Genomic DNA, 144179 nt, shown 5'->3' with positions numbered 1-144179 from the left:
GCAGAGAGTAGGATTGCGTGGCCAGTATTCTCAGTGGAGGAGGGTAGTTAGTGGGGTCCCGCAGGGGTCTGTGCTGGGTCCGTTGCTTTTTAATGTATTTATAAATGACCTAGAGATGGGAATAACTAGTGAGGTAATTAAATTCGCCGATGACACAAAATTATTCAGGGTCGTCAAGTCGCAGGAGGAATGTGAACGATTACAGGAGGACCTTGCGAGACTGGGAGAATGGGCGTGCAAGTGGCAGATGAAGTTCAATGTTGACAAGTGCAAAGTGATGCATGTGGGTAAGAGGAACCCGAATTATAGCTACGTCTTGCAAGGTTCCGCGTTAGGAGTTACGGATCAAGAAAGGGATCTGGGTGTCGTCGTCGATGATACGCTGAAACCTTCTGCTCAGTGTGCTGCTGCGGCTAGGAAAGCAAATAGAATGTTGGGTGTTATTAGGAAGGGTATGGAGTCCAGGTGTGCGGATGTTATAATGCCGTTGTATCGCTCCATGGTGCGACCGCACCTGGAGTATTGTGTTCAGTACTGGTCTCCGTATCTCAAAAAAGATATAGTAGAATTGGAAAAGGTACAGCGAAGGGCGACGAAAATGATAATGGGGATGGGACGACTTTCCTATGAAGAGAGGCTGAGAAGGCTAGGGCTTTTCAGCTTGGAGAAGAGACGGCTGAGGGGAGATATGATAGAAGTGTATAAAATAATGAGTGGAATGGATCGGTGGATGTGAAGCGACTGTTCACGCTATCCAAAAATAATAGGACTAGAGGGCATGAGTTGAAGCTACAGTGTGGTAAATTTAAAACGAATCGGAGAAATTTTCTTCACCCAACGTGTAATTAGACTCTGGAATTCGTTGCCGGAGAACGTGGTACGGGCGGTTAGCTTGACGGAGTTTAAAAAGGGGTTAGATAGATTCCTAAAGGACAAGTCCATAGACCGCTATTAAATGGACTTGGAAAAATTCCGCATTTTTAGGTATAACTTGTCTGGAATGTTTTTACGTTTGGGGAGCGTGCCAGGTGCCCTTGACCTGGATTGGCCGCTGTCGGTGACAGGATGCTGGGCTAGATGGACCTTTGGTCTTTCCCAGTATGGCACTACTTATGTACTTATGTACTTATGTATTGGTTCAAATTTTGGGACTTATTCCTTTCTTTACCTATGTATCATTTATCGAGTTTACTATACCACTTCTTTTGCAGGCAAATTGAAATAGTTTACAATATATAAAAATATACATAAAACAAAACTAGATTAAATAAACACCATAAAAAAGATAGGAAAGCATAATCACTCAAGACCAGTCAAATAGTACATAGGCATCCAACTTAAAATCAAAAAACAATTTGCATAAAGCAGTCATTTACAAGTTGTTTTGCATTTCCTTCCCCCCCTTCCACATCACAGAAAGCCAACTAGAAAGGATATTACAGTTCAAAAACCAGGTTTTCAAGGAGGCTTGAAAAGAGGTATAGGAATCATCTAAATATTGGAGAAGCGAGTTCCAGAGGGCAGGTGCAAGAAAGAAAAAAGCAACCTGATGATGCTCCTTTAGTCATATTGGTACCTCCCGCAAGCAATCCTGAATTGGTCCTAAATCGATGGACATTGGATCAGTATAATAAACCAAAAAAGAGTCATTAGCATAAGAGTAACCACTAATGCCAAATGTCTGGATAAGCAATGCTAATGAGCTGACAAAAAGATTAAAAAGAAAAGGTGAAAGAACTGAACCCTGTGGAACCCCACTAGAGAGTGCATAAGAAGTAGAAATAGATGTAGATTGGATGACTGCCAAAGAATGATGCTCCAGAAAAGAAGAGAACCATTTAAGAATAGTTCCTGCAATCCCTAAAGAAGATAAATGTCGAAGAAGAAGTGAACAGTCAATCAGATCGAAGGCAGCTGAACGATCTAAAGATACAGCTAGTGCAATTCTACCCTTCTCGAGATTACAATGAAGTTCACTTAGAAGTGCAGTAATGTCTAAAATCTTAATAATGCAGTTTGATATAGCTAGACAATTTGATGTAGTAGATCATAATATCCTACTAAACCAGTGATGGGCAACCTTTTGAGCTTGGTGTGTCAAAATTCGCCAAAAAACCGAGCATAACTCGGGTGGTGTGTCACTTCGAGAAAAAACCCCATAATTTCGCAATATTTATAGTTTAAATAACAAAAATGTATAATTGTAATATATAACTGTATTTAATAAACCAAAAACTAATTATTTAACTTACCTACTTAGTGACTTCTTTGTTCATCTGTCAGTCGGTTTCTTTTGTTGGTCTTGATATTATTTAACTTGTGTGGGGTGCCGTGAACTAAGATAAGTGAGAGGGAGGGGGAATTCTTTAACTAATCTGCCTATTAGTGACTTTTTTGTTGCTGAATTTCATTGGCTAAATCTTCAATTGAAGGTTGGTATTTTGTACACTTCAAGCCCAAGCAAGCGCTACTAACTTCATCTGTCAATCTGTTTCTTTTGTTGGTTTTGATATTATTTAACGCTGAGAATAAGGTTTCACAAAAGTACGTAGAGGGAAAAATTGTGAGTAAAGCCATTGCTATATTTTTCAGGGTGCTAAAAGTGTCTGGTAATCGGATCCAGGCACTCCAAATTTCCTGGTAACTCAGATATTCTCTTAATAATTGCATCTTTATTCTGCATATTGTGAAATAGAACTGGTGCACATCTTAGGAGAGTTTCTTTAATAAATTCTCCCTCACTGAGTGCTTTTCCATGCTGAGCTATGGAGTGAGCAATGCTCAAACCTGCAGATGTTAAATTTGTAGAACCTTTTACAAATGTAAGGATGGAATTAGATTGGCTCTTATAAAAGTGTAGCTGCCTGGAAATGTATTCCTTCCTTTCACCCTCACTTTTTTTCAAGAGCTGGGAATGATTAGTTTCAAAATGTCTATTTATATTCCACGTTCTGCTTACTACCATTTCAGTACATAGAACGCAAAATGATCTGCCATTTTTTTCTATAATGCCATACATCTCGGTCCATGTCTCTTGAAAGGGTCGGCTACTGCTACTACCACTTCCTTTACTTAACCTTGGTTTTTTATTTTTTGGGTTCTCCATCAGGGGGGCAGAGACAGAAGACAGAATTATAGATAGCCTGTTAGCCCTGCAGGCAATTAGGGGTTAACTAGCCTAACTGACCACCTTATGTAAATTAAAATGGCTGCCGCTATTTCTAATGGTGGGAAACGGCACCCATAGCACATGCCCTCGCCTCTCCCAGCCTCCCCCTCACCTATCTCAGTAATGATGGTCAATTACAAATCCACGACACCCCAGAACAGTAGATTGGATGATGATTGCTGGTCATGGTGATCACAGGGCCCTCAGAGATGCGTCCCCCACGGCATTCCGCTGTTCTCTGCTCCGCCGGCCGGAAGTGAGGTCAAAGATCCCCTAACGGCCGTGCAGGAGCCGGGGCAGAGGGAGCAGCAGGGAGGGAACAAGCGGAGGACTCGGAGGGAGCCAATAGGAGCGCACACGGCACCCCCCCAGCGGGTAAACATGCACCGGGGGGGGGGGTGATTTCGCCGGGGGGGGGAGGTCGCGCTGCACCTGGGGGGGGGGCGCATCGGCGATCCGTCCCGGGTGTCAGCAAGGAACTCCGCTGCTTCTCTGTATGCGGCCACATGCGGCCGCGTGTCACCGAAAATGGCTACGCGTGTCAGTACTGACACGTGTGTCATAGGTTCGCCATCAGGGTACTAAACACACTACACAACGTTGGTATATGCGGCATAGTCCACAAATAGTTTCAAGGATTCCTGAAATCAAGATATTACAAAGCGAAAATGAAAGGGACCTTATCCTCTCCTTGGTCACCAGACTGTGGCATCCCTCAGGGTTCTCCATTATCACCCATTCTGTTTAATGTAATGATGTCACCACTACGCAACAGACTAGAAACAGCAGGATTCAAAACATTCATATATGCTGACAATGTTACCATATACATAACCTTCAAAAAGAACATTCAAGACATCTTACAAAAGGCTAAACTTGGCTTAAATTTGATGGAAACCTGGGCCTCAGAATCTAAACTAAAGCTAAATAAAGAAAAAACTAAATTCATGGTCATTACCAACCTATTTGACCAAAACGACTACAACAGTTTCACAACTGACAACACTTCATTCCCCATTGACAATAATCTGAAAATTCTAGGTATAATTATAGACAAACATTTAACATTTGATACTCAAGTTTCCTCACTAATCACAAAATCTTTCAGGTCTCTTTGGAAACTAAAAAGGATCAGACCCTATTTCTCATCAGAAATGGTACAATCATTAACATTATCCCAATTCAATTATTGTAATGCCATATATGCTGGCTGTAAGGAGTACCTGTTGAAAAAACTCCAAACAGCTCAAAACACTGCAGCCAGGTTCATATACAAAATCTCTCATTTTGAAAGTGCCTCCCCTTTATTAATCAAATTACACTGGTTTCCCATCAAAGCAAGAATCACCTTTAAATTATGTACCTTTATCTTTCAAATCCTAAATGGCACAGCTCCAGATTATATGGTACTATTAATAAACTTACTTCAAAGAAACACTAAATATGAGGCAAGAAACTATCTCAGACTACACCTCCCAAATTGCAAAAAAGTGATCTACAAAACTGTCCACTGTGCTTACCTAGGAACCAAATGGTGGAACTCCTTACCACAGGAATATACTAGATTCCGCAAAATCCTCAAATCGTTCCTATTCAAACAAACCCTCAAAAAGAACAACCATATCTCAAACAATTAATTACCTGAATTGGTTATTACTCTGTTTACCATTAACTTTCTCTTTGCTTCACGTACAATTTCTCATTCATAATAGATTTCCTAAATGTTAAACATCCATAGCTATCCCAATATGTTTATGATATTGTATTGTAAAATTGGATTCTTACAACAAATTACTTTCTTATGCATTATTCTTTGTTATGTATCCTGTACTGTTTATTGTAAGCCACACTGAACTCAAACTTGTTTGGGATAATGTGATATAAATGTCATAAATAAATAAATATGAAGACATTTGACAATTCAAGCGGCTGCTAAAAATGCAACTGTTTGTGAAAGCCTTTTTGGCTACATGAAAACTCATCTGATTGACCCTTCTTGCTCTTTCTCTGAATTTCTTTTTCTTTTCCTTCTCTCTTGGCTAGTAATGATTATGTTTTAGCTTAACATGCTCAACGATTGTTACATGTTCAAGATTATGTAGGTGAATATTGTTACCCACCTTGGATAAAGGAAGGATATAGATGTACTAAATAAATAAATAAAACATACACATATAGAGCCTGATATTCAAATGGGAATAGCTAGGACCGAATGGAACCTGGGCATAAAAATTGAGAAGAGCTCCCTATAACACCATTACTCCCAAGGTAATGAGGACTGGGGGAGGTGAGGGGGAAGAGGGAGGATGCACATTTCCCAAAGCTGACATATTACAATTAATATATTTTGAAAAAAATATTTTTCTTCTATTTTTGTTGTCTGAGTATTGCTTTGGTTCCTAGTGTCTCTCTTCTGATTTTCTCTGTTTTTCCTTAACTTTTTCCAGAGTCTCCTGTCCTTTTGACATTTATTCTCTCTCTGTGTCCAGCACTTATCTTTTCTTTGTGTCCCTATCTGTCTTGTCCAGCATCTCCCCTCTGTGCCCTTGTCACTATCCTTCTCCCATGTCCAGTATCTCTTCCCTGTGTCCCTATCCCTCCCCTTGTGTCCAATATTGCCTTTCTGTGTCCCTGTCCCTGTGTTCCCTCCAGGACCAGCACCTCTTCTGTGTACCTGGCCCATCCCATGTCCAGCTTCTCTCTTCCCTTTGTCCTGCACCCCCTACCCTCCATGATCTAACATCTCTCTCTTCCTTCCTCTGTTTATCCAGCATGGGTCCCCATCTCTCCTCTGGTCCAATCTCTTTCTTGCCTCCCCCCCAATCCAGCATCTGCCTGCTATCTTCCCCCTCCCCTTTGCTCTAGATCTCTCTCTCTCCTCTACTCCACCATCTCTCCCCTCTCTTCCCCTCCCCTTTGATTCAGGTCTCTTGCTTTTCCCTCTACTTCCCCCAAATCCAGCATCTCTCCCCCTCTACCCCCCCCCCCAACCAGCCAGTTCAGCATCTCTCTATCCCCAGGCCCCCCAAAGCCCAGGTCCAGGATATCTCCCTTCCTGTCCCCATCCCACTCCCCCTTGTGGCCATGTCTGGGCACTGGCATTGAATTTCGGGTCTATGGAGCCAACTAACACAGGTTACCACATAAAGATAGGACTGACTTTTATGCTGTCCTATTTACACAGTTAACCTGGCTGGTTAAGTGAAGAATATCAGCACTTTACCTGACAAGTACTGTTCCACTCCCAGAACGCCCCCAAAATAACCGGTTTGGAGTTCGGTGCTAACCAGTTTTTTTCAGTGATGCTAACCGGTTAAGAGCTGTAGAAAATGACTGGTTAGCCCTGAACAGGCAATTTAACTGGCCAGGAGCTGTTTCTGGTTGGTTAAATTGTGCCTAATATTCACCCCTTAGATTCTTAAGTCTGGCTGAAAATAGGGCACAATTTGAGGAGGCTAACTTAGAAGCATAAATTTAGGAGCTCAGCTTTTTTTGAATATCAGGCCCATAGTTATTATACATATATTATAACTGTTTAGAAGCAATTGCTATATATATATAGCGCTATTGAATGAATGAACAATTTGAAACCCCTAAATTAGAACTTCCAAATTATTCCCTAGATATTTTATTCAAAATTGGGCTAAACACGTGCACATGCCCACTAATTCTAAACTCCTCATCATAACTCAGCTATTACTTGTGTGGTGTAGGAGTTAGGGCTGTGGGCCCTCAATGCAGCAGATGTGGGTTTGAATCCCACTGTAAAAAGAGGTGATAGTGCCCTTGTATAAGTCTTTGTTAAGGTCTCATTTAGAGAGTACTGCGTGCAATTCTGGAGACTGTACCTACAGAAAGATATAAACAGGATGGAGTTCGTCCAGACGGTGGCTACAAAATTGGTAAGAGGTCTCAGTCATAAAACCAGTGTGGGTTTTTTTTAGTGAAAAAGGTGCCAGTACTCAAATGCAAGGCCACCTTTCAGGGGTGGGATGATCACTGAGGGACCCACCCCACAATAACCAGGTCCCCTGCAACCAGTCACAGAATTTATGACAAGGCAGAATTGGTGTGTAGAGACTGAGCTCTTTCATTAAAACTTGGGGGCCATGGGTCAATTTTAGCAGGCAATGGATAAGGTGCCGGTACTCAGTACCCCCAAGTACCCCCTCAAAATAAGCCCTGTATAAAACATATAAGGGACAGGCTTAGGAACCTCAACATGTATACACTGGGAGAGAGGGGACATGATAGAGACATTTAATACCTCAGTGGTGTTAATGTACAAGAGGTGAGCCTTTTTCAAATGAAGGAAAACTCTGGAATGAGAGGGCATAGGATGAAGTTAAGAGGAAATAGGCTTAGAAGGAATCTAAGAAAATACTCTTTCTTGTAAAGGGAGGTGGATGCGTGGAGGCCGTTTGGTCATTGAGGATGGGCAGACTGGATGGGCCATTTGACCCTTATCTGCGTCATGTTTCTATTAACAGACATACTCTGGACACTCTGCTCCTCTAAACAAGATGGTCAGGGTGTGGGGAAGTAGCAAATCACTGAGTGCAAAATAGGGATTAGTGGGGACTATTGATTGCAGGCAGGTGGCAGGTGTAGAAACCGCATTGTAAGGAACTGGCAGGAGAAAGCTAAAGCAGAAATAGAAGTGAGAAACAGCGGGGTATGTGGAAAGAGGGTAAGGTACAGTGTGGTGAGAGGCAGCTGCAGCCTGCACATGTTCACAGGCTACAGCTTGGGAAACTTTTGCTGGCTGGAATCCTTCTTGGCTGGACTTCAGGGTGGGTTTCCACAGCTCCCTGTACCAACTCAGACTTCTGAATGGGGAAAGAGCTCTGACAATCAATGACCACTCAAGCCTCTCTAGGAAAAAAGGGCAACAGAAACAGCTCAGATGAACCTGGCAGAAAGAGAGAGGGGAGGGATGAACTGGAAGAGCGAAGTGAGAGCGGAGAAAAGGCTAGGAAAGAGAGAGGAGGGTGAGAGAATGGAAAAAGGGAAAGTGGGAGATGCTGTAACATAGAAAGAGAGAGAAAAGAGACAGAGATTTAGCAGCATAAGAGATAAAGCAGCCCATTCATATACGCAGATGACGAAACGATTTACATCCCATTCAAACACGGTTCTAAAGGAAATCTCCAATAACATCAACCAAAGTCTCCAGATCATGCATTCATGGGCAGATGCATTTCGTCTGAAACTTAACGCAGATAAAACCCAATGCCTAATACTCACTTCTCAACATAACAAGAACAAATTCACCGCCATTAACACACCAAATTTGAATCTTCCAATTTCGGACACCCTAAAAATTCTTGGAGTTACCATCGATTGACACCTAACACTTGAGAATCACGTGAAAAACACAACTAAGAAGATGTTCCACTCTATGTGGAAATTAAAAAGAGTAAGACCTTTCTTCCCAAGGTCAGTTTTTCGTAACCTGATACAATCTATGGTGCTCAGTCATCTAGACTACTGCAACGCACTCTACGCCGGCTGCAAAGAACAAATAATCAAGAAACTTCAAACAGCCCAGAACACTGCAGCTAGACTCATATTCGGTAAAACAAAATACGAAAGTGCTAAACCCTTACGAGAGAAGCTACACTGGCTCCCACTTAAACAGCGAATCACGTTCAAAATATGCTCCTTTGTCCACAAAATCATTCATGGAGATGCACCAGCCTACATGTCAGACCTGATAGACCTACCACCTAGGAATGCCAAAAGATCATCCCGCACATTCCTTAACCTGCAGTTTCCTAACTGCAAAGGTCTAAAATACAAACTAATGCACGCGTCAAACTTTACCTACTTGAGCGCACAGTTATGGACCACATTGCCGCGCAACTTAAAAACAATCTATGAACTAACGGACTTCCGCAAACTACTGAAGACCCATCTCTTTAACATGGCATACCACAAAAATCAACCAATGTGAATATACACTACTCCACCACATATATTCAGAAATGTTTCACAATATCTGCTTGTTATATTACTATCACTATCATGTTACCAAAAATCCTGCTGTAATACTAATTATCAATTTTCTATATACTTCCATATTCACGATGTATTGTAAGCCACATTGAGCCTGCAAAGAGGTGGGAAAATGTGGGATACAAATGCAACAAATAATAATAATAATAATAATGATGTTTACTGCCAGTGCTTCAAAGACTTCCAATGAATGTCCACTTTCTAGCCTTCTTTAATATACATCTAATCATCTCTCATACTTGAAGAATATTTTGCTTCTGCTACCTGCAAAATTTGGATTTTAATTTTGGATATAAATTATTCACCTTTTCCTAATCTGAGCTCAAAGCAAAGACATTCAAGTACAGTAGGTATTTCCCTGTTCCAGAGGGCTTACAGACTAAGTTTGTGCTTCAGGTAATGCAGGGTGAAGTGACTTGCCCAAGGTTACAAGGACCAGCAGTAAGATTTGAACTTTGGCCTGGTGACAGTGGTGTAGCTAGGTGGGGCCACGGGGGCCTCTGCCCCCCCCCAATTTGCTCTGGGCCCCTGGTTGGCTGGCGGGGGTCCCCAACCCTCGCCAGCTGAAGACTTCGTCCAGCACTGGTCTCTGGCGCTGCTGCATTGCCTGACCTGCTCTCTCTTCCCCTCACGTCGGGCACGCTCCTTTTAGTGAAATTCAGTTTCACTAAAAGGAGCGTGCAGGATGTGAGAGGAAGAGAGAGCAGAGCAGGCAATGCAGCGACACCAGAGACCAGCGCTGGACGAAGTCTTCAGCTGGCGGGGGTTGGGGGACCCCGCCAGCCAAGGTATTTGCAGCGGCGACACTTCAGCTGGTGGAGGTTGGGGACCCCCGCAAGCCAAGATGTACAGCGGCGGCAGTGGGCGGTGGAGGGGGTCGGTGAGGGGGCGGCAACCAAAATGTGCCCTCCTACCTTGGGCTCTGGCCCCCTCCCACCTCGAGGTCTGGCTACGCCCCTGGGTGGCACCCCCTGCTGGTATCATCAGGCACACTACAATGACTCATTACCTAACTGGTATGCACAATCCAAGCTAGCTTTTAGGATGTGTTACTTGTACTGCTGCAAAGGAAGCTATGCACAAGGGAAGACTACCATGCTGCCCCCTCCCCCTCAGAAGGAATTTGGGGGAATAATGTTGCTGGGAAAAGGGTGTGAAGAGAAAGAAGAGGATGCTGGGTAGAAGGAACGAGAAAGGGAGATGTACTAGAGCCACTGCCGCTATGGGAGGGAGTGCTGTGCTGAAGCTGCCATTCTTGAAGAGGGAGGGCAGGCACCACTTTATTTTTGCCCAGGGTGTCAGCTAGGCTTTTTCCAGGCTTATACCCAGCTCTACACCCCACCCCTCACAGCCAGATAGCTATTATGATATCCACCCATCTTGCAAATCCTTGGCCTCGAAGGTAAGGTTACCAGTGGCTCCAGGGCTTCAGAGACAGGCTGATTGTATCTATCCTGATTTTGCCCCATTGCATTTCATAAACTCGTGGCTCTGACTTTGCTTGTCTAAAAACATCAGAACTAAAAGTCCTTAAGTACAATCGTAGCTGACATTTGCTGACCTTCCCCTCTCTCTCAGCACCTTCATTCACCTCTTCTATGCAGTGTGCCTTTCTTTCTGGATAGTCTGCTCAAGCCAACTCTCCTTGCAGCACACCTCTTCCTGACAATATTGAAAATAAAAGCCTTGTCCACAACAGAGGTTGGTACTCCTACAGTAAGGCTGCCAACTGGATCTAGTTCTGGGTTTACCCTGTTGCATGCAGGGACTTGTAGTTCTGATTTCCCCATTGCATTACCTAAGAAAAGCAAGATTACAAGTTCCAGCATGCAATGGGATAAACCCAGGACTGAATCAACCCTGTCCTGTGAATCTGGATCCAGTTGGCATCCCTATCCTACAGCAGTGATTCCCAAACCTGGTCCTGGAGGCACCCCAGGCAGTAGGGTTTTCAGAATATTTGGCAATTAATATTCATGAGAGATATTTGCATGCAGTGCCTCCATTGCTTACAAATCTCTCTCATGAATATTCATTATGAATATCCTGAAAACCTGACTGGCTGAGCCCACAGGACCAGGTTTGGTAACCACTATCCTACAGAGATGCCAAATTATCCAGTTCCAGGCTGGAGACTTTTGATCAGTCCTGGCTATGAACTTGCATCCCAATCCCAAAGCAGTGTGGGATTTGCAGTGCTTGATTCTGCTCATTGAAATCAGTGCAGCAAGTCCCATGATGCACCAGAATGCTGTGATCAGAAATCCAGGACTGTCCTAAAATCTCCATCACAGAACTGAATAACTTGTCAGCTCTTCTCCTAGGTTAGTGACCTAATTCGAAATCCTGTCCTGCATGGAGTGAGACACAATCACCTGTCCCAGATAAGCAAGAATCAACAGGTTACACCCCTCTCCACAAAACAGATAGAGCTTTGATAGATACATCTGTATTTATCGCTCTGGCTATGGGATCAGTTACTCTTAGAATTCTGGGTATTTCCAGACATGGCCAACATCATAGCAAAGTGAGACTGCAATGTTTGAGTGGACTAGTGCGTAAGATGAGTGGGCATGCGTTCTGTGTTCCCTTTCCTCTCCCTCCCTCCAGCTCCCCTACCAAATTTCAAAATTAAAATACCTTAGCTGTCAAGGATCTCCAGGTCCCACCAGCTGAAGAAATTTGGAACCTGCCACCAGTGGCGTACCAAGGGGGGGCAGTGGGGGCAGTCCGCCCCGGGTGCACGCTGCTGGGGGCTGCCACGGCGCGCGCCTGTCGGCTGCAACTTCGAATCGCTACGCTAAATTCTCTCGTTCGCTGCAGCTCCCTCCCTCTGCCCCGGAACAGGTTTCTGTTCCGGGGTAGAGGGAGGGAGCTGCAGCAAACGAGAGAATTTAGCATAGCGATTTGAACTCGCAGCCGACAGGCGCGCGCCGCGGCACCCCCCCCCCCTAGTGGCGTGCACCCGGGGGGGTGTCATTTCGCCGGGAGGGGGGCGTGCTGCACCCGGGGGGGCGCATCGGCGATCCGCCCCGGGTGTCGTCGACGCTAGGAACGCCACTGCCTGCCACTTTGACTCAGAAAAGTGTGGCAGTCAGTGGCAGCATTTTTTGAGCCACCAGCACCAAAAGCAGTTCTCACGTGTACCGTCTTAGCTGGTGGGAGAAGGGTGACGAAAATGATAAAGGGGATGGGGCGACTTCCCTATGAGGAAAGGCTAAAGCGGCTAGGGCTCTTCAGCTTGGAGAAAAGATGGCTGAGGGAAGATATGATAGAGGACTATAAAATAATGAGTGGAGTGGAACGGGTAGACGTAAAGCGTCTGTTTACGCTTTCCAAAAATACTAGGACTAGGGGGCATGCGATGAAGCTACAAAGTAGTAAATTTTTTTTTTAATAATATTTTTATTGATGGCATACACATTCCAACAGACAATTCTGCATGTTTGAACTTATACAACATAGCTTATCATCAAACAGTTTTTCCCTTTTCTCCCCCCCTCTCATTCCCTCCCCCCCTCCCCCCCCTTCTTCTTCACCAGGCCTCTATACAATCAGATTTTTGTTTAACCGTTTAGGACTCTACTGCGTGCTGGCGGTGTCAGCGTGTCTAAAAACGGCATCCAACATTGGAGGTATCTCTCCCCCTGCTTAGAAGCTAAGTCACGCACATCTCTTCGTTCCAAAGCACATAATGATATCATGTATGCCCGCCAAAGTTGGATTGTGGGGCCATCGTCCTGTAGCCATAGCTTAAGTATTGCTTTTTTCCCCATCATCACCGTTCTTCTCTGGAAGTGGCGCAGGCCCCCCTTAGTTGATCCACGATTTGTGAACTCATCAAACAACAGTCCTGGGCGTTTCACCCATTGTATCTGCCACATCTTAGAAACTTGTTTACATATCATAGACCAAAAACCCAGTATCAATGGACAATGCCAGAACATATGGCCTAGGTGTGCTCCTCTTCCTTTACATTTTGGGCAGTCATCTAAGGGCCTCAATGTCGCTCTGTACGCTCTATGCGGAGAAATAAATAGACGCATTAAGAATTTATATTGGGTTTCTTGTATATCCGCACCCTTAAACTCCCTATAGCACGTCCGCAGGCAGGTCTGCAGGGTGTCATGCCCAATCCGAGATTTCAATTCTCCGGCCCATGCTTTTGTCAAATGTTGGTACTGCACTAATGGCATGGCTATTCGAATTTGTGCATGATGGTATTTTAATGGAACAGCTCGTCGAGCCTCTAAGTCAAAGAGTTCCATAAGCTGTGCCCGTACTGAATGTTGCAGTGCTGGCCTGGGGAGCGAGTCTACATAATGTTGCAGTTGCGCATAAGCTAGAAAATCTCCAAGGTCTAACCCCAGGTCCCTCCACAGTTCCTCCCTAGCCTTCAGTGCCCCATCCCCCTGTAAGACCTGATAGAGAAAGAATACCCCCACCTCTCTCCACTCTCTAAATGTGCGGGAGGAATACAAAGTAGTAAATTTAAAACAAATCCAAGAAAATATTTCTTCACTCAATGTGTAATTAAACTCTGGAATTCATTGCCAGAGAATGTGGTAAAGGCGGTTAGCTTAACAGAGTTTAAAAAAGGTTTAGATGGCTTCCTAAAGGAAAAGTCCATAGACCATTATTAAATTGGACTTGGGGGAAAATACACTATTTCTGGGATAAGCAGCATAAAATGTACTTTTTTGGGATCTTGCCAGGTATTTGTGACCTGGATTAGCCACTGTTGGAAACAGGATGCCGGGCTTGATGGACCTTTGGTCTGTCACAGTATGGCAATATTTATGTACTTATGATATGGAGATTCCTGCCAGCTACACCAATGGAGCGCCGCTGCCAGGTGGTCCTAAAGAGAACAGGTCCAGACCAGGCCAGACCCATCTGTGGCTAGGCCCTGAGTATGAGATGATTAGAATTCATAAACCTCCTCTCAGTTCCTTCCTGAGCACAGGGTTATCACCTCACTAAAGTCAACATGAAGAGGCTCAGCCAGTCCAAGTCTGGCACCACTGTATTAACAAATACTGTATTTCAACAAAAGTAGGACTTCACCCCCATGTGTGCAATGTGGATTATCCACATCTCAAGAATGAGCAGGGAGAGGTGATGACCCTGTATCTTAAATATACAGTAAGAAAGAAAAGTTAAAGATCGATTTTCTGACAGGGAGGTTATTCTCTCTTATTTTGTACCAGTAATAAAGGATCATTCACATGCAATCAAAGCCTGTTGGTCTAGTCTGGAGGTAAAAGGGGTTCCCCCTCCCTCACAATGCAGTGAACCAACTACCCTGGTGAGTCCTTATGCTCTCTATCCCAACCACAACTCAGAGCCCCTTCAGATATGTTCAGCTGCTGTCGGGTAGCTTAGCTGAGATCCTGGCAAGACTTCCGGCACCTGTTTGGCTTCTCTTCAGTTAATCGGTTCTGCTGAGGCTGAATGCTCAGGCAGAGCTGCTTGGGATGCCTGGAGAAGGGAGGAACAGGAGCCCAGTATTCCAAAGGTAGGATGGGTCTGGGAGACAGCAAAGACAGAGTGGGCAGGAGAATGAGAGGCCAGTGGGGGTGCGAGTGGACTCACTATCTTTCACATGCACCTCTCACATGACCATAACAGTATCTCCCAAGTCTTTACTCGTGAGATGGAAATTAACATGTGTCCATGGACCATGGAGCCTGTACCTCATTGCTAAATAAATTTGCTGTTAATGTTCTATTCTTTCCATTCGCCAACAAAAGAATTAATGGCTCAGTCTCCAAACCCTATGAACGGGCAAAGGATTTCTCTTTCAGTATAAGATTCCACCTCAGTGAGTCTGTGAGTAGCTACTGTCCTTCCTCCCTCTTCCTCAGGGAGTACTAGCTGAGTTATCTGAAATTGCTCAGGAAATGGTTTGACATATTAGAAAATAGTCAAAGCCAAATAAACTCTGTAAGATAAATGCTGTATTAGGTCACATCTCTATTGCAAACCAGTGGGATATACGTGGGTCTATATTCAAAGTCAACAGTGATTAAATTATGTTGAACGACAGCTGCAGCCTTTAAAAATTTCTCCCCAATATTTAGCCCAAGGTGGTCTGTGACTTTCAAGCTGCTGACATCCGCAGGCTGAATCTAACCTGGATATTCCTGTCCTGGAAATTTTCATCCTGTCTTCAGTTTATGCATTCTTTCTACGATTACAGAATGGGTAGTTTATGATCAACTCTTTGCCTGCATTGATCACCTTTCTATTTTACATCCTTGTCAAACTGAATTCAGATCTTCTCACAGCACTGAAATCATGGTCACTGCTCTCCTTTGTGAACTTCACTCATCCCTGGATGCTGGTGATATCAGTCTTCTGGATCCTCTGGATCATTCTTCTGCTTTTGATCTCATGGACCATTCTCTTCTCTCTTCATGTCTTATATCCTTAGGGCATTCTGATACTGTGATTTCCTGGTTTTCTTTTCTCAAGCTTTTCATGCTCAGTCTCTAGTTCTTTATCTTTGTCTGCAGATGTTCCTCCTCACTGTAGGGTTCTCCAAGGCTCAATCCTATCCCCTTTAATTTTTAATATTTTTGAGCCCCCTAACTCAGTGGCATAGGTAGAAATTTTTAACAGGGCATGCCACAGTGAGATTTTCCAACCAAGAGCCTTCTGGCTGTCTCTCTGTGTGCACTCCAAGCCTCATTCTGGTGCTCCAATAGCTCTCTCAGGGAATTTCAAGCCTCATTCTGGTGCTCCAGTAGCCTCTCTTGGTGTATTCTAAATCTCATTGGCGTTTGAGATCCCCAACAAAAAGAATCTTCTCAGGGTGACGTCTTGCTCAAAAAGAACAACTGAGTCATCAAAAGGATTCTTCATACCCATACCTTAAACTTTTGGCAAAAATGGCTATGGCTCTTTCTATTCCAATAGTGTCTCAGCCAAATACAAGTGTTAAGTGGTGTTCAGTATTGAAGTACTTGAAACTTAACAAGGAGCCTATAGCTCTTCCAATTGCCAATATTCTTCAAGAGTTTATATTCAAAATATAGGATACAAGAGCTTTTTAGGTCAAGGTAACAACAATTATCTCATATCTCTCTGATGGTCAAATGGGTGATAAGGAAGAGTAAAACAGCCAAGGAGTAGCAGCTTATCCACCTACTAAAGATCTAAAATGTCAGCTGCACATATAGTGGTTCAAAGTTATCATTATGTCCAATACATTTATATCATCTTGGAGGATGTGAGTCAGTTGGTAGGAAGATTACCACAGGCTTCCAAATTGTCTGTCAGTTATAGGCAACTTTGAAGACTGTTCAAATTGACAGCTATGATATGGTGGTTTGAGGAGCTGCAATTGCAAAATCAACCAGACATCTCTCTTGGTTGACAATTTCAGCATTAAAAAAGGATATGTATGAGCGGGTGGCAGATGCCCCCTGTGCAGATGATTCCTTATTTGGAGACAAAGTTGCAGAACTCATAGAGGGTATGTAATAAGAATGTACCACTTTGGATACTCTAGAGGAGGACAATGTGAAAACGTTGGCATACTATTCTTATAGAGGAAGATATCTTATGTGTTATATGCACTGTTCCTCCATTCACACCTGTTCCCATCATCTCTCTCTCTAAACACTTAGTCACATGCTCCATCCAGACCTTCTTCCCCCTTTGCATTCTCCCCTTTCTAGTCCCTCCATATAGGCACTGTTCCCCCTTCCTCCAGAGGATCTTCCATCCTTCTCACTTTCTCCCTCCGTCTCTCCATCTCCCTCCAGCATATATTCTGCACCCATATGCTGTTTTCACTTTCTCCCTCTCTCTCACCTTCCCACCACGCCAGTGCTATTTCTGACTGAAGGTGAGCAAAGCTGAAGAGTCCCAGTCCCAAATCTACTTTCCAGCTTATAATTGAAAAGAAAAACATCTATATTGCGACCCAAATCGGGAGATAGACGTTTATCTCACAAAAACGAATAAAGCGGTATAATCGAAAGCCGAATTTGGACGTTTTCAACTGCACTCCGTCGCGGATGCGGACAAAGTTGATGGGGGCATGTCGAAGGTGTGGTGAAGGCGGAACTGGGGCGTGGTTATCGGGCGATCAGAGATGGGCGCCTTTCGCCGATAATGTAAGAAAAATATGCGTTTTTAGCGAGAATTTAGGGCACTTTTCCTGGACCCTGTTTTTCCACGAATAAGGCCCCAAAAAGTGCCCTAAATGACCAGATGACCACTGGAGGGAATCGGGGATGACCTCCCCTGACTCCCCCAGTGGTCACAAACCCCCTCCCACCACAAAATATGCCGTTTCACAACTTTTTATTTTCACCCTCAAATGTCATACCCACCTCCCTGGCAGCAGTATGCAGGTCCCTGGAGCAGTTATTAGGGGGTGCAGTGGACTTCAGGCAGGTGGACCCAGGCCCATCCCCCCCCCACATGTTATACTTGTGCTGGTAAATGGGAGCCCTCCAAACCGCCCCCCAAACCCACTGTACCCACATATAGGTGCCCCCCTTCACCCCTTAGGGCTATAGTAATGGTGTAGACTTGTGGGCGGTGGGTTTTGAGCGGCATTTGGGGGGCTCAACACCCAAGGGAAGGGTGCTATGCACCTGGGAGCTCTTTTATCTTTTTTTTTGTTTTTGTAGAAGTGCCCCCTAGGGTGCCCGGTTGGTGTCCTGGAATGTGAGGGGGACCAGTGCACTACGACTCCTGGCCCCTCCCACGAACAAATGCCTTGGATTTATTCGTTTTTGAGCTGGGCGCTTTCATTTTTCATTATCATTGAAAAACAAAAACGCCCAGCTCACAAATTGTCGAATAAAACATGGACGTCTATTTTTTTCGAAAATACGGTTCGGTCCGCCCCTTCACGGACCCGTTCTCGGAGATAAACGCCCATGGAGATAGACGTTTTTGTTCAATTATGCCCCTCCACGTCAACATGTTCTCGATGGTTCCTGGGCTGGCAGCAAGAGACATGTTTGATTTGATTTCATCTGCTGCCGCGGAGTCAAATCTCATAGCTCTTATCATAAGACTGGCTTCGCAGGAGCAGGAAATGACGTCAGATAAACATATTCCCTGCGGCCATCCAGGAATTGTTGAGAACATGTTGACAAAGTAGAGTAGAGGACAGAAGTGACTAGCATAAAGTGACAAAGAGCAGAGATTTTGGTTACCCTAGGCCTAATCCAATGTCTGGGATTGGGGTAGCAAAGCTACTTTTTGAGGTGGCACGTGGAACTCCATTGATACCCTGTAGCAACACCTATGATGCTGGCCAAGCAAAGTGCCACATAAGTTTTGGACTTTCTAGCCTCTTCCAGAATAAGGGAGTTCATTCTTGCTACTTGCTGGGGTTAGGTTCCTAGAGAACTCCGTGAATACCAAACACGCAAATATGGAACCATTGGTTCTATGGAAAAAAAGGGGTTAGGTTCCTGTGCGACCCTATTAGGTAGCAAAAGAGTGCCGTGAACACCATAAACTCATCATTTCATGTAGCCTTCTTGGAAAGAACAGCTTACGTATTATATTGTGCATTTTATAAATGTATTTTATACACTGTTTTGTTTGTAAAGTACAGTATACATAGGTTTTTGGTGTAACAATGCTCACAAACAGCTCTATATTTTCTTTTTTATGGGAACACGCTTTCATTTCCACTTGCACTACATTGCGCAGGCCGCGAATAAGCAAAAATGAATCCGTGAATACCAAACTTGCGGATAATGAAAACGGACTGTAACTAGTATTGCCATATTAGAAACATAGGAAGAGAACAGTTTGGTAGAAAACTCCTCCTGAGTATAAACCCCTGACTTGCATTTGAATAACTGTCTTTGTTTTTTTCTATCTTCCCAGCCACTGACCACACACACTAGGGAAGATCCCTTCAAATTAAGCCTTAGCCTTGTAGATCCAGAAATTCTACAGATTCTATACCAGTGTTTTTCAACCGGTGTGCCATGGCACAGCTGAGCCACAGTAATCCTGCGGCATATAAGTAGTACCTGGCAGGGTTCTAACAGCAATGGGGAGCAGCGGTAAACTACGGTAAACAGTACCACTTTACTGCGGATTTACTGCTGGGTTCCAGCTGCCCTCCTCCCATTCTGCTTCATGTCCTTCCTCCCTGATGCACCGCCTCCCACTGATTTCACTCTACACAGCCAAACAATGGTCTTGCTGCTCCCCATCCACACCCCCATGCATGACATGATTGGCCTCTTCTGCTGCTATACTGCTTGCCACTGCAAACCACACAGTTAAATAGCATACCCCCAGGGCACAGCATTTTGTGGGTTTTTGAAAGTGGCATGGCGAGGCGAGTAGAGTAGCAGCGATTAGTCTGGGCGAGCAAGTATTAGTGTAGGGAGAATTGAGTGATTGTCGAGAGGAGTAGGGAGTGAGAGGCAAGGAAGGACTCAGAGTGAGTGAGCAAAGCAGCAGGAGGATTCAAAGAGACAACTTTGGAGACCACGGTAAGGCACACCCCCCCATCCCTACCCCCAACTATGACTTTCCGCTCTCCCTCCATTCCTGGGACTGGCTGTGTGCTGCCTTTCCTCTCCAGCCATATCTCTGTCCTCTTCTCCACACACTGGAATGCCTCTCAGTCTCAAGTCTCCCTTTCCATATCGCCTCCCTCCCCCCTATCCCCACCCCGCCATTAACAGTTTCTTGGTCTGCTCTCCTGTCCTGCATTTGGCTGATGCCCACCGAATTGCCTTCTCTCCAGCCATATCTCTGTCCCCTTCTCCACACACTGGAATGCTTCCCAGTCTCAAATCTCTCCCCTTCCACACCCCCCCCCCTCAATTAACTGTTCCTTCTCTGCTCTCCTGTCCTGTGTCCACACCCTGGCTGGCTGGGGTATCTCTTCTGCTGGAGCTGGCACATATCCATCAGGCTTTTTGCTAGAATGTTTTCCATGGAACAAGGTTACAGTAGAAAACAGGAAGGGGTTTCCCTGGGATGGTGGCCTGAACCTCATCCTCTCTTCTCTTAGAGAGGAAATGATGCAGATGCTTGGATATCAGAGGACAAAAGGAAAAAAAACCCAGCTAAAGTAGAACTTTATGATTCTCCTAAACAGCAAAGGTTGTAACCTGATAGATGTCACTGCATTATGTAAAAACTCTCAGGGGTGATTTCTCTCTCTCAGCATTGAACTCTCTCCTAGTAACAAGCCCTCTTTCTATTGCTATTTAATTTTTAAAAAAATCTTTTTAATTCCATTTTTAATAAGTACATCATTCTGAGTCAAAAACATTACATGGTGATTAACACTGAATAAAACAGAACATGAGATGATATCTAAAAGGAAGGAAGACACATATCAAATATAAAGCAAAAGTTACACGTTTGCTATCCAAAGTAGAAAGGGATTCTAGCCCTCATCAAATCTCACCTTATAATTTTTCAATACAGATGTTAAGTTTTCCATCTTGTAAATCATCAAACCTTATCAAGCCATTTTCATTTGATCGGGGAGTTGATGCCACATGCATTGTAAGTAATTGTAGAGGTGGCAGTCATTTACATTTTTTAAAAACTATCAACATTATAACAACACAAGAAGGTTATATTGAGAACAGGAAATGGAGTGGCCTAGTGGTTAGGGTGGTGGCCTTTGGTCCTGAGGAACTGAGTTCAATTTCCACTTCAGGCACAGGCAGCTCCTTGTGACTCTGTGCAAGTCACTTAACCCTCCATAGCCACATTGAGCCTGCCATGCATGGGAAAGCATGGGGTACAAATGTAACAAAAAAAAAAAAAAAACAGCATCTAGCCTGTATTTTGTGCTCATTTTTCTACACTGTTTTATAGAATACAGTAATACATGGCCAAATGTAAGTGAGGATATCCTGTTTCCTGATGGGTTCCATCTTAACCGTTGTTGTAATCTGCCTTGGGAAACCTGGTGTTTTTAAAATGGAATATATTGAAATTAAATGGAAGTAAACTTAAACTCTCCTTTTATTGAGGCACATGGAATCACATCTTCACTTCATCTGTTTTGTAGAAGTTTGCATTTTAGATACACAAATGGATTATTCTGTTTTGCGCATGTTTCAGGGACAAGTGATTTTATAAGTCAAAACAATAAAAATAAGTATTTGGTTTCATGCAGATCTCTCATTTGTTGAAATATAACTACATGGGCTATAAGCTCCTAATGCAGTCCATTAGTTTTCTTATATTTTGTTCTTGTACTGACTAATACTGTGCCAAAACTGAAAACTCTTCTATCTGGTCGATAATAAAAACAAGCTCATTGTGAACACTATCCGCTCTAAAAGGTTGTTTTGTGGCTGTACATGAGGAATTGTGATATTGAATAAATAAGTGTATGTTTGTGTTTCTAGTCATGCATCCAAAGGTTATATAATCCTTTCAAGAAAGTCAGTTAATTGTTTATCTTAATAGTTTAACATAACCACAAAGGCATGGTATGGTCACATTTTCAATATGGTAATACTACAGCCCATCTAAGGAACAGGTTATTTTGAGTTAGTCTTCGCTGGACCAAACTTGCTTTCCTTTTGCCATCATCATCCAGCTGGTCTTAAAAGGTGAAGGATAAAGGATTTTTTTTTTTTTTTTGCATATATATCCCACATTATCCCAAGCAAACTTGGATTCAATGTGGCCTACATTTGAAAATGCAGAGACAGAATATTAGAATTCAGTAACATCATGGGAGCAAGTAAACGGATATGTCTGAAACATTTAACAAAGTTGAGATTAGCATTTATACCCAACTGGGCATTTAAAAGTCTGACCTTTACCGATGTCACATGTTCAGAAATCATAGCCATAAGTATAGACAGTTATACGTCCTGCGAGGACGCCCTCAGGAAAACTTGGGCGCCCCAGTCGATTATGCCCCTCAACATGTTCCATCTTTGCTTTACCCTTCACTGTCAATACATTATTTTGCCTAGATCTGTTCTCTAAATCTTCCGCTCAATCAATAAAGCCAAAGCACCTGTAATTGAGTCTTGTTGTGTTTATTTATATTTTATTTCGGCCTTTTTATCCCACATTTTCCAATTGTTATTGTTTCAATCTGGTTTATAAACCAAATAGAGTAGTTACATTTGATGACATGATCTGTGTCAGTGACAGGAAAGAGAGATGGAGTACAGATTAGCGACAAAAATCAAGTTAACAAGGAATTATCTTATTAACAGGTCTAGTTTGCAGTCCCCCTGAGTCTTCGTAGAAAAACTTTTTGAAGAAGAACACTTTGAGTTGCTTTCGGAAGTTCAAGTAGTTGTTGTTTTGTAGTTGTTTTGCAAAATCCCCAAACGGTCTCTGAATGCTCGTCTAAGTGCTTTTCCAGCTCCTCCACATTCTGTCCCTTAATCTTCAAGGCCGCTCCACAGATACTAATGAGGGCCTTAAATTCCTTCGTGTGATGTGACGAGTCTGTCTTGAGCGCTCCCTTTGAATCCAACAACATGAACCTGAGGTCTCTTTTTGTACAATATCACTTTGTATTCATTCATACTATGTATTTGCTCTGACCGGAATCAGCTGCCGTTAACGGTCATATGTAAGCCACATTGAGCCTGCAAAAAGGTGGGAAAATGTGGGATACAAATGTAACAAATAATAATAATAATAAGTGGAGCGTGATCCCCAAGCCTCCTCATCTAATGAAGCCCTTTCCTGAGAGTGTCATCATCACTTCCCAGACACCAAGTGGCCTGCCTGGCTCCTCCTTATCCGCTGCTTGAAAATATTTTATTTCAGCACCTGTCTTGCACGACATTCCCCAAGGAATACCAACAGATTCCCAAAGAGATATCACCAACAGAGAAACTTCAATCATGGAGGAAAAAAAGCAAATTTCACCACTAATCAGTAGGACTAATGCAGAGCCTCAGGCTGCTGCGACCATCTCTCAGTGATGTCACCGGAAGCTGTTTTACTACATTTTAATACAATTTGCAACATGTATAGCATGCGAGTTAAATTCACGCTCAAGCTGTTTGTGCAGTGCTCAGCCAATAACCTGTGTGTACAACATGTAATAACCTCATGGCTAAGTTTGCGGTAGCTTTCTGCATTGCCCCCCCCCCCCCCCCCCCCCCCCCCCCAGTAACATACAGGCTCAAATTAAATGGTACAGAGATTCCTGTAATTTATTGTAAGAAGGATCAAATTTGCTTTCAAATATTTTGAATAAGGACACTCCCACCAAAGGTGTAAAAAAAAAGATCCAACTTGTCCATAGTTCTTCCAGTAAAAGTCAGAATTTTCTAAGGTCCAGTGTCAGAAAATAGGGGCCTTTTTTATTTTTGCAGGTCCCGCCCTAAGTTTTCCACTTTAGGAGGTGGTAAGTGGTTTGGTCCTGTATTAGTCTGCATTATCCAGTTAGCACACACTAATGCGAACGAACGTGCTAACTAGATAACACTTCCATGCCCATTCTCCACCCATGGCACACCCATATTAAAAATATTTTAACAAAATATGTACCTGGCACATTAGTGCACACAAATGAGTAAATTATTGCAAATGCTTAAATGTGTTTTGCAATAATGGAAATGGGACCTGATATACCACCTTTCTGTGGTTTTTTTTGCAACCACATTCAAAGCGGTTTAAGTGGAGGGGCATTTTCGAAACGGATGTCCAAGTTTTGATGAGGATGTCCTCGCAAAACGTCCCCATCCAGGGGTGGGGAAACCCATATTTTCAAAATAAGATGGACGTCCATCTTTCGTTTCGAAAATACGGTCGGGGACGCCCAAATCTTGAAATTTTGGTTGTCTTTAGAGATGGTCGTCCCTAGACTTGGTCGTTTCTGATTTTTGGCAATAATCGAAACCAAGGATGTCCATCTCCGAAACAACCAAATGCAAGCCATTTGGTCATGGGAGGAGCAAACATTTGTAGTGCACTGGTCCCCCTGACATGCCAGGACAGCAATTGGGCACCCTAGGGGGCACTGCAGTGGACTTCATAAATTGCTCTCAGGTACATAGCTCCCTTACCATGTGTGCTGAGCCCTCCAAAATCCCCCCAAAACCCACTACCCACAACTGTACACCACTACCATAGCCCTTACAGGTGAAGGGGGACACCTAGATGTGGGTACAGTGGGTTTCTGGTGGGTTTTGGAGGGCTCACTGTTTCCTCCACAAACGTAACAGGTGGAGGGGGGTGGGCCTGGGTCCACCTGCCTGAAGTGCACTGCACCCACTAAAACTGCTCCAGGGACCTGCATACTGCTGTGATGGACCCGAGTATGATATCTGAGGCTCGCATAGAGGCTAGCAATCAATATTTTTATAGAGGGTCGGAGGGGGTTAGTGACCACTGGGGGAGTAAGGGGAGGTCATCCCCGATTCTCTCCGGTGGTCATCTGGTCAGTTCGGGCACCTTTTTGTGGCTTGGTCATAAGAAAAACACGATCAGGTAAAGTCGTCCAAGTGTTCGTCAGGGACGTCCTTGCTTCTTTCAATTATGGGTTGAGGACATTCTAGTGGTAGGCACGCCCAAGTCCCGCCTTCGCTACGCCTCCGATACGCCTCCTTGAACTTTGGCAGTCCTTGCAACGGAAAGCAGTTGGGGACATCCAAAATCGGCTTTCGATTATACTGATTTGGACGACCCTGTGAGAAGGATGTCCATCTTCCAATTTATGTTGAAAGATGGGCATCCTTCTCTTTCGAAAATGAGCCCAATAGTATATACAGGTACTTATTTGTACCTGGGGCAATGGAGGGTTAAGTGACTTGCCCAGAGTCACAAGGAGCTGCAGTGGGAAGCGAACCCAGTTCCCCAGGATCAAAGTCCGCTGCACTAAACTCACATTAGGGCTTAGTGTACTTTAATAAAAAGGTCTCTAAATCATTTAAGGGTGATATAATCCCTATGTAAAAGTTGTACCTGTGTGGTTAACAAATTAGTGGGGGCTGAGCATTTAAACAAAGATTCAAGGGATCCAAAATCATTCTCTGTCTAAAGGTCCTAGATCTCTTTGTCATTTATCCTGAGAAGTGTGTGGGGTTAATGGGAATGCAAAGAGTGATATAATTTGGAAATGAACCCTTATTGTTTTCCTTTCTGGACCGTTTCTGACACAGGGGCATAGCCAGACACCCAATTTTGGGTGGGCCTGGGCCCAAGATGGGTGGGCAGAAGAACTCTGCCTTGTCCCACAAGTGATTTGGTCTCTTACTCTCTCGCCTGCATGCCATATGATCTCTCAAACATCCCCCCTCCTCTGCATACCTTTTAAATAGCAGATTTTCACTGGCGGCGAGCAGCAGCTAATACACACTGCTCATGTTGACCCCACATCCTTCCCTCTGAAGCAACTTCCTGTTTCTGCATAGGCAGAAATACATCAGAGGGAAGGCTGTGGGGCCACTGCAGGTGAAGGTCTGCTATTTACAAGGTATGCAGAAGAGACAATTGTTGGGAGTTTGACTGGTGGAGCGTGGGGATCCATGCCAGCCACATCATAGGTGTGCTACTACTGGGTGGGCCTGAGCCCAAAGTGGGTGGGCTCAGGCCCAACTGGGCCCACCCTTGGCTACGCCGGCCATGAACTGCTTAGTGCAGGGGTGGGTAACAACAGACCTCCAGGGCCACAGCCCAGTCAGGTTTTCATGATTTCCACAATAAATTGAAATCTAAAATCTAGTTGCATACAAATACAATGGAAGCAGTACATGCAGATAAATCTCCTGCATATTTATTGTGAAAATCTTGAAAACCCCATTGGGTTGTGGCCCTCGAGGACCATGATTGTCCACTGCAGGCTTAGGGGAAGGTTGTGTGTTGGATAGCAGTGCTCAGCTTGAAGGGAGTTCATATTTGGTTGGATCAGTTCAAGCTCCTTGAAATTCTCTTTCACTGACAGCACAGAGAAACAGTGTCTACTCAATTTAGTTTAACAGTGTAGAACACAGTATTCCTGACATTTTGTTTGAAGGCAGCTATAATGTGACCTTCCCTCCCTCAATTCTCTAAGCTCTCCAAACAGAAAGAGACTTCCCACATCCTCCCCTGCAACTCACAACCTTCACAAAACACATACAGTTTGCACTGCTAGACAAGGAGTCACTTTCTACCACCCGCCCTGTTCCCCCCCCCTACCCCCCCCCCCCCCCCACCATTTCCTTCCACAGTAGATAAGCAGAGACCTCCCACTTTAGTTAAGCATCAGTACATCTCCTCAGTGATTCCAGATAAAGAAATCATCCTTGGAGCCTGATAAAGAGCTCTCTAGGCATATTATTTCCTCTCTGAAGTGCATTTATTTGCTGATCCCCTCAAAGGATGTTATGGGTGTGTGTAGGTATGTGCTTATACCATAACACTTGGCTTTTTATGAGGGGGTACTTGGGGATACTGAGTACCGGCACCTTTTCCATTGTCTGCTAAAATTGACCCAAGGTCCCCAAGTTTTAATGAAAGAGCTCAGGCTCTACACATCAATTCTGTCTTGTCATAGATTCTGTGACTGGTTGCAGGGGGCCTGGTTATTGTGGGGGTGGGTCCTTCAGTGATCACCCCACCTCTGAAGGGTGGCCTGGCATTTGAGTACCGCACCTTTTTTTCTAGAAAAAATGCGCTGCCAAAACACCGTCACTTTCCTGCTCTTTGTGTCAGTATGCAATAACCAGCACCTTTTTTCCTATCAGCCAAAAATGCCCCAGAGCAAGGGCAGCACAACTCATGGGCGGAAGCTCAGAGAGAGTGGTGGCAGCAGAAAGAGCAGTGCCACAAAGCCCTGGCATTTACCTAATTCAGTCTATGCTGTACTCCTTCTCTGGGACACAGCAGTAAGTAGAAGTGCCACATCTGCTGCCATGGAGTGAAGGAGGCAGCGCAGATGAATGAGGTAAAAAAGATGGGCCTTTGCACCCTTGTTCTTTCTGCCATAAGTGGAGAGCGGAGATGCTGTACTATTGAGGGTGGGAACAGGGAGAGGAGAGGTGGAGAAGCTTGATTGTTGAGGGGGTTGGAGGGGTAGGGACAGGGGAGAAAAGGGAATCCCTGGATCATTAGGAGGATGGGGGAGGGGTGATGTTTGACTGTTGGGGGGGGGGGGGGGGGGCGGATGATGAGAGGGGCAATGCCTTACTGTTGAAAAGGATGGGGGTAGGGAGAGGGGAGAATAAAGATATACTGGACCATTGGAGGGGAAGGAAAAAGGGGGATGCTGGACTACATCAGAGATGCCAACTTATCCAGTTCCAGGCTGGAGACTTTTATGGATAGTCCTGGTTTTGACTTCCATCCCAAAGCAGTATGGGATTTATAGTGTCTGATCCTGCCCATTGAAATCACTGTTGCAAAATTTGCCATTTCTGCTACTGGGGGTGGGGGGGGGGGGGAGGTTGAAGAGAGAGAAAGAAAGAAAGAGGGTGATGCTGGGCATGGTGGAAATGTGGGGGAGATGCCATGGGGTAGGGGATTGGCGAGGCAGAAAAGATAAAAACATGGAAAAAGATGAAAGGGAAAGACTGACTGGTAGCATTTTCAGACGTGCTCCCCATTCTACGCGCAGGACCCAAGAGACAGGCATAGCTCCGGAGTCTCAAAGTGTGGATGAGGTGATGATGCAGGGAGGAGGGTTTCAGATTTGTTAGGAACTGGGCAACATTCTGGTGAGGGGGGAGCCTATTTCGGAAAGAAAGGCTCCTCCTTAACCAGGGTGGAACCAGGCTGTTGACATCAACATTTTAAAAAGAGATAGAGCAGCTTTTAAACTAGAAACTGAGGGAAAGCTGACAGTCGCTCAAAAGTGCATAGTTCATATCACTACCCTGGAGGCCATGCCACGCGCCAGGACTTATCTGTGGATCTTTGCAGGGGAGCAGGGCCAAGGCTGTGGTCCCCTGGAGTAGCTCCCAGGGTCAAGTGGTCCACCAGCGGTGTGGCCTCTGGCATTCTGGAGCATTGCTCCTATCCGGTCTCTCCTGCGGTCAGCCGATTGTGTCTTTAGGTGTGCATGCACACATTTGTGTGCCTTTTGAGGCTCCCTTGGTAGGAGACTGGCTGGGTGCTCTCTTTTGACATCAGCTCTCCAGACCCATTTAGGGCGACAGGGTCCGGCCTCCCATTGCCTTCACAAAAGGTTGCCTAGTTGGTTCAGTGCGAGTGTTCCTGTCTTGCTGCCTTGCCCTGTCTTTCTGCCTTGTCTGACCTCCTGCCTGCCTTGCCTTTATCTCATGCCTTGCCTGTCCTCCAGCCTGGCTTCCTGGTTCCTGCTTTGCCTGCCAGCCCTGCCTCACTTCTTAGTCCTGCCTTGTCTCCAACCCCGCTTGCCTGCCTCATCTCCAGTCCAGCCTTGCTTGCCTGTCTCCAGTCCAAGTCTGCCCTGCCTGTCTCCAGTCCGAGCCTGCTCAGCCTGTCTCCAGTCCAGCCCATCTGGCCTAGCTTCTAGCCTTGTTCAGTGGGTGATTTGTCTACTGCAAATCGGGGCCCAGCCAACCTCTGGGTTGCCCTAGCACAGAGTTGTGACAGATTGTGGCCATAAGCTCCGATGAGTTGCCCTCGCCCACCTTGCAGTTGCTTCAGCAGCTGACTCTTCATGTTCAGCAGCTCACTGATTTAGTCCAGGACTTGTCTGCCCAGATGGACCAATACCAAGTGTTAGTGGTGTAACAGGCTTCGGTTCCTCCAGGCCCTGATCCAGCTCCGGCAGCCACTTCCGTAATGCCAGGCATTCATCCTGTGGCCCCACCTAGATATGATGGGAACCCCAAGGCTGAAGAGGATTCATCAACCAGTGTAAGATCATCTTTGAGCTCTAAGCTAGAGACTGCTCTTTCAATAGGGCCTGAGTGGCCTACATTATTTCCATGCTATCTGGCTAAGCTTTGAGCTATCAAAATAAAAGAGGAAAAACAAACAAACAAACAAACAAAAAAAACAATACAGGAAAAATAATCAAACTATATATGAAAAAAACTCTGAGATTGCTCAATACTCAAAAAAACATAATAAACCTTTTTATATCAAAAATACAAAACCAGTTCCAATTTAAAAAAACAAGTATGCAGTAAGCTCACATCCCCCCAAAACAGAGCTAGTTGAACATTTCCACCATATGAAAAAGTTCAAGAATATCATCAAACGTCTCCTTATAATGTCAAAAATCTTTAATTATCCAATCTCAACCAACAAATTCTTTCATTAATCTTCCAGGGTCCCAACATGGTTAAAAAGTGAGGTGAAGGAAGCTATTAGAGCTAAAAGAAAATCCTTCAGAAAATGGAAGAAGGAACCGACTGAAAATAGTAAGATACAACATAAGGAATGGCAAGTCAAATGCAAAGTGCTGATAAGGAAGGCAAAGAGAGACATTGAAAAGAAGATTGCGTTGGAGGCAAAAACATATAGTAAAAACTTTTTTAGGTATATTAAAAGCAAGAAGCCAGTAAAAGAATCAGTTGCACCACTAGATGACCAAGAGGTAAAAGGGGCACTCAGGGAAGACAAGGCCATAGCGGAGAGATTAAACGAATTCTTTGCTTCGGTTTTCACCCAGGAAGATGTGCCAGAAATGGTATTAAATGCTGATGAGTCAGAGGAACTGAAACAAGTCTCTGTAAACCTGAAAGATATAATGGGGCAAATTGACAAACTGAAGAGTACCAAATTGTCTGGACTGGATGGTATACATCCCAGAGTACTGATAGAATTGAAAAATGAACTTGTAGAGCTATTGTTAGTAATATGTAATTTATTTTTAAAATCAAGCACAGTGCCGACAGATTGGAGGGTGGCCAATGTAACATCAATTTTTAAAAAGGGTTCTAGAGGTGATCCAGGAAATTATAGACCAGGGAGCCTGATGTCAATGCTGGGCAAAATGGTAGAAACTAGGGCTGCACGTTAATCGCGATAAATGCCGCAATTAACACATTAATCATTAATTGTGATTAATGATTAACCAGCCTCCCTTCCCATCTGCATGCACGGTTGGTCCAGCATCTCTCTCGGACTGCAGGCGTCTCTCTCTTCCCTCCCCTCCTGATTGACCTTTTGATTTTTGTTTACTTTTCGCCCTGCAGCGGCAGCCGAATTGAAACGCTGCCTCGGCCTGCACTGGGCCATTCCCTCTGACCTGTCCTGCCTCCTTCTGATGCAACTTCCTGTTTTCAGAAAGGGCAGGATGGGTCAGAAGGTAAGACCCGGTGCAAGCTGAAGCAGCGTTTCAATCCAGCTGTCACTGCAAGGCAAAGACTTAAAGAAAATCAAAAGGTAAATGGGGAAGGGATGGGAGCGACAGGGAGAGGAGAAAAATCCGCTGGGCCGATTGTGCAGGTGGGGAAACTAAAAGCAGAGCTCTAGCTGGTCCTAAACCCTAGGGGTAGGCTGTCACTTGAAATGAATGTCATTTGCTGATAGGAATGCACACTATTTTCATATAGTGCACACTGTTTCCCGATAGTGCACACACATGCACGGTGGTATGCATATGTGTAATGATTTGCACATGCACAACTATCGGGAAAGAGTGCATACAATGTACAGATAAGGCCAGATTCTGTAAACGGTGTCTAAAATATAGATGCATCCAAAAAAAGTGCTTAGCACTATTCTATAAACCACGCCTAAAGTTAGGTGCGGCCATTTACGCCTCTGAAACCCTGGTGTAAATACCTGCGCCTAAATGTAGGCCCACTCCCCCAAATTCTATAACCATGCAGGTAAATTTGAGGAATGCCCCTGACATGCCCACACTCTTGCCATGGCCACACCCCCTTTTCAGGTACACATGTTAGAATTTATGCGCGCCTCTTTTTAGAGTACGCCTAAAAAGAAGCATGTGTAAATTTCAATTATTGCCAATTAGTGATGATAATTGGTCATTATTGGCCAATTATCATCACTGATTGGCTCATTACTCAATTACGGTGTGCATGTAAATTGGGTGTGCGTAAATTTAATCTTTGCAAATTGTGCAGAATTCAGTGGTATGCCTAGATTTTGGTTTGTTGAAATATAACCATATTTCAACTTACTTAAAGTGATTGAGATGGCTGCCAGTTGCATTTAGGGTAAAATTCAAATTGCATTTAGGGTAAAATTCAAATTGTTGAATTCACCGAGTTTTGTTTCACGACACTATTGTGTATTTGAAGAATGCTATTCAGTGGTATGTACCACAGAGACAGTTAACGTCAATGAATGCTGGAAATTAGCGTGCCTGCCTTGAACCACTTTCGTCTGGATGTAACTAGAAAAGGAACTTTTTTGGTTGCTGGGCCTCTTGAATGGAATAAATTGCCAACTGGACTGAAACATGACACTATTTTGTTGACATTTAAGTGTCAATTGAAGGCACATTTGATGTGTCTGGCCTTTTATGTTACTGCTAGTTAAGTTTAAGATTGTACTTGATACTCTCTTGCTGCCTGCTTATGGACTATGAAGTAGGTTTGAATGTGTAATGCTGTATTTTGTTGTGTTTTTAGGTCTGTGTGATTTATGTATGTACATTTTACATAGTAACATAGTAAATGTCGGCACATAAAGACCTGAATGGTCCATCCAGTCTGCCCAACAAGATAAATTCATTTTACATGGTATGTAATATTTTATACCTGAGTTTGATTTGTCCTTGCCATTCTCAGGGCACAGACCATAGAAGTCTGCCCAGCACTGTTCTTGTACTAAAAGTTCTGAAGCTAACGCCGAAGCCCCTTAAAATTTACACTCCAACCCATCCATATCTATTCAGTTATGATCAAGGTGTAGACCGTAGAGGTTTTGCATCCCAATTACCGCATTGCCACCAATCTCTGCTAAGATTCCGTAGATCCATTCCTTCTAAACAGGATTCCTTTGTGTTTATCCCATGCATGTTTGAATTCCATTACCGTTTTCATCTCCACCACCTTCCGCGGGAGGGCATTCCACATATCCACCATCCTTTCCAGTCTGTTCCCCTTCAACCTCAATTCATGTCCTCTAGTTCTACTACCTTCCCGTCTCCAGAAAAGGTTTGTTTGCAGATTAATACCTTTCAAATATTTGAACGTCTGTATCATGTCACCCCTGTTTCTCCTTTCCTCCAAGGTATACATGTTCAGGTCAGCAAGTCTCTTCTCGTACGGTTTGCAACACAAAACCCATACCATTTTCTTTGCACCGCTTCCAGTCTTTTTACATCTTTAGCAAGATATGGCCTCCAAAACTGAACACAATACTCCAAGTGGGGCCTCACCAACAACTTGTAGAGGGACATCAACACATCCTTTCTTCTGCTGGTTATACCCCTCTGTATGCAGCCTACCATCCTTCTGGCCACAGCTGTCGCCTTGTCACATTGTTTCTTCACCTTCATATCCTCTGATACCCTGGATAAGGGTGGTTTATAAATGATAAATCTAAATCTAAACTGATCGCATCTTATATAGAATCCGGGGGATAAGGGTGCACTCTTTGAAAATAGTACACACTATGAATGACATCCATTTTGAAACAAAATAAAAGGCAAAAAAAATGAAACAAACATTTTTTGGCTGCTTATCCCTACAAAACTCTCCTTCCCCTGTCCCCACATCAGCCCCACCCATTCTTGGCTCAGGCCCACCCTGAATGGTCCATCAAAAAAGTTCAGTGGCAGCCATCTTGCTTGCTTCTCTCCCATCCCCGGATCTGGCATTCCCCTCCTGTGGCCCAGCAGCTCCTCCTCCCTCTCTGATGTACCTCAGCACTTTTGCTGGCGCTGCAATGACACACTTCCGCTGCCTGCATCAACCCTGCAGGTTTCCCTCTGCCACATCCTGCCCTCACTGACATCACTTCCTGTCTCTTGAACACAGCAGAAGGAAGCCTGCGAGGCTGGCAAAAGCAGTGGAAGTGCACTGCTGCTGAACCAGTAAAGATGCTGAAGTAGACTGGGGGGGGGGGGGGGGGAGGGCTAATGCTGGATCCGGGGTCAGAGTAGAGGGATAAAGATGGAAGGCAAAGGGGGGGGGGGGGGGGTTGGAAGGCCTGCTCATCCTAACTATGGGCCCACCCAAAATGATAGGTCTGGCTATGCCATTGCTGCCAGGTTGCAGTGGCAGATTAAGACCCCTAGGGACCTGTAGACACCAAGATTGCAAGTCTTCCTCAAAGAGGGAGAGTCTTTTGAGTAGTGTGTGCACATGACAGCATATGTTGTGGATGTAAACAAACCTGTACCATGCATCAGCCATGAGCAGAAACCAATCACATAAGAGAGTAGCAGTGTATGGATCACATGAACTTGATCTCTTATTCTTTCTGTTTTCAATAATACTGCCTATATAACAGTCAACCTATGGGGTGGGGGACAACCTAACTTTGGGGGGGGGGGGGGAGTCTCTAGGCCTATGCCTTCTCTACCTAATAGTTAATCTGGCACTAATGGTCCCCTGTTCTGCACAATCATTAGAATGCTTCGGAAGTTAAATCTGTGATGTGCTGGCATCTTTTTAGTTGTCTCTTCCTGTCATATTCTCTCTCTGTCAGAAGTGCTATCATACTAATGAATAATTAAGTTCTGTATTTTAAAACATCATGGCTGATGGTACCTCCTGTGACAGACACAATAGAAGAATCAGAGTGTTCTGCTTTCTCAGCGGAAAAGAACCAGTCAGATGGAAGACTGCACAGGAAGGGAGAAAAGGGTACAAAACAAAACAAAAACTCTCTTAATTTGCACTCCTAAGACTTCTTGCATTCAGTTTTCTATATGATTGTGCAGTGATTATGGAGGCAGCAGTTTAGCTGATTTCCAGTATCACTACTGATCTGCTTTGTACCTGGTTGGCCTCTGGAAGAACTGGCAGTAGCTAGTGGTTACTGTTGTTCAACTCCCATATTTCCCAACAGCACATGCAGCTACTGTGCATCCAGCGGAGAACAGGGTTTGCAATAAAGGAAATGATCTGACTGCTGAAATAGACCTGCTAGTGTTGACCTCACTATTATATAATCCTCCATAGTTGTCTCCCTCTATTTTCTCTCTTGACACCTACATTTGGACTATGAATTGCCACCTGGGTGGGGGTGGGGGGCGAGGGAGGAGTTATCAAGCTGTGCCTCAGTAAACATTAGTGACTCCAGCTGTACTTATATTTAATCTAAAAATGTTATTGGCCTGTATAGTATTTAAGAGTGGAGTAGAGAGCTGCACAGGAATGGGGTTCATGGGAATCCTGCGGAACCCACAGGGTTCCCGCAGGGATAGAAGCAGCTCTGCAGGGTTCCCGCGGGGACGGAAGCAGTTCTGCGGAGTTTCCGTGGAAGTGTAAGCTGCTTCTGCGCCAGTCTCTCATCTACTGAGTACCAAGTTCTTTGAGTGCTCTCTCCTCCTCCTCCTCCTCCTTGCTTTAACAGCACAAATGTGGAAAGTCTTCCATTAAGGAGGAGGTAGAGACACAAATGATGACAGAATTCAAAAAGGTGTGGAATGAACACAAAGGATCTCTAATTAGAAAATGGAAGTTATATAAAACCTAACCTTAAATGGCTGCATGTGTGTAGATGTGCCAAGTGATGCTTAGATGGCAACTTTGGCTGTGATGAACTAGGGCTGATACCAGGCAGATTTGTATGGTCTGTGTCTCATACATGGCAATCTGGTTTAGGATGAGCTGGAAAGGGCTTAGACAGCAACTTTAGTGGCTGGAACATGAGGACAGTGCTGGACAGACTTTTTTGATCTGTGTCTCACAAATGAGAAGATAAATAGACTGGAGTGGGCTTCGATGGCAACTCCAGCAGTTGGAACATAAGGATAGGGCCAGATAGACTTCTATGGTCTACATCCCAGAAACACTAAAGGAAGACCATAATCAAGTATATAATATCACACTCATTGATTTAATCATGAATTGATAATGAGTGTGACTGTTGGGCAGACTGGATGGACTGTTCAGGTCTTTATTTGCCGTCACGTACTAAGTTACAATTAATCCTCTTTGCTCCCGGGCTGATGTGTAGACCTTCATCTCTGACACAGGCATGAGCATCAGATATCACCTGACCTACTGGTGCATGCATGTGGTCACCTCTCAGTACCCAGTGCCAGTAAATTAGAGACAAAAGTTACATGTGCACACCAGAGTGTTCCAAGTTTCAGCTTCCATTCCTTCCTTGCCTACAGTGCTGTGGCTCAACTCCAGAGAGAGGCTGAGGGAGTTGACCCGAATTTTCTTTTATGTACCATTACATTCCTACAGGGGATGGGTTGAGATGGGTTAAAGTTTTGAGGGGATGGGTAAGATTCCAGTGGGGACGGGTGGGGATAGGTAAGATTTCAGCAGGGACGGGCGGGGATTGGTAAGATTTCTGTCCCAGTGCAACTCTCTAGAGTGGAGGAGTGGCCTAGTGCTTAGAGCACTGGTCTTGACATCCAGAGGTGGCTAGTTTAAATTCCACTGCTGCTCCTTGTGATCTTTGACAAGTCCCTCAACCCTCTATTGCCTCAGGTACAAAATTAGATTCTGAGCCCTCCAGGGACAGAGAAATACTCAATGTACCTGAATGTAACTCACCTTGAGCTACTACTGAAAAAGGTGTGAGCAAATCTAAATAAAAGATGTTGAAAATTCTCTTCTTTTCTGTACTCTGTCATTTTTGGAGATTCTGTGCACTTTCACACTGTTGTAACATTTTTCACATTAACAATTGAGAATAAAGGGTTATTTCCTCGGAAAGGAGCTCAGAACTAGAGGCTACTTCAGGCTGGCTTAGTAATTAATGCACACAGAACAAACAGACCAGTGATGATTATCTTAACCAGATGCAAAATCCTTTTGTCTTTTCTGAAAGGACTAGAAGCTCAGAACATTAGTGCCCTGCCTTACAAGAAGTAAATAAAAAGAAAAATAAGATTTCAAATGAAGCATTGTTTTAGTATGTGTATTCAGTACATGTACTGAAAGCAGCATTTATTTGGGAAAGGTTATCAATAGAAATCAAACAAAAGAAAACATGGAAAAGAAAATAAGATGATACCTTTTTTATTGGACATAACTTCATCTTATTTTCTTTTCCATGTTTTATTTTGTTTGATTTCTATTGATAACCTTTAAGAGTGGACTAACATGGCTACCACACCTCTCTATTTGGGAAAGGTAATGCAGATTGTATTTGAATAATATATTAAGCAACCTTTGTCTCTCTCCCTCACCACTACCGTACATCAGGGTTAATATGCAAAGGAAATTCGACAAAGTGTCCCATTGTTACATATAAAGTCTTGTAGCTGCCTTAAAATGGCTTTTGTATCTAATCTCTAATAAACAAAACATGCTCCCTCATTGTGCAATGAGTTTTCATTGTTTGAATGGTAAAACATGGCTGCACTTTGCATTGCAGACCTAGTACAGAATGTAAACAATGTGACTCCAGAATTCTTGGTTGCAGAATGTAGCTTTGGGGTGCCCCAAAGAAGCAGGGAGACCAGGGTCAGGGGTGCAGCAGCAGCTGTAATTGACTCCTGTGGGAATAGTTCTCTGCCTGCTTTGATCACTTTTCCTACTGCCAGGCAGAGGGGTGAGAATTTGGATCAAAAGAGATTATGCAGCTTGTCAAGAAATTTCATGGGAGGAGAGCACTAGGGAAATTTGTCTCTCACCAGTTTAGCTCCTTAGACCTAGAATAAACGTGGGTGGGGGCAATGGGGGGGGGGGGTGGATTTAGGGAGTGGAAAAGAAGTTGGGAGATTAGCACTGATTTTCAGCACTAGGCTCATAAATTAAACTCATCACTTTTAAGCTCCTAAATTAAAAAGAATTTTCAGATGAAACCCTGGGCTGCTAAGTTTAGCTGAAGATAAGGCACAGGTTTTAGAATCTTTGCTTTTCAGGAATATCAGGCCCTATACTTCTAACTTGAGGAAGGGCTCCAGATGCTGCAGGAACAACAGGGTCCTCCTGCTGCTCCTTTCTTGAGCCTCTATGGAAGCTTCCTGTGAGGTGATTCTGAACAGAAAGGTCATCGTGCAGCAGCAGCAGCCAGCATAAGTATTTCCTCCATGTCAGGAAAGTTTCCTCCCGCATTCTTTCTACATACAACCTGCGAAGGTTATTGGTGTTTACACAGGGTCATCATTCTACACAGTACCATACAGATGAGGACCGTTGCAGAAGACTGGTTATATAAATCAAATAGTAACATAGTAGATGACGGCAGAGAAAGACCTGTACGGTCCATCCAGTCTGCCCAACAAGATAGGAGAAGCTATGTGGGTTTGAGTATCTTGGAGAAACCTGATAGTGACAAAGAATGTTTTGAAAAAAAAAAACCTATGTTTCAAAAAAATTCCCTTTTGCTGTTCTATTTCATTAGTGTTAAAGATATTTATTTATGTATTTACTTGGATTTGTTATGAAGAGATTCACCCAAGGCAATGAGCGGCAGGTATGAAAGACTTCTGGAGCGTGATGTGTGTGAGATATAGTGAGAGGCTGGCAGGCATGACTGGACATCAAGGGGGCCCTGCTTCTCCACTCTTTCCCCCCGCCCTCCACTCATGAAAGGATGGCACAGAGGAGGAAGGATGGGGGGGGGGGGAATTAGGTGGAGAGAGTGGTCAGGTTGAGAGGGGAGAGGTCAGGCTGAGCAGGATAGGACAATTTAAATAAAGTTTTTTTGCAGTCAGCCAGGACTGGGGAAGGTCCAGGTGGCTAGGGAGAACTGTTCCAGCTTAGTAATGCACAGTCTATTGTAGTTACCATATTTTCATGCATATAATATGCGTATTACATGTGTTTTTACAAACTGTGCACACCCCTGTGTGCTATATGCGTGGGCATGCTATACAGGTGTATTTTTACTAAGATGCATTGATTCCAAAATTAGCACATTTGTTTTGAAGGCTTTTTCTTTCTAGGTTATTTTTGCTAGTTTCGTGTAGTAATCATGGGCTGTGTCGGCATTGCCATGCGGCAGCTGCTAGCGTGGCTTACTAAACAGAGGAGATGTGTCTCCCCCATTTCTCTGTTGTTTTTATAACCGTGTGAAACACAGCATGAAGGCAAATTCTGTAGAAAATCTGATATGGGCAGACGCTCAGAAATCAGGGCCTCTGTTTAACAGCAAAGGTGCAACTGGCTACCTTTACCAGATCGCAGAAGCAAAGTAGTACTCTAGTCACTTATCAGAACTGAGATGAATTATTTCTAAGACAGTTGAAAACTTACTTGTTTGGTAGATTGTGATTTTTAAAATAACTTCTTTGATGTTTTATTTTGATGTATTGTTTTTGCTTTTAATTTGCAAACCTCACTAGACCCTTATTTAGAGGATATAGTAGGTCAATAAGAATCTTGTTTAAATTGATATTGATTTACATGTATAGATGACAACACATTATCTATTTAATAAATTCTTGACAACAGATTAACAATCCTATGTTTAATTCCTACTATTGCTGATCTATAACTAATGTATCCAGGGGTGTGCTGGTAAATTTTTAACAACAGGCTCTTTCTCCGGATGTAGCCAGCTCTGCAGTTGGAAGGGCCAGGGGTGGCCGGGGGGGGGGGGGGGGGGGTGGGATGGGGTGGGGGAGCAACACTTGCCTCTCTCTCCCTTCCCTCCCTTCCTGTGGGCATGCTAGGCATACCTTTGCTGGCAGCCAATAAATGGACTGCCACCACTCCCAACGTCTTGCTCTGAGCAGCATGCTGGAACTTCTCTCACATGCTCAAGAAGTCCCAGCCTGCTGCCCAGAGCTGGAAACAAGGAGCGGGGAGCAGCAGTAGTCTATTTACTTAGCTGGCAGGGCTCAGCATCCCCACCAGCAAAGTAAAAGATAATTCAGCAGGGGCCCAAGCCCACATTTTGGGAGCCAGTTGTTAAAGTAGCTATGGAGGGCCCTACTTTAACAACCGGCTCCCAAAATTCTTAAAAACTTAACAACTGGCTCTTGCGAGCCTGTGAGAGCCTGCTCCAGCACACCACTGAATGTATCCAATTCTTGACTGACTTTTTGATTACTTTCATGGTATTGTTCTTAAAACTACCATCCTTAAAATTATCATTTTTTTCAACCCACAATTAACCAATTACACCAATTTCTATACTTATTTTCATTATCTAATGCAGGCCACATTGAAGTCTAGATTCATTGGGATAATGTGGGATATAAATGTCATTAATAATAATAAACTGGGTGTGTAAGAGGTGATCACACCTTGAATATAGGCACACATTTGACCTTCTATTCTTTACAGAATATTCTCCAAATAGGTGCGTGCTGGGTGCCTAAAATTAGATGCCCCTGTATAGAATTGCCCTCTATGCTCAGTTTCACTCCTTTAGGGATGCAAACTTAGCCGGCCTCTGTGAGAGAACCCATCATTCCGGACATGTTACTTTTAGTAAAATGACTGGCAGTTGGCAATCCAGGGTCTAAATGATGCAGATGAGAGTTACTGCTTCCACATAATACTCTGTGGACTGGTGGCTGTATTACCCAGGGGTGTAACCACAGGTGGGCCTAGGTGAACCATGGTGCCACCACTCTGGAGTCAGGCCCATCAGTCAGTAGTTGCACCACAGGCCAATGAGAAAACTACAGGGGATATCAACATCCACAGTACCTTGTGCCTACCCAAGTTAATCTCAGGCCCCACCAAAAAATCAGTTCTGGCTATGCCATTGGCATGTCCAAGAAATGCCACACAGGAGCCGAGGGCGACAAACTGACTTCCAGCCCGGGAGAGAATGTTAAAAGGTTCTGTATTTAAAGGCCAGAGAAACACCACACAAAGTGTGGAGGTGCACTTAATCCCCACCAGACAAATAGGAGGGAACAAAGAAAGGGTGGGGAAGATAGGTGTCTTATGTGCAAGGATGGTGAGCCCTTAAGTCCCGTAAGGCCCCGAGGGACCCTAAGGAACAGCCGTGCAACCCCAAGTCTTCACCCGCGGCGACCGCCGTTCACCAAGGGTTGAGCCCCCAGCTGCAGGCGGTCAACGGGACTTCAGGAACCGCGGGGTGCCGAGCTGACCCGGACAGGGACCAGGAGAGCAGAGGGCAGATGGAGAAAGAGAACATCCGGAAACGGGCAAAGGTCAGGGCTGGCAGCAGACAACGAGGTCAAGATCCGGCAAGAGGTCGAGGCAGGCAGCGAGCAGGGAATACCAGGAACAGTCCAAGGGTCAAAACCAGAAGAACAAGGAACGCAGAGAAACACAGGAACCACAATAAACAGGCCTCGGGAACAGAACCTGAAGCAAAGTTCAACTCAGTCTTCTTCCTTAAGTACTGCTCAGGATCAGCCGCCCCACCCCCGCAGGTATAGCCGACCAACCCGAGCCTGGTATTTGACAGAGCCCTTCTGATTGGCTCTGTCCACCCAATCCAGCACCTCAGAGGCGGCGCTCCAGACCCCCACGCCCGGGAGAGACGAGGATGCCGGCCATCGCACCTGGGTACCGCCTCCTCCTGCAGCGCCAACCCTGCCCCCACAGCTGGCGACCGAGAGACCGGCGGCCGCAATCGCCGGCCTCCGACCTCGGCCCCGGGTTGAGCGGCCATCACTGCGGCGGGCCTCGGCTCCCCGCCGCGGCTTCCAAATCGCTGCCTCTCGCTGCGGTGGACGCCAGCTCCCGCCCCCCACGGCGGAGGCGCCGGGGGGAGCCGCGGACGCGACAGTATCCCCCCCGGATGCCCCCCTCCTGCTGGGGCCAGGTTTATGAGGGTATCGCTCATGGAAGGTCCTTACCAACTCCGGGGCATGTACATTGGTAGCCGGTTCCCAGGAGTTGTCTTCGGGACCGAAATGCTTCCATGATAACAGGTAGAGCAGCTTTCCCCGACGCCTCTTGGAATCAATAATTTCTTCCACCTCGTATTCGGGATCGGGGTCAGCCTCCGGAACAACAGTCTCTCTTTTCTGTGGATGCCATTTGGACCCTCGAAAACTCTTCAGCAGAGAAATATGGAAGGCATTATGGATCCGTAGAGTACTAGGTAACCGCAGGCAGTATGTCACGGCTCCAATCCGAGACTGGATAGCAAACGGCCCGATGTACCATGGCCCCAACCTCCGAGAGGGTACCCGGAGCCTTAGGTATTTCGTGCTTAACCATACCTTTTGTCCCGGTTGCAATACCGGGGCAGGACGCCGGTGTCGGTCAGCAAATGACTTGTACTTAGCAGCCATTCTCTGTAGTTGCTCTCGAGTAATATTCCAGTCTTCCTGCAGGTCCGCCAGGGTTTGAGAAACCATGGGCATAGAGGGATCAGGGGAAATGGGTGATGGGAGCCGCGGGTGTTGTCCATATACCAAGAAGAACGGAGATTGCTCCTAGGCCGAATGTTCACTGTGGTTGTAGGCGAACTCGGCCCACGGAAGAAGGGATGCCCAGTTGTCTTGCCGTTTATTAACAAAGGCCCGCAAGAACCCCTTCAACGTCTGGTTAATCCGTTCAACCATTCCGTTGGTCTGTGGATGGTAGGCAGAGGAGAAATGAGTAGCAACCCCCAGAGCAGAACACAGGGCTCTCCAGAATCGTGAAGTGAACTGGGCTCCACGGTCACTGATGATCTTGGCTGGTAGTCCATGGAGCCGGAAAATATGTTGGATGAACTGTTGGGCTAACAGTGCGGCCGATGGAAGCCCTGGCAGGGGAACGAAATGTGCCATACGGGAGAACCGGTCTACCATAACCCAGATCACGGTGTGCCCCTGGGAGCGAGGAAGGTCCGTTATGAAATCCATAGACAATTCCTCCCAGGGGACTGCAGGGACGGGCAAAGGCTGCAGCTCTCCCCAGGGGCACCCTACCACAGACTTGGTCCGGGCACAGGTAGGGCAGGTTGTGACAAACTGAAGGATATCTTGCCTCATATGAGGCCACTGGTACTGTCGAGCAATCAAACGAAGGGTCTTTTGGAATCCAAAGTGTCCAGCCCATGCAAAAGAATGTCCCCAACGCATTACTTTACCTCGGTCCTGTGGAGGCACAAGCTTCCGCAGCGGAGTGACCCCTCCCCTCAGGGCGCCTTGGGAGTGGCGTTTCCCGGCTGTGCGAGGCAAGTGCAAATGAAATGACCAGCCTCGCCGCAATACAGGCAAAGACCGCCCTGCAGACGTTGAGTCCTCTCTGACGGAGTCAGTCGTTGGCGGCCGATAACCATAGATTCTTCAGAGGTCTCCCTAGGTTCTCTGGAGCCACGGCGGGGGGACGGTCCCCGACTAGACCGAGACACACCCCTGGGTCCCTTCCGCCGATCCGCTCGGGCTCTAGCCCTCTCCTGGAAACGGGTATCTACCCGGACACAAAGCGAGATCAGGGCATCCAATTGCCCCGGGACCTCCCGGCCAGCCAGCTCATCCTTGATTTGATCCTGAAGTCCCTCCAGGAAGATTGCAGATAAGGACTCCTGATTCCAGTGCAACTCGGTTGCCAAAGTCCGAAACCGAATAGCATAGTCTTTGTTGTTCCGCAGAGGGTTTGTCCTGCTTCTTCTTTTTGGCACATTGGCATGCCCAAGTCAGTGGCGTAACCACAGGTGGGCCCAAGCCCACCCACTTTGGACTCAGACCCACCCAGCAGCGGCACAGCAGTTATGTGGCAGGCGGGGATCCCCAAGCCCCGCCAGCTGAAGACTTTCAGCATTGCTCCTTCCAGGAGATCAGGGGACACTTAACTCCCCCGCACCCTCCCCAGTACCTTTAAATCCTTTAGTTCTTCACCAGCAGCGAGCAGCAACACATTCCCCCTGCTCACAGGGACCCAAGCCTTATCTCTGATACAACTTCCTGGTCCCATGAAAGGGAAGGCTGGGAGCTGGCACAAGCAAAGGGAATGAGTAGATGCTCGCTGCTGGCAAAGACAAAAAGGATTTAAAAGTACAGGGTGTGTGTGTGCGGGGGAGTGAAGTAGCCCCCCCCCCCCCCGATCAAGTGAGGGGGCAGGAGAGATGCCGGGCGGTACAGTTGCCAACTAGATCCAGGTTCGCCTGACAGGGTTGATCCAGTCCTGGACCTACCCTATTGCATGCAGGGACTTGTGGTTCTGATTTCTCTATTGGATTCCCTAAGAAAAACAAGGCTACAAGTCTCTGCATGCATTGGGGTCAACCCTGTCTGGCAAATCCGGATCTAGTTGGAAAGCCCACCGAGCGGGGGCAGGGTTGCCGTGCCCATCCACTTTGGGCTCAGGCCTGCCCAAAATTGGGTGTCTGGTTATGCCTCTGGCCCAGAGGCTGAGTTTCCCAAACAGTGGGTCAAGTCCAAATGGTGGGATCACAAAACCCAATTTGGGGTCACGACTTGAGTGGACCCTCCATAAGGGCATTATTATTCTGCACCATGGTGGAGGGGGTGCCACATTGTTATTTGGGCGCAATTAAGGGATCACAGCCACAAAAAGATCAACAAGCATATATTAAGCAGATTGCTAAATGAATCTAGGGAGACATTATTTAATCGACTTTAGTAATCCCAATTATTTTGAAAAATTGACTCCTATAGCTGCTGCTGTATGCTGTCTTTACATCCATGTGGCCAGAAGATGCTCAGTGCTTTGCGCTGGGATTGCAGGACTCGTCACTGTAGTATAATGTTATCATGCCCCCCTCCTCCTCCTCCTCAAATCTCACTGGCACCCTTCAAGACGGGAAAGGAGGACTCAGTAGGCTCAATTATTGGCTGAAATAAAGAGAAGAGGCCACTTCACTCAGCCATTTCAAAGAACAGAGCCTAAAAACCCGGCGATGCCGCGGGATAAATGATCCTTTCTCTCTCAGTCACACACAATAAAGTAATTATCCTGCACTGGAAGCGGACATCTCTTTAGCAGCGGTGCGGGCTTTCCCCTCCTGTGCAAGTTCTGCTTGATCCAAGGAAACCGCTGCTTTCCAGCCTGACTTTTGATGTTACTATTGTATTTCGTTGATTCTCCCCTCTCCCGAGCGTTTTACAAGGCTCTTGTAGCGCATGGGTTGGAAATACATTGCACCGTCCCCCCTCCTCCAACTGAAATGGTACCGTCCTGCCCCGGTGATGTCATCTTTCAGCTGTTGCAGGAGAGATTATTTGCAGATCTCTGATGGGAGAAGCCTTTTGCTGGGCAGGATATGCACGAATATCGTGGGGAGTGTGGACTTGGGGCTTGAAGGCGGGGAGGGGTTTGTTAGAGGGGAATGGGGAGGTGCTTTAAATGCACCCCGCTTTAAGATCGCAGCGGTGGTCCGGTGACGGTCCTGGTGGAGCTGCTGTTGTGTTGGGGCGCAATGGGGCATGCTCTGAGGGAGCCCCTCTTCGCCTGGTCCTAGGCTGGCCTGGTGGGAGGCAGTATAAGGGCCAAAACTGGTAAGCCACTCTTCCAGCTTTGCTGGTGCTGTTCAGCTCGTTATAGGAAAGTGGCTCGAGTTTTTAGTGCATTGATCTGTGTGCTGTCACATTTCTGTCTCTTATGTTGCTGTATTTGTTGTCTGTTATTAGAGCCGTACTATAGTCCTGTGTACGCTATCTGGTATGTAATTACTATATAGCCGTGTATGGATTCATTTTATCTAAACACAATAGTCCGTACAGCGCTGTGTATGTGATCTGTATGTAATAACTTGTGATGAGTGGTGTATGAACAATTAGATAGTGTGTATATATTGTATAATATATGTGGAGGAGGAGTGGCCTAGTGGTTAGGGTGGTGGACTTTGGTCCTGGGGAATTGAGGAACTGAGTTCGATTCCCACTTCAGGCACAGGCAGCTCCTTGTGACTCTGGGCAAGTCACTTAACCCTCCATTGCCCCATGTAAGCTGCATTGAGCCTGCCATGAGTGGGAAAGCACAGGGTACAAATGTAACAAAAAAATATATAATGTATAACACATCCTATGTATTTATAGAACAGTAGTATTTTGTACCTGAGCTCTGTATATTAACAACGTACACCTCTTGGCTACTTGAGAAATGTCTGAGTTTCCATTTTTAAGTATACTTCAAAAGTATGAAGGTAAGTCTGTAAATAACATTGCTTTTTGATGGAAGCTTTTCTAGTAAGGACCAACCTAGCCCACATGACATGGTATGAACAAGTACTGGTTTAACACCCCCCCCCCCCCCCCCCCCCCCCCGTTCTGTTCATGGTTCTTCTGAGCCTGTTGCTGTTAAAGGAATTTAATTACATCCAAAAATGTGTATATCAAGGCGGGGTAAAACAAAGATGGACTTGACAACCTTCATACTAGAGACAGGCCAACAATTCTGGTGGGGTCATATCACATGTTTAGGTTGCATCCCTGCTTTACAAGGTCCTTGTTTTCACACAGTGAAAACAGCAGCAGCAGAGAAACCATTGTCCATTTGAAGTAATGTTGCCATTTGAGCTGATTCAGTAGCTGTGTGGGCTGCTAAAGAGGGAGCTATCTCCCCCCCCCCCCCCCTCTCTGTTTTTTTTTTTTTTATCTTCTCTAATATTGTGACTCATAAAGCAGTCAGGTCTCTCCCACACAGCCCCTCTGTTCTCTTCCAAGCTGCCTGATCTCAGATGTTGGGTAAGGACAGACTAGGCTCCATATTCCAGTACATGAATCGGAGCTAAGAGACTAAGCTCTTGCTGGGCTGCAACTGTAGGGTTATCCAAACTTTGGAAAATCTACCTGTAGAATAGAGGAGTTGGCCTCCTGTCCTGGAATGACCCATATGCAGCCCGTAGCTCGCTATCTGTCCTTCTATGCTTCCACTTTAATTCTAGAATTATGTGCTGAAGAAAAGTACTTATGGGTTGTATCCCAGAGATGGCCACATGGGGTAATGCTTTATTTATTTATTATTTATTTAGATTTTGCTCACACCTTTTTCACTAGTAGCCCAAGGTGAGTTACATTCAGGTACACTGAGTAATTATCTGTCCCTGGAGGGCTCACAATCTAATTTTGTACCTGAGGCAATGGCGGGTTGAGGGACTTGTCAAAGGTCACAAGGAGCAGCAGTGGGATTTAAACTAGCCACCTCTGGATGTCAAGACCAGTGCTCTAACCACTAGGCCACACCTCCTACATGCTTATGTGTGTCTTGGAACCATGGGCACAGTTTCATTTGGGGGGGGCAAAGGGTGGGGCGTGTCTCCTGCCGCCGCACCCTCTCTCTGCTGCCCCCCCCCCTGGAGTCTTCCAGTGGCACCCGCTATCACCCTCCCCTGTCCTCAATCCCCCAAGCCACCGGCAGCCTCAGCGAAAGAAGCACACACGCTGTTTTAGACCTGCCCCGGAGGCCCTTCTCTCTCCTACAGCTTCCCGCCTGCACGGGAACAGGGAGTTGAAGGAGAAAGAACGGCTTCGGGGGGGGCAGGTCGAAAGCAGTGTGCATGCTGCTTTCTCGCAGAGGCTGAAAGCTCGTGGGTTGGAGAATGGGGTGGCAGCTCATTTTGGGGGGCACTGCCGCCCATGCTTGGAACAGAGCAGGGTCAAGCTATATTATTTGGTTTGAATGTGGGTGGAGGGGGAAGTGCTATGTGATAAGAGAAGACTGTTTCATTTTCTTCAGCTAGGTTGGTTCCGCAGTAGCAGATCTAAAATGCAATGCACTGTAGTTAATGGTAAAAACAAAGTGCAGGTTGCACTTTTACTGTGTAACTGTAAACTGTGCTGGGCCTGAGCTTCTGTATTGTATGGTCTCCTTTTTTTTTTTTCCCGTCCCTCCCTTCTTGGAGTGGCGAATTACAGGCTCAACTGCTTATGGAATTTGGAAATTGCCAGTCTGAGGGGAGATCTGGTTTCCCCAGGGTAAACTCTGCTGCTTGCTCCTGTTAATCACTCAGATCTAAGTTCAGAGGTACTCTGCTCCTCCCAGTATGTACCCACATCTAAACCCTGAAGTGGTAGTGTTTTGGCCCCTTCTGCCCCTGCCTGGGCATACAAACAGAGCTGTGCCTGAGAACTTTCCCTTCCCTCTTGTCAGGTTTCAGGGAGATGGTAGTGGAAGCTATTGTGCTCCCTGGAGAAATCTGCCTTGGAACTGGTGAATGCACACGTGTATATACGTGTATAGAGAGAGATTCATGGATGTATGTATATGTGTGTACAGATTGGCATTACACCAGTGTACATTGAAATGCAGGTGGTGAGATGCATTTATCTCACACATCCCTATGCTTGTCTCTCTGTTCATTCCTAAGAGTTTGGCGTATCCTTCTGGGTCACTGGCAGTGCATGGTGAACAAGCCTGGCATTCATGTTCTGGAGCAGGAGGTCAGGGCAGCTTTGACTCCAGGGATGAATAAATTGGATGCTTTAGGAATAAGTCACTGAGGGGGATCTGTTGACCCAGTTAAGTTACGTGTGGGAACTGTCAGGGAGCTCAAAGATGGGGTGGAGAAAAAAGGCATGGAGATCTTTTGGGGGTGACAAATTAGCTGCTCCTTGGCGTGGTGGTGCCACTGCTTTTCGCAGCTACGCTTCTGATTCCCACAAACACATATCTCATTCTCATCATGTGACTTATTCAGAGTCAAGCAAAACTAATGGGGCAATTACACTGCTTTATTTTTTTTATTCAGAATTTAACCAGTAATGTGGAGGTGGGTGGGGTTAGGAACCTGATCTGGATGTCTTTTTAAAGAAGATATTCCCTAATTTCTGTTCCTCCTCCTAAAAAAAAACAGCTCTCTAGCACTGTGGATCCTGCTCTCAGAATATTCTCCTGCACTCACTGAGAGCCAGCTGTTCTCACATGTGCTGCTTCAGTTGCAGAGTGGGAGCCAGATGTTGAGGGAGGGAGAAGAGGAGGAAAAATGCTTTTAGCACTAACTCTGGCTTGCAAGATGCAGTTGTCAGATTTTCCACTGCTGCTGACTGGGTTATTCAGAGGAGGGGGGAGAGTCTTTTACTGTCTGATGCATCTGTGTAATGGTGATGCTAAGTGCTATCAAGGGGGGTTTCTCCTGTTTTTAATCATTTCTAGCCTCATCGGCCAGCCACTGGAACAATAATCCTCATCTAGGAAACAGGAATCTGATATGTGAATCTGAGTCTGGTACCAAATGGTTGGTAGTTGTCCCCTCCCCCTCCTGCCACCAGAGGGCAGTGAACACAGATTCTTATGGACCAGGGCTTCAGCTAGGAGACAAACCCAGGAGGACTCTCAAAGCACCACCCTTCTCAACAGTGGATGCCACCGATTCATAATTTGCTCTAAACGTGGACTAGTGGGTGACTGGAGCAAGGTATACAGTGTGTGACTCTCAGGCCTCCTGTCTCAGCGTTGTTATTAGGTAGAGGAAGTGATAGGAATCCCCTCCCGTACTGCTTGAGGAGCAGATGTGATGGAAGTTGCTGATGTAAGGGTGCTTTCATATCATGCAGAGATTCTGGGATCCTCATAGGGGTCTTATCTTTCTGCTCAGGACAAGGAGAGACAAACACTGCCTGTGCCATGGGAGTGTTCAAACGGCAGGCAGATGCCGATACATGGTAATATGCCATAATATTTCTACCACAGAATAGCTGCGCTGTCAGTGCAGGGGAGGCGGGAGTGGCAGGGGGTAGGGTGGAGGTTGGTACGCACGATGTTCATTTCCAGCGGCAGCGTCCGACAGTCCGACTCCGTTTCCCTCTCTGTTCCGCCCTCTGATGTCATAACGTCTTGACGCAAGGGCGGGACAGAGAGGGAAGTCTGTACTGCGCATTTGCAAGTGAGTACGGTCACTTGCCGTTTATATGTTTGATATTCCTAATTGTTCAAGTTAATCTGTCATGAGTGAAGTTTAACCTAATACAAAAATGTATTCTTTTATGTCTTAATTGTTTATGCTAAATTATCCTGATTTATAGTTTAATATTCCTAATTGTTCAAGTTAATCTGTCATGAATGAAGTTTAACCTAATACCTTTCAGTTCTTATCGCAAGACAAGCTTTCTTTCCTGTAACCTAATCCACTAGGAGGCTTATTTTCACAGCATTGGAAGGCTAAGTGCTTTGAAAATATGCCTCTGTCTCCTCTTCCTCAACTATGTATTTCTCCTCTCCGGAACTGGTAATCCCCTTTTACGGAACTATGTAAGCCACATTGAGCCTGCAAATAGGTGGGAAAATGTGGGATACAAATGTTATAAATGTATATTGGACTTCTGTGTAGTCCCTTCAGGATCCCCAGTATTTCAGAGGCAAAAGGCAGTAAATTCATTGTAGAGAAACCAAACATAACTTTTTTTTTTTTTTTCTCTCTCCCTCATTTTCCCACAAATCAACCAGAATGGATGTACTACTTCTGCCCTAGCACGATGTTCTAATTTTTACCATGTCTGTTACTGCACCTCCACTAGTCATTCCTGTATGTGCAAAACCTGCATATTGCACTCACTCCTGTGTGTTTTATTCACAGATTTCTGCAGTGTGATTGGTTGGAGACTGAGGCGTGACTGACCCTCCACTCCCTTTGTCACCATGGAATCTTACCTTTCGCCCTTCATCTTGACCTCTGACCCCCGACACTATAACTTGCAGTCTGTGGAGACAGGAGGAGAGGAGACCCTGCAAAGCCATTGTAGTCTGGAGCTGGAGCGCCACTATGACCTGGTCCCCTCCATAGTCTGTGCTCTGTGCTGCTTCTTTGGCATCGTCTACAACTTCTTCGGTGAGTGACCTGTGTTGGGGGGGCCAGTCTTAGACTTGTTGGGGGGGGGGGGAACTAATACTATGAAGTCCCATCAGCCTTCATTGGAAAACTTTGCTTGCTTCTAAAAGCTAGCGTCAAGAACTTCCCTAGTTTTACACAGAACACACAAACCCACATAATTAAATTATTTTGTCTTCCACAGTTAGACTTTATCATACTTGAATTTTTTTCCTACTTAAAATTTACCAGTGATGGTTCTGGGGTATTATGCATAATTTATCTTTTGCCATCTTGATATAGATCTAAATGGTTTATTGGCCTAATAATTTAATTGATAATAGGAAAATTTATGCACAGTAAGGGAAAGGGGATGGGACTTGATATACTGCCTTTCTGTGGTTACCATCAAAGCAGTTTTACATATTATATACAGGTACTTATTGAATTATACCTGGAGCAATGGAGGGTTAAGTGATTTGCCCAGAGTCACAAGGAGCTGCAGTGGGATTGTTGCCTGGGTTCTCTGGCCACTGCACTAATTAATTAGGCTACTCCTCCACTCATTAAGAAAATAAATGAAACAATTCCCAAGTCCTGGTGATACCAGGGACATTTCTATCCTGGTGGCAGGGTACAGTGTAGTTTGCTGTTTTCTTGGACCTTAAAAAAAAAAGGGTTGTACAAATTCCTGGAGGCAAGCCTATAAACCGTAAGGTAGACCTGGGGAAAGCCACTGCTTGTTCCCGAGATTGGTAGCATATAATATTGCTGCCTTTTGGGATCCTGCCAGGTACTTGTAATCTGGACTGGCCACTGTTGGAAGCAGGATACTGAGCTACATGGGCCTGTTGGTCTGAGCCAGTAGGGCAATTATGTTCTTGTACCAGTGGTTCCCAAACCTGTCCTGGGGGCTTCCCAGCCAGTCAGGTTTTCAGGATATCCACAATGAATATTCATGGGAGATTTACTTGTGGATATCCTGAAACCTTAACTGGCTGGGAAGACCCCAGGACAGGTTTGGAAGCTATTCCTTTATGCTCTGTGGCTTTTATAGAATACTAGTAAAAAAAGGCCAGTTTCTGACACAAATGAAACGGTTGCTAGCAAGGTTTTCCTCGGAGTGTGTATGTTTGAGAGAGTGAATGTGTGTGTGACAGAGAAAGAGACTGGGTGCAAGTGTGTCTGTGTGAGAGAGACTGTGTGTGAGAATGAGAGTGTGTGCCATGGGGTTCCCCCCCTCCCTCCGAGTTCCAGAGTCGCTCGTCCCCTCCCTCCGAGTTTGATTCCCCTCCCTCTCTTCCTCCCTCCCTCCGAGTTTCAGGATACCCCCCTCCCTCCCAGTTCCAGGGTCGTCGTCCCTCCCTTCCAGTTCCAGCACCTCTCCCTATGAATTTTAGAAGTCATTTTCACTTACGAAGTGGGGGTTATGGCAGCCGTCAGCAGCGGTAAAAGGCGTGCAGGCTCGGCCCTTCTCTCTCTCTCTCAGCTCTGGGCCCGCCCTCATTTCCTGTTTCCGCAAGGGCGGGCCCAGAGCTGAGAGAGGAAGGGCCGAGCCTGCACGCCTTTTACCGCTGCTGCCGGCCGCCGTAAACCCGACTTGGTAAGTGAAGATGACTTTTAAAATTTGGAGGGAGGGGTGATGACACCCTCATGCGTGTGTCATCGCGTTCCCTTCTAGTGATTGGTCACTGCTGTTTGTGACGAACCCGGAAGTACATGACGTCAGTTCAGGAGATGGATACAGCAGGAGCACGAATGCTTCAAGGCTTCACATTCATGGAGTCAGTTTCAGAACGTTGGAGGTGCTTTTTATTATATAGGATGTCCTTTTGTGGGAGGCTTTCCCCTGTTAGCTTTGGAAAATGTATCTTCTGTGCCCCCTGAAGACATGGGGCTCCCTTTTTTTGGTGACTGTTCTAAATGGTGGTGGGGGTTGATATGCAGCCGGTAGTGGTGAACATCTTTACCCAGCGCTGGTTTTATTCCCAGATAGTCAAGGCCGGGCCATGTCTGGGCACTTGCATTGTATATCTGGGTTTATGCGGCCTGCTATTTCTTAGGTGGTTAAGTGCTGAACATCAACTGCATAAGTGCCAACTTCTCCCCCCCCCCCCCCCCCCCCCCCCCCCGGATTTTTGAGTTTAGCATTCTGTGGTGATAATTCAGCGGCACTAACCATTAAGTGCCACTGAATATGAGCGGATAGCCCTGCACAAGTGATTTAACCGGCCAGGAGCTGTTTCTTGCCGGTTAAATTGCTTTGAATATTGACCCCGGGATATTTGGCTGCTGAATTGTACTTAAAGAAGCTAAAAGATTAGTTGAATAAGCCTAGAAAACTATTTTGTATGTGTGTAAGAGGGGGGAAGGGATTATGGATTTGGTCCACACTTTTAGTAATAGCTCAAGGTGAGTTATATATAGGTACAGGAGATTTCTTCTGTACTGGTGAGCTTACATTCTACCTGACACAAAGGGTTAAGGACTTGCCCAAAGTCATGAGGAGAGGCAGTGGAATTTGAACCCTGTTTTCCCCCAGCTCTCGCCCCTATTCATTGGGCTACTCCCCTACTACATCCCCTATAACACATGACTAGGCTGTGCTCTGCATGTGGCTCCCACTTATCTTCCTGAGGCCTTAACCTCAAAGGGATTTACTTCTATTCGTTTGGTCTTTTTGTGGCTGCACAGCTCTCATCTCTTGTAAGATTGTGTTTGTTTTGTTTTCCCATTACATGGCTTCCCCCTATTTCAGAACCTGTAGGATAGTTGTTGTTCAGCCAGCAGGTGGAGATAGAGAACTGAAAACGGGCGCTGAGACATTTCTTGGCATCCACTCCAGCCCCTTAGTATTTTCTATCTCCAGCAGATGGATGGACACACTTTTCAGCCTCCTGGTTCTGTATATTTGCTCCTGGTCCAGTTGGGACAGCTGGACCTTAGTTGAGCTTTGTGGGTGGCTTGCGTCTACAGAATCGTATCTGGAGGTCTTCAGATCCTGGTCTATGGTGCCCGTGAATTTACTTCTTCCTTCCCTTCACCTGTTTCCTGTGAAGATCTTCTCTTCCAGCACAAAAACCTCCCAAGAATCAGGATTTTTTTTTCCCTCATCTGTGGTTACACTTGTGGAGACTGAGCTTGAGGGAAGCAGCTGGAAGTGGTAAGTTCAGAGTCAAACATTAGTCGAACAGTTGGAGGACTGCAAGTGCAGGGATCCTGACTCACCGCTTGAGACTGTGCTATGCTGCGCTTATGTCACTCGGGGTGAATGGTGACTCCGTGGAGACAGTTCAGCGGTTTTCCTGCTGAGGGACCCGCCAGCTGGCATTGTGGCATTGCAATGCGTGCTGTGACAAAGCTAGCACTCGGGGCCCCACAGAGAAGCAGCTAATCCCTGAACTATGGTTCCCAGAAGCCCTTGCAAGCAGGAGAGAGGAGGGTAGCCCCAAAAGGGTGGAATGGATTTCCAGTTGACCCCAGCAGGGGGAGCAGTGACTCGGTGCTAGGGGAGCCAGTTACTCCCTTCCCCACTAGAGGGAGAAGGGGAGGTGAAGCTCAGTCCCTTAGCTGCATCCCCAGTATATACCGTATTTTTCGGACTATAAGACGCACTTTTTTCCCCCAAAATTTGGGAGGAAAATGGGGGGTGCGTCTTACAGTCCGAAGGTAGCGAGTTTTGGATCGCCGTCCCCTACTTACGCGATGCCATGTTCCCTGGTGGTCTAGTGACGTCGGGGCAGGAAAGAGGCGGCCATTTTGAATCTCGCCGAGACCGTCAGGAAGCAGTCAGGAGCACGGAGAGCAGCGCGATGGGCAGGAAAGAGGGGGCTCTTTCCTGCCCAGACGTCACTAGACCACCAGGGAACATGGCATCGCGTAAGTAGGGGACGGCGATCCAAAACTCGGACAAGACGCACCGGAGCACCTAGGTTTTAGAGGAGGGAAAAAGGAAAAATTTTTTTTTCCTATTTCCCTCCTCTAAAACCTAGGTGCGTCTTATAGTCCGAAAAATACGGTAATTCCCTCCAGCTGTGAGAGGGGGGGGAGAGATTTGACAAATCTCTTGTCCTCCTTCTCCTCCACTGCTAACTCCAGGCTTCGCTCCTTTTCTCTCGCGGCACCTTATGCCTGGAATAGACTTCCTGGACCTATACGTCTAGCTCCATCTCTACCTGTTTTCAAATCTATGCTGAAAACCCACCTTTTCACTGCTGCTTTTAGCTCCTAGTCACAATTGCCCTCCCCTTGTCCCTTCCTCCCTTCTCACCCATTACTTCCCTCACCCGTAACTGTCTTGTTTGTCTGTATTACTTAGATTGTAAGCTCTTTTGAGAAGGGACTGTCTCTTTGTATCAGGTGTTCAGCGCTGCGTGTGTCTGGTAGCGCTATACAAATGCTAATAATAATTTCCAGGTGACTCCCAGCCACAAGGATGGAGAGGAAACTGATTGAGAGAGAAGCTGCCATGGAGTAGGTGGAGGATGGAAAGGGCCTGTCACTGGAGCTTCCCGGGGGGGGGGGGGGGGGGAGGGAGAGTAAGCTGCTTTTCAGAGATGGGGGTCTCCTGTGCACTGTTCCTTCCTTTCTTCTAAAAGTGGTATCTGCATCAATCAGTGGAGCTTCCATCCATCCTTTTGCAGAGAGAATGAAGAGGCTCAGTGTTCTTCCTTGAAGCTTCTTGATGTGCATAGTCCTCATTCAAAATCAAAACTCCAATCGTTCTAGTTATGGTATTGTTTGTGATTTTTGGTAAACAGATGGCTTCTGAGCCCACAATTGCTAGATTATTATTATTATTATTATTTATTGCATTTGTATCCCACATTTTCCCACCTATTTGCGGGCTCAGTGTGGCTTACAATACATTGTGAATGATGGAAATACAATTTGTCACAGTATGGTTATATGGGTTACATTGTGAAGAGTTATGGGAAGTCAAAGTCAAGATATCATTTGGGAATAGAACAATGGAGAGTAACAATGGGGAAATAGGGCGATAGAACAATAGCAAGAGGGCATTAGGGTATAAGAATTTTATCTGTGGGTAGAGTTTTAAGTGTGGTGAAAGTATGGGGAAGAGGATTCAGAAGAGTGTATTGATGCAATTCTATTAGTGTGTATGTATTTCATGTGTTTTGATCCTTGCAGTAAATTTTCTCAAAGAGATGGCTGAAGGTGTCTGTTGCATCAGCTTATTTGCTTGTGAAGAAGCAGGTTTCAGTCTTCGTGGGCTTATTCTACAAGGCTTATGGGCAACATCCCGGGTGGAGACTACCTTACTGTGTGTGGCAGATATTTGCAAGGCAGCAACATGGTCAACACTACATAGCTTTGTCAAGCACTACAGAGTGGATGTTGGGGCGTGCTCAGAAACGAGTTCGGGGCAGCAGTGGCGGTGCCAGAATCTCGCCCACTCTAGGGATTGCTTTTATACATCCCACAGGTACTGGAATAGAGGGAAGCTATGTAATGGAAGGAGAAAGTAGGTCTTACCGGATGATGATTTTTTTCTTTCCATTAGATCTTCCCACTATTTGAGGCCTGCCTGAGGTTTAAGATGGTTAGTCAGTGCAAAAGTAATGGGCCAAATAATGACTGTCAACCTTGCATGGTGCTTCCCTTTCTGGTTGTTGACACTCTCCAGAGATTAGAGGTCAACACGTTTGCTCATCTGGTTAGTGTTAGGTTAGCAAGGAGTTTAAGGCTTGTGTTTATTCTGAGTATTATTCTTACTGCTTGTCTACATATATTCAGAGGAGCTGAACTGGATGCCAAGAATGTCTCAGCTCAATTTTCAGTTGGCGATCTCTACCTGCAGGTTCTGGAATAATGGGAAGGACTAATGGAAAGAAGGTAAGGTTCTTTCCATATCTTCTTCCTGTGGAAGATCCTGGAAGCTGTGCTGTTTTTTGTTTTGTTTTGTTTTTTTCTCTTCTTTCCATTGGCATGGAATAGGATAACATAGTAGATGACAGCAGAAAAAGACCTGCATGGTCCACCTAGTCTGCCCAACAAGATAAATTCATATGTGCTACTTTTTGTGTATACCTTACCTTGATTTGTATCTGTCATTTTCAGGGCACAGACCGTATAAGTCTGCCCAGCACTATCCCCACCTCCCACCACCCAATCTCGGCTTAGCTTCTGAGGATCCATTCCCTCGTTCATCCTTAGGGTTGAAAAAGATTAAAAAAAAAAAAAGCAGGAGAAATAACATAGAGAACTTACCTGCAAACAGCTATTAACCCAACTCCCACCACCCCCTTCCCAACTCCCGGTTCAGGTCATCTGTAATTTTATTCTTTATAATAGTTTCCAATATTTTCCCCAGCACTAGTATGAAGCTTACCAGTCTGTAATTTCCCGGATCACCCCTGGAACCCTTTTAAAAATCGGAATCCTATTGGCCATCCTCCAGTCTTCAGGTACTAGGGACGATTTTAACAGGTTATAGATCAGTAGCAGCAGATCAGCAATTTCATGTTTGAGTTATTTCAGTACCTTGGAGTGTATACCATCTGGTCCAGGTGATTTATCATTCTTTAACTTGTCAATTTGGCTCAGTACATCTTCCAGGTTCACCAGTATAGGTAGATCTCTTACATTTTCTTCTGTAAAGACCAAAGGAAAGAATTCATTCAATCTGTCCGCTATGGCCTTGCCCTTCTTGAGTGCTCCTTTCTGATCTAACGGTCCCACAGATTCCCTCACAGGCTTCCTGCTTCAGATATAAATGAAAAAATTGTTACTATGAGTTTGTCTCCACGTCAAGTTTTTCTTCTTATTCTCTTTTAGTCTTGTTTATCAATGCTTTGCATCTGGCTTTTCTTATGTTGCTGCTTCTTTTCTTCATTCAGATCCTTTTTCCATTTTTCTAAGGATTTTCTTTTGACTCTAATAGCCTCTTTCACCTCACCTTTTAACCAAGCTGGCTGTTTGCTCTTTTTTCCACCTTATACATGGAATACATCTACTCTGGGTTTCCACAACGGTATTTTTAAACAAGGTCCATGCCTAATTTAAAGTCCTAACCTTTGCTGCCGATCATTTTAGCTTCTTTTTAACCATTTTCCTCATTTTTTCATAGTTGCTCTTTCAAAAATTAAAAGCTGCTACAATAGATTTTCTTAGTGACTTCACTCCCGGTATCAGCTGAAATTTGATCATGTTATGATCACTTTTTCCCAGTGGATCCAACACCATTACCTCTCATACTATGTCCCACATTCCATTAAGGATTAGATCCAAAATAGCTCCCCCTCTTTTTGGCTTCTGGACCAGTTGCTCCAAGAAAGTCATTTACTATTACTACTACTTATCATTTCTGTAGTGCTACTATATGTACGCAGTGCTGTACAGTTGAACATGAAGAGACCGTCCCTACTCGACAGATGCCAGACAGACTTATACATTTATTACATCTAGAAATTTTACCTCCGCAGCACTCCCTGATGTGACATGGATTTGAAAGTGTTTTTCTCTTTGGAGTTTTTCAAGAAGCAGTTAGACACATTTTACATAATTGTCAAAGGTCAGCTTTTGCCAGATCCTGGCTGTACAATTTAGCACTCACTTGCCAGATATGTCCCTCTTAACCACCCTTCATGCTCCCATTTGTACTGTACACATGCAACCAGACTCCTGTACTTGTACACCATTCACTGACCCAACCCTAAACTAATTACAAAAAAAAAAAAAGCACAGCCTAACCAACATACATAAATATGTGCTTTTGGTTAAAAGGGAAAAAAATCTAATTTCTCCAGTTTGACTGCTTTTTCTTCAGGTCTAGACAGCATATTATGCTCAGGGTGCTCCTTATGTTGAGTAAACTCCTCCACTATGTCCAGGATGGGGTAACTTGCATTGAACATCACCAGTCTGTTTGAAAAATTGGTTCCTGTAGTTACACCTAGGGAGAGGGGAGGCAGATTTTAATTCCCCCCCCCCCCCCCCCCCCCCGCGTGTGTGACTAGAAAGCAGCTTAGAACTCATGGAGAGCTAGGCTGGCAAGTACGTACAGTAATGCACCTTACTCCATACTCTGAAAGAGCCCTCCAATTACAAACCCACTACAGCCAAAACTGAACCTCATGAGTTGGGCTTTTCCAGTGGCCTCCATCACAACCGAATTACGGAAGAGAAGAATAAGGAAGAGGGGGAGTTGTCATGTATGAAGACAGTTGCTTGAGAAATAGATTCTGCAGAATCTTAGGGATGTGCATTTTTATGTTTTTAATGAACATTGGTTTGTGGTCTCTCCCCCCCCCCCCCCCCCCTGTTGTGGGGTGTTTTTTGTTTTTTAAACCTGTACACCAGTAGAGGTTTAGCTTTTTTTCAGGGAACCCAGTACTGAAGAGCTCAGACTTTCTCACAATACAGCCTCTGCCTTGCCCACATGTCTGACGGGCCAAAGCAAAGCTTGCTTTCTGCCACAAGCTCAAACATGGTATCGCCCAAGAGACACACAGGACTGTATTCACGGGATGTTGAGACAGGATCCTCCACTGCTGCTGTTTGTCCAGTGGACCATTTGGGGACATCGCACACCAGCGGAGATTATATGCCCTTGGCATAGTGCAGCAGAAGCATTAAAAGGCCCCACATCTAGTGCTGCAAAGGCTATACCGTAGGGGTACATAACCAGCAAATATTTGGTCGATCAGAGCAGTGTTTTCTAAATGGAGCCTTAAGTTAGTTGAAGCAGCCTTGCTTCCGTTGCACATCCGTTGCTTTTATGCAGGTCATGTTTGGCAATAGTATCCCTGAGCTTCAATCAAAGCTTTCTATCTAGCCTAGCAGCGACTCTGCCAAGGTTTTTGTGATGACGGACTTAGAAAAATATTTAGGAAAGAGGCACCAAACTTTAGAAGCTGGGGAATTCTTTGCTTTTCTGACATCTCTCGACCTGTTCTTCCTGAAAGGTGCCTCCATCTAACCAGTGACCCAATAGAGCCCACACTGGGCTGCAACACTGTACTGAACGTGGCCTGGCAGGGCCAATGTTGAGCAGGTACCAGGAACAACCTATTGGGTATGTAGCTCGGGGCTCCTCCACCTCTGGAGACGTTTGTGTTGTGAATGGTAGATGCCAGAATGGAGCGTTCTGCCTTTAGACATGGCTGTTAGCGATGTAAGATATGTGATGAAACCCTTGTGAGTTACAAATGTGCCTCTAGTCTTGCTGGCACTTTCTGTGTGGGAAAGGAGGTGGAGAGGCCAGGAGGGCATACCATGGTTTCAGATCACAGGGTGCGTGTTAGGGGAAAGCTTCTTGTCAGGATCCTGTGAACGCTTCCCCCTCATGGATAATGTTTAGATGGTAAAAGTGACACACCCTGGGCTCCCATGCCAAAAACATGTCCTGGGTGCATTCTGTTGATTTTTGTGGACAGGCCAAATGCATAAAGCAGGTTTGTGATTTTTTTTTTTGAAGTGTGCAGCAATGTTTTTGGATGTTTTGCCAGACTCCTTGTACATGCTCAATGCACTTTCCTTGCCTTTTTTTTTTTTTTTCCTATAGGGGCTCATTTTCAAAGCACTTAGCCTTCCACTTAGCACTTTGGAAGGCTAAGTGCTTTGAAAATATGATAGTGTACTACTGTTTTGTGAATGTATCATCTGAGTGTATTTCACGGTATAGGTGGTTCAGCATGCCTCTCTTCCCCCCCCCCCCCCCCAATTTTATTGCTTAGCTGCTAGTCTCTTTCCACAGCTTCAAATCCATGTGATCTGCAGCTATGCATCACAGGCTTATTTTTCAGGACTGATACAAAGATGTTAAGCATCCTAGCCAACCCTCAGCCTTTCAATGCCGTCTATTAGGTTTCAAACTGTTATGGACCTGCTCACTCCCTGTCTTCTCCTCCTCCTCCCTCCCCCCCCCTTTAATAATTAACATGAACAGCCATGGTTGCTTTCACAGAACAATCCTGTAAAAATTATAATCTGACATCAGACTTGTAAATAGTTTTAACGCTTTGTTTTTTGTTTTGTGTGTACATAATGAAGGCAGTTTTCCAGAAAGCTGTTTACCAGGATGAATGGGCTATGGGAAAATTGCTCAGCCTTCCGTGGGTAAAAGTACAATGCTGATGGGTCTTTTGACAGCCATAAACACACACAATCTTTTATTTTGCTTTTGACAGAAGCCGCTATGGTGCTGCCACCTAAGGTAAAGCTTTGGCCTGGAGGCTGGGTGAAATTGTAACAGAGTAAACAGCACTTGAAGACTTGTATGGTCAATCCAGTCTGCCCAGCAAGGTGGAATAAAACTAGCATCAAGTCAGGTCTGCTGAGGGGAGGGGAGGGGGAAAAAATTTCCTGGGTTCGGCTCCGACAAGCTTCTTCCTGCCTGCTTACGGGTCTAGTCTGTCCCCTCCTGTGTGCCACCGGATGATTACATTAACGCTATATCGTGTTAATGCAATCATCCATGTCCCGATTCCTAGAGCACTGGAGCAGGGGAGGACAGAGTGAGGGAGCAGCACAGCAGTGATTCAGAGACAAAAGGGGCAGGCGGTGGCCTGGGGGGAGTGTCCTGCCCTGGTCCCAGCTGAGTGTCTCTCGGCGGCCCTGCATCTCTGTGCCACTTTCAGCACACAGACCATAGAAGTCTGGCCAGGGACTGCTTCTGTAGCACAGGAGATCTTTCCTTTAGGTTTTATCACTCTCCTCCCATCACTTTGGCGAAATAACCCATCTAGGAGCTGCCGGCTAGCTATGTCCCTGGCATTAGATTGTAGATGTCAAGAGGCTGGAGGAATGCCCCTCACCATTTGTTTACAGTTGTTTCAAAGTTTGTTATAATAGCCTTCCCATAGGGCACTTGGGTTCTGGTGCAGAGGACTTGGCAGCTTCCAATTACCCTGTCTTGTCTTCCAGGTTACCGCTGCTTCAAAGCTATCATGTTCCTGTCAGGCCTGCTGTTCGGGTCAGCTGTCATCTTTCTGCTCTGCTACAAGGAACGGATCTTGGACACGCAGCTAAGCCTGGAGGTCAGCGCGGGCATCGCCCTGGGTATCGGTGTACTTTGTGGCCTGGTCACCATGCTTGTACGTAGTGTGGGACTCTTCATGACCGGCCTACTGCTGGGACTTCTGTTGGCCAGCGCCGCTCTCTTAGTCATGGAACAGTTCTATCACCCACATACGGTGTGGGTGCCCATAGGCTTCCTCATGGGTCTGGCCATGCTGTTTGCTGTGTTGACCTTGCAGTGGCAGAAACTCTTCACGGTTATCTCCACGGCCACCTTTGGGGCTGCCATCATGGTGATTTGCGTGGACTACTTCATAGAGCTGCTGGCGCTGGCTCACTACTTGTATGACCGAATTCGGGTGGCCACGTCGGAACCATTGTGCTGGTACAGCTGGGTGATCCTGGGAGTGTGGCCGGTGCTCAGCATTCTGGGAATTGTGGTCCAGTGGAGGATAACAGCAGAAGGCTTCTCACATACAGATGGTAAGAAACACATTGGACCCCCCCCCCCCCCCCCCACACACACACACACACTCTTTAGTAAATTTACAGACGGCAGCTATCCCCAGGGAATCCTCACTGGTCAAATGGGGCTCCCAGGACACCAAAGCCTGTTGGTGCCCTAGTATAACTTTACTCTGCCAGTAACTAAAATAACTTCTGTGCACATCTAGATTTTAAGTGGACAGTTGGTGAATACATGTGATGGTCTAGAAATGTGAACGTTGAGACTGGATCCTCTTCCTCCTCTTCCCTCCCACCCACTTCTGCTGCTGCTATGAGTTCTGTAAAAACTTTGAGATTTTAATCTGTGGAGTGAGGCTTGGTTCTGAATTTGCAACTGCTGCTCTGCTCTGTCCCAAGAGGTCAGGGAAGAATTGGTGCCAGAGGGGAGGGCAAGACCAAGTGGCATTCACACACTTGGGTTACTTTGCTCCCTGCTATGAGCCAGAATTCAGCTGATATGGACTCTGCTCTCGAACAGCTTGTGGGGGCAGGGGAGAGGTGTTCAGCTACTAAATTCTGTAAAGAGCCCCTCTCAGTGTCCCTGTGATGAGAAGGGGTAATGACTAAAACTGAAGGGCCGATGCAGAAAGTGTCTGCAGGGTTGTAATGTGCAGAGCAATGCACAGAGGAATGATGTGTGGGAAGACACGGTGAACATTGTATTAAATGTATGCTAATGGGCCAATTAAGGTATTCTGTGCAATGGAGAGAGTATACATGTCAAAAGTGGGCAGCACACAATGTGAGAATTTTTCTGTGAAGGTCTGGGGTAGTGTAAAGGTGGGTTTTTGGGGTGTGGTTTTTTTTTTTTGGGGGGGGAAGGATTTAATCTTTTTCACATTTTTTAAGTGCTGTTTTTTGTCTTGTTATGCAAGCTGAAGGCAGGGATGCCGAGAGACTGAGCCAGGCCTGGGGCAGGACCGCCAGGGCCCCCCCTCCTAGGACTGCTGCCGCTGCTTAGGAAGACCACAAATATTGGGAGGGGGGCGAAGGCCAAACTGTGTGGGGGGGGGGCACATTTTGCCCTGCCCTGCCTCCCCCCCCCCCCCCCCCCCCCCCCCGCCACAGCTCCTCATATTTTGGCTGGCGGGGGTCCCTAATCCCTGCGAGCAGAAGTCTTCCTCCAGCACAGTTCTCCGCCACAGGGGAAGCAATGCGGCAGCGAACAGCACTGGAGGAAGGCAGCTGCTGGCGGGGCTTGGGGATCCCCGTGGCCTTGCCAGCTAAACCAGAGGCCCTGAAGCCCTGTGTCTGTTCCTCCCCAGCCTCTAAGGGGGGCCAGGCGCCAGAATTTTGTCTCCTGCTACTGTTGGGACATGGTCACCCGGGTCCTGTCAAGAGCAGGAGAGAGCCCCCCCCCCCCCCCCCCCCCCCCCCCCCTCGGCAGCCCTGGCTGAAGGACGCCTGTGCACGTTTTAGAGAGAAAATAAGTAACTGTGTGTGCTTGTCCAAACAAAGCTGAAAGTGAGAGCCCACATCGGCGTCTGTTCTGAACATAAAATATGAGCCTTGCATTTGACATTTGAGAGGCTCGTATGTGGGCACAGAACAGGCGCTGATATGCGCTTTCACTGTGTTTTATGGTTTGTGCTTACCACAAAACCTGGTGCACATGTGTCAAGTGTACATCCCCCCCCCCCCACACACACACATATTTGTCGCAGGTTTGCCCCGCATAAAATTTACATGCCATTTTCTCATGCCATGGACAGTAGAAGCCATGCATGCAGACATCCACGCGCTGCTCTACCATGAGCCTTTCTGCTTTGGGGCCTGAGTAAGAGAAGGCTAATTGGAAGCTAGTGGAATTCAGGGCTGCTAGACCAGATAAACAAATGGAGAACATCAGGGCCAATAATGGTCTTTTGACTGTCTCGCAATGCAAGGTTTTAAAGCAGTACAAAAAAAATGCCAATTTTAGGATCCTCAGGAGATGCAGTTCAGGTGTGACCAGTCTCAACTGTCAATGACGTAACTGTCCCTGATTTAGGACAGGTGTGATGCCTCTTGAATCTAGATTTTTCCGTGTGAGGAAGTCGAACAATTTCTCTTTAGTGCAGAGCACTGCTAGGCTTTTGAATGTTTTGGTACTTCCCTCCCCCACCCCCACCCTGTCTCATTCCAATTTATCATCCGTACAGTTATACTGAGTCACCGGCAGAAGCGACTACAGCTGCTTCGGATCCGCCAACAAGAGGTGAAGAAAAGGCAGAGCTCGGTGCAGCAGGATGGCTCATACCGGCGAAAGGCCAACCCCACGAAGAGGTACACTGGAGACATACTGGCACCGGTGAGGAGATAACTGAGGCTGTTCTGGCACTGGGGTGAGGGATGTAGGAAGAGGGGAAAGGTATACTGGAGATACACTGACACTGGTGAACTATAGGATTCATGGCATGGGAACACTAGTCATATGCCTAGGGCACAAGTTTTGGTCAAGGGAGGCGGGTGGGCCTGCAGACCTGGCAAGTCTTCTGCCTGAATATGGTAAACCTAGGACCAGAGTAGGGCCGTTGCCCAGAATTTTTAATTTTATGGAGGCCATTGGCTAGGAGAACCTGTATAATGGCAAGTGATTTTGCCAGTGGGCTTCATACCTATTGGTCCATGTATATTCTACTTCTTCCTTTTTTTTTTTAGGTCTTCAATCGGGCCAATTTAACTATTAGGCAGGAATAGGCATTTGCCTAGGTCAACAGATTTGGGGGGGGGGGGGGGAATGATGTGGAGGCACCAAAAGACAGCTGCCTTCAAAGCAAAACAGCTCCAGTCACATGCATAAAGCCATCAGGAAAGGTGGTCATCCTTCATACAGTCCGTCTACCCAGGTTATTCTGGAACGGGTGGTTTTGAAGGGGGGGGTGCCAAGGGGCCTAAAAGTTAATTGCAGGGATGAAAGGCTGTTTGCCTAGGGTGCCTAAGGCTTGTGCTAACCTTGGCTCATTCCCTTCCTAAGCCGCCTAAATCTCTACTCTTCCTCACTTACTACTACTACTACTTATCATTTCTATAGCGCTACAAGGCATGCGCAGCACTGTACACCATACTGAGCCAATATGATTAGAAAGTCACCAGAGAATAAACGTAGAAAATAATTTTCCAGTTAATGACTACACTATGTCTGGGAAACAGACATTGCTATCTTAATTTGCACTATACAGGAGGAAATGCATCTTTCTATTTCTCTGGTGTTTGGCTGCCTGCAGAGTTTGGCTTCTTGGGGTTTCAAATTAACTCTTGTCTTCATATATTCTGCTCTTTTTACTTTGTACTAACTTAGACCTGCTCCAAAATACAGGATATATTTGTTTGGCTTGTGTGACCAAGGCCAGGTATTCTGTTGTCTACAGATCCTTACAGACATTCAGTGCTATCTAGTTGAATTAAATTACTTCTTCACAGAGCAGCTTGTTTGGGAACTTTACAAGAGGGGGACCAGTTCTAGATTTGGTCCTTAGTGGAACACAAGATTTGGTACAAGAGCTAAGAGTGTTGGGGCCACTTGACAACAATGATCATAATATGATAAAATCTGACATTAACTGGAGTGAGTACGTACAGGAAATCTGCTATGTTGGCATTTAGCTTTCAAAAAGACTACAATAGAATGAGGAAAATGCAGCTGCTCTTTTTTTTTTTTTTTTTTTTTTGTGGTGACCAAAGTTTATCAGGTGTGGATGTTCAAAAATACCATACTAGGAGTCCAGGCATCTATTCCACATACTTAAAGAAAATTCTAAGAAAGGCCAAGTGATAGCCAGCATGGTAAAATGAGGTGAAAGGGGGCTATTAGAACTAAAAAGACTATAAATGATTTCTTTGCTTCAGTCTTCACTGAGGAAGATGTGGGGGACATAGCCATGCCAGAAATGGTAGTTAATGGTGATGAGTTGGAGGAACTGAAACAAATTTGTTAATCTGGAAGATGTAATAGAGTAAACTGATAAAACTAAAAAGCAGCAAATCACCTGGACCAGATGGCACACATTCCAGAGTACTAATCGAACTAAAAAGTGTGGTACCTTAACACTGAAGGTTGACCAACATATAACACCAGTTTTATAAAGCATTCCAGAAGTAACAGAAAACTGTAGACCAGTGAGCCTGATGTCATTGCTGGACAAAATGATAGGGCCGCATTTCAATTAAAAATTTTAATTGCGATTAATCACAGGGCATAGCCAGCAGTCCATTGGCCACAGGGATAGACGGGGTGGGGGGTGGGCATGCACTTCCTCTCTCCCCCCCCCCCCCCCCCATTAGATATCATGCCTTTGCTGATGGGGATGCTGATGCCCCGCCAGCCAAAGAAATCCGCTGCCTGAGTCACCCCTTCCTCCTCTTAACTGTCTCGAACGAGAAAGTCAGCAGTGTGCCTCCAGCCACCAACACTTGCAATCCCCAGCATGCTTAGTTCGTGCAGTGTTGTTGAGAGGTTTTTTTTTTTTTTTTTTTTTTGTAATGCTCTCCCAAACATTGGTCCTAGTAAGCTAGAAATGAATTAAAGTTCAGAGTTGTAAATGGGAGCATTTGTAAAACAGGCATCTTTTCCAACTTTGATTAGAGGCTGACCGAATTTCGGTTTTGGCTTCTGAAAACTGGCCTGAAATCCATATTTGGCTTTGCTGTTGGTTTCAGCTGAACATTCCACTGCTTTTTCATGTGAAACTGAAACTTTCTTCTATGTTCCCCTGGGTCATGCCAGTTTGCTTCAAAATGCTGCTGGAAAACATGGCAGCCATTTTGACTGAGGCTAAAGGATGGGCAAGAGTGACTGGGATTAGTCCTAGCCTGATGTCACTAGGCAACCAGGTGATGAGATAGGCTGGGGGGGTGGTGTGGCAGTGGGAGCCTATGGATGGGCCCGGGGGGGGGGGGGGTGCTGTTCCTGTTGGGGTTGGGACAACTTTTGGTTTTAGCTGAAACCGAATGTTGTATTTTGGCCACAGACTTGGTTTCAGTCAAAACCAAAAAACTGGTTATCGTATTTGTCATAGACATCCTGTGTTATGCCTCAGTGGGGTAACATGGCAGAAACTGGCAAGGGGTTGGCAGTTTTTTTGATGGATTATTCTCTGCTCATTCTTTCTTTCTTTTAGAGTTACATCCAGAGTTTGCGGGAGCGGCAGTCAGTCACTGGCACCACCTCCCTGAGCAGCCTTGGCACCAATATCCAGAGTATTATCGACCTGGACTATGACACTGGCTCCACAGTGCCTCTCACAGCTACTGCGCCCACTCTCCGCGCATGACCAGTGTGCTTTGTACCCGAGGACAAGTGGGAGTAGACAGCTGTTCATGCATATGAGTTGAGACTTCCTCATCCAGTTGTGCCTTAAACTGCAGGAGTTGCCTCACCGATGCTGTTTGCTTCCTGATTGCCATGTGGATTTAACAACTGGCAAACTTTTTCTAGGCATGTAGGAGGACAGGAGCTGAAGTTGCAGTGAGACAAGGTTGTGTATGTGGGTTGTGTGCTCGTGTAGTCCCACTCTGTTTACTGACTTCCATTTTTTGTTACAGGGGGTAATATCTCAAAGCTTGGAATGTATTCTGGCAGATGTGTGTGTTGATGGGTAGATTGCCCCCTGCTGTTTCCTTTTAAGGTAGGACAGCCACTGTCCTTTGTCTCCAGCAATGTAGGCCCTTGTGAGTTTAGCTCAGACCTGCCATTTTGAAATGAGATCATTTTCTTCAGTTTATGATCACTTTCTGCCACTGTTACTGCATGGTATAACAGATGTCGGTGTGGGCGCCATCCTGTTGCAGGTAATGACCCTTGATGGTAGCACAGTTTTATACTGAGAAGATGGTAGAGGATAGAAATATAACCTGACCTGTATTTTTCTCAATTTGTAATTTAGGGGGGGGGGGGGGGGGGGTGGAACTAGGCAGCTGTATTCTGGTAATCCCAGTGCTGTTACCCACTGGCAACTTTAATGTTTGATTTGTGTGGAGAGAGCTGGGTAGTGCAATGTTAATACCAAACCTAACGTTAAACCTCTGAGGAGGGTCTGCTTCCCTTCTAGTGCAGCATCTGCTTAAGACTTGCACCTTAGCTCTTGCATGTCTGCTGGCAAAAACGGGGCATCGTGACAGAGGGAGAGCTTTCCATGTAGGAGCATGCCTGACAGTCACTTCAGTTCACACCTTCTTTGTCCTTGAAGGTCACTTAACCCCACAGTGCCTCAGTTGACTGACTGAAGTGCACTTGTGTACAAATAACCTAGTACACACATGTCCAGCCCCCATCTATATATAAGCAGAGGTTCTTATGGGTTCAAATCCAAAAAGCTCTATGCCATCACTTGTTCTCCTGAGGTAAGGGATAGTGCTATTCTCGGGATGTAGGCATTGTACAAGAATTCTGTTTAGTAAAGGTGGTAGCACTAATTTTAGTATCCAGGTAGGGGGAACTCTGGCAACAATTTTTTTTATCTCATTGCTGGATAGTATTCAGTTTGTGCCTCTCCCAGAAGTATTAAATTCATATAAAGGCCTTTCCTAAATCCACTATAATTTTCTAGACTTAAGGAAGGGTGAGAGCTGCAGTCTCGTGTTTTGTTTTTCTTTTCTTTCAGTGTGCTCCAGTGCAGAAGCAGGGGTGGGGGAGAGTATGGCACTCTCAGCTTCTTAACACTTTTTCTAACAGCACTTTGAACGTATTGTAAACTTTATTCTCATTCTGTTACTAACTGTGGGTTTTGCCTGATCTGTAACCAGTACTGGTGCTCCTAATCCATACCAGGGTAACAAATTCTTTTTTTTTTTTTTTTTTTTAATTGTAATTTGTTTATAACTTTTGTTTACCAATACAGGGTCTAAAGATCTATAAAGAATTGTTTGTAAAATAGGATATTTATATGAATATGTACAAAGCAGCCCCCGATGGGGTGGGGGAATGTTAGAAGTGGGCGTTGAAGTGGATTCAGCTTCATGTTTGTATCACTTGATGGATGTGACAATAAAGACAAGATTGATCATTTCTGTGTTTAGAGTAATTTGAAAGGTTCAAGTAGAGCCTTTCCCGGATGGCGGCTTTCCTGAAGGCTTGTGGAAGCTGCTTCATTTCACAAACTTGCACCTGTCTCCAGTAAGGGAACACATTGAACAATGGTCTATATAGCATATAAAGAAAACGTCGATCAGTAACTTGCTTTTAAAGCAATGAAGTTATTGGGTTCAGTCCGCTTAAAGAATTGACATTTTAAGGTTATGGGGTTTTTCACTTTTTTTATTAACTTTTTCTGGATCTTCTAAGAGGCGTCAGCATTGTAGAGTAATTTAGAAATATGCTGTCTTGACTTCAGAGACAGCCCTGAGGGCTGAGGCAGAAAGCTTGCAGTACAGCTGTGCACAAATGCTTTGCACACGGCTTCCTAAAATATAAGAGAAATGCCAAAGCTTTGCTCCCCCAGTGCACAATCAAATATGCAAATTGTGCTGAGCATTGTACATGGGAGAGGGCAGCTCATGCATGTGTACAATTTAACACCTTGAGTTGTGTGTATACACACATCTGTGCATAAAACTTTCACAATAGCAAGTTATGCACACAACTAGCATTGTAACACATGCAACTAGGGTAGCAGTGGAACTATATATATATGAGAGAGAGACCTACAGTTTAAGCTTGGTATAGCTCGTGTAGAAAACTTTTTTTTTTTTTTTTTTTTTTTTTTTGTATAGGGTGCTCACAAAACTTTGCACTTTCTGCATTTGTCCCTGAGAGAGAGGTTGCAAAAAAGCATACCACAACACAAACTATACTTTTTTTTTTTTTTTTAAGGGGTGGGATAGAGAGGGGAGACAGCCACTACCATGCCCTGGAGTGCTGTCGTTTTCCAGCAGGGGGTGCTCTTTTGTCACTTTTTATGAAGGGAATCCTGATATCTTCAGCAGTGGTGTGAAGTTACTAGTCACAATTATCTTTATACAAGATGCTGAAATTTTATTTTTCTGTGCAGGCAACAAAGCATGCTTCTGACATGCAAGACATCCCCTTTGTGTAAAATCTTACACTTCACCTGCGTGAGTTCTCTTGAATATTGACTTTTTCAAAAAATAATCCATTTTAAGGAGGTGAGGGGGGTGTTTATTAAATTAGGTTCTCTGAATTACTGTACTCTAAAAATGTGGCTAATATCTTGAATTTTAAAAAATTCTAAATTTGAATACAACTCTGAAGTATGAAATAATTTAACTCAGTGTGACTATAATTAGTTACTCCAGTAATACTTTTACAGCACTGTCTCCTTACAGTTTGCATACAATAAAGTACAAAGTAGTACATTTAAAATGAATTGGAGAAACGTTTTCTTCACTCAACGTGTAATTAAACTCTGGAATTAGTTGCCAGAGAATGTAGTAAAAGCAGTTAGCTTAGAGGGGTTTAAAAAAGGTTCGGATGGCTTCCTAATGGAAAAGTCCACAGACCATTATTAAAATGGACTTGGGGAAAATCCACTGCTTATTTCTGGGATAAGCAGCATAAAATGTATTGTACTTTTTTGGGATCTTGCCATGTACTTGTGACCTGGATTGGCAACTGTTAGAAACAGGATGCTGGGCTTGATGGACCTTCGGTTTGTCCCAGTATGGCAATACTTATGTATGTATACAAAATGTTTGCTCACCAGCTTTGGGGGTAGATGCACTAAACTTAACGAGCCATTAACGTGGGTTTTAAACTGGTTCTAGCCAGTTTAACATGCAAGTATTAAACCAGGACATGCACGAAAGGGCATTGTCCTATCACGGTAGCAGCTAACGAAAACGGAATGCAAATGATCCAAAGGCCATTATAATGAGCTGCACCACCGTTGCAAGGCTATTATGAGATGCACTACCGTTTTCCGATCCCCTTACTGTGGAAAACCTAACGGGAGGTCTACACCTCTCGGGGCAAAAGAAAGAATCGGAAGAAAAAAAATGTCAGGGATGTCCTTTTTGGACGTCCTTCACCTGTTAAAAAAAAAAAAAAAACACACTCCAAAGATGTTCTTTTTGGACGTCCTTCACTTTATAATAAAAATAATAATAAAAACCCACTCCAAAAAGACGTCCTTTTTGGACGTCCTTCACTCAAAACAACAATAAAAAAAGGATATCGTACTTAATTTAACAAAAAACCAATCGGGGGGGGGGGGGGGGGGGGAGGGGAAACTGTCCAAGTGCTTGTCTGGGACGTCCTTTATGGATGTCTTCACTCAAAACAAGAACAAAAAAAAAAAAGGACATCGTACTTCTTAATTTTTACTCTCGCTCTTTCTTTTTTAAATCTTCCTTTGAGACATTTTTCCCTTCCTCAGCAGCAGCTGAAGAGAAGGCTAATAGACAATTGTGAGGCCCCCCACGGCCTCTCAGCCAATCATAGCACATTTAGCTGACACCAGTGAGAGCTAAGCGTGCTGTGATTGGCTGAGAGAGACCTGGAGGAAGGGCATAATTGAGCACCCTTGAAGAAAAGCCCGCCCTGCTAGTCAGGGACAGCCTTCTAAAGTTACCCAAGATCCTTCTGATATTACCAAATGTATATTTTCTTACATTATTCTTATATATTTCTTACTATGTTTGTTAAAATACTATCATGTTTTATCATTACCATCTTACCCAAAATCCATCTGTTATTCCTAAATGTATACTTTCTCATATATTTCCACTATTCATGATGTATTGCAAGCCACATTGAGCCTGCAAAGAGGTGGGAAGATGTGGGATACAAATGCAACAAATAAATGGTGACATTTAGAAGTGAAAATAGATCACAAATGGAAAGCAAGCTCAGAAGTTGCTGTTTACACAGGTCACTGCTTCGAAAATGACTTCCTTCATGTGTTGCATGTAGGCACATACTCCTGACAACAGGTATGTGAGAGTGAGTGGCACATTAAGCTTTTCAACGTGGGGGGGGGGGGGGGGAAAAGGCTTTTATCGGTATGGATAATAATGTTCAGCTCAGTGGCCAGGAACATATTTACACAAGCTTATGGCCTTTTTAATTGAGGTGGGGGGGGGGGGGGGGGTTTCTCCTAAATGTTACAGCTTAGGGGACTGCAGAGCCAGTTAGGAATGTGCAATGTTAAGCTTCCTTTATCATGGTAGTGTACATCACACTGTTGTAACATATTAACCTATGAATTAATGTGTTTGTCAGTCAGTGCAATGTGTGTGAAGAAATTTTTTATTAAAACACATGTGTAATGAACGGAGGCTGAAAATGGGAGGAAAAAGCCAAAATTAACGGAGAATTTTTGCTCTGTGTAGCCTGACTGGTAACTTTTTTTTTTAAAGGAATGGGGCACAAAAGCTTAAACAGTATCGGGTCTCTGTATTAGGGCTGCATTTTGATTTAAAATTTTAATTTGCAATTAAGTGCATGTTTAGTTTTGTTTTTCACTGCAGCTCCTTGTGACTCTGGGCAAGTCACTTAACCTTCCATTGCCCAGACTCACCAGGAGCAAAAATAATATATCATTAATTGTGTGATTAATTGTAGTTATAAATGTTAATCAAAATGCAGCCCTTTAAAAAACTAAATACAAAGTAATGAAAAGATAAAAAATACAAATTAATGAATCTAAAATAACATGCAGAATAGCTATAAACAGCCTTACAGTTTTCAGATCCTACGGCAGAAATGCAGCCCTACTTCATATCAAACTGCAGTGTGATCTCCCCTTGAGTACTGGCTCCACCTCAAAAGGATATAGTAGACCTAGAAATCTAAAGAGGATGGAAGAGCTCCCTCATAAAGAAATTCCAAACAGCTGAGGAAGGAGGAGAGAATCATGAGTTGACTGGAACTGGTAAATAGCATAAATACTTTGGCCTCTCCTTGAACATTTGTAAGTTATTGCGTTTCTTTCTCCAAAGACTCTTAAAACGTGTTTTTCATCCAACACCTAATGAAGCTGTAGCATTGTTTGGGGGGGGGGGGGGGGGGGCTGGAAGATGTGGCCAAGCCACTTCCTATAGCCAGGTTTAAAAGGCAGTAGTTATCGCATGTGGATCTGCTCTTTGAGGTCCTGGCAGGCACTTGAGACTGGCTACTGGTAGAGAGGATGCTGGCCTTGATGGCCCTTTGGTCTGACTAACATGGTGCATCTTTTTTTTTAAATGTGGTTTCCCCTCCCTCTTTAGACTGGTATGTGCCTTAAGTGCTGCTGATCTCCAGAGCGAGCAGGTGCTGTGAGGCTAGGTGAAGCCTGTTCATCTCCCCTTCCTGTGGGGCTCCCTGGAGTGGCTGCACCCTCTCGGTACTGCTCCTTGATGACTTTTATCCCTGCTCCCATCAGTATAGTCCTGGGAGCTACTTGATGGGGTCGGAGGTAGTTACTCATCATTTTGGGGTCTAATTATACAAAGCTCTTCTCTGCCCTCTTTCTCACCAGCCACAGAATGGTTCAAAAGTCTTGGTAGGCCATGCCTCCTAGAGCTGTGAGGGTCAAAGCTGGAACCCAAGGATTGTTGGACTTGATAGAGACTTCCCCTGTTCTTGCTAGCCCCCTCCCAAGTACAGATCATTATTACTAAGGCCCCCAGTTTCTATCCATTCCTTGCAAGGCTGATAGGTTTCTGATGCTGGCAGTCACCTTTTGGGGAGAGGATAATGGAGATGGTGCTGCCACCTGCAGTCAGAAGGTGAAAAGGACACTGAAGTACCCAAATGATGCTTCCTATCCAGGTACAGACTGGAGAGGAGGGATTGGGGACTTGGAGGTTCCCTTCTAGTCGATGTTATGGCACTGCATCCAGCGCTCTGACTTGCTGAGTGGGTAGCCCCGGTCCGTTCGCAGCTGCTTGTTCACCCGCCAGTAATTGTCTCCCTTGAAGAAGTAGGTCTTGCCATTTTTCCAGGTCAGGGCGGCATCCAGATTAGAGGGGACCCCGGTAAAGAGGCTGGAGATCTTCTTGGGGTGCAAACCAAAGTTTGACCAGCCCAGTTCATCCCACTGCCAGTAGTTATCACCCTGAAAGAGAGAGCAGTCCAGGTTAGTGAGTTAGGCAGCCAGGGGGGGAAGAAGAATCCTACTGGGAAGCCTGCTCCTTTTTGAAAAGGACCAAAATCTTTTAGGGTGATGCTCAAGATATCTGGGTGTCACAAGTTGATAAAGGTAACGTAACATTACTGCAAAGCTTAAAAAAAAAAAGTTTCTCTGTGTATGATGTTGGTGTCTCAATAACCCTAATTAATTTCACCTCATGCTGCAGGGGTGGAGAGTACTTTTTCAAAGGTAGGTAAGGGTAATGGGATTTAATATACCACCTTTCCGTGGTACAACTAAGCAATTTAGATTTTATTATATGCAGGCACTGGTAGGCTCAGACTCTGATGCTCAGAAGCAGATGCTAAAAGCGATTAGCGCTGGACTGGCAAATACCTTTGCTAGCCCAGACTGCTGAGAGCTGAAGAGCACATGAAACAATGAACATTCAAATGCATGTTAAGGTCAGTCCCTATTCCTCCCCAATGCAGAAGGACAGCGTGCCAAACCAGGATGTTTTTCTTACTGCAACCACTTTAAGGTTAAAGAGAAGGGAGGATTCCTGAGAAGGAAGCTTTGGAATAATGTTAGTGATAGCCGAACCTCCTATCTGAGGAATCTTAATACATGGAACATGAGAACAGCTTTTGTTTCTTTATTAAAAGTATGACAATGAAATAAGACAGATAATCTGAGGATTCAAGAACAATCCTTTTGTAGGGCTTGCCTTGATTAGCGTTGTCTGATTTCGGTAGCAGTGCTGCATCTTTTTCTGAAAGCAAGGTGTTTCAACTAAACTCTTGCATTTTGGGGGGCAGGGTGGCAAACTGCAACCTGTAGCTCTTCCTCCCCCACCTGCCATTTCTGCTTCCCAGACTGCGCCCGAGCACAAGGTCTCTACTTACCTACATGCCCCAAGCACCATCCTCACCCTTAAGTTCTAAACAGCTTCCTCATGCTCAAGGCTAGGAGCCTGCATAAACTTGCATTGCATTAGGGAGTTTCTTGGCTGCGCTGTTCCATACAGCACTGCAGTTTGGATCATCAGCACCTAAGGTTTGTACCTGGGGCAATGTAGGGTGAAGTGATTTATGAAAACTGCCCTTCCTGGGTGTGGTTAAGACTACATGCAGAGCTGTACAACACAGAGTGGAGGATTAGTAGAGCACTGAGGCTGAGAACAAAGCAAACTGGGTTTGATTCCCACTGTGGTTCTGTGGGTAAGTCACTTATAACCAGTGGGGTGCTGGTAAATGTTTAACAGGCTCTCTCCCCAGTCCACCAAGTTGTAGAGCTGTCTATAGCCGGGGAGAGAGCGTTGGGGGGGGGGGGGGCAATGCATTAATCCAGGAAAAAAAAATTTAATGATCCCAGGTTCCAATCTAATTCATGTTTAATGTGGGATAAAATGCCATAAATAAGTAAATAAATATAAACTGTTAATGCTGAGCACCTGATTCTCAAAGTGGACATATTCCAAACACTATAATGAAAATAAAATAATTTTTTCTACCTTTGTTGTCTGGTGACTTTGTTTTTCTGATCATGCTGGCCCACTATCCGATTCTACTGCTATCTGTCCTCTTAACTCCATTTCCAGGACTTCCTTTCCATTTATTTCTTTACTTTGTCTTTCTTCTTCATTTCTTGTCCTACATCCGTAAATAAAAGCTGGGTCCTCTGCAGACGACTGTCCAGTGGATCCAGCTTCTGCCTATTTTCTTCATCCATGTGCAGTTTTTCTTCTCTCCCTTTCCCTCATTTTCTTCTTTCTCCCTTCCCTCTCCTCCAACCATGTCCAGCAACTCTCCGCTCCCCTGCCTCCGTAGCAGCAGCCGCAGTCAAAGCCCGGCTCTAGCCTTCCCTTCGTTTCCTGTCAGTGTCCCGCCCTCGCAGAAAGAGGAAATGACATCAGAAGAAGGTGGGACACTGACGGGAATGAAGGGAAGGCTAGAGATGGGCTTTAACTGCGGCTGCTGCGATGGAGGTATCAACAATTTAAACCCCCCCCCCCCCCCCCAGAGTGGTGGGGGATGAGGTAAGCATGGCTTGTGGCACCCTCCTGCCATACTTACCTCACTTACCGCCGGGTTGCGCCCCTCCTGGGAGCCGGCTCGCCTGCCACAACAACCGGCTCGCAAGAACTTAAAAAATTTAACAACCGGCTCTTGCAAGCCGGTACAAGCCGGCTCCAGCACACCACTGCTTATAACCCTCCATTGCCCCAGGTACAATGTTCAGTTTCTCTATATTCAATAACAACTTCTTTAAAAAAAAAAAAAAAAATCAGTGAGCCCACTTGGGTCAGAGAAAGTACCTGCCTCTAATATATCATTTTTAGTTGCTAGTTTATTGTATGTTCTTGGAGGTTTTGTTTCCATTCTTTTGTAAACTGCAATGAACTACTTTTTTAGTGGTACTTGCGGTATAGAAATATTAATGTTATGTGATATGTAAACTGCTTTGGTTGTACCACAGCAAGGCAGTATATTAAGAATCAGACTTAGTAAGGAGAGGGTTTGGAGCTGGAGGGGTCAGTGGAAGCAGAAAATAACACATACAGATTCAATTTTTGACACTTCTGAAGTACCCACACAAAGTGGTGCAAATGTTAGCCAGTAGTACTTTTTAAGTGAAAGTAGATGTGGCCTTTCCACTTTGAAATGTGAGGTATAATCTGCAATTAGATTGTAACCTGCACCCCTTCCTATACTGAGGCCAAGTTCTCTTCTGCATTGGAGACAGGGTACTCGGCAAAAATGATGCCCAAAGCAAAGCTGTAGCAATGTGTTTGATCACAAAATTTTGGGTTCATCTTTGGATTGTTTTCAGACAACTGAGTCCTTTACTTAACGTGTGCGTACCACAGGTTAAAATGCACTGTTGCAGGGCATGTTCAGGCATCCCATAGTAGTGTTTGCACATGTCCACATGCTATGCCTGCGCTAAAAAATTAAATTTATTTTTTACTACTACTACTACTTATCATTTCTATAGCGCTACTAGACATACGCAGCGCTGTACACTTGAACTTGAAGAGACAGTCCCTGCTCGACAGAGCTTACGATCTAATAAGGACAGACAAACAGGACAAACAAGAGATAAGGGAATACTAAGGTGAGGATGATAAAATAAGGGTTCTGAACAAGTGAGTAAGGGTTAGGAGTTAAAAGCAGCATCAAAAAGGTGGGCTTTTAGCTTAGATTTGAAGAAGGCCAGAGATAGAGCTTGACGTACTGACTCAGGAATTCTATTCCAGGTATATGGTGTGGCAAGATAAAAGGCACGGAGTGTAGAGTTGGCAGTGGCGGAGAAGGATACAAGTAAGAGAGATTTACCCAATGAATGGAGTTACCAGGGAAGAGTGTAGGGCGAGATAAGAGTGGAGAGGTATTGAGGAGCTGCAGAGTGAATGCACTTGTAAGTCAATAAGAGGAGTTTGAACTGTATGCGGAAACGGATAGGAAGCCAGTGAAGTGACTTGAGGAGAGAGCTAATATGAGCATAACGACACTGGCGGAATATTACTTTTTAGTGCTTGGGGTGTGTTGTGGCGGTGGAGCATGGGTGCAGCTATGCTAATTAGTTAGGAGGTGGGCATGGCCGTGCACTAACGGGCTAGCACAGCATTTGCACTTGAGCCCTTACTGCCTCCAAAATAGATGTGGGAAAGTACTCGCGCAGTAATGGCCATGTGCTAATGGAAAAGTTATGGTGTGGCCTTAATGCACGGGGAAGACCCACGCTGGGGATAACGTGGGATATTTTTTTAGTGCTGCTTACTAAAAGGGCCCCTTCATTTCATTTTTAAAAATTAACATATATTTGAACTTTTTAATGATGCCCTCACTCTCTTGATGATAACCTTCTAGTTCTTTCATCTCCAACACAGCTGTGGAATGCACTGCCGCTTAACCTAAAAACAATTTACGAACTAATTAATGTTCGTAAATCTCTGAAGACCTATCTCTTCAACAAAGCTTACCACAACGATCAATAACTGTAAATGTAACATCACCGCTTTACCTTATATTCTGAACTAATTTCTGCTTATATCTGTTTGCCTAATTCTATTATGTCATCCATGTTTTCTATGCAACACCAATTGTTATCTTCTACTCTGGAATGGTGAATGCCAGAACATTGTAAGCCACATTGAGCCTGCAACTAGGTGGGAAAATGTGGGATACAAATGCAACAAATAATAATAATAATTGTATGTTTGTTAATTTCTAGGTTCATGAGTGTTAAATTGATATTGCTTGCACAAAAGTTTTTAAAGGTATGCTAATGAACTGAACATGTGCTGATAAATGCACACCCCTACAACGCTCCATGTGAGAGTGCACTGACATTTTAAATATAGTCTTAGGGGCTGATGATCAGATTCCCCATGCTGTTCTGAACAGTGATGTAAAATTAGCACTGGCACACTGGGGGGAATTAAAGCCACAATAATCAAAACTAATAGCTTGCAAATTTATGCGCACTATTAATTTTAATCATGGAGGTACTTCTGCAGGAGGACTGTGGCTGGGCATTCACCCAAGGCACAATCCTCCAAAGAAGTTATTTGACAGGTTTAAGCTGTCAAAAAAAAAAAAAAAATTCCACCCCCCCCCCCCGCATGCAATGGGCTGGAGGTCCAGTGGACCTCCAGTCCTCCCTAATACCTCCTGAACAAGTTTCCCCAGTGGCTGCTTCCCTCCCCCCACCCCCCTGGACATGGGGGGGGGGGGGAGGCTGGAGCTGTGAAGGACCTCTATTCTCCCTAACCCCCCCCCCCCTTTATAAGGGAAGAGCAAGTAGCACTTCCTCCTCCTGAGGCACCACCTTCAAAATGGTGGTGCCCTTCCCAGCGCAATCTGGAATGCATTGGGTGGGGCTTCAACACCATATGAGGGAAACACTCCTTTATATGATATTGAAGCTCTGCCCAGTGTATCCCAGGATGCACTTGGCAGCGCATTGCTATTTTGAAGGAGACACCCTAGAAGTAGGGTGCTACTCCCTCCTCCCTTCTAAAGGTTTGGGGGGGGGCACTAGGCCGTTGGGGTGGGTGGGGGTAAGGTTGCTCACTAGGCCACCATGTTCAGTCTTTTTGGGGGTAGGGAGGCTAGTATTTCACCAGACCACCAGCCCCCTTGTGCCTTTTTGTTGGGGGGGGGGGGGGGGAGAAGAAGGCCCTAGGCCATCAGGGAAACTTGTTCTGGGGGTTGAGAGTCTGGAGGTTAACCAGACCTCCAGCCTCTGTGGCTTGGGGGGAGGTGGGGGGGGGGGGTGGCCTGTAAGCATGAATATGCATGCTGGACAGGCCTCTCCATCCCTCTCCAGTGCTCTACAAACCCTAATGCCTGCTCCATGCTGTTGTAGGGCTTGCTGCGGCAACAGTGCCCTTGTTTGGCACACTGGCTGCTGAGCATTGGGGAGGAATAGTCCTTGTTTAGCATGCATTTGCATGCTACTTGCAGTCAGAGATGGTGAACCCGTTGTTTCATGTGCTTGCCGACTCTGATCATGGGGCGGGAGCAAATGTGGGCGCTAGTATGGCACTTTGCTTCTGATGATCGTCCCACTGCTTGTCTATTTTCCTATTTAGCATCTGGACAGCTGTATTCAGGCATATGCCAGGACAAGTGGCCACAGTCACTCCATAATGTGATCTTTCACTTTCCAAAGAGCGTTTAATTCTTTTGCAAGTTTCAAGATAGGATTTACCTATTGGAGGCACTTAGATATTTCCATTGACTACACAATAGCTAGACCAGGTGTTCTCAACCCAGTCTTCAGGACACATCCAGTAGGTCAAGTTTTCAAAATATCCACAAAGAAGAATGTGTGAGATAAGTTTGCATACTACCTCCATTGTATGCAAATCTCTCACGCGTATTCATTGTGGGTATCTTGAAAACCTGACTGTCTAGAGGCGTCCTGAGGATTGGGTTGAGAATCCTTGGCTGAAACCTGGCCTCCAGTTGCAGACATAGACCATGTCCAGCAGAAGCTCTTCAATTTAGAGCAGGGCAACAGAGCCTGCCCGTAACAGCTGCAGCCCCCTTAACCTGCTTGGACACTTTCTCTTCCTTTCTTGCTTTCCTGGGTTTTCAGTACCTACTAAGCTTTTATAGCTTCTTTGGGGGAAGGGAGAGGAGGGTAGTAGGATGGGGGTAGCTTACTAACATGCATTAAGGGAATAATAGAATTTTTGCCATTTAATGCATGTTAAATATCAAAATATTAGTAATCTGCCCTTAACAGATGTCACTATTACAATGTAAGCAAAATACTAACGAGATGCAAAGCAGCAGCTTGATACTCCCAGGGCCATCTTAAAGTGACTGCACTCACCTTCCTGAAACATATGCCCTGTATCTCTGAGGGCAATTCCTGGTGTCTAGCATTACGACTGCAAAAGGTTAAGCTGCCAACTAAGGGGGTGTGCTCCTTATTTGGCAACTTGACCTCTAGCAATAGTACCATGAGACTACCACTAAGGGGTCAGCCAATGCCATTTTGATGATAGCGCTGTGTATGTCTAGTAGCGCTATAGCAATGATAAGTAGTACTAGTATGACAGCAGCCTCGGAGAGAGGAGAGACTAGGGATTGCTCTTGCCCTGTAAGGATAACCCTGGAAACTCTGATGAGTTTGGGGAGGCCTCTATCAGGGAGCATGCAGGGATCAAATTGAAAGTCTGGTTTGGGGGGTGCTGGTATGGAGGAGTGTGAATGTTGCCTTGCACTAGCGCAGGGTTGGGCAACCTTGGTCATGGAGGGCTGCAACCCAGTCAGGTTTTCAAGATTTCCCCAATGACTATGCATGAGGTCTATGTGTATGCACTGCCCCCATCGTATGCAAATATATTTCATGCATATTGAAGAAGTCCTGAAAATCCAATTGGGTTGAGGACCAAGGTTGCCCACCCCTGGGCCAGCCCATTTAAGAGAGAGGCTTTATTGCAGCAATGCAAATTTTATATTTTACCGCAGGAAGTTAATGACTCTTGTGGTAGATATTGCTGTGATAAAATGCATTATTTTACTGCAGCCTTAGTAAATACCTCTTTTTATCTCTTACCTTAAATAGGAAAATCTTCTGGTTCACTGGCCAATAGAGGGCAGCATTGAGATGGGGGGGTACACGAGTCAGTAGCTTAGGGTAGCCGTAGTTGAGTTTGAAATCTGTATAACGCCAGACTTTGTCACCTATGACAGGAAAAAAGCAAAAACAGATCATGGATCTTCCCCAATGCCACTGTGTCCTCCTGCACAGGAAGTGGTCTCCCTCCTCCCTGCACTGTTCTTCACTTCCCACAGTGCCCACGGTCAGCAGTGGTGTTCTACTGCCCTGTACGTTGCTTTTGCTGTCTTCATGGTGGTAAAACATAATCAAATTATCCTGCCAATAAAGTTTCTTAATGTGGTAGGGTTAGTTGCAGCTGCTTAGGAAACAGAGTTTGGAGGGTGAAGCTTCCTAGGGACGGGTGGAGATGAGATTCCATTGACCACCATGGCTAATCTCTCTTGGAAAGACAGGAAACAAAGACCAACTCTTCCACAAGGGAAATCAAACAGAAAGGTGGAAGATTCCCCCCTCCCCCCACCAACCCCCCCCCCCCCCAAACAAAACAAGTCACAAGATGATCAAATCTGATTTAAAAAAAATGTATTCTCTAATGTCACAAACAAGATGCCTTGGGATCTTCTACCTCTCTCTCTCTCTGTTTGTTTAATCTGTCTTGCAATCTGTTCTATCTATAACATCACAGTGCCTAAGATCTTAACGTGTGACAAAATAGCACATATCCTATGTATCTGTGTGATGGAGTAAGTGGGAAGAGACTTGGTAAAATATATCTTGTTAGGGTGGCAGGGGTTGTAGGGTTATATGAGACGAGGGTGTGAGTGGTATTGTGTGGCAGGAGTGCATGTGGATCTGAATACAGTAGATTGTGTTGGGGTTGGTTAGGGTTCATTTTCTTGTGACAAGACCAACGTCTTCAGGCTCCTATATGGATTAAAAAGTTTTTATTTGAATTGTTTTTCATGGCATTTCTCTCCAAATATAACTGTTATTGTGGAAAAATACAGGAGAATCATTAAACTAATTTGCCCTCCTTCCCAATCTATAAACTGGGAACCCAATAAATATGATAGAGGATAAATCCCCTGTTGCAGTTCAATGTAAAACACTTTGAACAGCCGAGAAAGGTGTGAGCTAAATCCAAATTCCTCCCCTCCCTCAGGTAGGATCCTCACCTTTGAAGAAATATGTTCTCTTAGTGCGTGGGGAATAGACTGCAGCATCAAGGTTGCCCGGGAGCCCCTTCCATAGGGTTTTGATCTTCATTAGGGGATTGATTCCAAAGTCAGTAACGGTCCAGATGTAATCACCTTTAAAAGCATAGGTCTTATCATAGGGACCTGGAATGAGGAGATACCAATCATAGCACAGTAAATATAAGAGATTGAGATCATCCCTCCACAATACTTAGGTGTGAGGTTTACTACATTTATATTACATGCAACACAATCCACAGTCACAGCCTACTCTGCCTGTTGGAGATCACATGTACATGGACATTGTTCTTTCTGTTTTCATGAAGTTCACCTGCTCAGCCTACCCACAGTTGCCATAGAAACAGAAAAAAATGGTAGCAGATAAAGAGCAATAAGACCCATCATGTCTGTCTGCTCCTGATGCAATATCACAGACCTTCCCGATCTCAGGCTTTACTCTCACATCTGGGCACCCTCTGTGCTTATCTGAGTCTTTCTGGAATTTCAGCCTCTGTCGCCTCCACTGGGAGAGCCCTCCATGCATTCTTTTTCTGTGACGAAATAGTTCCTTCTGCCGTTCTTTTATTTACTCCTTTTTGAATCTCATATCATGACATCGTGTTAGAATTTCATTTCTAAGTTTGCTTCTTGCATGTTTTATTTAAGACTTTGCATTTATTTAAAGTGTCTCACCTCATACAGGTTATGGTACAGATAGTGAAGATGCTTACCTTGAACAGGTGTTGTCTGAATATAACAAATCAATGCGTTACAGAGACGCAACAGAAGGCCCAAGTGAAGTTAGGTTCCTGAGTTTCTGGAAGATTATGGCAAATCCCAAACAGGAAGACAAGAGGAGGTCTGCCAATGAGCAACAACATGTCTCTCAGAGGAGGCCTTGATGTTGTCAGTTTTTCTCCAGTTTGGTATCCAGAATCTCAGGGAAAATTCTGCTTGGGTCATGTGTTCGATGCGACACAGAAACAGAGAAAATGAAGGCAGATAGAGACCATATGGCTTATCCAGTCTGCCTATCAATACTAACAACTAAGCTCTCCATGCTTGTCCTGTGCTTTCTTGAATGCAAAGACTGTCCTTGTCTCCAGCATTTCTACTGGGAGGCAATTATAAACATCCACTACTCTTTCTGTAAATAAATTTTTCTTAGAGTACTCCTGAATCTATTCAGTGACCCTCCAGAGCCTCCTTTTTTTAAGTTGTAATCAATAGAAATAAAACAAAATAAAACATGGCATTTTTCATGTGATGTCTATATGTAAATTAAATCTTGTCTTTAGCATCTGGCTTGTTTCTCCAATATAGCATCCTTCGTCACATTTTTTTACACTGAATGATGTAAACCACATTGGAAGATGAGCATGTAAAGGATTCCTTTTTTTTTTGTTGAAAGTGACCTGCCTCCTGTGCATTTATATCTTTGTAGGATATATGTATTTAGATCTTTAATTTTGTCTTCATATGCTTTATGATGAAGGCCACTGACCATTTTACTAGCTGTCCTCTGAACTGACTCCATCCTATTTATATCTTTTTGAAGGTGTGGTCTCCAGAATTGTACACAGTGCTTTAAATGCGGTTTCACCAGAGATTTATACAGAGGCATCATCACCTCCTTTTTTTTCTGCTGGCCTTTCCTCTCCCTATGCACCCAAGCATCCTTCTGACTTTCACTGTCACCTTTTCTACCTGTTTGACCACCTTAGGATCATTAGATCCTGCTCTTCTTTCATGCACAGAAATTCACCCCTATACTGTGCCGCTCCTTTGGATTTGTACACCCTACATGACCCTGCATTTTATTGATTGATTGATTGACTGATTGCAGTATAACAAGAGGGATAGAGTTGGGCTCAGAATCGCACCAAGAGATACAGAGAGAGGACATGTTGCAGGGAGGAAAACTACACTAGTGAGTATTTACCTGCTGGGAAATTGAATTAAAACTTAGGAAAAGGTAGACTTGGGATTAAATAGATAATCTCAGTGTTGTTGGGGATTTTTATAATTACTACTAGTGGAACCCAGGCCGTTTCCTTAACAATGAAATGGGCCCTAGAAAGGCTCTCTTGTAAGCGATTTTTTTTTCTCTCCTGCCCTCACCTCCCCTCCCCTCCCCTTCATGTCCAGCGATTCTCCTCTTCCCTGCCCTCCCATCCATGTCCCATGATTCTCTTCTCGCCTGTCCTCTCCTCCCATCCCATCCATGTCCATCGATTCTGCCCTGCCCTTGATGTGCCACGATTCTCTCTTCCTTTGTACCCCATTGTTTTCTGGCTGGCCTGGCTGGCTTCCCTTACGTTGGTAACATCCTGACGTCAGCTCGCCTCCAGCGTTCCTTTCCGTCTCACTGTTCCGCCCTCTAACGTCATTACATTATGGAATGGAACGCTGGAGTCTGGCTGACATCATGAGATGTTACAAACTCAGGCAGCCAGACAGCGATGGAACGTTGGAGGTGCAAATTATTACATAGGATGCTTATTTAACAAAGAGTTTAGAATTTAAAGTCTCTGGAGTTTCATATAGCAGTTGTTTTACTTTTATAGCATAGTTTAGTATGAAAAGTCTCCGTTTAGAGTAGCGTAGCCAGATAGCTGATTCAGGACAGGCCTGAGACCAAAGTGAGTAGGCCAAAAATTACATGTCTACCCCCCAACTAAAGAAAAAAAACACAAATTTCTGCCTCCCCTCCTGGTGCTCCCTCCACAGTAAATGAAGTACCTGTGCTAGCAGGGATCCCCAAGCCCCGCCAGCTGAAGATCTCCTCCCCGTCAAATGAGCTTACATCTTGAGTGGCCGCTGACACTGTCCCCGAGCTGCTGCTGCCAGTCACTGGCCTCCATGCATGAAAACTGAGCATGTGTGCAGTGGGGGGGAGGGGGAGACAGGGGGAGTCTGCAGCAGCAACTCAGGGGACAGTGCTGGTGTCTACCCAAGATGTAAGTTCTTTCAGCGGGGAGGAGGTCTTAGGCTGGCAAGGCTTGGGGATCCCTCCCATCCACACTAAGGGAGATGAAATTTTGAGTGGGCTGAGCCCAAATTGTCTATGCCACTGGTTTAGCATTTCATATAAAAGCAGTTTAGAGCACGGATAGGAGTTAAAATAAGTCCTGTTTAGAGTTTGATTCTCACTCATCCACCCCAAGCTTGATCTTTGAATTATAGGCTTTCATGCTAATTAGCAGAATTGAAGATTTAATTAGGGCATCTCCATCAATCAGTAACAAGCTCTGGAAGGCTATTACCCTACTACTACTACTTATCATTCCTATAGCGCTACAAGGCATATGCAGCGCTGCACACCATACACAAAAAGACAGTCCCTGCTCAAAGAGCTTACAATCTAGGTAAGACAGACAGACAGAACAATTAAGGGCAAGGGAATAAAGAGGTGAGGATAAAAGGACTGAGATCTACAATTATAAACTGGATTTGTCACATCAGAGAAAACTTTTCCTTCTCAAGGCTCAAATTGTTTGAACTGGACATTTTGGTGTGGATGGTCTCCCTGAGGCAGTTTTTCAAAATATGGTCCATATCAGTGACCTGATATTTTACGTTTTGAATATTTAAGATTTTGCATTCAGACCAAACTGACACATCCAACTTATAAACCAAACCAAAAAACTGTACACAAGAACATCTGTCTGACATCATTTGGAGAGAAACAGACGGTCCTTGCAGATCAGAAGGGCAGTCTAGTGGTCAATGCAATCGACTTTAAACAATGGCATCCAGGCTGTCACGGTTGTGGCCGTGCCCTTATGTTCAGACCTACTGTTTCTCGGTATCTAGCTCTGTGACCTCTCCAGTCTGCCTTTTTCCCTATTGTTCTTCCTGTAAGGCAAGCCTCGCTTTGGTCTCCCTGCTTCTGCTTCATTTCCTACTTGTGACATCAGCAGCCTACTCTTTTATAAGGACCCAGGGAGCTTTCCTATGTGGCCTTTGCAAGAGGTCTTTTAATCTTGTGTTACCTGTTTAGATCTTATCCATGCTTGGCTTTGCTCCTGAAGGTCTGTTCTGTGTTTCCATGCTTTGTTCTGTTTCTGTGAGTTTGCTTTTGAACCTTGATCCTGAAGGCCTGGCTCTAGAGCCACACCCTTGCCCTTGGTGTCTGTATCTGTTTGACTTCCCTTGGCTTCTGCTTTTAGTCTAGCATTGCTTTTGACTCTTGCTATAGTTAAGCTCTGTGTTTAAGCCAATCTCTGTTCCTGTTTTCTGTTTTCCCTGTTCTGTTTCCTGTGTGTCTAGTTCTTGTCTGTTAATTCTGAGTCTGTAGAAGCCAGCACTGTCCCTAATTATCTCACTGCTATGCAGGTGTGTCTGCTGCCTCTCAATCTGCCTGGCCAGCTGTGGATGCTGGTAAGCACATTGCTTCTTTGTTTGTCCTCCCTTAGTCTGTTTAATCCTTTGCCTGCTATGTTTGCTTCCTGGCTCTTGAGCTCTGTTCCTGCTAAGTTCTGTTCCTGTTGTGTGTTTGAGCCAGGTTCTGCTCCTGCTCTGTTTGAGCTAGTTCTGTCCCAGTTCCCTGCTAAGCCAAATCCCTTTCAGTATCCTTTTCCAGCCAAGCCAAGTCCCTTTCAGCAGTGGCGTACCTAGGGTAGTTGACACCCGGGGCCAGTCATTTTTTAACACCCCCCCCCCCCCAAAAAATCCAGTACTAGGCATGCCGAGAATACAAAACACTCAGGACCTATAGAGCAATTCTACCATACCATAAGCAGTCATTTCTACGAATCACACAAGGAAAAGGAAAGCATCTTAAATACTACAGTGAGCACTAGAACATCAATTCACCTATTGTAAAACGAAACCAGACAGAACAGTACAGATCGTCAATCCTGCACAGTCAATGCCAACTGAAAGCCATGACTTTTTCACAAACACAGATACACCATAATCCACTATAGAATAAGTAATCATAAACTTTCTATTTAGACAAAAATTAAACTGAACCCCCAATGCCAGACTCTGCATACAATGCAACACCACAGAAACAGAAACTGTCCCCTAGTACTGTGCAAAATATAAAGACAGCAGATGTAAATTTGAAAAAAAACTAACAAGAACCAATCACCACTTTACAAATTAACAAATAGAAATAAAACAAATATAGAAAGTAAAATAATACCATTTTATTGGACTAATACATTTAGCTTTCAGAGGCCAAAACCTCCGTCCTCGGGTCAGTACAGTATAGTGCTGTTACAGTATCCTGTCCTGACCTGAGGAAGGGGGTTTTGTTCTCCGAAAGTTAGTCAAAATGTATTAAAATTAGTCCAATAAAAAGATTACCTTGTTTACATGTTCTATTATAAACATTTATTAACACAGCTACAATACTACTTTATCCTAAAGCAAAAAACAAAAATATATATTTTATTTACAGTTTGTTGTCTCTGGTTTCTGCTTTCCTCATCTTCTTTTCACCGTCTTCCTTCCATCCAGCATCTGTCTTCGTTCTCTGCCATCCAGTGTCAGCCCTCTCTGCTGTCCCCTCCATCTAATGTCTGCCCTCTCTCCCTGCCCCTTCCATCCACACCTGCCCTCTATCTCTGCCCCTTCCATTCACTGTCTGCCCTTTCTCTCTGCCCCTTCAATCCACCATTTGCCCTCCCTCTCCCATCCATTCAGGGTCTGCCCTCCCTCTCGCTCCCCCTTCCATCTAGGATCTGTCCCCTCTCTCTCTGCCCCTTTTTTCAGCCCCCAGTTCCAGTCCCCTTCTCCCCTCCCCTTCCCTTCTCCCATCTGAGATCCCCACTCCAGTCCTCTTCTCCCCTCCCCTGTCTGAGACCCCCACCCGAGTCCCTTTCGCCCCTCTCCTTCCCCACCTCAGTCCCGATCTCACTACTGTCTAAATCGGCACAGCAGCATCGCAGGCAGCGCCTCGTCTGCCCTGCTGCTTGTAAAAAAAATCAAATCTCCTTCTCCTCGTCTTGACGTCGACTTGGGCCTTCCAATCAATCACTATGTCCCGCCCGCCCTTGCGGAAGTTACCTTAGAGGAGGGCGGGACATAGTGATTGATTGGAAGGCCTGAGTCAACGTCAAGACGAGGAGAAGGAGAGATTTGATTTTTTCACAAGCAGGGTAGATGAGGCGCTGCCTGCGACGCTGCTTCGCCGATTTTTGTTTAAAGGAGGCGGCGGGAGCAGAGCACCCCTCACCCACTGGCACCTGGGGCGGATCACCCCCACCGCCCCCCCCCCCCCCTTGGTACGCCACTGCCTTTCAGTATCCGGTTCCAGCCAAGCCCGTTCCAGAATCCAGTTCCTGCCTCGTTTATTGTCTTGCTTCTGTTATTCTTGTTGCCTAGCTCCTACCCTGTCTTGCCTGTCTAGGTGTGCTTTGTCTTGTCTCTTTCAGTCTAGTCCTGTCCAGATCCAGTCCTTGTCTTGCCCTTTTCTGGACCCGGTTTTAATCTACTTCCGTGTTTTGCCTTGTCTTGCATTTCTGGGTCCCAGTCCCAGTTTTAATCGAGTTCAGAGTCATGCCTTGTCCTGTCTGGGTTCCAGTTCTGGCTCTTTGCCTTCTTTTCCTTGTCTGGCTCTGGTTCTTGTGTTGTCCATTGTGTTGTTACCTCTGTCCTGCCTTGTTGAGTCTGTTTATCCTAGTCCAGTCTGTTCTGATTCCTGCCTGTGGCAGCCCCGGTGATTTGTCTGCCAAAGCTCCAGCTTTGGTCCAAGGGCTCACCATTTGTGACATAGGTACAATTCCCATTCCCACCATAACTCCTTTATTTGGTATTATGAGGCCTCCAGAAACAGAATAAAACCTACTGTACCTAACTGTACACCATAACAGTCACCTCTCTATATTTAAGTACAGTAGGTAATTTGGTGGTTTGGGAGGGCTCAGAATTCCCACTACACATGAACTAGGTAGAGTGGGATTTGGACCTGGATCCCCTTGCTCAGTCCACTGCACTAACTACTAGGTCACTCCTGGGAGCTGCTTGCTGCTCTGTTGGGTATGCCTATAATACCTGATGCTGTCATAGCGCCTGGTATCCTCTTTCAGTTTCAATTTTGAGGGGGGTGGGGGGGGGGCAGCATCTACTGGGGGACTAAGGAGGAGTCAAGCCTTAATCCATCCAGTGATCAGCTGGCCATTCATTTTGGACTTGGCTGTGTCTTCCTGTTCCATTACCGTCGAAAGATGTCCTAATTTTGGGTCTGTCCTAGTCCTGCCCAATACACACCCATAATACACCCCCTTATTATTTGGATGAATTCAGTGGAAAATGTCCAAATTCTGCCTTTTCAAAAATCATGATTTAGACATTTTTGGCAGATGTACACTGTATGTGTTTTTGGCCATTTTGAGATACCTGTATGCTTTGAAAATGGGCACCACAGTGTTTTTAGGTCCTTGAGGGAAACCTTTAAAAATATATACATAGAGGGGGCAGACTCAAGAAAAATATCAGGAAGTATTTTTTCGCAGAGAGAGTGGTGGATACTTGGAATGCCCTCCCGCGGGAGGTGGTGGAGATGCAAACTGTAACGGAATTCAAACATGCATGGGATAAACATAAAGGAATCCTGTTCAGAAGGAATGGATCCTCAGAAGCTTAACCGAGATTGGGTGGCAGAGCCGGTGGTTGGGAGGCGGGGCTGGTGGTTGGGAGGCGGGGCTAGTGCTGTGCAGACTTCTGCGGTCTGTGCCCTGAAAATGGCAGATGCAAATCAAGGTAAAGTAGCACATATGAGTTTATCTTGTTGGGCAGACTGGATGGACCGTGCAGATCTTTTTCTGCCGTCATCTACTATGTTACTATGTATGTATGTATGTATACTCCTACTTCCTTAGCGATTTAATTAAAAAACTCGCCAATACTAAGGTAGAGGTAGCAATCCAGCAACAAGATGGGGGCTATCCAGTCTTTTGCTTTGAGTGTCACATGTATCTCCCATTTGGTGCGTGTGTGTACTTGGTGCAAAGAGCTCCTAGCACTCAGGAAATGAGTCCAATCATGGGAGGCTAGAGTAGCAGATCTGAAGAAACTTAGGTAATCGGAAGTTATATAGGAAACCTTCAGGGACATAGTAGAGAAATCTCCTCTAATTCCCCTTTCCATTTTTCACCCACTTCCTAATCCCCCATTTTCCATTCCCTGTTCTCACCATCTTAGTCCTCATCTACCCTCCACTGCATCTCAATCCCCTATCAGCCACAGCTCTATTTATGTCTCCTTCCTTCCCTTGCTTCTAGGCCATTCTTTTTCTCTTACCCTATACTCCATATCCTATTGTCTCTCTTTCATCATCTTTTAAATCCCATTTTCACCCTCTACCCCCTGAGAAACCCATCCCTTTCCTCTTGTACCCCTCCCCAGTACAAGTAGTATAATGCTGTGCCGCCGGCTGAATATTGACCCCTAAGAATTTAAGGGGGGGTAGTTATCAAGGTGTGGTGAAAGGCGGGCATTTACTGCACCTTGATTTACCACACGTGGTATCTTGGTTTCATCCGTTGCTGAATTCTGTGGTTAAACAATAACACTCTTGCACTCTACCTCACAAGAATCATTATTGTACCACCTGGGCGCATTGGGCCATCAAGCCCTGGCCTAATGTTTAAGGGTCATCCATTAAACAGGCTGAAACATATTGTTTAAAGTGGTGGCTGAAGCATCCCCCCCACCACCACCCAGTCCATAAAGCCCCTCTTGGGTTCACCTTCAATCAAGACTCCCCTCCATGTGCTATCCCCAAATAGACCCCACAACCCTAAGGTCCCCTTACTGGTTAATCCCCACACCCACATACATCTCCTCCCCCACCTAAACCCCTCAAATCGCAGATGAAATTTAATGTAGACTAGTGCAAAGTAATACATATTGGGAAAATAACCCAAATTCTAGCTACATGATGCAGGTTCCACATTAGGAGTCACCACAAGGAAAAGGAGTTAGATGTCATCGTGCACAATACACTGAAATCTTTTGCTCAGTGTGTGGCAGCAGACAAAAACACAAACAGAATGTTAGGAATTATTAAGAAAGGAACAGAGAATAAAACAAAGAATATTATAATACCTCTGTATTGCTCCATGTTGAGACCACACGTTACATACTGTGTGCAATTTTAGTTCCCGTATCTCTATATTATACTATGCTATACTAGATGCTTGTATCCATTTAAAAAAGACCTAAACATAACAAGTGAACAGATACAAAAACACCCATAACTATATGCACAATAAAAAAAAAAATCAATCTCCGAATTTTACAAAAACCTACTTTTCAAAAAGATAAGTTTTCACTCTTTTTCGAAACAATAAGTAAAAGAAAGAAGAATGAACGTCCTCTGGAAAAAGATTCTAATTTCAATCTATCACATAGAGATTGGCCATATAATGACTTACATTTCACACCTTTCAGAGATGGTAACTGCAAAATAAGGCGATCTGTACTTTGGCTCTTAAAAGAAGAACCTGACAGAGAAAATAATAAAGGAAAAACTTTGGGAGCCTCACATACGTTTAGAAAACTAAACAGCAAAGTTTAAAAACAATTTATGCTTCAATAGGAAGCCGACGGAGATCAACAAATAACAGAGTCACATGATCAAATCTACTTTTCCTATCAGCCTAGCAGCTGTGTTCTGGATTGACCTTAACTTCCTCAATAATTTATGAGAGGTGCCTAAATATTATGAATTTCAATAGTCTACAGATGACAAAATAACAACCTGAACTAATACTCTGAAATGTTGAGGAAAGAATAGAAATTGAATTAAGTGTAGTTGCTTCAATTTAAACATAGATTTTTTTTTAATTACAGCATTAATCTGAGGTTCCATCATTAAGCATGAGTCTAAAAGCACCCCAAGACCGCTTGGACTTCTTATCCACTGAAAGACATGACTCATCCAGCAATTCAATCTGATCAGGTATAGAGCCCTGGTTAACAGCAAACCAGATTAACTTGTTTTTTTCAGCATTCAATTTTAAATGATATTGTACAGGTCAGCTTTTAATTTTATCAATAGCAAACATCAACTTCCTCATTAACAAACTGAAATTCACATTTATGGAAAGCAACAAAAATATCATCTCACTTACAAGATGTAGTAGAACTGGAAAATATACAGAGAAGGAGAACCAAAATGAATAAGGTAATGGAAGGACTCTCATATAAGAAAAGGCTACTAATACTACTTACCATTTCTATAGTGCTGTACACTTGAACATGAAGAACAGTCCCTGCTCGAAAGAGCTTACAATCTAATCAGGACAGACAAACAGGACAAATAAGGGATAAGGGAATTAATAAAGGGTACTGTACAAATGAATAGGGGTTAGGAGTTAAAAGCAGCATCAAAAAGGTGAGCTTTTAGCCTAGATTTGAAGACAGTCAGAGATGGAGCTTGACATTCTGACTCAGGAAGTCTATTCCAGGTATATGGTGTGGCAAGATAAAAGGCACGGAGTGTAGAGTTGGCAGTGGAGGAGAAGGATACCCAATGAATGGAGTTACCGGGAAGGAGTGTAGGGAGAGAGAAGAGTGGAGAGGTATTGAGGAGCTGCAGAGTGAATGCACTTGTAAGTCAATAAGAGGAGTTTGAACTGTATGCGGAAATGGATAGGGAGCCAATGAAGTGACTTGAGGAGAGGGCTAATATGAGCATAGTGACACTGGCGGAATATAAGTCGTGCAGCAGAATTTTGAACAAATTGAAGGGGAGAAAGATGGCTTAGTGGGAGACCTGTGAGAAGCAAGTTGCAGTAGTCTAAACGAGAGATACGAGTGTGGATAAGGGTTTTGGTAGTGTGCTCAGAAAGGAAAGGATGAATTTTAGTGATATTGTAGAGAAAGAAACAACAGGTTTTAGCAGTTTGTTGGATATGTGCAGAGAAAGGGAGAGAGGAGTCAAAGATAACCCCAGGGTTATGAGTTGATGAGACAGGGAGGATGAGAGTATTATCCACAGAGAGAATGGGGGAAAAGGAGAGTTGGGTTTAGGAAGAAAAACAAAAAGCTCAGTCTTGGTCATGTTTAGTTTCAGATGGTGGTGAGACATCCAGGCAGCAATGTCAGACAGGCAGGATGATACTTGGGCCTGGATTCCTGCTGAGATTTCAGGTGTGGAGAGGTAGATCTGGGAGGCATCAGCATAAAGGCTAAAGAGGTTAGGGATGTTCAGTTTGGAAAAGAGTGAGCTGAGGGGGGAGATATGATAGAGCCGAGGTCTATAAAATATGGAGTGGAGTGGATTGGGTAAATGCGAATCGATTGTTTACTCTTTCAAAATGTACAAAAACTAGGACACACTCCATAAATTTACACAGTAACACATTAAAAATAAATAGGAGAAATATTTTTTCACTCAATGTATAGTTAAGCTCATTGAAGGCGGGGGTGCCAAAACTGCACTTCATCCATTGCCTCCGTGCTCATTCTGGTGCACAGGACTTTATGCCCCTGAATATTGTTTCTTTTGCTGAGCTGCCTCACAAACAGTACATCTCCCATGTTTGAGCCACAATTCGGCTCTCTCTCAGCTTGAGCTGTGAGATGTAGAAAGTTTGAGCTATTCTCATGGTTCCAAGTCACTTGAAACCATGATGACACCTCCCAACTTCCAGCACTGTGCGGCTGAAAGTTGGGAGATTTGTTTCATCTGATTATGGAATTCAGTACCATAACATCTTTGCCTTGATCATTCATATTCTTCATTTAAAATATCTCTGAATACCTACCTCTTTCAGCAGGCCAACAACACATGACCAGGTTGATTTCTGCAGCTTGGGAAGGTGGTGGTGGTGGGGGGGGGGGGGGGGGATTGTAAATGTCTGTTACGAATATTTTATCTTGGTTTGAATTCTGGCTAGATTGTCTGTGATAGCTAGGTCTTTCCTATCTCCTTGTTGGCGTTCCTTTCTAATTTTCTGTTTTATTATTATATTTTTTATGTAAACTGCTTTGATTTGCGTGCAAGGAAGGCGGTATATTACATTTTAATAAACGATAAGTCTAATATTCTGCAAACTACATGCACACTTGCTCTTGAATTCTATATAATGCGAAAAGTTGCGTGCACAAATCCAGTCGTATTGTAGATTTGCACACACCAGGGGTGTAGCCGGAACTCGAGGTAGGTGGGGGCCAAAGCCTGAGGTAGGGGTTGCCGCCACCTCCCTCCAATGCCACCCCCCCCTGACACCCACTGCCACTGCTGTAAACATCTTCGCTTGCGGGGGTCCACAACCCCTGCCCGCTGAAGACTTCGTCTAGCGCTGGTCTCCGGCGCTGCTGCATTGCCTGCCCTGCTCTCTCTTCCCCTCACTTTGGGCACGCTCCTTTTAGTAAAACTCAATTTCACTAAAAGGAGCATGCCCAACGTAAGGGGAAGAGAGAGCAGGGCAGGCAATGCAGCGGCGCTGCTGCAGACCAGTGCTTCACAAAGTCTTCAGCTGTAGGGAGTTGGGGACCCCTGCCAGCCAACCAGGGGCCCAGAGTAAATTGGGGGGAGGGCCCAGGCCCCCATGGCCCCGCCTAGCTATGCCACTGGCGCACACAGCTTAAGTTTACAAACTAATCAATGCTGATAATTGCCACTTAATAATCAATTATTGACACTAATTGGCATTAATTAGAAGTTACGTGCAGAATTGTCTAAGAGTATTCTACATCGTGATGCGCGTAAATTCTAAGTCACATAGTTGAAAAGGGGCCATGGCCATGAGCATGAAATGGGTGGGTCATGGACATTTCTAAAATCTATATGCGTGGTTATAGAATACAACCAGTCCGTGCCTAAGTTAGGTGTTGGCATTTATAGCAAGTATTACTTAGCATAACTGCCCGTGATGAAATATAGTCACGCGGACAGGTGCTCGTCGTATTCTATAAATTGCGTGGAAATGTAGGCTTATTCTTTAAAGCATGCCTAAATTTAGGCATACTTTATAGAATATGCCTAGGTGTATTTTGTTTCAGCGCTGATTTTTTAGGTGATATAAATATATATCCCCAGATTTATTTTGGGAGGGATGGTAAGGTGATCATGATTGTTGGGGGTGGCAGCAATGGGCTTTACAGTTTATTGGAGTGGGAGGAAGGATCAGAAACTTCAGAACCATCCTGTTTATCCTGTCTCTTTATTTCTTCCCAGCCTTTTCTCATCAGGGATCCATCATTGTCACGTCCCCTACCTCAACCCAAGCGGTGTCCTCGGGCTGCGCGGGGTCCCGTCGACACACACACTTGACTGGCACTGCCTGAGCCATGTGTGTGTAGTCCTCTCTGGGTTTGTTCAGAGAGTGGTGGTTACAGGCTCCTTAATTGCTTTGCTTCCATGCACCTGTTTCTGCTCTCTCTCTCTCTCTGCCTGGCTTCCAGCCTCCTTGATTGCTTTGCTTCCACCCACCTGGGTCTGCTCTTCCTCTGCCTGGCTTCTCTTGCTTCTCTCCTATTTGTCTTCCGGTTCCTCCTTCCCCTGCTCTTGTCCTATGGCTGTGCCCCGTCTCCCTGCTGATGTCAGACGCCAGCACTTTATCAGTTGAGCTCTCCCTGGACTCCATGCTTCGGCTTCTACTTTGGTAGATGTTTCTAACTCTGTAGTCTGCTTCTTATCTACTGGTCCCTCGTTGCTGACTTTGCCTATACCTGGATTACCCTTCTGCCTGCCTACTGACTTGCCTGTACCTGGATTACTCTCTTGCCTGCCGCCTGCCTACTGACTGCCGCCTGTACCTGGATTACTCTCTTGCCTGCCGCCTGCCTACTGACTGCCGCCTGTACCTGGATTACTCTCTTGCCTGCCACCTGCCTACTGACTTGCCTGTACCTGGATTACTCTCTTGCCTGCCACCTGCCTACTGACTGCCGCTTGTACCTGAATTACTCTCTTGACCTGCTGCCTGCCTGGCCGATACATTCATCACCCCACTTCCAGCTCCGTCCCGTACGTCCTGCAGGCCGCCCACACCTAGGGGCATAGGCGCCCCGTATAAGAGGCTTGGGGAGGCTAAGCCTCCCCAGCCCGCCACTGCCCCGCCCCGCCGCCGCTGTACCTTTAAATATTATAGTTTAGCTGGAGTCGCGGGCAGCCGGCATTGAAGACATCGGCAGGCTTACGCCGGTTCCAGCAGCCTTCCCTTCCCTCGTTGCAAGTCGGATGATGGCTCCGCCCTCTTCTGACGTATTTCCTGTTTCTACGAGGGCGGAGCCATCATCCAACTTGCAACGAGGGAAGGGAAGGCTGTTGGAACCGGCGTAAGCCTGCCGATGTCTTCAATGCCGGCTGCCCGCGACTCCAGCTAAACTATAATATTTAAAGGTACGGCGGGGGAGGGGGGGCAGGAAGGAAACAGGGCAGATGGGAGAGGAGAGGAGGGTTGCTGGACATGGTGGAAGAAGGGGAGAGGAGGGTTGCTGGATGGAGGGAAGGGGAGAGGAGGGTTGCTGGACATGGTGGAAGAAGGGGAGAGGAGGGTTGCTGGAGGGAGGGAAGGGGAGAGGAGGGTTGCTGGACATGGAGGGGGAGGGAGTAGTGAGGAAGGAGATGAGATAACAGAAAAGGAAGAGAGTAGAAAAACTGCACATGGATGAAGAAAATAGGCAAAAGCTGGATCCACTGGACAGTCAAGTTTGCGGAGGACCCAGCTTTTACTTATGGATGTAGGACAAGAAATGAAGAAGAAAGGCGGAAAGTAAACAAATAAATGGAAAGGAAGCCCTGGAAACGGAGTTAAGAGGACAGATAGCAGCAGAATCGGATACTGGGCCAGCACAATCAGAAAAACAAAGTCACCAGACAACAAAGGTAGAAAAGATCATTTTATTTTCATTATAGTGTTTGGAATATGTCCACTTTGAGAATTAGGTGCTTAACATTAAAAGTTTATATTTATTTACTTATTTATGGCATTTTATCCCACATTAAACATGAATTATGGTGTTTTGTGGCTCTACACATATCATGATATTATGATCCCTTGTTTCATATTGTTGATGGTCTGCATTTTCAGTATGGGTGGTATATTGGTGTATTAGGTTCTGCCCAGTGTAATATTTATGGTACAGTAAGGTTCAGAGTGTGTTTTTGCACAAAGTTGTGCATAGTGTTTTGCAGTTGAGCGATTGTGGTTAGTATATGCTTTGAGCAACCACTTTATTCTTTGACATATGATACATAGCTAATATCTAAATTTAATAAAAGGTATTAATTGTGACATTTATTTTTTTTTTTCTGTGTGTGATCAGACAATTATGGATTTAAGCCCCACCCCTGGCCCCACCCCTAACCCCGCCCCCTTTAGCCTCCCCAAACAGTTGGGCCACCGACCGCCTATGCCTAGGGGCTCAACCTCTGAGGAATGGCGATCAGCACAGGTGAAACACGGGGTTGTCCAGCCGCCAAGCAGAACCTGGTCCAAGTACCGGGCTCAGCAGCGCTCTACTTGGTACAAGAACTCACAAGTCTGACAATCATACTATCCGTCACTTCTATTTTGCATTTGTTCTGCAATAACAGATCTATTCTAATCTAAACTGGAGTTTTTATACTGCTTTTCTGGTCCATCAAGGAATCACGCAATGCAGATTACAACAGAAAAAAAATACATACACAAATGGTCTACAAAAATAAATATTACGTAATCAAAACACACACATATATGTAATAATGGGTGCAATGTTCAGCCAAGTGATCAACACATAAGTGTAAAAGGGTAAAGTTACCCATTTAAACCTAATCTGGATTTTCAACTGAAAATGTCAGTATATCTTTATATGGGTAACTTACAGGTTTAAAGTTATTCCTGCTATTTCTGCATTCAGACTTGAATACATCAGTTATCTGGACGGCGCCTGAATTTCTTTGCTCTTCATATAACTTTTTTTCAACTCCCCTGGACCATCCCAAATTGTGCCTCTATTTAAAACAGGTAATGTTAGCCATAAAGCAACAGTTATCCACATAAGTGCCAGAAATTTTGTCCCCCCCCCCCTCGAAGCTCTTATGTGGTCAGACTTGTCACCAACCGCTTAAGTGCTTTTGTTTATTTATTTATTTATTGCATTTGTATCCCACATTTTCCCACCTATTTGCAGGCTCAATGTGGCTTACAGAGTCCTGTTATGGCATTGTCATTCCAGGATAACAGATACAATTTGTGATGTAAAAAAGGTTAAGTCAAGGAAAGAGAAAAGAGTTAGGCAGATGAGTATGGGAGGTATACTGTCGAGACTGGGTTGGGTTGGCGAGGTGGTTTAGTAAGGCTATGGGTTCTCTTTGTTTGAATATTTCACCTAATTATATTCACACCCCAAACCCAAGGTGGCATGGGAAGCTCAAGAAATTAGACTGTAGATTTACCAAGGGCAAGAGTAAAAATTATTTTTCCTTTAGCGACCAGATCCCATGACTGGCCAAAGAATCACTGCACTGCACCTTACTTCCCAAAGGGCTCCCATCTGCCACAGAGTATGTATCAAGCAGAAAAGCCATCAATATAGTTCTTACCCAATATGATAGCATCCAGGTCATCCAAGCAGGGGTTTGGAACCTTACTTGTGGGCTGGACTGGTACTGGCTGGGTTGTCAGGGGCTCGGTGGGAATTTCATCAGCATCCGTAGGGCGAATCCTTTTACCTTTAGGTAAAAAAACAGGTTTACTGTAAACTATTTTCACTAAGAATTAGAAATGACCTTTGGTAGAAATGGGTTAGTATTTTGGGAACTGTAGTTCTGTTTTCTAACAGGCAAAGTAACAGTACAGCTCTCAGCATGGTTTGCAGCATAATAGGGTTGCCAACTTTTTGACAGAGAAAAACCTGACACCTGCTGTGCTCTATGCCCCTCCCTTGTTCATAAGTACATAAGTACATAAGTAGTGCCATACTGGGAAAGACCAAAGGTCCATCTAGCCCAGCATCCTGTCACCGACAGTGGCCAATCCAGGTCAAGGGCACCTGGCACGCTCCCCAAACGTAAAAACATTCCAGACAAGTTATACCTAAAAATGCGGAATTTTTCCAAGTCCATTTAATAGCGGTCTATGGACTTGTCCTTTAGGAATCTATCTAACCCCTTTTTAAACTCCGTCAAGCTAACCGCCCGTACCACGTTCTCCGGCAATGAATTCCAGAGTCTAATTACACGTTGGGTGAAGAAAAATTTTCTCCGATTCGTTTTAAATTTACCACACTGTAGCTTCAACTCATGCCCTCTAGTCCTAGTATTTTTGGATAGCGTGAACAGTCGCTTCACATCCACCCGATCCATTCCACTCATTATTTTATACACTTCTATCATATCTCCCCTCAGCCGTCTCTTCTCCAAGCTGAAAAGCCCTAGCCTTCTCAGCCTCTCTTCATAGGAAAGTCGTCCCATCCCCACTATCATTTTCGTCGCCCTTCGCTGTACCTTTTCCAATTCTACTATATCTTTTTTGAGATACGGAGACCAGTACTGAACACAATACTCCAGGTGCGGTCGCACCATGGAGCGATACAACGGCATTATAACATCCGCACACCTGGACTCCATACCCTTCCTAATAACACCCAACATTCTATTCGCTTTCCTAGCCGCAGCAGCACACTGAGCAGAAGGTTTCAGCGTATCATCGACGACGACACCCAGATCCCTTTCTTGATCCGTAACTCCTAACGCGGAACCTTGCAAGACGTAGCTATAATTCGGGTTCCTCTTACCCACATGCATCACTTTGCACTTGTCAACATTGAACTTCATCTGCCACTTGCACGCCCATTCTCCCAGTCTCGCAAGGTCCTCCTGTAATCGTTCACATTCCTCCTGCGACTTGACGACCCTGAATAATTTTGTGTCATCGGCGAATTTAATTACCTCACTAGTTATTCCCATCTCTAGGTCATTTATAAATACATTAAAAAGCAACGGACCCAGCACAGACCCCTGCGGGACCCCACTAACTACCCTCCTCCACTGAGAATACTGGCCACGCAATCCTACTCTCTGCTTCCTATCTTTCAACCAGTTCTTAATCCATAATAATACCCTACCTCCGATTCCATGACTCTGCAATTTCTTCAGGAGTCTTTCGTGCGGCACTTTGTCAAACGCCTTCTGAAAATCCAGATATACAATATCAACCGGCTCCCCATTGTCCACATGTTTGCTTACCCCCTCAAAAAAATGCATTAGATTGGTGAGGCAAGACTTCCCTTCACTAAATCCGTGCTGACTTTGTCTCATCAGTCCATGTTTTTGTATATGCTCTGCAATTTTATTCTTAATAATAGCCTCCACCATCTTGCCCGGCACCGACGTCAGACTCACCGGTCTATAATTTCCCGGATCTCCTCTGGAACCTTTCTTAAAAATCGGAGTAACATTGGCTACCCTCCAGTCTTCCGGTATTACACTCGATTTTAGGGACAGATTGCATATTTCTAACAGTAGCTCCGCAAGTTCATTTTTTAGTTCTATTAATACTCTGGGATGAATACCATCAGGTCCCGGTGATTTACTACTCTTCAGCTTGCTGAACTGACCCATTACATCCTCCAAGGTTACAGAGAATTTGTTTAGTTTCTCCGACTCCCCCGCTTCAAATATTCTTTCCGGCACCGGTGTCCCCCCCAAATCCTCCTCGGTGAAGACCGAAGCAAAGAATTCATTTAATTTCTCCGCTACGGCTTTGTCCTCCTTGATCGCCCCTTTAACACCATTTTCGTCCAGCGGCCCAACCGACTCTTTGGCCGGTTTCCTGCTTTTAATGTATCTAAAAAAGTTTTTACTATGTATTTTTGCTTCCAACGCTAATTTCTTCTCAAAGTCCTTTTTTGCCCTCCTTATCTCCGCTTTGCATTTGGCTTGGCATTCCTTATGATCTATCCTGTTACTTTCAGTTGGTTCTCTTCTCCACTTTCTGAAGGATTGTTTTTTGGCTCTAATGATTTCCTTTATCTTACTGTTTAGCCACGCCGGCTGACGTTTAGTCTTTTTTCCCTTTTTTCTAATACGTGGAATATATTTGTCCTGAACCTCCAGGATGGTGTTTTTAAACAGCATCCACGCCTGATGCAAGTTTTTTACTCTGCGAGCTGCTCCTTTCAGTCTTTTTTTCACCATTTTTCTCATTTTGTCGTAATCACCTTTTCTATAGTTAAACGCTAGCTTGCTTGCTTCACCTACTGTTGCACCTCATCCTTCACTCATCCCCTTCTATAGCCAACTGTCTGCACTAGGGTTGCCATCTCAGAAGAAAAAATAACAACACATATGTATATTTTCTGATTATTTCACAAACTCTGATGTTTTGACAAACTAAAATTATGTTAAAGTTTTGATGTTCCTTCAGTAAAGCCAACACACAAGCACTCCTGTTCTGTTTTCTCACTAGGGGTTGGATTGGCGTTTTAGGGCCCAGTGTAATATTTATAGTGCTGCCTTTTCACAGATAAAGTTGCTGCTTTTTGAGCACTAACCTCCAGGACTGAAAAAGCAACAATTTTATCCATGAAAAGGCAGCACTATAAATATTACACTTGGCCTTAAAACACCAATACAACTTCTAGTGAGAAAACAGAACAAACAGGAGTGCTATAGATCTCTGCATAGAAACTACATGCTAGCAGAATACTGCACCTTGATCACACATGCAAAATACAGGCAGACCCTCAGCAAATACGAAACAAGGGAATACACATTAGTAATAGAGATATGAAGGCAAATAAACTGTAAACCTCAAGAAATCAGACTTGCATATACAGCAATAGTAGAGACAAAGAACTGAAGTGGAAGATGTCAGAGATGCACATTTCCCAAAGGTGACACATTTCAATTAATAAATACAAAATAAAATACTTTTTTCTACCTTGTAGTCTGAGCATTTGATTTTTCCATTTGATTTGGTCTCTTGTGCTTTTCCCTGTTTTTCCTGTCTTTCAGGTGTCCTGTCCACTTGACATTTCTTCTGTCTCCTGTCCACCATCCATCTTCTCTCTGCGTCTTTATTTGTCCTCCAGCATCTCTTCTCTGTGCCCGTTCCTATCCTCCTCACATGTTTAGCATCTGTCCTCTTAGTGTCTCTGTCCTCCCCTTATATTCAGCCATCCTGTTTGTGTACCTATCTGTATGCTAGTATAACCCCGTCTCTCTCTCCCCCCTCTTTCCAGTGTGTCCAGCACATCTCCATCTCCCACCATCATCCCAGGTCCTTCATATTTCCATTCCCCTCCCTCCGCCCCCACAAACCTGGTCCAGCATATCTCTATCTCTTTCCCCCCAAAACTGGGGCCAGCATATCTCCTTCACCCCCCAGTCCCAGTTCCCAGCATATCTCCATTCCACTCCCCTTTCCCAGGTCCAGCATATCTCCATCTTCCCCTCTAATCCCAGGTCCAACATATCTCTATCTCTTCCTGTCTCCCCTCTCCCAAATCGTGTCCAGCACATCATCTTCCAAGTTCAACTTCGCCTCCCCCCTCCATCCAGCATAGCTGCCTCTTCCACTCTCCCCCATCCCCACCCGTCAGCACTTCTCCATCTCCCTTCCCGCCCCCACATAAATCTAGCATTTCTCCTGCACTCCCCACTCGGGTCCCCCAACCTTGCTGCATTAGCGGTTGGCAGTGATGAAACCATTCTGACTCCGGCCAGGCTCAGGCCAGTTGGCAACTCTATAGCAAAAGCCTGAACTCCTCCCCCCCCCCCCCCTCCACACACACACTGGTGAAATTTCAGAAGTAATCATTGCTCAGCAAGTGTTATATTTCCAGTAGTAGAGACATTGTAGAATCATCTTTTCCCTGCGTCTGACCTCTCACAATACAGATCAGCTTTTGGTCAATATTTGATCCTGTTACTGTGGGTGAGGTTCAATCTTTGATTCCTTGACTTTCCTGCTGCACTTGTGTGCTTGATGAATATCCATGTGCATTGTTTTACTGTATCTAATATCCCTTATTGATTGGATTGTTTTCTTTTGCCTTTTTTAATTCTCTTTTAATATTAGGTTGCCTCCCACAGAATATGGGGCAAATAGTTTTAACGTCAATATCTAAGGCACAAGGTCTTCACCTTTCATCTGCTGCTAATTTTAGGCCTAAAGAGGGTATTCCTTTTCTCACTAACTTTTTAGAGACTCTTGTAGAGAGATTCTCCTGTTTGAACTGTACCCAATTTGATTTATGACCTCAACATTGTACTGAGACCTTATTACTTGCATTGGTGATCAAGGTTAAGAGCTGCTTTAGTTTGGGTAAACAGGGCTATATTGCTCCAGTTTGACATCTCAGCATTCTTTGACTCGGTCAACCACTATTTATTGTTAAATAGGTTGCGTGAGTTCAGCATAGCGGGATCTGTGTTAAATTGGTTTAAATAGGTCATAATAATGTACATAAAAATAGGATCTTTACTAACAGCTGGTCTTCAAAGTGTGGGGTATCACAGGGTTCCCCTTTGTCTCCGATGTTGTTTTAATCTTCTATGAGTTTGCTTGACTCAATTAAAATTGCCAAGGTGAATGACTATTTTCATATGCAGATATTTGTATGCATATTACTGCCTCTGCCATTCCAACTGACATAGGAGCCAACTTTTCAAAATTATTGGGAAAGCTAAACCCAGTGGAAATAACCCTTCCCTGGACACATAGAAGGAATTTTCTCAATATTGGGGGTGCTCAAGCACCCACAGCACCCACAGAGTCGGCTCCTATGCCAACTGATACTTTTAATAGGCTATCTTCTTGTATTTCTCAGCTCCAAAATTGGGCACTTTGTAACATGCTAAAAATTAATGCTACCAAAACCAAGGTTTTATGGATCAGAAATCCTGATGTTCAGGTCCCTTCTATTTCTTTGCCTGTTGGAAAAGAGTTGAAGGGTCTTGGGCATTATTCTAGATTCCTCTCTCACATACGACCTTCAAGTTTCCCAGTTTTGGAGAAAAGCTTTTTTTTTCTTTTCGTATGAGACAACTTTGACTGATTAGGTCCTACTTCCATCAACATCATTTCACTTATTTAGTGCAAATGTTGGTTCAACCTCATCTAAACTCCTGCAATTCTTTGTATATTGGGTTGAGTGCCCTTTTATCCAGAAAATTGCAATTAATCCAGAATACAGCAGTTAGGCTTATTTTTCAAATAAGTAAGTTTGACAGTGTTACCAGACATTTGCAGGATCTGCATTGGCTTGTTTTGTAGAATCGTGTTATTTTAAAAATTGCTTGTATTATGTTTTTGGTTTTGTAGGGTGCAGTCCCTGAACCTGTGAATCATTTATTTTCCCAATCTCTCTGCTGTCATTCCCTCAGCCTGCAGGATCAATTGTTGTTAAGATACCCCTCTGTTAAAGATATCGTTTCTCAAATCCATGTTCCCATTCCAGGCTATTTATGTTTGGAACATGCTTCCTAGTTTTCTAGGGATGGCTCCAAACCATTTGATTTTTCAAAAACGATTGAATACATACTTGTTTGATTTAAATGAGTAAATTAGTTTGGAATGTAGCTGTTATTGTAATTATGTTGTCCTTCTCCATTATTGTTTGTGCTTCTTTTTTTTTTGTAAGTCGCATCAAACCTTTGTAGGGATTCTGCAACTAACCAAGTTCTGTGTTAGATTATATTAGAAGTGAGGTCTTCTATCCTGGAGACAGGCAAACATAATGTTTTGTGCCCAAAAACCTTTGACCTCGCTTTACAAAACGCAGAGTTACCCAGTTCCAGGAGGGAGACTTTTTGGCTAGTTCTGTATCTGAACTTACATCCCAAAGCAGTGTGGGATTTGTAGTCCCTGATTCTATCCATTGAGTTCAGTGCTGCAGATCCTATACATCAAGATGAGAGCATTAGAAATCCAGGACCTGCTTAAAGTCTCCCCATAGAACTGGATAACTTGGCAGCTCTGAAAATGGTTTGGAAAGAACGAGATATTCTACTTCTAATAAGCCCCTCTCTCCATTACCCCCCACCAGCTGTAGTCTCCTGCAGTAAGGTAAGGGATGAAGAGACCCACTTGAGCCTGGTCCTCTTTAATTTCAGCCTCTGTTCAGATATGGAGTAAGTAGGATGGTTACTGTGTTAGTCCATAATAAATATAAATACTGGTACACAGGGGCATAGCCAGACACTCAATTTTGGATGGGCCTGGGCCCAAGATAGGTGGGCAGAAGAACTCCACCTTGTCCCACAAGTGGTTTCTCCCTCACTCGCCTGCATGCCATATGGTCTCTCAAATATACCCCCATTCCCTGCATACCTTTTAAATAGCAGCTTTTCATCGGCAGCGAGCAGCAACTAATACACACTGCTCAAGTTGACCCCACTGCCTTCCCTCTGATGCAACTTCCTGTTTCTGCGTAGGCGGAAGTATATCAGAGGGAAGGCTGTGGGGCTGGTTTGAGCAGTATGTATCTGTCACTACTCACTGCAGGCGAAGATCTGCTATTTACAAGGTATGCAGGAGGAACAGTTGTTGGGAGTTTTCGGCTGGTGGGGCTTGGGGATCCTTGCCATCATAGGTGTGCTGTCACTGGGTGGGCCTGAGCCCAAAATGGATGGACCTGGGCCCACCCTTGGCTACACCACTGCCGGTACATTTCTGTTTATTCCAGTTATAGAATACATCACTGAGCATAATGTGCTGGTTTACATCAACTTCTCCACTGCACAGTGCACACCAAGCCTCTAGTTTTTTCCCCTGATCCATGGTTTGAGGTAAGTTTTCCAGCTGTTTCTCTCAGACTCTACAGCAGAGTAATCAGTGAAGAGACTAGTTCATCCTGCAGTCATTCTTAGGTAGAAGAAACTTACCATACAATTTCTGAATCCCAGCAATATCATCAAAATGCAGCCGGAAGTTTGGCTTGTAGCCAGCGTAGAAGGGTGCCATGAGGGCACTGGCATAATGGGAGTGCCCCAGCCCCAGGGCATGGCCAATCTCATGTGCAGCGATGATGCGCAGGTTTACCCCACGGTAGGATCCCTCTGTCCAGAATTCATCTTCATCAAAGTGTACAGCCCCCTCCTCGGGGATATCCGCATGTGCCAAGACTCTACCTGCAGACCACAAAGCACAGAGATATAGACAGAGAAAAGTGATACAATGAAAAGAGAGTGGGAGAGCAATGTGGCAGAAGTAACAGGGGCGAGAGAGTGGATGTCGGGAAGAGAACCTGTTTTCCATGACTCCCTCGCTCATCTCCAACAACGCTGCACTGTACGAGTTCACAGTGCAATGGGAGTAATTCTAAAAAGCCTACCACAGTGACATTCTGAAGTCTGGATTTGATATTTAAATGACAAAAATGATCAAAAGTGGAGAAAAAGACCTTAGTCAAACAGGAGCCCCTATATATGTAGTCTAAGTGATCTTTTATTGGCTCACGGTAATCAGTGGTAAGAAAAGAAAAACTCCACTGAGCAGAGAGGAGACCATGTTGAAATGTACATGTGTAGTTCATAAAAATGCCTGGGATCACGCACAGAATACGTGCACAAATTTGCATCTGTTTTTATTGGAGCAGGTGCACATTTGTGAGTGTGAATCTGTAAGTTGCTGTGGCTGGTTCTGGGAGCCCATTTTATAAAGGAGTCCAAGGAATTCTGTATTTAAAAAGACTCGACGTGACCACGTTTTGCCAAAATGGCTGCATCAGGGGTAAAACACTAACCAGGGGTAAAAGTGGTGCTTCCCCTGGCTGACACTTGTATATGCAATTTGTAAAGAGGAGAGGAGCTGTTGCCCTGCTGCCAACCACTTTTGCATTTTTGAGATCACAGACTTTGTTTCAGGAAATCTTGGATGTACAAGTGTCAGCTAGGGGAGGCACTGGTTTTACCCCTGGTTAGTGTTTTACCCCTGATGCAGCCATTTTGGCGAAACGTGGCCATGCCAGGACATTTTTAATAAAGAATTCCTTGGACTCTTTGGTCTGTTTCGTTTTCTACTTACTGCTGTCTACTGCGAACCTGAGGAGCCTCTCTTTTGTGTTGTTCCAAGGTACATAAGTGTTTATGTTGAGTTTATAAATTAGCTGCCTTTTTTTCTCACTTAGGTGTCTTCTTATAACATTAACCTCTCCTCAGGAATATCCTGAGCCAGAATGGTGCCCTGTACAACATGCCCCTATTACCCCACCCCACCCAGTGTGTTACAGCCACCACAGGGGAGACAATAGGGGAGTGATTTTTACACACTCATCTCCCTTGCACCCTGTGTAGCCGCACTGCTCACACAGCCCTCAGGATGGCCCTACCTCCCCCTCCCCCATCTGTAATGAGTTTTTCTTACTGTACCTGCCTCCTTTTGACTAATATTCCCTGTTGGGTCTCAGTTCCTTTCCTAAAAATGAAATTCTACATAGTCACATAATAAATGACGGCACATAAAGACCTGAACGGTCCATCCATTCTGCCCAACAAGATAAACTCATTTTAAATTCTACCCAATATTTCTCCTCTTCTGCCCCACATTTGTGACCACCTCTGGAAAAAAATGACTAAAGTCACCAGATTTCTGTTAGAGCAAACAATTTGTAATAGAGCAGTCCAAACCCAATCCTTTTTTGTGAAAAAAAGTTTTAAAAGTTGCAGAAATTCAAACATGTGAATTTTTCAGACTGTTTATAGACCCATGACATGAAAAATCTGCCATTTTCAACATTTAGAATCTGCTACTTTAGTCACCTCAGAGACAGTCACATTTGTGTGTGATGAGTTCTGGCAGATCTCAATCTCTCTCAAAACGACTGTTTCTATTATTACAGAAAATACACTTAAGATTTTGTGCTTTGGCCTTGCTTGACCTTACCGGGCCCATCAAAGGGTCGAGAGCAGCCAATGGCGCGCTGATGGAAAGAGATGCGGATATCGGCTCGTCCATAGGAAATCTCCCGAAAGGTGAGTGGTGACACGTCGCTCCAGTATTTAAAAGCTGTTTGGATGGCAGTTCGCACCTCACTGGCCTTCATGTCTGTAGTATAACTGTAGATCCTATATGTTAAATTCTTCTTGCGCCAACGACCTATCAAAATACATAAATATAAATATATTATCTATCTACATCTGTGTGTGTGTATGTATATATATATACACACATTCACACACACACGTGTGTGTGTGTTTCTATTTTGGGAGTAAAACACGTGACACCTAGAAGTGTGCTTCCTCTGAGATTAGAGGAAGCCGCAGCCAACTCCATTAGAGGCTACTTTATCTCTGAAAATAGAGCAGACTGTGGCCTGTTCTGCTTTTACTGTTGTCTCTGGCTCCAGCCTCTGAAAGTCATTCCATATTCAGCTGTGGTTAACAACTGCTTAACCCCAAGCACAGAACACAGGCCATTCCAGAAACTCTCCCACAGACTCCATAATATATCATCTAGTCAGGAGAGACCGCAGTCCCCACTGGGGCGCCTGGTTGAGGAAATGTGTCCCCAGTCAGCACAGAAATCAGCAACCTCCAAACTTTTAAAAATGGAAACTCTGCCCTGGCAATCTCGGCTCTTGAAAGTGGTTATTTACTGAAAGTGGCCTCAAAGCAGATGTGTCAGCATCCGCCTCTCTCATCTCCTTACCTAGTAGGAGATATCTCAAGGTCTTAGGGTTGAATGGGTCCTCGATGCCACAACGAGGCATCCTCATACGTTCAAGGGTGACTTCATCTAGGACTCCTGTGACCGGCAGCTCAGAAGCAGCCTGGAAAACCCTAGCATAGGCAAAGACATGAGAGGAAGTCTTCATTTATGGATGTAAGCTTTCAAAATTCCTTTACTTCTAGCTTTCCCCAACCCTTTTTCAGTAGGCGCCGCAGCTTACCGCAGGGCCTCCTGCACTTCATGATCCTGGAAGTAATTTGTCAACTTCTCCAGCGGCTTCTGCAGGTACCCGAACTGCAGCAGGTAGCTCTGAGGGGGAAGAAGAAGACATACACAGGGAGTCCAAAGTGATTTTAAATCTGTATACTCTTCCTTCTATTCTTTACTTTTTATTTTCAACTAGTAAAAAAGGCCCGTTTCTGGAACGAATGAAACGGGCACTAGCAAGGTTTTCCTGGGAGTGTGTATGCTTGAGAGAGAGAGCCAGAGTGAATGTGCGGGTGTGTGACAGAGTGAGACTGTCTGTGTGACAGTGTGTGTGTGAGAATGAGAGTGTGTGACAGGGCCCCCTCCCCTGTTCCTAATGCCCCTCACCCCGTTCCCTCCCCTCCTTTTCCTCCTCCTTCCCACACTTTGGGTTCCTTAAGGCTTTCAAAAGTCTATGTACCCCCGTGGCCCTAACGCCCAGTATCCGGATACCCCACCGCTTTCCTCCTCACCCCTCCCCCAAGATGTAATACTTTCACGTCCTTCATTTTTTGAAAAAAGTGTCCTATGTACCCTATGTACAAATGCCCGGCATTCAGATTGTGTTCCTCTCGTAAATTTTCATTTCTTTCATTCATTCAGAACTTGCCCCCCCCCCCCCCCCCACGAACACTTTTGGTTCCTTCAGTCTTTTAAAACTCTCCTATGTACCCTGTGTGCTAATGGCCAGCATTGAGATTGTTTTCCTGTCCCAAATTTTCATGTCTTTCAGTCATTCACAACTCCCCCCTCCTCCTTCTCCAGTTAACACTTTTGTTTCCTTCAGTCTTTTAAAACTCTCCTATCTACCCTGTGTCCTAATGGCCAGCATTCAGATTGTTTTCCTTTCCCAAATGTTCATGTCTTTCAGTCGTTCAGAACTTCCCCCCCTCCCCCCATTTAACACTTTCAGTTCCTTCAGTCTTTTAAAACTCTCCTATCAACCCTGTGTCCTAATGGCCAGCACTCAGATTGTTTTGCTTTGCCAAATTGTCTGTCACTGATGTCACTGAGGTCAGTGCGTGCCTGCCTAGCAGACCACTTCCGGCAGGCATGGTCCCAGGCACATCCTGTTGGAGGAGAGAATTATTATATAGGATGGTGATATATGGCTGTAGCACCTGAACCTTCCAGTAGGTGGCAGCAGCCTGTCTAACCACGATCCTGAGCCAGGTCTTGTTCGTGACACTTAGCTGGAAACAGTGGCCAATCAGGACTCAAGCTGCAGCGCACATGCTCTCTGATTGCTTCACACATTCATAGAAAATTACACCACTGCAACTAATAAATTGTATGCCTGTGCCCTAGTATAGGGCAACTGAACAAACTGCATGCCGTCTGACACAGGCTGAGCCAGATCTCTGTCTACACCTTTGCAATTTGTAGCCAGGGCCCCCTAATTTCAAGTTCTGTAAGAACCACAGGACTACAAGTTCCTAAATGCAATGGGGTTGAAAGCAGGCCTGGTTCTGTTTATTTCTGGTAATCTGGAGTCATCTAATAAAATAGATTAATCCTCTAGAAACCAGACTCTTCCCAATAAAAAGCTCCCATTGTCTTAAACATGCCATGACATACAAAATCTTTTTTTTTCCCAGGTGAACCTACCATTTACCACTAAAGACATAGGGGACAGTTATCCAGGCTTGAATTTACAGCTTCCTTCTCTAAGCATTCTAGGATTTGCAGTTCTGCTTTTCTACAGGATAAAACAGGACGAGGTAATCCAGCATTGGGTCATAGGAAGGCAGGGCTGACTCAGGGATGCCCCTCATGGCTGGGTACTGAGAAGCCAGAGGGCATGGAGAAGGAATGTGTGGCCACTGGCCAGGAACTCACCAGAGCTTCTTGCTGGGGTGCTTGTTGGGTGGTGGGAGCAGTAGTGGAAGGCACAGCCGGGGCCAGGAGCAGGAAGAGCAGCAGTTGTGACCAATTCATCCTTCCAACTGACTTCAGGGTCCAATTGCACAGAAAAAAAAATCCAAATAAAAGCTCTGCAGACAAAGAGCTAGCTTCCCAATGTCACAGGATATCCCAGCACTTCATCTGGAACCCATGAAGGATAAAAGGCAGGACTGCACTTTCTGGCTCTCTGGTGCTCTCCGCCCCGCTTCCTTCTCCTTTTAAACATAAAAAGCCCCAGCAACTGACATGAGTCATGCAGCCTTGTATCAAACTCCCACATCATCCCAGCTCAGAGCCCCCTCCTATCCTGGAGACAGGCAAACAGAATGGACTTAACCCTGCTGTGCCCAAAAATGCCTTGACCTTGCTTTAAAAAGCACAGTTACCCAGTTCCAGGAGGGAGATGTTTTGGCCAGTCCTGTATCTAAACGGGACATCCCAAAGCAGTATGGGATTTGTAGTCCCCAATTCTAGGTATTGAATTCAATGCTGCATGTCCTGTAATACATCAGAGTGGGATCATTAGAAATCCAGGACCTGCTTAAAATCTTCCTCCCTGGAAGTGAGTAACTTGGCAGCTCTGAAGATTATCTGGAAAGAAAGGGACGTTGAACTTCTAATAACCCACTTTCTCCATTACCCTCCATTAGACATAGCCTCCCGCTGTGATTTGTAAAGTGGTTAGGGGTTAAAAGACACACAAGTCTAGTCTCTTGGCAGAGATACATCCCCTCTTCATCTACCTTTCCATTTTGGTCTCTAAGACAGTCACTAGCTCTCTCTTCTTCCTGGTGCCCACTGCTCTCACCTCAAAATAGTTTCCAAACATCTCCAAAGTCAACATGACCTCAGCTCATCCCCTACAGCATCATCAACTATCAACCCACTTTTTGGGGTTATAATAATTGGACATTTCTGTTTTTAATCTGCAAAGGCATTTTTTTTTGTGTGTGAGTGGGATCCCTTCTTTGGCTCCATCGTTCCCCACCCCCCTCTATTAATGAGTCAATACCGACCTCTGTGGGAGTCTTGAATGACGGCCTCTGTGGGAGTCTTGACATGTGCACAGAATGCGTGGTAGACAGTTTCATTGTTTATGCTACATGTTGTCATTCAGACAAAAGAGAGAAGATTCATGGGCTGACTCAGTCCCAGTCCAGCTTCATTCTAAGAGATCTCAGTAAAAAAAAAAAGAGCTCATCATTTTTTCGCATAATTGAGAGGAAGTTGTCTGTCTCACTGCAAAAGATCGCAGAGAACACCAAAAGAACATATAGAAATGACTAGGTGTTTGTCTATGTGATAAAGCTTCAGTATCCACTCAGTACTGGGATAGTAAGGGGTACTGCAGGGCAGAAATGAGGTGTATTGGCAGTTATGTGTGTGGGATTCAGCACTGGAGTAGCAGGAGTGAGGTACATTAATAGGCCTGTGTGTGTAGGACATAGGATGTCTCAATATGGGAGTAGCAAGAGGTGTTGCAGGGCTGGATTGAGGTGCATTTGCACAGCTCTGTGTGTAGTTTTCACAAATGGAATAGCAGCAAGTTCTGCAGGGCAAGAATCAGGTACATTGATAGTGCTATGTTTATGGGTCTCAGTACTGGATTAGCAGGACGTGTCACATGGCAGGAGTGAGGCACATTAAGAGATCTGTGTGTATATAGGGCATAGGATGACTCAATATTGGAGTGTCGGGGTGTTGCAGGGCTGGATTGAGGTGCATTTGCACAGCTCTGTGTAGTGCCTTTGTTCCCTGCGCTAGCTGTTGTAGATGGAGAAATGTCTTCTTCCGCTCTTCATCCAGTCGCCCCTTTATCTTTGGGGTCAGGCTTGTGCTAGGAGACAGCTGGCAGTCTCTTCTGCTCACATGCCTTTTGCTGAGACACCAGAAAATGCAAACCTCAGAATGATAGAGAGGAAAACATTAAGGAAGCATTTTGATTCATGCACATCTGGAGTGAGACAGGCAGTGTGTAACATGTGCTGCTCTTTCTCAAAACCCCCACTTTTCATCCCACTTCCTGCTGGGATGCAAACAGCCTAGAATCCACTTTTTCTGTCCTATCATTAGTTTTCTCATTCTCTTCTTTCGTTTTCGCCATACTTCCATAGTCCCATGGAATCGATAACATAAGTACATAAGCACTGCCACGCTGAGAAAAGACCAAAGGTCCATCAAGCCCAGCACTCCGTCTCTGACAGCGTCCAATCCAGGCCCCAAGAACCTGGCAAAAACCCAAAATTTAATAATGATCAATGGACTTTTCCTTTATGAATCTGTCCAGACCCCCTTTAAACTCAGCAAGGCCAGCTGCCATCACTACCTTCTCCGGCAATGAGTTCCAGAGTCTAACTACGCACTGAGTAAAGAAAAACTTTCTCCAATTTGTTTTAAACCTACCACATTCTAATTTCATCTTGTGTCCCCTGGTTCTATTATTGTTAGAAAGTGTAAACAAATGCTTCACATCTGTCCGCTCTACCCCACTCATTATTTTGTAGACCTCTATCATATCGCCGCTCAGCTTCCTTTTCTCCAGGCTAAAGTCCTAGCCGTCTTAACCTCTCCTCATAGGGTAGTTGTCTCATCCCTTTTATCATTTTTGTCGCCTTTCTCTGCACCTTCTCCAATTCCTTTATATCTTTTTTGAGATGAGGCGACCAGAACTGAACACAATACTCCAGGTGTGGTCGCACCATGGAGCGATATAAATGCATTATAACATCCTCATGCTTGTTTTCCATCCCTTTTCTAATAATACTCAACATTTTGTTCGCCTTCTTAGCCGGCGCAGCACATTGAGCTGAAGATTTCAACGTCCTATCCAAAATGACTCCCAGATCCCTTTCTTGGTCCGTAACTCCTAAACCAGAACCTTGCATGACATAGCTGTAATTCGGGTTTCTCCTTCCCACATGCATCACTTTGCATTTGTCAACGTTGAACTTCATCTGCCATTTGGACACCCAATCCCCCAGTCTCATGAGGTCTTCTTGCAATCTTTCACACTCCTCCTGCGACGAGATGAGCCTGGATAACTTTGTGTCATCTGCAAATTTAATTACCTCACTAGTTACTCCCATCTCAAGATCATTTATAAATATGTTAAAAAGCAGCGGTCCCAGCACAGACCCCTGAGGGACCCCACTAACTACCCTTCTCCATCAAGAATAATGACCATTCAACCCTACTCTCTGCTTCCTATCTTTTAACCAGCTTTTAATCCATAATAATACACTGCCTCCGATCCCATGACTCTCCAGTTTCCTTTGGAGTCTTTCATGAGGCACTTTCCAGCTTATTTTCAAAAGAGAAAGACGCCCATATTTCGACCCAAATCGGGAGATGGTCGTCTTTCTCCCGTGTGCGACCAAATCGGTATAATCGAAAGCCGATTTTGGTCGTCTTCAACTGCACTCCGTCACAGGAACGAACAAAGTTGATGGGGGCGTGTCGGAGGCGTGGCGAAGGTGGGACTGGGGCATGGTTATCGGCCGAGGAGAGATGGGCGTCTTTAGCTGATAATCGAAACAAGAAGGGCGTTTTGGACGAGAATTTGGTCCGCTTTATTTGGACCCTTTTTTTTCAGGTCCAAGTCCCAAAAAAGTGCCCCAACTGACCAGATGACCACCGGAGGGAATCGGGGATGACCTCCCCTGACTCCCCCAGTAGTTACTAACCCCCTCCCACCAAAAAAACTCCACTTTAAAAACTTTATTCCCAGCCTCTATGCCAGCCTCAAATGCCGTACCCACCTCCATGACAGCAGAATGTGTTCTATCCTGTGACAGCCTTTCCCTGGTTCTGATGTGGCTCTCGGGTGAGTGTGACACCTTTTCTGATATGCGCACTGCAGAGTCACATCAGCAATGCATTGTGGTGGGTGTAGGGTATTGGGCTCCGTGATTCCAGTAGCTTGTGTTAAATGCTCACAATGTTGGTAGTTGGTAGGCTCTACTCCCATGGTGCTTTTCCCCCTGCTTACTGGGTCAGAGTGTGCCCTGTTTTGTTTCTGGTAGTCCATGAGGTAGTGGCCATTTTTGTAACACAGTTTTAGATCCCTTTCATGTGTTAGCTATGTTACAGAACTTAGTTCTTCCCTTGAATGTTGCTGAAAGAGGGCATTGTACAGCATTCTGCCAGCTCTGACTTACTGCTAATCTCAGTACCAGGAAGACTCTTTGCCGGTGGGGCACAACCTCTGATCTGCAGTTATCTGTGAGTAAACGTGCTTATTCAAATAAAGGACTTTTTCAAAGAGATTAGTCTTCAGGTGTCAACTGGTGTGCCAAGGTTATACAGCAGCAATAAGTCCTAGAGGCCTGCGTGTATGCAGGTCCCTGGAGCACTTTTAGTGGGTACCGCAGTGCACTTAAGGCAGGCGGGACCCAGGCCCATCCCCCCCACCTATAACACTTGTTCTGGTAAATGGGAGGCCTCCAAAACCCACTGTACCCACATGTAGGTGCCCCATTCACCCCTAAGAGCTATGGTAGTGTTGTACATTTGTGGGTAGTGGGTTTTGGGGGAGGGGGGTTGGGGGGTTGGGGGCTCAGCACCCGTGGTAAGAGAGCTATGCATGTGGGAGCGTTTTCTGAAGTCCACCGCACTGACCTCTAGGGTGTCCAGTTGGTGTCCTGGCATGTCAGGGGGACGAGTGTACTACGAATCCTGGCCTCTCCCACAACCAAATGGCTCGGATTAGGATGTTTCTGAGCTGGGTGTTTTTATTTTCCATTATTGCTAAAAAAAACAAACGGCCAGCTCACAAACGACTAAATCCATGGCATTTTGGTCGGTACAAACCGGATTTTCGAAACGAAAGATGGACGCCCATTTTTTTTCGAAAATACGGTCTGTCCCACCCCTTCACGTACCCGTTCTCGGACATAGATGCCCATGGAGATGGGCGTTCGCGTTCGATTATTTCCCTCCACGTCAAACGACTTCTGAAAATCTAGATACACAATATCCACCGGCTCCCCTTTGTCCACATGTTTGTTCACCCCCTCGAAAAAATGCAGTAGATTTGTGATGCAAGACTTCCCTTCACTAAATCCGTGCTGACTTTGTCTCAGTAGCCCATGCTTTTGTATGTGCTCTGTAATTTTATTCTTAATAATTGCCTCCACCATTTTTCCCGGCACCGACATCAGACTCACTGGTCTATAATTTCCCGGATCTCCTCTGGAGCCCTTTTTAAAAATCGGCGTTACATTGGCCACCTTCCAATCTTCTGGTACCACACCTGATTTTAGGGATAAATTGCATATTACTACCAGTAGCTCCACAAGTTCATTTTTCAGCTCTATTAATACTCTGGGATGAATACCATCCGGTCCTGGTGATTTCAGTTTGCAGAACTGCCCCATTACATCCTCCAAGTTTACAGAGAAATCATTTAGTCTTCCTGACTCGTCTGCTGCAAATACCTTTTCCGGCCCCTGTATCCCTCCCAAATCCTCCTCGGTGAAGACCGAAGCAAAGAATTAATTTAATTTCTCCGCTACGGCTTTGTCTTCCTTGATCACCCCTTTAATACCACAGTTATCCAGCGGTCCTACCGATTCTTTAGCTGGCTTCCTGCTTTTAATATACCTAAAAATAATTTTGCTATGTGTTTTTGCTTCTAACGCTAACTTTTTTTCAAAGCCCTTCTTAGCCCTCCTTATCTCCTTTTTGCATTTGGCTTGACATTCCTTATGTTTTATCTTATTGTCTTCAGTCGGTTCCCTTCTCCATTTTCTGAAGGATTGTTTTTTGGCTCTAATAGCTTCCTTTACCTTACTGATTAGCCACGCCGGCTGACGTTTGGTCTTTTTTCCTCTTTTTGTAATACGCGGAATATATTTGCCCTGTACTTCTAGGATGGTGTTTTTGAACAGCATCCATGCCTGATTCAAGTTTTTTACCCTTTCAGCTGCTCCCTTCAGTCTTTTTTTCACCGTTCTTCTCATTTTATTGTAGTCTCCTTTTCTAAACGCTAGTGTATTTGATTTCCTGAGTTCACTTACTTCGTAGGCAATATCAAAACTATATCATCTGAACAAGCAGCATTTTAATCCCTTCTTGTGTATGATCATCCCAACTGGCACTGCAAATGAAGTGAATAATTGATGTTTTCCTGCTTTTTAATGAATTCCTTGTGCTGATAATATTGGTCTGATAATTGCAAAGACATTCATGCCAAGTATCTAGTACAAAGATACACATGACATTATTTATCAGCCAAAAATATCAAACTCGCATTTTTACAATTGCAGCCAGTCTTTATGAGCAAGTGCAGCACAGGGCCACTATTATGCTAGGGCCCAGGGGAGAAACATAGTGGTGCAGCCATGACCAGGGGCAGCCTAAAACAATCTTCCGCCTGAGGCAAGAAATGAGCTGCCACTGCCGCCTCCCCTGAGGTGAGGAATGAGCCGCTGCTGTCGCCCGCCACCAACCCTCCCCCCCTGAGGCAAGGAATGAGTTGCCACCTCCACCACCCTCCCACCACGGTCTGCCATTTCCCCCTTCCTTTCCCAGCCCCCAGCCCCCTTCCACCAATTTACCTTTTATTTTTAGTATTTCCAAAGGCGGCAGCAGCGATTCCCAGAGGCTGCCCTGCAGCCCCTTCTCTCTACTTCAGCCCACCTCTATGATGTAACTTCCTGTTTCCTCAAAGGCAGGCCGCAGTAGACAGAAGGGGCCAGGACCAGTGGCAGGGTAGCCTCTGGGAATCACTGCCGCCGCCTTTGGAAAAACAAGAAAGAAAAGGTCAATTGGTGGAAAGGGGTTGGGGAAGTAAAGGTGGGAGGCAATGCTTCAAAAGAGTGCTGCCTGAGGCCTCCACCTCAGGCTGGCCCTGGCCATGATCCTGAGTCTTCTTTCTCCTCCTTTCTTCATCAAAACCCCTTCCTGAGTCCTTGAGCCTCCCTCCCTATCTCCAGCCCAGTGGTGTAGCTATGGGGGGCCATGGGGGCCTGGGCCCCCCAAATTGGCTCTGGTGCCCCCAGTTTGACTGGTGGGGGTCCCCAACCCAACCCCCATTAGCTGAAGCATTTATCTGTCCCAAGCTGGTCTTGCGCTTGCTTCCTCTCCTGTTTCCAGTCGTGCCATGCATGCTGTCATTTTAATGAAACTGAGCATGCTTGTGCATGCTCAGTTTCATTAAAACGAGCGTGTAGTGCACGGTGTGCTGAAAACAGGAGAGAAAGCAAGTGCAAGACCAGCACGGGACAGATAAATGCTTCAGCTGGTGGGGGTTGGGGACTTATGCGGTGGCGGCGGCAGCAGGGGAGGGTTGGTGGTGGAGGCGGTGGGTGGGTCAGAAGCGGTGGGGAAAGCAGGCTAAAATTTGCCCCCCTCCCGCCGAGGTCTGGCTAAGCCCCTGCTCCAGTTGTTCAGTTTCCTCCCTGTGATTTCAAGAACCCTATACTCCATAGACCAGACCAACATCTTCTTGTGGTCCCCACTTTTCACCAAATCTGAAAGTAAAGTTAATATTATGTGTCCATCACTCTGAGATAATCTACTACTACATCTTCAACTGGAACCCTCATTCCTAAAGTTTAAAATAGATCTTAAAAACTTTGCTTTTTTAGTCCAAATAGTTTTATCAGTTTACTTCAAAAACATACAGTATATATATATATATATTGTGATATCCCCCTTCTCACTCAGGGTGACCTGGTTCCCACTAAGCAAATTAAACAGGTCTCACCAACGGCATATTTCTCAGGCAACTCTTTATTCCAGCCCCTGGGCACACTTCTTCTAGCTTAATACTTTATACTTTCATAGATCTTCACACTGAGCCTCCCCACACAGATACATGGGCTCAGTACTACACCAATACTTTGGGGACTCTCAACCCCAGGCTTTGCAGTCTGCTTCTCTCAGTACTTTGGACACACAGTCCTTGACACACAGTCCCCTCTTTGAACACACAGTTCTGGACACACAGTCCCCCCTCTTTGAACACACAGTTCTGGACACACAGTCCTTTCTTCTTTGGACACACAGTCCTTTCACTGAACACACAGTTCCTATAAGTACTGAGGACACACAGTCAAACACTAATGCTTTAGGGACTTCTTACCCCAGGATTTTCAGCCTGCTGATCTCCTTTGGACACACAGTCCACCACCAGTCCATAGGGTTAGCCAGTATCTTCCAGGGGCTCTCTCCTCTTCTGCTGCTAGCTCACTTCTCTTCCTTTCACAACTCAGGTGGGGTATAAAGTAGTTAATTAGCTACACAGGACCCAGCCCATAACCTCCTACACCTGTGGACACCCCAGGTCTCTCCCCGGTCCTAACGACCTCCACTTATTCTTTTACTAGCACCCTCTAGTGGCCTACCCCGGATAGGACAGCCTCATACTTATCACAATATATATATAAATTATTACATTTGTATCTCACATTTTCCCACCTATTTGTAGGCTCAATGTGGCTTACATAGTACCGGAGAGGTGTTTGCAGACTCCGGTGTAAACAAATACAAAGTGATATTGTGGTAAGATAAAGTTCATGAGGTACAGCCACATTTGGGAATCATACAACGGAAGAGTTGTGTTATGTCCATTACGTACTTTAGTTTTGTTGTGTTGCAGAGATCAGGCATTTATGTTGGATCAGCAGCGTATGCCTTTTTAAACAGGTTAGTTTTTAGTTTTTTCCGGAAGTTTAGGTGGTCGTACGTAGTTTTCAAGGCTTTTGGTAATGCGTTCCACAGTTGTGTGCTTATGCAGGAGAAACTGGATGCGTAAGTTGATTTCTATTTGAGTCCTTTGCAGCTTGGGTAGTGTAGATTTAGGTACGTTCGTGTTGATTTGGATGTGTTTCTAGTTGGTAGGTCGATCAGGTCTGTCATGTATCCCGGGGCTTCACTGTAGATATATATGAACAATAACGATTATGAAGAAACAAAAATGAGGATCAACATGCGGCTAGATTGAGATACAATTGGCTGTATGAGTGTCTGTCATTATTCAATAGAGAACAATGGAATGGAAAGAAAACAAAAGGTCTGCTACAGAGCAATCACTACACAAGACAAGTTTAAGTCCATAATAAACATGCTGAGTCCAGAAATCTATCTAGCATATTAATCGCCCTCAGATTCTCGAGTAGAAACATAATTCTTAATATAAGACCATGTCTGAAATTTGCTACGAAGGTTCCAGTGATTCATTACATTAGTTGCATATTTGTATATCAGAAGAATTGAGTTCCACCAGAAGTGAACATTAAGCATATATAGATTTTTGAGGTTTGTCATAATCTGTTGAATAGCCACTGCTGTGAAGATGTGGAGAAGAGTAACAGCCTTATCATCCCAAGGGAAGCATTCTGCAGCCTAGTACAATCAATGGTGCTAAGTCATCTAGACTACTGCAATGCCATGTATGCTGGATGCAAAGAACAAATCATCAAGAAGCTTCAAACCGCTCAAAACACAGCAGCCAGGCTCATATTTGGGAAAGCAAAATACGAAAGCGTCAAACCCCTAAGAGAAAAACTACACTGGCTCCCACTAAAAGAACGAATTACATTCAAAGTTTGCACCTTAGTCCACAAAATCATCTACGGGGAAGCCCCGAACTACATGTCAGACCTTATAGACTTGCCTATTAGGAACGCAAAAAGATCATCATGCACATTCCTCAATCTCCACTATCTTAACTGTAAAGGGCTAAAATACAAATCCACATATGCGACCAGTTTCTCATACATCTGCACGCGGCTATGGAATGCACTACCGAAGGCCATAAAAACAACGCAAGACCTAACCATCTTCTGAAGGCTACTGAAAACAGATCTTTTCAATAAGGCATACCATAAACATCCATCTTAAATACTAAATAATAACATTATACACGATTTATACAAAATCAAACTTTTATCACATGACTGCTTAACCTCCTTCCTATTAATGATCAAGCAATACCACTTTAAACCTTATGTTGAATAGGGTCTCTCTATAGTCGATGACCTAATGTATGTTACAACCCAATTTATTACTCAGGAAACTTCTTGCAATACCATAATGTATTCTTCTTTACCATGTATGTTTGCACATGGTATATATATATATACCATGATCTGTTCCATATATAATATGTTCCATGCACGTTACCATGTATGTATGCACCTTAACGCAATACCATTTGTAAGCCTGTTAACCGGAAATGGCAACCGCCATTACGGCAAATGTAAGCCACATTGAGCCTGCAAATTGGAGGGAAAATGTGGGATACAAATGCTACAAATAAATAAAAATATAGGCTGGATGTTGAAAATTCCTGTACAATAAGATAAAGGAATGTCAGTGTCTAAAATGTTTTTGATAAATGACCAGATACCAGTCCAATATAGGTGTACTGCCGAATATTTACACAGCAAATGACCCAGAGTCCCAAGATATGTTTGACATGTCCAAAAAGCTTTTTTTTTTTTTTTTAAATTTCAATAATAACATGTATCCCTCTCCAATATCAGGTGACAGTGAGACAAGACAGCTTAATTTACTCCTCCTCTTTAACACTACCCTTTCTTATTGTAATTTCTCTCTCATCTTACTCTTTTCTTTCCCCGCTCTCTGCTCTCTCTCTTTCCTAACTATATTGTTTGCCACTTAGAAGATAAGCAGTATATCAAAAACTAAATAAACTTGAAACTTGATGTTGTTGAGTCTCCTCATTCTTCCTTGATCTCTGGTCCTCCAGCTTCCTCCACTTGTTCTGCACTCTTTTCAATGAGCTGCTTCCCCCCCCCCCCCCTATTACCTCAAGTTCTTGACCTGCCTCCTCTCAACCCCAATCTCCAGTGCCTGAGCATTTCTCCTCCCCCCCCCTCCAGATTCCCTCTCTCTTTCTTAACTTTTCCCTTTCTCCAGCATTAGCCTCACCTTACATCATTGGTCCAGGACTAGTGAAAGGCTTCAGGCAATCTCTCAGCTGGGTCTATGAGATGACACATATTGATAACCACTGAAGCACCATCACCCTCCCCTCCCACCCCCAACAGCCCATGGGCTCTGATTTGCCATTCCCTAACACTAGCCTCGGAAGTGCTGGGAGTGTGGAACTCTCACTTATAGCTGTGGCACCAGGGAACTCTATAGAGAACATAGGACCTTCATGTATAACTGTAGTAATCGGGAGCACCATGAGGAGTGTGGGACCCTCACAAAAGAAAACTGCCAAACAAATCTGATTGTTTTTTTGACTGGTTGACTAGAGATGGAAGAGGACTCGCTCTTGACATAGTCTATTTGGATTTCAGTAAAGCCTATGATACGGTTCCTCACAGGAAATTCATGAATAAGCTGAGGGGGTTGGAGTTAGGACCCAAAGTGGTGAACTAGATTGGAAATTGGTTGACCGACAGGTGACAGAGGGCGGTGGTAGATGGAATTCACTCAAAGGAAATAAAGGTAAGTAGTGGAGTACCTCAGGGGTTGGCACCGGGGCTGATTCTATTGGCAATGTTGCTCACAATATATTTGTTAGAAGGAAAGATTGCCCTTTTGCGGATGACATGAAGATTTGCAACACAATGGACACCCCTAGAGGGAGTAGACAACATAAGAAGTAATCCGAAATCTCACCACACTCATACCTTTACTCACAGAAAAATGTATACCATATGGTTTTTGTTATTATATATTGCCCTTTAATTTCCCGTTGTTTCCTTCCAATGTTTCAATGTTCTTTTCCATTGATATATTCCTTAACGATACTTTGATTTTGTCTCGTATAACTCTTCACAATGTAATCCATAACCGAATTGTAACAAATTGTATTTCCATCATTCATAATGTATTGTAAGCCACACTGAGTCCGCAAAAAGGTGGGAAAATGTGGGATACAAATGCAATAAATAATAAATAAATAAATAAATAAATAAATCCACAGATCTTAGAAGAATGGTATAATGTCTGGCAGTTAAAATTTGAAGCAAGGAAGTGCAGAGTGATGCACTTGGGGTGTAGAAATCAGAAGAAGCTATATGTGGTAGAGGGTAAGAGGCTGATAAGCACAGACTGGGAGAGGGGCCTTGGGCATGATAGTAGTGAAACAATGTGACAAGGTGGTGGCTGTAGGCAGAAGGATGCTAGGATGCATAGAGAGATGCATAACTAGCATAAGAAAGGAAGTATTAATGCTCCTTTACGAGTCACTGGTGAGGCCCCACTTGGAGTACTGTGTTCAAGTTTTAAAGAACAGCACGTAGCGGATCTAGTTTCTCCACTTTTGTTGGTTTCAAGTTTTAAAGGCCATATCTCACTATGGGGCCCTTTTACTAAAGGACGGTAAGGCTACTGCAGTGTTGGCACGTGGCAAATCGGGCCTACTGCCGGGCTACCACAGAAGCCTGGAAGTAATCGCAGCCTCTGACATGTGCCAACTCTGGTGCTAGAAAATGTATTTTTATTTTCTAGCACTGGGGACTTAGCCAGCAGTAATTGGGCAGTGCCACTTGCTGGGGTAGAGCGGGAGCCCTTACCACCTCCTAAATGGGTGAAGGTAAGGGCTCCCCTGGGAAATAGCAGCGCAGCAAGTAGTTCACTTATCACAGGGCCATTTCCCTTAAAAAAAAAGCCTTTTACTCGCTGCAGTAAAAGGGGGCCTTGACGAGTGACGGATCCACACGTTGATGCTACCGCAGTTTGGTAAAAGGGGCCCTAAGGATTTTAAAAGACTTGAAGCTGTTCAGAGGAAGGCAACAGAAATGGTATGAGGTTTGCGCCTCAAGACCTATGAGAAGACACTTGAAGACTTGAATATGTATACCGTACAGGAGAGGAGGGTCAGAGAAGATATAATACAGGCGTTAAATATTTGAAATATATTAACATACAAAGTTTTTTTTTCAGAGATGTGGAAACGATAGAACTAGAGGACCCAAATTGAGGTTGCCGAGTGATAGATTTAGGAGTAACATCAGGAAATCCTTTTTTCTGGAGTTTGTGGTAGATGCTTGGAATACCCTCCTAGGGTTAGTGGTGGAAACAAAAACAATGGCCAAATTCAAAAACACATGGGATAAACACAGAAGATCCCTATATAGAAAGAGCATGGAATCAAAATCAAAATTAAATGACCTTCACACTTTAAACAGAGAAAAGAGAGATGTAGACTGAATGGAGGAGCAAGTACAACTCTGGCCACAATTAGTGGAAATCACCTGGTATTGGGGCGGGATACATGTTATTATTGAAACTTTTTTTTTGGGGGGGGGGTCAACAAAATAAGGGATCCTTTTACTAAGATGCACTGAAAATGGCCTGCGCTGGCGTAGACGCATGTATTGGACGTGCAGTTTCCATTTTTCAGCGCACCTACAAAAAAGGCCTTTTGCTTGCCGAAAATGGACGTGCAGCAAAATAAAAATCAGCATGTGTCCATTTTGGGCCCGAGACCTTACCACCACCCATTGACTTAGCAGTAAGCTCTCACACGTTAACCGGGTAGTAATCGTCAGCACGCATACACTGCCGATTACCGCCCGGTTAGCACCACATTGGACGTGCATAGGCGCCTACCCGCCTTAGTAAAAGGGCCCTTAAGTTTTAAGTCCTGTGTTGAACTTTAGAAATGAGAGTTCCAGCGGAAGATGTTTCGGTAGATTATTCCAGAGTGATGGACCTGTCATGCTAAAGAGGCTGTTTAAAGTAAAGTCAAATCAGATTTGCTGAAAAGTAGTATGAATTTGCTGTTGAAATAGTCACCACCACCTCTTTTATGGGAGAGGACCGAGGGCAGAGGGTGCAGGAAAAAAGTAAATAGCAGATGATAAGCCCCGGATATGGATGGAATGGGGGAGGTACAAACAATTGAAGACTTGGATAAGTGGCTTGGTTGTGGGACTAGTGCTTTAAAGGCAGCATCAGTCTTGGTCAAGCAAAAAGATGTCATCATACAGAGACCTTTTATGGTCCATATGTAGACATTTATAACTTAGGGCCAGATGCAGCAACCAAATGTAAAAAAATCTAAAACGTAAAAGTCCCTAACGAATTTGAAAAAACGATGAATGCACCAAAAAAACAAGTCGCACGTGTTCGGTGCGGTATTGTAAAGTACAATGTATTGAAGAATCGTTAAAACTGGTGTAACCCCCGTTGGTAATCAGCCCCTAAAGCATGCGCAGAGCAGCCAAGCGTTATGCTGGCTGCCCTGCGCATGCCACAAACGTCAAAACCACAAAAAAAAAAACCCAACCTAAACACGTGGCTCCCCGCTTCCCCTGGCATCAAAACAAAAATCAAAAAAGGATTGGGAGGGGGCAAAGACACTCGTCAGGAGCGTCCTGTATGGATGGCCTTGCCCCCCCCCCCCCAAGGTCCCCGCTGCTCCCCGCTTCCCTCTGCATCAAAAATCTAAATTTTAGCAGCCCCGACCCCCCTCCCTTCCTCTCTTCCTTTCTCTCTACTTTCTCCCACAGCTCTGCCTCCCGCCATCCTCCGCCCCCGTGCCCCGCCCCCTGAGGTCGTCGCCGCCGCTCCCCCCCTTCACCGGGCCCCCCCTCCGCCTTACCGGGCCCGCGCAGCGCCTCTCACCTCTGTGTGAAGGCGTTGCACGGGCAAGAAGAACATCAGATCACCGCCAGTCTGCAGGATGTCTCTGCTTTCCTGATCTGGGCCCGCCCCCGGGGGAGCGGCAGCGACGACCTCATGGGGGCAGGGCAAGGGGCAGAGGATGGCGGGAGGCGGAGCTGTGGGAGAATGTAGAGAGAAAGGAAGAGAGGAAGGGAGGGGGGTCGGGGCTGCTAAAATTTAGATTTTTGATGCAGGGGGAAGCGGGGAGCAGCGGGGACCCGCGGAGGGGGGGGGCAAGGCCGTTCATACAGGACGCTCCTGACGAGCGCCTTTGCCCCCTCCCGATCCTTTTTTGATTTTGTTTTCATTTTCTATTTTATGCAGAGGGAAGCGGGGAGCCACGTGTTTGTGTTGGTTATCTCACTTTTGTTTTTAAACATGCCAGCTTGGATTTTTATGCTGCAGGGGGAAGCGGGGAGATGACAGCTCAGGCCTTAACGACAGCTCTGACATCACGTTAAATTTATCACGGTAAATGATTCGGTGCAATCGTCGATATGGTTAGTGCATCCCGAATTGTCCACATTTCAATGGTAGTTACTCGTTTGCATTCCGTTTTCGTTAGCTGCTAGCGTAGTTGGAAAATGGCCTTTAATGCATGCTACGGTTGAAAATTTCTTCATTAAAGGGTCGTTAAGGTTTAGTGCATCTGGGCCTTAATTCTGGAAAAAGAGTCCGAAAGTCAGTAGCTTTCAGGTATTGTAACTGTGTGACTCTGAGGCATAGTATAGGGATGGATATAATGTCACATATGCTATGCTGCGGTCAGTTGTTGGGCAGACTGGATGGACCATACAGGTCTTCATCTCATCTGTCATTATTTACTATCTTATGTTGCTGTCATATGACTGTATAGCCTATTACATGCCTTCTTTCTACTGCCACACTCCTTAGTAGAGTTATATTCCACTATTGTTCATGTCTGTCCCACTAGCTATTCTTCACTATTAACATCAGCTAATGCCTCCATCCTGCAAGAATACTGGGAATGCTGCTCAAGAAGAAACATTTATAAAACATTCTGCAAGGTTCAACCAATATGGCTACCAAAAAAGTCATAAAATATATAAGGCAGTATAAAAATAAACTAGAACATAAAGGGGCTCATTTTCGAAACAGAAAAAAATCTAAAAAATGACATAACAGGCAGATATATGGTTTTTGTCACGGAAAAACATCCTAAGCATATAATCAAACAAACAAACAAACAAACAAAAAACATTGTTTAAGTCCATTAGTCGCCTAAGAGAAAATGTTCCCAGAGGGGGGCCATTTTGTGGGCGTAACATAGACGGTGTTACTTGATGAACGTTTTCTGCACACAACAGAAAGCAAAACGACTTCCTGGGGGCAGAAAGAAAAACATTAGGAATTAGACCTGCTTTAAAAGCATCTAGGATAAGGCCAAACCTATCTTTAGACCCATTTGTGAATTTGCTGAGTTGGAGAGTGGAGAACTGGAAGGGGTTGTTTGTGAGAAAGCATCAGGGATGCAGCGGGGTGCGAGGAGCCACGTGTTTGTGGGGGTTTTGTTGTTGTTGTTGTTCTGACGGTTCTGGCATGCGCAGAGCAGCCAGCATAACGCTTGGCTGCTCTGCGCATGATTTAAGGGCCGATTACCAAACAGCATTGATACATTGTACTTTTTAAATCCGCACCGAACTTGTGCAAATTGTTTTTTTTGAGCATTGTTCGTTTTTTTAAATTTGGTTCGGACTTTAACGTTTGTAATTTTTTTACGTATGGTTGATGCATCTGGGCCACTGATTTGTAACCTTAAAATCTTTTTCCCCCTTTGCACCGACTTAAAATTCTAAACATTTAAACAGGGCACAGACCACAGGCTGTCACTCCATAAGGAATTTTTATGACTTCCTGGAAATTCTCTCTCTCTCTCTCTCTCTATCGCTTCCATGTTGGCTTAGATTTTATTCCACCTAGTTAAAATTCAATGGCCAATTGGGCTGCAGTTACTAAATATATATCCTTACCTTCTGGGATTTGGCTCATACCAGTTCCCATGTCAACACTTGCTCTTTTCATGGAAGAGCCCTGGGATATGTCCCTATATCCCTCCCCTGGACTTCCTGTCTCAGGACACCCTGTCTCTTTCCTAGAGACGTTAACCTGTGCACAATTACTTACCCTGAAACTGCAGCCCTGAAGTTTGATCAAGAAGAAGAAGCAGACACTTAAAGAGAAAAGTAGAATGAGTTCTGACAGGCGGCAGCGAGAGGATCAGCGACAGCAGGCAGGAAAGTGTGGGGACCTTTCCTGCCCTGAAGCAAGCCACTAGACCACCAGGGTTATCTGAGGAATGGAGGGAAAGAAAAGCTCCTTTCTATGTTCCACGGGAAACCTGCAGGACTGGGGTCCATCCCCTCGGGATCCCCGTGGATCTCTGTCCGTCCCCACGGAATCCCCATGGTCCTGGAAGGGATCCCTGCGGGATTCCCACTATCCGCATTCCCATGCAGCTCTCTACCTCAGAGGCCAGGGTGCCATACAGTCACACAGCCAGGTGGGTACAGAAGGAAGGATTGTGGAAGAGGTGTAGAGGGCACAGTGAGATGAACACAGAGATGTAGAAAGCAGAAATTGAGAGGGGTTGGTGATGGGCCTAGGAGGAGGGGGGGGGGGGAAGAAGGCACCTAAACATGATAGATACAGGGGCCCTCCACCCGGTGAGCTGAGTGGCCCCAGACCTGCCCACTAACCGTTGTTCCCTGTGAAATGTTGGGACATGGCCCCTTAACAAGCCTTTCAGCATATACTCTGGTATGCCTTCTTAATCCTTCCTCCACCTACCTGAGAACCTTTAATACACATGGGAATGGTAGCAACGAGGCCCCCCACAATGTTCCTGCTAGAGAAAGAGAGGGTGCCACAGAGAGAACAGCTAGAACAGCTTGGTTTGGCCAAACTTACCTGACTCTCCAGCCTGTGCAGAGGTGTCCTGGCTTCCCAAGCTATGGACGCCCTCCTGGGGTAGGATCCCATGCACCATACACTCCACTGGGATAAGGTTCACAGTATCAGCACCTGACAAGTTGGCCCCAGCCTTGCGCCTCACAAACCTCGTCGGCTGCCTCCATTTTCTTTTGATGTCCTCTATAGATCTATGTGCATGGTAGACTACATTAAGCTTGTTGCATGCAATGATCCATTCTTTTTTCCTTGGTATATGCACATATAATTTGCCCCCTGGGAGCAAAGAGATTGGCATGGCGTGTACTGATCTCCTTGACAAGGAGCTCAGTCTAGCCATCAATGAAAATTGGACTTCCTGCTTGAGCCTTCTTTTTAGGTGCCATCACAATAATGGGATGTCGAGGGTTGAAAATCCTGAGATACATGCTTTTATAGGGCACTGGGGATGTTTCAGTCGCGGCCACTTAGACATTTGGAAGAGGGACTTTCTTTTTTTAAATTATGACTCATGCATGAAAACATTTTAGAAAGAATTATGTCTAAATCCTGTGATTTAGATGCCATGTTTGAACCTCAATGTTGCCTTAATGACCCTAAGGGGGAGGTGGCTTCTCATCTGCCTGGAATCTTCCACACCTGGGAAACTAACTCATTTGCTCTCCATTCTGTCTCTGCAGCATCAGGCAGCCAAACCCTGGAAGCCAAGAGCCAGCTGGAGTAAGAATTAGAACTCATGCAGATAGCGTAAGCAGCTGAGACCCTACATCCCAGTTGCCTGTGGCCCCTGATCTATGTATGAGCTCTCTCCTCATGGGCAAGGCAACACATTTGATGTCAGTGGTATAACTCTGACCTCAGATTTTCTTAAATATAACATAATTCAAAAGGTTGTGCAACAGTACCCAAGCTACAAACATATTATACTTTTGCACCATTAGCCCACTGTTTGCTTCTCTCTAGGGTTTCCTGCTGCGCAGCAAGGGTGACCATCCACAGCCAACTCAGGCCCCGATGCCCAAAAGTCACCTTTAAACACCATGAACGTTTGTATCCGCTGGTGAACTTAGCAATTTTGAAATAGCAACCGATGCACAAAGGAAATTTCATGCAAATGAGATGCACAGAAAATCTGTAAGCGGCCAGGTAGGGAAAGCGCCTAGCACATGCGCAGAACAGTCTTCCAGTAAACGCTGATGTTCTACAGATGTGCTAGGCATTTTTCATGCTCGGCTTTCCAGTCCTAGGGCACATATGTTTGTGTGTTGAAGCTTGTTTATTTCATATTAAAAGGCTATTGCAAAACTGTTTTGGTAACTTAAGAATTTGGGGGTGAGCAGTAAGTTTACAAAGAAATGCTTTGTCTATGAATCCTTTGCTCAGTTGAAGTGCTTTTTTGGAGGGGGGGGAGGTGTTTGTTTTTTGCTTTGTTTACATTTGCCAGCCCTTGTCTGCCGAGGGCTCTGCAATTTAACACAACTATTCTACATCCAGCAAACTTTAGTGCAAACAGACTGCTCCACCAGGTCATCCCCATACACTGACAGCTCCAGACATGCTGGAAAATTTTACAGGCTAAAGGTAGGCGCTCCTTTCTGTGCATTGCTCAGAGTGCTTATTTTAATATTAATGAGCTGCTTCTAATAGATTTGCATAGGGCTAGCTACAACAGTAAAAGGGATGCACATAGGACCCCTTTGTGCATTAGACGCTAAATAATATTTGCTTTAGACTAGCTACAACCGGTCTAAAGCAAACGTGGCAAGCACGGTATGCTTTGTGCATTGGGCCCTCAGTTTGCCCCACACAGCACACAGGGGTTCTCCTGCCCCTACTATAGCTGATGGCAGCTGTAGGGGCATCCCTGCTGTGATCATATATAGTCCAAATGTCCCAACAAGAGATTCCCTAGCTTAGGTACCCCTACCAGCTGTGACATTACAATGAAAATGAATAACAGAAATGAAAAAGCAAAAAGGGGAAGGATGGAAGTGATGGCAGCAAGAATGTGACATGGTGTTGGGTACAAGGACACCTATATCCCCCTCTTCTGGTCCTTCCCTGTTCACTGTAAACCAGTGCATTTTTTTCTAGCAAAATAAAATGCTGGTACTCAAATGGTAGGCCACCCCACAATAGCAAGGCCCCCTGCAACCAGTCACAGAATCTATGTCAAGACAGGTGTGTACAGCCTGGGCTCTTTCATTAAAATTTGGGGACCATGGGTCAAATTTAGCAGACAATGGAAAAGGTGCTGGTACTCAGTACTCCCTCAAAAAAAAGCCCTGCTGTAAACAATTCTTGTGAGAACTGCCAGCACCTTGAAACTCATTAGCTGTTGTCCCAAAATAATTGGAGACACATCCTGCAAAGCCACAGCAATCTTGAATGTATGCAGCGTGACAAGAGACATGTTGTTGACATGCATAAGAAGTAATACAAGACAGTGGAATCGGAGAAGTTGCCATGTATGTACAGACACCTGAACTCCCCACCCCTTACAATCCATATCAAGTAAATGACCACTACCAGCATTATTTGTAAACATTATTAACAGAACCTTACCGTCTGATAAAATTCTTCCTAACATCTACATTTCTGCACAATATATGCTATATTTCAATTGTTTTATTGTTATTACTAGTAAAAAAGGCCCGTTTCTGTAAGATATGAAACGGGCGCTAGCAAGGTTATATTCATGATTGTTGTTAACCAAACAGTTCATAGAAAAGTGCTATAATGAGAAGGAGTAATTGTGAAGGGTGTATAATGAGGAAGATGGTCCATGAGTTTGACATGTTTTTTTTAATTGTAATTCATGTGTTGCCCTGTCCTACCCCCATGTGCACCAACCCCCTCCCCATGTCCACCAACCGTCCTCTTTCTCCTGCCGTTCTCCTTTTTTTTTTTTTTTTGGTTTAAACTGTAATTCACCCAACGGGTTGTCTGTGTATTTGTGGCCTCACCCCATGTTCACCAACCCTCCTGTTTCCCTTAAGCTTCATGGGGTTTTTTTTTGTTGCCATGTTGACGTTGTGCAATGCGTTCCTCTGTGTGTTCCTGTGTGACAGAAAGAGACAGTGAGATTGTGTGTGTGTGTATGTGTGTGATACAGAGACAGTGTGTGCATTTGTGAGAGAGAGAGAGAGAGAGGTTAGTATAAAAGCCTGTTTCTTTAAGAAATGAAACGGGCGCTAGCAAGGTTATTATGTATGTTGTGTTTTGTTAACTAAAGCATTTTGATAAATGTGTTGTCCTGATAATGAATAATTGTGAAGGGTTCATATTTAAGATTTTTTTTCATTTTTAATTTGTAAATTATGTTTCTTAAATTTTCCAAATTATTATGACAACCTGTTAAAAACCTTATTTAGGTGACTTTCTGGCCTCCAAGAATTATTTGGTTTTACTTAAAAATTTTAGGGGGTCTTTTACTATTCATTAATATGTAAATGCCATTATTGCATGTTTATCTGAAGACTTACCTCTTTAACAAAGCCTACCACAAGAACCCATAACTAACCTTAACACAACACCTATCCAACTTAATTCAGAATGTATCCTTCTACTACTGCTTGATCAAATCCTCTTGTTTTCCTTGACTTCTCTGTAAAACCAATTGTACTCTTTACCCTGGTATGGCGATGCCATAACAGATCTTTGTAAGCCACATTGAGCCTGCAAATGGGTGGGAAAATGTGGCATACAAGTGAAATAAATAATGTTAGTAAATGACCCTCGTGTTTACTTTGGTATTGTTACCATTTATATTTCTAATTCCTTTCACAAATCTGGTAACACTCATAACTATTTTCAAAAATGTAATAATATCTGAACTAGCTACTGGTGTTTCCTTGGGTTGTGGCCCCATCTAGAACCCCTGTGCTGCAGAGTTCTTCAGTGTATGCATCTACCTCCCTGCTTGTCCCATAAGCACAGGAGTGAAAGACACAACAGCAGAAGTCTCCCAGCCCAGGCAGCCATTCAGAGGGGTTTAATTCTCCGGTGGAGAAACCTCTTGATGGCCTTGTCAAAACAATGCTTAAGTGCCCGGTATATGGCTATAAACTTTCCATGCCTTTAAACATGAGATGAGTTGCCGTATGAACACAATAACGTCAACACTTCAACTGTAAGCATAGCATTGTTTCTATCTGCACAGTTTCAACAGTTATCATTTGGGGTCTCCACTTATTAATCTCATGTGTACTATTTACCTGAATGCAAATGGAGATTCTGACTCTAGAAGTATCTGACCTGGTTTGACAATTCTGTCTGAACATCTGTGAATATTTTCAAAAAGCAGCAACTGGATCAAAAGAGGTGAATCAAGGGGGTGTGCCAGTCTCCCTTAAGCATAGTCCCTCACATGGCCACATTATTATTTATTGCGCTTGTATCCCACATTTTCACACCTATTTGCAGGCTCAATGTGGCTTACAGAGACCTGTTATGGCAGCGCCATTCCAGGATAAAAGGTACAATTGGTGTTACAAAAAGATTAACACTGACATAGAAGAACTAAGCAGCAGATATAGAGAGAAGCCTTTCCGAGTATGGGTGAGGTGTTTGCGTGCTATAATTGGGCTATTGATTCTCGTGATAGGCCTTGTTGAAGAGATTGTTCCTTGCCAAATCCAAAGGTCATTACTCCATCCTCATCCTCCTCGACCTATCCGCCGCTTTTGACACTGTTAATCATGATTTACTCCTTGCCACACTGTCCTCTTTTGGGTTCCAGGGCTCTGTCCTCTCCTGGTTCTCCTCTTATCTCTCCCACCGTACCTTCAGAGTACATTCTCATGGATCTTCCTCCACCCCCATCCCACTCTCTGTTGGAGTTCCCCAGGGATCTGTCCTTGGACCCCTTCTTTTTTCAATCTACACCTCTTTCCCTGGCTCGCTGAGCTCATCTCATGGTTTCCAATATTATCTTTATGCTGACGACACCCAGCTTTATCTCTCCACACCAGACATCACTGCGGAAACCCAAGCCAAAGTATCGGCCTGCTTATCTGACATTGCTGCCTGGATGTCCAACCGCCACCTGAAACTGAACATGGCCAAGACCGAGCTTTATTGTCTTTCCACCTAAACCCACTTCTCCTCTTCCCCCACTCTCTGTCTCAGTCGATAACACCCTCATCCTCCCCGTCTCATCTGCCCGCAACCTCGGTGTCATCTTCAACTCCTCCCTCTCCTTCTCTGCGCATATCCAGCAGATAGCCAAGACCTGTCACTTCTTTCTCTTTAACGTCAGCAAATTCGCCCTTTCCTCTCTGAGCACACCACCCGAACTCTCATCCACTCTTTCATTACCTCTCGCCTTGACTACTGCAACCTACTCCTCACTGGCTTCCCACTTAACCATCTATCCCCCCTTCAATCCATTCAGAACTCTGCTGCACGTCTTATATTCCGCCTAGACCGATATGCTCATATCACCCTCTCCTCAAGTCACTTCACTGGCTTCCAATCAGATACTGCATACAGTTCAAGCTTCTCCTTCTTATCTACAAATGCACTCAGTCTGCAGGCCCTCATTACCTCTCTACCCTCATCTCCCCTTACGTTCCCACCCGAAACCTCCGCTCACAGGACAAATCCCTCCTCTCAGTACTCTTCTCCACCACCGCCAACTCCAGGCTCCGCCCTTTCTGCCTCGCCTCACCCTATGCTTGGAATAAACTTCCTGAGCCCTTGCGCCAAGCCCCTCCCTACCCATCTTCAAATCCTTGCTCAAAGCCACCTCTCAATGTTGCCTTCGCACCTAACCTTTATACCTATTCATGAAATCTAGACTGCCCCAATTTGACTGCTGACTGTACATTTGTCCTTTAGATTGTAAGCTCCTTGAGCAGGGACTGTCCTTCTATGTTAAACTGTACAGTGCTGTGTAACCCTAGTAGCGCTTTAGAAATGTTAAATAGTAGTAGTAGTAGGTAGGTTTTCAGGAATTTTCGAAAGTTAGTTATTTCATTGATTATTTTCAAGTCTGTTGGTAGAGCGTTCCACAGCTGTGTGCTCATGTAAGAAAAGCTAAATGCATGCGTTAGTTTGTATTTTAATCCTTTACAGCTGGGGAAGTGCAGATCTTTTAGCATTTCTGGGAGGTAGGTCAACGAGGTCTAGCATATAGGTCGTGGCATCTCTGCTTATGATTTTGTGCACAGTCGTGCAGATCTTGAACGCGATCCGTTCTTTAAGTAGGAGCCAGTGTAGTTTCTTTCTTAGGGGTTTTGCACTTTCATATTTTGTTTTTCTAAATATGAGTCTGGCTGCGGTATTCTGGGCTGTTTGAAGTTTCTTGACGAGTTGTTCTTTGCAGCCAGCATAGAGTACGTTGCAGTAATCTAAGTGATTTAATACCATTGACTGTATCAAGTTGCGAAAAATGGATCTCGGGAAGAAAGGTTTTACTCTTTTGAGTTTCCACATGGAGTAGAACATCTTCTTAGTTATGTTCTTCACGTGGTTTTCGAGTGTGAGATTTTGATCAATGGTGACTCCAAGAATTTTCAGAGTGTCTGAGACGGGAAGGGAATGGTTTGGTGTGGTTATAGTGGTAAACGTCTTTGTATTATGTTGTGAGGTGAGTATGAGGCATTGTGTTTTTTCTGCATTGAGTTTTAGCTGAAAAGCATCTGCCCAGGTGTGCATGATTTGGAAGCTTTGGTTGATATCATTGGTGATCTCTTTAGATCATGTTTGAATGGAATGTAGATCGTGACATCATCTGCATAAATGTCAGGGTTGAGGCCTAGCTCTAGAAAGCCTAGCAAGGAGGGTGGTTCAGCCAGCAGAGAGAAAACTCTAGAGTAGAGACAAGCTAGAGGGCGCCCAGAGATAAGAGAAGGAGCCTCCAAGACTGACCCCAGGATTACAAAGACCTAGTGAGAGATTTTCAGTGGAGTCCTGCAAGGAAGGAAACTAAGTTTATGCCTTGCCAGGGACATAAGGAGAGGACTGCAAAGGACCTAAATACATGTTTGCAGCCTTGTCTACTGCAATGTAAGGCAAGATAAAATTTTCTGCCTTTATACAGCTAATGTTTTTACCTTGTTTATATTATTATTTGGTAGACTGACAGGAGACAACCCCCCCCCCCTTTAAATGGTTAGCTGTGAGTTGGAAAAGTTGTGAGGAGAACAGGTGTCTTTATATTTAATCTTTAAATATATGAATAAATCTTTTTTGTTTACCTCTGAACTGGCTGCATGTTTAAAGGCCCAGGCCTCATACACTCATGCATGTTACCACAACAAGGGATTCTTCATTTACAGTTTGCACTTCTCTCTCAGCTGTTGCTACTTCTTCCACACTTTGGTTTTCCACTAGGACAACAGACTGAGCATTACTGGATTAATTTTCCTGGAGTTCAGGCAAAAGGTGAGTATTCATTTGAATATTGTCAGGAGCAGGTTCAAAAAGCTAGTCTTGAGCATTCAAGACTGAAGTGGTTGAACAGCTTCCAGGTAGGTTGGTCTCTTCATGCTCTCACCATATGGAAGAACAAAGTTGAAATCAAGCCACGGAATCAATTCAAGCTGGCCGCCGACTTGCTGGTCACGGAGCAGATAGCTCCGTAGACCAAGATTGGAAAGCAGCTCCCTACATGGCCACTGAGGTCAGCAAGCCAGCCATCGGCGGCCGCTGGACCCAGACTGCGGGTCTATATCGGGAGAAGGAGCGGGAGTGGCTGAAGAGGCTGGGACATCCTCCGGACATCCTACCCGGCCAAGCCATCCCTGTGAGTTGACTGCAGCTCTCACTGCTTCAGGGCCTAGCACCTTCCAACCCGGACCCGGCACCTGTTCCCCAACCTGGCTAACGCTGGACTGGACAGCAGAGCACCCGGACCCCGCAGCACCAGAGGAGGATGCCGACCGGCACCCACCCAAACCCACTAATACCATCAGAAGGGCAGCAGCGGCCACCAACCTCCGCCGTGTGCCGCAAGGGACACCGAACGGTCAGCCACCCATCCGGGGCAAAAGGTGAGGGGAGGACAGATAGCACCGGCTGTGCGGCTGCAGTCTCGGGGAGGGGAAGGTAAGGTAAGAGGAGCAACCCACGGCGAAATCGCTCGAGACGCAACCCCAGGTACCAAAAGGCTTGTGATCAGTCAGCGCCAATCTTCACTGCACAAGCCGATTGCCATGCTGGGAGCAAACCACACGAGGCCCTAAATTGGGAGGTAGATGAGAAGGGCAACCCAACGGTGACCCTGAGGCGCGACGCAAGGGCCCAGACAGCGCATGGCCGGCACCACAGCCCCACACCGCACAAGCGGCCGCTGGGGGAGTAGCAGAAGCACACAACAGCAGAAGCCAGACCCCCGACGACTGAGAGGAGATGAAATCCCTGTGTTCTGGTAACACCTCGTACAACTGTTCATGAATCGCACGCCTCCATCAGATGCAACCTACAGAACTAAGATATCACACACCTAGAAATAGCGCCTGGAGGTGCTTCTAACAACACAACAGGATCTAAGGAGTTAAAGACTTCAAACTCCTTGGCTAAGGCTGAGCCCTAAAATCTTGACCAGATAATAACCACTCTGGCTCTAAACCAAAGAACGCACTGCCTTCTACACTCAGGTTCACAAATGAATACCATCAAACTACTATTAGTAATCTACTCCATAACACTGATCCACCTATCACTAACCACCCCACTCGTAGAAAGAACTATCATACTCATACTACATAATCATCAAGACTGATCAGACACACCACTCCCCACCAAACTGACAACAACCTAAACAAAAGAAGACTACCAACATGTGGACAACCACAACAGTAGGGAAAGAAAGGTCCTCACAAACCCCACACTAACAAAGAACTGACAATTACAAAAATCCCATAACACCAAACATGAAGACCCATACCAAAAAATCCAAATGGGCTACATCTACGCCAGATCCGTAGTAAACAAAACAACAACAGTAACAGACTGGATCTTGTCAGAAAACCTTGACCTAATTTCATCAATGAAACCTGGATCCATGATCAAAAGGACCCTATAATCCTAGACCTCTGCCTTCCGGGATACAAAACCTTACACTGGACCAGAAAGGAAAAAAGAGGCGGAGGCCTAGCACTAATCTATCGATCCCACTTCACTACCGAAACCATTGCTGAGTCTATAACACCCAAACTTGAAATTGCGTCATCAGAATCCACAACAAAACCCTACGTGATCACCTGAACTGCGTCTTGTTTTACAGACCACCAGGCAACTGGAACGAATGCCAGACAAACTTCATGGATTCATATCAAACACCTGTGTAACCAATTCCACATACTACTATTAGGAGACATTAACCTTCACCTAGAAGACCCAAACTCTATCAACGCACAAGATTGCAAGGAATTCCTCCACTTATTGGATCTCAAATAGCCAGATATGCAGCAAACACATGTCAAAGGTCACACACTCGACCTCATCTCACACAAACTGTCCATAGACCAGAACCTAATAATAACAGATATCAACTGGACAGAAACACCTTGGACCGACCACTTCAAACTAAACCTATCCCTGAAATGCGGAAGACGGGTTCATACCACATACAAGAGCATACAACCTACAGCACAAGAGGCCAAGTAGACTCAAAAACATTCTGGCAACAAATATACAATATGAATGGACAGGTCAGACGGACTCCATATTCTACCTCTCGGAATGGGACAATAGATGCAGAAGCATATTAGACGAAATAGCACCCTTACAAACAAGAACCTCACGTAGGCATAACATGATACCATGGTTCAACGATGAACTGAAAAAACTAAAAACACAATCCAGAAAATCCGAACGAGCATGGAAAAAAGTAAAAGATGAACACACACTCAACGCTTAGAAACAAATACAAAGAAAATACAAATACGCAATAAGACAAACCAAAAGGTCATATTACAAAACTAAAATAGGGCCAGATTACAAGGACACGAAGAAACTATACCAACTCATAAACCAACTACTAGACACCACTCCGGTCACTACAACCAATACGGGACATCCCATCAGCAGACAAACTCACGAATTATTTCATTGAAAAAACTGCAAACCTACGCAACACATTACCCCAGGACAATACCGATATTGAACACTTCATCAACGGCATGGACCCAACCCCTGGAAAATACCCAGTGGACCAAACCTGGTCCAACTTCACTCTCCTCACCGTCGAAACAGTCACCCAGGCGATCAGTAGATTCTCCAACACTCACTGCAAACTGGATATCTGTCCCAGTTACCTATTAAAATCCGCCCCTGACCGCTTCGTAGGAGACCTCACTTCCCACCTAAACTACATGCTTCAGCAAGGCCTCTTCCCTAAGGAAAATGGCAACATCCTACTCACCCCACTACCAAAAGATACCAGAAAAAAAGCAAACTACCGCCCAGTAGCATCTATCCCACTGGTAGTCAAACTGATGGAAAGCATGGTAATCAAACAACTCACTGAATATATAAATAAATTCTCAATATTATATGAATCGCAATCAGGATTTCGCCCCCTCCATAGCACTGAAACAGTACTAATTACTCTCTTAGCCAAATTCAAGCAGTAAATAGCAATAGGAAAAAGCATACTTCTACTCCAATTTGATATGTCTAGTGCATTCAACATGGTAAACCATAATATACTATTAAGACTATTAGACTACTTCGGGATTGGCGATAACATACTCAGTTGGCTCAAGGGTTTCCTAACCACTAGAACTTATCAAGTGAAATCAAACTCAAACATATCATCACCGTGGAAAGCAGACTGTGGAGTACCTCAAGGATCACCACTTTCACCAATCCTTTTCAACCTAATGATGACCCCACTAGCCAAGTCCTTATCCAACCACGGCCTTAACCCTTTCATCTATGCAGACGATGTCACAATATACATCCCTTACAAACATGATCTAACAGACATCACCAACGAAATCAAGTTCAGCTTCAACATCATGAACTCGTGGGCAAATGCATTTCAACTGAAACTCAATGCAGAAAAAACACACTGTCTCATCCTTTCATCCCACTACACTACTACTACTACTACTATTTAGCATTTCTATAGCGCTACAAGGCATACGCAGCGCTGCACAAACATAGAAGAAAGACAGTCCCTGCTCAAAGAGCTTACAATCTAATAGACAAAAAATAAATAAAGTAAGCAAATCAAAATCAATTAATGTGAACGGGAAGGGAAGAGAGGAGGGTAGGTGGGGGCGAGTGGTTACAAGTGGATACGGTCAAAAGCAATGTTAAAGAGGTGGGCTTTCAGTCTAAATTTAAAGGTGGCCAAGGATGGGCAAGACGTAGGGCTCAGGAAGTTTATTCCAGGCGTAGGGTGGCAGCGAGACAGAAGCGCGAAGTCTGGAGTTGGCAGTAGTGGAGAAGGGACAGATAAGAAGGATTTATCCATGGAGCGAGATGCACGGGAAGGGGTGTAGGGAAGGACGAGTGTGGAGAGATACTGGGGAGCAGCAGAGTGAATACATTTATAGGTTAGTAGAAGAAGTTTGAACAGGATGCGAAAACGGATAGGGAGCCAGTGAAGGGTCTTGAGGGAGAGGGGTGGTATGAGTAAAGTGACCCTGGCGGAAGATGAGACGGGCAGCAGAGTTTTGAACCGACTGGAGAGGGAGAGGTGACTAAGTGGGAGGCCAGCAAAGAAGCAGATTGCAGTAGTCTAAACGAGAGGTGACAAGGGTGTGGATGAGGGTTTGGTAGAGTGCTCGGAAAGAAAGGGGCGTATTTTACGAATGTTGTAAAGAAAGAACGACAGGTCTTGGCGGTCTGCTGAATATGAGCAGAGAAGGAGAGAGAAGAGTCAAGATGACCCCAAGGTTTCGAGGCTGAGGAGACAGGGAGAATACTGACAACCCCCCATATATATACACCCTCCCTATCTCAGACAGCCTGAAAATCCTTGGTGTTACAATCGACCGAAACCTTACATTAGAGAACCAAGTGAATTCCACAACTAAGAAAATGTTCCACTCAATGTGGAAACTCAAACGCGTGAAATCATTCTTCCCGAGAGAAATATTTCACAACCTGATACAATCAATGGTATTAAGTCATGTAGACTACTGCAATGGAATTTATGCGGGATGCAAAGAACAAATCATAAAGAAACTTCAGACCACTCAAAACACGTACATGTCAGACCTCATAGACCTACCAATTAGAAACATATCCAGATCCACACAAACATACCTAAATCTCCACTACCCAAGCTGCAGAGGACTTAAATACAAATCAACTTATGCATCCCGTTTCTCCAACATAAGCACACAACTGTGGAACACTTTACCTAAAACCGTGAAAACAACATATGACCACCTCAACTTCCGGAAATCATTAAAAACTAACCTGTTTAAAAAGGCATACCTACCGCTCCAACTAAATGCCTGGACTCCGCAACACAACAAAACCACAGCACGTAATGGACACAACAAACTCCTCCGCTCTATGATTCCCCAATTTGTCTATTCCACACGAACCTTATCCTATCACAATATCACTTTGTATTTGTTCATACCGGAGTCGGCGAATGCCTGTCCAATACTATGTAAGCCACATTGAGCCTGCAAATAGGTGGGAAAATGTGGGATACAAATGTAACCAAATAAATAAATTAAATAAATCTTCCTAGCTGTTTTACTTTAGGGATTATCCTTTTCTGTTGGTATAGGGTACTGATCAGCCATGGTTCCTTTATTCAAGTTGTGATGATTCACAAACATCTGTACTCACTCAGTCTTCTTTTGTACAATTACTATGGTGAGTGTGGAGACTGCAACTTTCTGTTATGATTCCAGCATCCATTAACTCTTAAATATGCTTCTTCACATCTTAAATATCATCAGGGTCAATCTCTCAGATCACTTTCAGAATGGCTTTTCAACCATTACATGACTATCGTGTTAGTAAATTCTACATTCCCCTCTCTAGTAATCTAGAAATATAAATAAAACAAAACAAAAAATAAGATGATACCTTTTTATTGGATTAACTTAATACATTTTTGAGTAGCTTTCAAAGGCCAGAACTACCTTCCTGTCGCATTCGTGAGTCCTTGTGCCCATGCGGAGCACAGAGGCGAAGAACTTGAAGCTGCGCTCTGCTGGGCAGCCAAGCAACACCCGAGGCTTCACCTGGGATGACCGCCGTTCCCCGATGGTTGAGCCCCCAGGTACAGGCAGCTGACAGGACTTCCGGATGCAGGCGGGGGTCAGATGGCTGCAGGCCGCAGACAGAGAGAAATCTGGGTTCAAGCAGAGGTCAGAGGCAGGCGGCAGGAAGAGAGAAATCCGGGTTCGAGCAGTGGTCAAGGCAGGCAGAAGGCAGAGAGTAATCCAGGTTCAGGCAGTGGCCAGGTCAGGCAGCAGGCAGAGAGTATTCCGGGTTCAGGCAGTGGTCAGGTCAGGCAGCAGACGAGAGTATCCGGGTTCAGGCAGTGGTCAGGTCAGGCAGCAGACAGAGAGTAATCCAGGTTTAGGCAGTGGTCAGGTCAGGCAGCAGGCAGAGAGTAATCCAGGTTCAGGCAGAGGTCAGAGACAGGCGGCAGGAAAGAGGAAATCCGGGTTCGAGCAGTGGTCAAGGCAGGCAGCAGGCAGAGAGTAATCCAGGTTCAGGCAGTGGTCAGGTCAGGCAGCAGACAGAGAGTAATCCGGGTTCAGGCAGTGGTCAGCAACGAGAAGGTACAGCTTGAGAATAGATACAGCACAAACAATCACCTACTGGACTAGAAGTCGAAGCAAAGACATGGAGTAAAGCTCCCTCACCATCAGGGAGACAAGAATCAGCTGGCAAGGAGAAGTCTCCCGTGGGCCAGTCCGTCAAGGGAGAAGGAGGAGCCTGACCACAGGGCTCCAATCCAGTGGAGCAGGAGGCAGGGCAAAGAGTCCGGCATTCCCAGGTAGACAAGAATCAGCTGGCAAGAGAAGTCTCCCGTTGGCCAAGAAGGAGGAGCCTGACTGCAGGACTCTCCAATCCAGTGGAGCAGGAGGCGGATCCAAGAGTCCAGCGTTCCCAGGGAAGGCAAGCCACGCCGCCAACCACTCACCCGGACGGAACCTAACCGAGAGAAACTCCTAGTGCTGCAAACACCTTCCCGGATGGAGCAGGCTGAGCGGATCTTCCGGAGCACCTGACCTGCCAGAATGGCCAGCACTCCACGTCGCGGTGGCAGGATGGAACTCCCGGAGTGCCGGGCGCGCCAAGATGGCTGGCGCTCTGCATCACGGGAGCGTCCCTCACCGAGGTGAGGAGCGTGACACTTCCTCAGGTCAGAACAGTAATGAGCCATAGATGACAAATATCAGCTATGCTGGAACAGACTTCCTGAGCCCATACGCCGTGCGCCTCCCTGCCCATTTTCAAGTCCTTACTCAAGGCCCATCTCTTCTCTCGTGCTTTTGGCGCCTAACCACCTTCCCCATTCCAGATACCTACACTGACTACATAGCTTATTACCTTTAGATTGTAAGCTCTCTTGAGCAGGGACTGTCCCTTCCCCTTGTCTAAACTTGTACAGCGCTGCGTAACACTGGCAGCGCTATAGAAATGCTAAGTAGTAGTAGTAGTAATATATAATTGAAATATAAAAAGTATTCCAGTGACAATCTCAAGGGGAAGGGTGGAGGGTGAGAACAGGGAGAGACAGATTAGAAGGTGAAAAAAAGTCGAATGTTATGGTTAATTATGTGATCGGAAACCCAAGTCTTTGTTAAATCCTTTCTTGTTGGTTTTGAGGTATTTTATCATCTTAACTTCAAAAGTCTTACATTCCTAGATTGTTTTAAAAATAACCTCTTAGGATTATGAATTATAAAGTCATTGGGACAGAACTGTATCCTGAAAAAATGCTTACCCTTGGTTGCATTGTGTGTCTAATGTGGTGCCTGTGTGAGTTGATTCTTGTTTTTAGTGTCTCTCATGTTTTAGAATGACACTCTTCTTCATATTTTCTGCACTGACTAATGTATACTACATTTGAGGAAGAACACGAGTAGGATCCGATTATGTAAGTGTTTTTGTGGGGTTCTGTGATATGTGTTGGCTCAATTTACAGTTTGTTATATAATAAAGGCTATTGCCCGTTCTTTTTGAGCTTCTGTTGGGAGTCCGCTTTTCACTATTTTTTTTTTTTCAGATTTGGTGGTTGTTGAAAGGCCAGCATTGGTGAAGCTGAAAATGTCTCTTTGAGTAATTCATCTTCCTGGAGTAGGGCTGTAGGTCTTTTATGATTTTTCTTAGTCTTTGACAACAAAGAAGTGAGGCAAATATAACGAGGATATCCAAAGTAAAAGGACCTTAATGCAGTCACAAATCCAATACATTGGGGACCTGATACGGCCATGTTTCGGCATGTGAGGCCTGCCTCAGGGGTCAACAAAACTTATAAAAATGAAGTAAATATCTATCAATATAATCACACATGATAAATACTAAAACCTTAATAAAAATAACAATAAAATTAAAAATAATGATAAAACATAGCACCCTAAGAATATAACAATGCATATAAAAATGTTAATACAATAGGTACTATTAATAAACCTTAAAAATGTAAAATTATATATCAAAATAGAAATTTTAGTTATACAGTATTTGAAATGAACAACCAAAAATAAAAAGTATGGATGAATGTAAAAGTACAAACATGGAACAAAAATGTGAAATAAATTGATGTTGAAAATGATTATATATATTTAGATACTTTTAAACATATGTCTGTAGAAATGCCTTTAGACTATACAAAATTTCTCAAAAGTAAGGAGAAATCAGCATTTGTGCTGGTAACATAAGTGGAAATACATGATAGACTACAAAAATATGAACTATGTGCACATTTATTGTTTGTTACAGGTTGTGGCTGCATGAACCCAAGCCCCTGAAGCAGTGGTAAACGAAACCCCGCGGTGTCGGACGTTAGGAGGGACACTGCCAATGCAAATCTCTGGTGTTAGAGGATTTCCGGGGATTTCTGAAGCATTGTACTACAATGGCCGCCGGGCGGGGGATAAGCTCACTTGACAGCCCTGAGGTACGTGCACTTTGTTTTTCTTAACATAGTTGGATTTGAGAACAGAAAGTATGTGAACTATATAGAAATAATGAATGTGCTTTTATTAATCTGTGGAGGATATAGAAAGGTATAATAGTAATTTTGAAAGCATGGATAGTATTTTTGTGACATATTTAGAGCAGAATGATTATTGGGGCACAAAGGGTGCTTGAAATAAAAAAAAAAAAAACAGAGAAATTTAGTGATTGAGAAACTTTTCCACCCTCTAGGGTATTATCCCACTTACTGTGAGTATTTCTGCTTGGGTGAGTTACAACTCTGAGAATTTCTCCTAAAAATTCCTAAAATACTCTAAGAATGTTTGTTATTTATGAAACTTCTCTCTCTCTCTCTCTCTCTCTCTCTCTC

The 144179-nt window shown here is 44.9% G+C and overlaps 2 protein-coding genes across 5 annotated transcripts; one reads left to right on the top strand and one right to left on the bottom strand.

Annotated features, from left to right (window-relative positions):
* The first annotated feature begins 44251 nt into the window (after nucleotides 1–44251).
* Nucleotides 44252–67082, top strand: LOC115465890 (transmembrane protein 198-like). 2 transcript variants are annotated; one of them, XM_030196713.1, is made up of 5 exons: nucleotides 44252–44486; nucleotides 49502–49753; nucleotides 60620–61195; nucleotides 63361–63484; nucleotides 66319–66460. In XM_030196713.1, exons 2-5 carry the CDS (start codon nucleotides 49564–49566, stop codon nucleotides 66371–66373), a joined length of 945 nt encoding a protein of 314 aa, XP_030052573.1. In that variant the 5' UTR covers nucleotides 44252–44486; nucleotides 49502–49563; the 3' UTR covers nucleotides 66374–66460. The 2 variants fall into 2 exon arrangements, with proteins under 2 accessions (XP_030052573.1, XP_030052572.1); XM_030196712.1 differs by having other exon boundaries at nucleotides 44254–44486; nucleotides 63361–63509; nucleotides 66319–67082.
* A 5244-nt stretch (nucleotides 67083–72326) lies between these two features.
* On the bottom strand, nucleotides 72327–111362 carry MMP19 (matrix metallopeptidase 19). Of its 3 annotated transcripts, none has more exons than XM_030196709.1 (10): nucleotides 111220–111362; nucleotides 110138–110418; nucleotides 108273–108361; nucleotides 108032–108162; nucleotides 107267–107479; nucleotides 105268–105513; nucleotides 97981–98109; nucleotides 81465–81629; nucleotides 80284–80411; nucleotides 72327–73191 (listed from the first exon to the last, which is right to left on the bottom strand). In XM_030196709.1, the coding sequence occupies exons 2-10, from the start codon at nucleotides 110234–110236 to the stop codon at nucleotides 72949–72951; spliced, it is 1443 nt and encodes a 480-aa protein (XP_030052569.1). In that variant the 5' UTR covers nucleotides 110237–110418; nucleotides 111220–111362; the 3' UTR covers nucleotides 72327–72948. The 3 variants fall into 3 exon arrangements, with proteins under 3 accessions (XP_030052569.1, XP_030052570.1, XP_030052571.1); XM_030196710.1 differs by lacking the exon at nucleotides 111220–111362 and adding an exon at nucleotides 111012–111032; XM_030196711.1 differs by lacking the exon at nucleotides 111220–111362 and having other exon boundaries at nucleotides 110138–110434.
* Nucleotides 111363–144179: the final 32817 nt, after the last annotated feature.

Source organism: Microcaecilia unicolor, chromosome 3 (assembly GCF_901765095.1).
Source record: "Microcaecilia unicolor chromosome 3, aMicUni1.1, whole genome shotgun sequence".
In the NCBI taxonomy this organism is placed as follows: domain Eukaryota; kingdom Metazoa; phylum Chordata; class Amphibia; order Gymnophiona; family Siphonopidae; genus Microcaecilia; species Microcaecilia unicolor.
This window is presented reverse-complemented; position numbering and strand designations above follow the sequence as displayed.

Coding starts and splice junctions, on each gene's coding strand:
- LOC115465890 (XM_030196712.1), top strand. CDS start 49,564: ATGGAATCTTACCTTTCGCCCTTCATCTTGACCTCTGACCCCCGACAC. Junction 49,754..60,619: donor CATCGTCTACAACTTCTTCG/GTGAGTGACCTG, acceptor CTTGTCTTCCAG/GTTACCGCTGCTTCAAAGCT. Junction 61,196..63,360: donor AGGCTTCTCACATACAGATG/GTAAGAAACACA, acceptor TCATCCGTACAG/TTATACTGAGTCACCGGCAG.
- MMP19 (XM_030196709.1), bottom strand. CDS start 110,236: ATGAATTGGTCACAACTGCTGCTCTTCCTGCTCCTGGCCCCGGCTGTG. Junction 107,480..108,031: donor CTTGAGATATCTCCTACTAG/GTAAGGAGATGA, acceptor GTATTTTGATAG/GTCGTTGGCGCAAGAAGAAT. Junction 80,412..81,464: donor GAGAACATATTTCTTCAAAG/GTGAGGATCCTA, acceptor TTCCTGTCATAG/GTGACAAAGTCTGGCGTTAT.